This window comes from Lithobates pipiens, unplaced genomic scaffold, assembly GCF_037356315.1.
Source record: "Lithobates pipiens isolate NorthernLeopardFrog02 unplaced genomic scaffold, aLitPip1_a1.2 Scaffold_13, whole genome shotgun sequence".
In the NCBI taxonomy this organism is placed as follows: domain Eukaryota; kingdom Metazoa; phylum Chordata; class Amphibia; order Anura; family Ranidae; genus Lithobates; species Lithobates pipiens.
In genome coordinates, this window is record NW_027507718.1 from 226,820,652 (window position 1) to 226,942,547 (window position 121,896).

General features: G+C 44.7%; 2 protein-coding genes across 6 annotated transcripts; one reads left to right on the forward strand and one right to left on the reverse strand.

Annotated features, from left to right (window-relative positions):
- Nucleotides 1-58,676: 58,676 nt before the first annotated feature.
- MED11 (mediator complex subunit 11) lies at nucleotides 58,677-77,716 on the reverse strand. Of its 5 annotated transcripts, none has more exons than XM_077476283.1 (4): nucleotides 77,569-77,716; nucleotides 62,292-62,436; nucleotides 60,011-60,141; nucleotides 58,677-59,559 (listed from the first exon to the last, which is right to left on the reverse strand). In XM_077476283.1, exons 2-4 carry the CDS (start codon nucleotides 62,374-62,376, stop codon nucleotides 59,419-59,421), a joined length of 357 nt encoding a protein of 118 aa, XP_077332409.1. In that variant the 5' UTR covers nucleotides 62,377-62,436; nucleotides 77,569-77,716; the 3' UTR covers nucleotides 58,677-59,418. The 5 variants fall into 5 exon arrangements, with proteins under 5 accessions (XP_077332409.1, XP_077332412.1, XP_077332408.1 ...); XM_077476286.1 differs by having other exon boundaries at nucleotides 77,588-77,702; XM_077476282.1 differs by having other exon boundaries at nucleotides 77,458-77,606.
- Nucleotides 77,694-118,283, forward strand: LOC143974669 (uncharacterized). The gene is made up of 5 exons (XM_077476281.1): nucleotides 77,694-77,809; nucleotides 99,457-99,521; nucleotides 103,401-103,471; nucleotides 105,605-105,766; nucleotides 118,185-118,283. The coding sequence occupies exons 1-5, from the start codon at nucleotides 77,719-77,721 to the stop codon at nucleotides 118,228-118,230; spliced, it is 435 nt and encodes a 144-aa protein (XP_077332407.1). The 5' UTR covers nucleotides 77,694-77,718; the 3' UTR covers nucleotides 118,231-118,283.
- Nucleotides 118,284-121,896: the final 3,613 nt, after the last annotated feature.

A 121,896-nucleotide genomic window follows, 5' to 3' on the forward strand; every position in this document is an offset into this window, starting at 1 on the left:
CTGTGCACTTACTACTTTACATTGTAGCAAAGTGTCATTTCTTCACTGTTGTCACATTAAAAAAGTTATAATAAAATATTTACAAAAATGTGAGGGATGTACTCACTTTTGTGAGATATTTATATATATATATATATATATATATATATATATATATATATATATATACAGTAACAGTTTTCGGTTATCAGCTATTTTTTAAGTTTCATTAGTCCACGCTGGTCGTGAAACAAGATAACCAATTCCTGACATTTTAGAATGTTTCATGTTACTTGACGGGTGTGTTTAATAGGACTTTTCCCAGAAATATGACAGTTTTGGAATTGCAGCAGTAAAGAACAAGACAGTTTTAAAAGTTTAGTTTTACAGGGCAAGATTAAAATCTTTATAGTATATGACATTCCAATGCTTTTTGTTCTTTATAGTCCAAAAATATCTGGTTACTTTATGCCGTGCTAGGTTTTTCATCCAAGAAAAGCAGTCCACTTGAGCCTTTTGTATCCAAGTGGCTCTTAGTGTATTCTCTGGCCCCCTTGCCTACTTACACAGTCTAGCTCTGCCCACATGCAAGAAGATCTGGCTGAACCTGACCTGACATTCCTCCCTTTGTGAATAAAGCACCAATAGTTAAACATGTCACCTTTGTTAGGGTCTTACATTATAAACTGCATTCATATCTGGTGAGGTTTTATAATAGGTTTATTTCCTAGCTGTCCATATAAACACAATCCTTCCTTTGGTATGTGAGTCATGTTGGAACGTGTGTGCATAATAAGCAGAAGATAATATATTCCAGACAGTCTAATGTACTCGCAGATATAATGACAGCAGGATATCGGGGCACGCTCAGACAATTCGGGTTTCCTATAGCCTTTCAATATGATGTTCAGACTGCTCCATCAGCTATTGATAATTCTATTCACAGTTGCACCACCGTGTCTTCATCACAGACTGTATTCCCTTACTTTGAGTTATTCAATCCATATGCAATTTTATATAATATGCACTAAGATTGTTAATGGAGTTATAATTCAGTATGTTATGTTACATTTTAGCAACAGATGATCAGAACAAGCTTGGACATCAATTGCGCAGTACTATTACAGTTACGAGTTTCATTTTATTTTTTTCGACAACTGTAGGTGATTTAAACTGAAAGTGAAGGCATACTAAAAGCTGAAAGAGGTTCTACAGCTTAAGGCCATACATGGATTGAAATTCTGTTGGTTTAGCAGACTGGGTGTACAGAAGTGGATCTACCAACTGACTTCTGTATATTTGCGATTTTTTTTTTTTAACAAAAATATGTAGGCCAATCAACATATGCAAATTGCACACACTAAGAACCTGCAGCTATTCAGATAGAGCCCACTTTGCTTCCTAGATGGAAGCCATCTAGCATAATTTTTCTCTTTCCATTCAAGCCCTACTGTCCGTGGCCTCTTTTGCCACGTACACACGATCAGACCATCCAGCCGACTTGGTCCAGCGGACCAGAGTCCGCCGGACAATCCGCCCGTGTGTTCAGGACTAGTGATTCATCGCCCCCTTCTTCCCTTCTTCTCTTCTTCTTCTTCTTCCTTGCAATGTTGACACAACGCTCTCTCTGGCTGCAATGGCAGGGACACGCTGTGCGGAGACTTATATAGGGACAAGGGGCAGGGTCACTGGGTGATGCCCCCGCCCCTTGCCCCTATATAAGTCACTGCACAACGCGTCCCTGCATTGTGGCCAGAGAGAGCATCTTGTCAACATCGCAAGGAAGAAGAAGAAGAGAAGAAGGCGGCGACAGCGACAGAAGACCGGGCCAACGCTAGTAAAAGAGCTGGAAGAAGAAAGCAGAGGCCCGGCAGAAGAACCGAAGAGCAGAACAAGACCCCAGAAGAGGGGGACAAGACCCCCGAAGAGCAGACCAAGACCCCGAAGTTGGAAGAAGACCCCCGGACGGTGGTGACGACGAAGAAGAAAGCCAGGCTCCTCCGCTAGTAAAAGAGCTAGCAAAAGAGCAGACGAAAGAGGAGGAGTCCAGTGAGAAGACCCCCCAAGAAGGAAGACCACCGGAGCTGTCCAATTATTCCCTTATTAAAGGGGGCTCCCAGATTCCAATAAGCCCTCCGCCCGCAGACCCCGACAACCAACAGCCAGGGTTGTCAGCCTGGTACGGCTCAGAAGGGGGGGGGGGCGCTTGCTTGTCCCCACCCCCTTTCCTGACCGGCCGGGCTGCGTGCTCGGATAAGGGTCTAATATGGACTTTGGAGGACCCCCACGCTGTTTTTTCGGCATCCATACCAGGTGATGGGGCCAGCGAGGTGTCAATCTCGCCGATGGAGGCGGCGACATTGACTTCCTTCGCTAGTCCCGTCTACCTGGAGCCGTGTTCAAAATGAACGGACTTTACTCTGTGTGTGGGCAAGTCCGTTAATTTCAAAAGTCCGACGGACTCCCGCCATAGTCCGGCAGTTTGTCCGCCAGACCTAGTCTGCCCGGGTGCCATAACAACGATATTCCTCTTCAAAGACAGAACTTATATTGGCGTGCAGCGGTCCAGAAGTGGTTAAAATGGGCTGTCCGAAATGCTCTCCTCATGCTACGTAATGTCCCATGTATGTGTAGCACAATGTAAAGAAAAAATTATGTGGATAAACCATGGTGTATCAAAAAATAGAAAAACTATATTAACCACATAAGCCCCAGACCATTTTGCTGGCCAAAGACCAGACCACTTTTTGCGATTCGGCAAGGCGTTGCTTTAACTGACAATTGCGCAGTCGTGCGATGTGGCTCCCAAACAAAATTGACGCCTTTTTTTCCCACAAATAGAGCTTTCTTTTGGTGGTATTTGATCACCCCTGCAGTTTTTATTTTTTGCGCTATAAACAAAAATAAAGCGACAATTTTGAAAAAAAAACGCTTTTTTTTTACATTTTGCTATAATAAATATCCCCCCAAAATGTATAAAAAATATTTTTTTCCTCAGTTTAGGCCAATATGTATTCTTCTACATATTTTTGGTAAGCGATTATTGATTGGTTTGCGCAAAAGTTATAGCGTTTACCATATAGGGGATAGTGTTATGGCATTTTTATAATTTTTTTTTTTTGCTAGCTATTGTGACTGCGACATTATGGCAAACACATCAGACATTTTTGGGACCATTGTCATTTATACAGCAATCAGTGCTATACAAAAGCACTGATTCCTGTGTAATGGACACTGGCAGTGAAGGGGTTAACCAGTAGGTGGCAGTGTAGGGGTTAAGTGTGTCTTAGGGGCGTGTTGCTAACTGTGGGGGGTGTGGCTGTGTTTTACACATCACTGATCTCTGCTCCAATCACAGGGAGCAGAGATCAGTGTCACTGTTGGTAGGCAGAACAGGGAGATTGATTACTTTAGCATCTCCCCATTCTTCCTCCCCGTGAGACGATCGCGGGTATCCCGGCAGCGATCGAGTCCACGGGACCCACGATTGGACTCACGGAGGCGCCGAATGGCACGTATTCGATGGCGCAGCAGCAAATTTAAAGGGACGTACCTGTACGCCCATTTGCCTGTCCATGCCATTCTGCCAACGTGCATCGGTGTGCGCCAGTCGGGAAATGGTTAAGGAATCAACAATAGGGTTAATCCACTATAGGTTAAATTACACCATTATAGTGGAGACATCCCCCCAGTACAACCAATTAAAAAAAAAAAATTACAACGTTGTCACAATATGGCACCAATCTCAGGGCCCAACACACACACCCACGTGCAAAGCCTGCTATGGAAGGACTGGAGATGCTTGAATGACTAGTCCAATATACACTCTACCCCTGGCATGTTCATTAGTAGGACTTGTGCAAAAATTATGTAGGTTAAAAAAGTGGACATATATATAAATCACTCAAGATGGTATTGCTCTCTAGAATAGGATGTCCTGGTCCGGCTATACGGAATGCATATGTCAGCGTATAGTCCATGGACTGAGCTTCACCATGCGTTCCACCGGTTGGAATGCATGGTGGAGTACAGGGCAGGGATGGTGCTGCCTACGCCATCTCTGCCCTGTGCTCCACCATGCGCTCCGCCATGCATTCCAACAGGTGTGTGTAACATCGAGCCACCTTTTCCACATGGACTGACTGGACAAGCCTGAAGCACACTCACCTACGTGTCTCCTCATTTGACGTACCTACGTCTGACCAGATGTCCAATGTCTAGCTGTTACTTGGCATAGAGCCAATGGCCCCGATGCAACAAACACAAGAACGCATCAAGGATTTACAGATATGCTGACTGCAGCGCTGATGAAGAAATAAATATTTCATCTTTATCTCAGTCAATAGCCTAGAGCGGTGAGAGCCTTTCGGCAAACCCCCCCCTTTTATCTGAGAATATACTCCTCAAGGAGGATCTGGACAGGAGGCACAAAGTGGGACAGAGAAAGACAGCAGGAGCTAGTGTTGCCGGCCAAGTCTCCAGCAGGGATCCACAAGAGTGCAGCCAGGAGGATTGGTGAGTGACAGGTACAGTCGGGAGAGCTGAGGAGGCATGCCAGAGCAGACTGGGAGAATGTAGTCTGAGATGGCTGCAGAGCAGCAAGACTGTGATGTCATGGGCAATGGAGTTGGGCAGCTGCAGCCAGGCTGGCAGGGCCTGAAGAGTACTAACAGGGAGCAGTAGTCCAACAAAGGTCAGCTAGTACTAAAAGACTTTCCTATTTTGTTGCTACATCAAAGGGGCCTGCGGTCCCTGCCTGCAAATGGCAGTTGCTAAGGCCTGACAGAGTCAGAGTTGGGCCTACCATGTGCTATCTGTACCAGGAACCAAGTATTGTACAGGAGAGAGAGAAGCAGTCTGCAAATAAGCGTTGTGCTGGAGGGGACTTGAGCTCTAGAAGTGTAAATAGAGGTTCCAACTGATCATCTTATTGATTTCATTATTGATTCTGGGCACCCCATAGTTTCCATTACCCTATCCAAGTTCAAAATACCTCAATAAAAATACAAAACAAACATAGGGAATGTTCTCTGTCTCAAGAGAATTTGGGAAGTGAATGCAGGGCTAGGTAGGGTGACAGGTGCACCACAACTTTCAGCAGCCCCTACGGGGATACCACTACATATGTAACTTGGACAAACACCTCTAAAACCAACTGTTTGAATACTTTGACTATCAGAGGCAGGTATAGAGGGATCCTTTAGAATTCCAGAAGATGAATGGGCAATAATTGGTAAGTTATTTGAATAGACATATTTTGAAGATCATCTGGAACTAATAAGAATGCCCAAGAGATAAACATCCTGCCTCAAGAACACATTTTCTACAGATTCAGGAACATTTTGTTATTCTTTACAGTTCACAGAAAACTGAATACAATAGTGGTCCATAAAAATCTACAGAACAATTTTATTCATTATCTGAACATTCACTATAGATATGCCCACAGACACATTCCAGTCAAAATGTTTGATAATCAAATTGTTTCAATATATTTCAAATACATAGCTATGCAAAAAGGAAGCATGTACAGGCATTTTGAAATTATAATTGAAATCATAAAAACGGGTATCATCAAACAAAACAGAAAAACATATGAATGAGCGATCATCAAAAGAGAAAATTCTAAAATATGACTGTGTGTGTGTGTTTCTAAAACCTCATACACGCCAAGTGAATTCCAACTGGTTCCTGAAGGTCCAACCTAAATTTACAGGGAGTGGTCCTGTTGGCTGCCTCTTGCCTAATATCCCTTATTTGAAAAATCAAAGGAATCCACATGTAAAATGTGTAGGCTGAATAGCTTACAATAGGCACAGCAGTAGATTTGTCCATCAGCATTGTGTAGTGTGGATGCAGGAATCTTTAAGCAGGTGCTTGTGGGGTACCATTGAATTTATTCCTGCTGTTGTATTACATTGCATTACATTGCATTGCATACTAGCACATTATGTTAAACTTACCAGCAAGCAAAGCCCTTGTCGCCCCCCCCCCCCCCCCCCGTAGGCTGTATCCATCTTCACCCACCTTCCTTCTGGGTCTGTGGACTCCAGCTGTGTGACTAGCCAGAGCCCTGTGATGTCACTCCCACGCATGCGTACGGGAGCCGGCAGATGACATAATCAGCTGCATACCTGTACCTATAGGTAAGCCCTTTTAAATAAGCTAACCTATAGGTACAAATAACACACCTTTAATTGCACTATGTAGCTATGCAGAAAGTTCAGGCTTCTTAGAATAGGAGAGGTTAACTGTGTCTGGACTCTTTTCCCAGGCTTTCTGAGTCCTGCCCCCTGCTGTAAGCCACATAAATACAGGGGAGGGCTGAGAGCTCTCATTCTTGGGATCTGCTGCAGCATACAGTCCTACTCAAGCATTTGTCTCCCCCCTGCTGGGGTTCTCCCTGGACTAAGAACCTACCATTACTGGACTTTTGCTGAATGGACTTTGCTTCTCTAAAAAGTATGAACCTGGACATCCTGCTTTAGTAAGTTAGGACTGTTTATGTACAGTGTGCTGTGTCTGGTCTGAAATCATTCTAAAGGGGTGCATTATGGTTTCCTAGTGAATTCAAAGAACTAGAGTCAATAAAGCACATACTGGGTATGAAGTAAAGCCACTACTATAAGGCAAGACAACCAGGAAGATTAATGCAATTACTATGGGTAACTAAGGACTAGTGCAAGGTACATTGCAGCCAGTCATGAAGCCTGGTGCCTGGCATGGCTAAGGGTTATCCAGTAGGGTGGGGGTCAGTGGTCTTGCTCTCTCCCCAGCGGTTAGTCTCCCATAGCAACTGGAACCAAAGCCACGTCAAGGGGACCCATAGCCTGGCAACATATTACTGGTGTGAAAATGTTAACAAGTGCACATGAGTTTGGGGTGGAGGAACTTGACTGGCCTGCACAGAGTCCTGACCTCAACTCGAAGGAACACCTTTGGGATAAATTAGAGCGGAGACTGAGAGCCATACCTTCTCGTCCACATCAGTGCCTAACCTCACAAATGCGTCTCTGGAAGACTGGTCAAACATTCTCATAGACACACTCCTAAATCTTGTGAACAGCCTTCCCAGAAGAGTTATACAAGGAAAAGAGAGTGCACGGCTGCCCTAGTGTAATTCAATTTTAATGATACAAATGGAAATTCAAACACTCACAAACATGGGACTTAGTTCACATGTACAGCATAATGTATGTCTCCCTTCCTGGCCTGTATAACTGGGTTGGCTCCCAAGAACGAGTGGTGATGGTATGAGAAGTCACTGAGGACTCTATTTCCTCATCTTGTCAGGCTGTTTCTGCTGTAGGGCACCCCCGCGGTCCAGCCGGTGCTGCGTGACATCTCCCCGGCCGGAGAGGAAGGACAAGGTGAGTGAGATAAGAAAAAAAGGAAAAATCGCGCTACAGACTATAAATAAAAGGAAATTTGAAATCCCGTGAATGCTGCAGTTCTGTTATATACCAAAAAATTATATATATATGAAAAATTAGACCAAAAGAACCGCGCTTTCTAAATACACACACTTCCCACCCCACGTGATACCAGTATTCCAACTGGGTAACCATGTTTATGAAAAGTATAAAAATATATGAAAAGTAATAAATGAGTATAGTGCAAAGTGATTAAACAATCATTGTAAACGTGACTACCACTAGCCCATAGTTACAATTGTGAATTGCATATAAACTTAAATACTGATATTCTAAACAGTTAGAAAAAAAGAACCAAAATGCACATGTGAAGAAATAATCAAAAGTGTCCTCGTTAACAATTAAGTATGTCCTCATATAATAGTCCTCAAAATAGATCCAACTTATGAAGTCAATTATTATCAGATGCCAGCTGGTACAGTTCACAAGGCAATAAACAGCATGTCACACCGTCCGATGCGTTTCGTGATACAATTCACAATTGTAACTATGGGCTAGTGGTAGTCACGTTTACTATGATTGTTTAATCACTTTGCACTATACTCATTTATTACTTTTCATATATTTTTATACTTTTCATAAACACGGTTACCCAGTTGAAATACTGGTATCACGTGGGAAGTGTGTGTATTTAGAGAGCGCGGTTCTTTTGGTCTAAAGGTGAGTGAGATGTCTCCTCTTGGTGACCTGAAGAAGGAGGCCACGCCTCCGTAACATGTAGTCTTGGCAACCATTTTTTGTTAGCAATGGGTGGGCCAACTCAATGGGGGCCAACTCAATATTGAGCCCTACGGACTAAGACTGGGATTCCATTAAAGTTCATGTACAGGCAAGTGTCCCAATACCTTTGGTAATATAGTATATAAATAGTATATACATATTTGCACTGTATAATGGTTGATCTATATTACATAGTTACATAGTAGGGCGAGGTTGAAAAAAGACACAAGTCCATCAAGTCCAACCTATGTGTGTGATTATATGTCATTATACAATTACATTGTATATCCCTGTATGTTGCAGTCGTTAAGGTGCTTATCTAATAGTTTTTTTAAACTATCGATGAGACCACCGCCTGTGGAAGGGAATTTCACATCCTTACCACTCTTACAGTAAAGAACCCTCTATGTAGTTTAAGGTTAAACCTCTTTTCTTCTAATTTTAATGAGTGGCCACGTTTCTTGTTAATCTCCCTTCTGCAAAAAAGTTTTCTCCCTATTGTGGGGTCACCAGTATGGTATTTATAAATTGAAATCATATCCCCTCTCAAGCGTCTCTTCTCCAGAGAGAATAAGTTAAGTGCTCGCAATCTTTTCTCATAACTAATATCCTCCAGACCCTTTATTAGCTTAGTTGCCCTTCTTTGTACTCGCTCCATTTCCAGTACATCCTTCCTGAGAACCGATGCCCAGAACTGGACAGCATACTCTAGGTGCGGCTGGACCAGAGTCTTGTAGAGCGGGAGAATTATCATTTTATCTCTGGAGTTGATCCCCTTTTTAATGTCAATATTCTGTTTGCTTTGTTAGCAGCAGCTTGGCATTGCATGCCATTGCTGAGCCTATCATCTACTAGGACCCCCAGGTCCTTTTCCATCTTAGATTCCCCGAGGTTCTCCCCCAATGTATAGATTGCATTCATATTTTTGCCACCCAAATGCATTATTTTACATTTTTCTACATTAAACCTCATTTGCCATGTAGTTGCTCACCCCATTAATTTGTTCAGATCTTTTTGCAAGGTTTCCACATCCTGGGGAGAAGTTATTGTCCTGCTTAGCTTAGTATCATCTGGTAATACATAGATTGAACTGTTTACCCTTTCCTCCAGGTGGTTTAGAAACAAAATAACTAGGATGTTGCACAATAATAAATATAATAATAAATAAATGTTGCAATTAAATAAATAGGTTTGGCACTTTGCACTGTAACAAAGGTATTTCTCACACCAGATTTATTTGGAGGTTTTAGAGCACTGCAGTAGGTGTGTTTATACTGTTAATTGAATGCTCTGGGTCTAAGTATTTGTACACTACAGCCACACTAGATATTGTTAGGGATTTAGGGCACAGGGGTACAGTAACTAACACTTTATCACTACTAAAAGATTAGCAAAAACCCCATTACCTATTTCACAATTATTAAATCCAGAAGGTGGCAGTGGCAATAAAAAGGCACTCCTAATAGATGTAATAAATTGTGTAGGATAATATTGAATATTCATGGAATAAGTAGCACAAAGAAAAATACAAATTCTATTTTGCGTGACAGTTTTAATTAAGTTTATTTGCAGCAGAAGAACATTATGTAAAGTTATTTTGTTCTCTTAGTCTTGTGCTCTGTACATGTGTTCAGCTACAAAGGACATGTGCTGTTAAGAAGAGTATCTTTATTTCACTGTTGTTAGTAAAGAAGATGCTATTTTTATGTTGTATGCAATGCATGTGCAAGATAGTCAGGGCTAATCCTAGAGATTATTAAAAGAGCCTTGTTAGAAGGGCAGAGGGAGTATGTTGTCTTGAATATGTACCATGTGAGAGAATGTAAGATGTACTCAGTGACCACAAATAACTTTTTCAATCTTTAGAATATAGAAATTAGTCACTTGTCACTTTTGACATCATCACTAGTTGTGGCCAACAACAGTGGAAGGGGTTTAAAATATTAAACAGAACCTTAACCTCTGTATACACAGAAGTCATCCCAACCTGCATAAAAATAATTTCAGAGAGGTGGCAAACCTCTATTCAGGGAGGTTGTGCTTTATGCCCCCCACCACCACCACCACCACCAATTTAACACAACTAGAGGCTGATCAAATGAAATGGAATTTGTATACGGAGGATTACTTCTTCTGAGAGATATTAAAGGAACACTCTAACCACCATGAGTACTTCAGTGATTTGAAGTGGTCATGGTGGTAGGAGTCAGCATGTGCAGTGTTTCTGCTTGAAACAAGTAGGGGGGGGGGCTGGGAGAGAGAGAAAAAAGTGGGTCTGAGAGAGAGATGGGGGGGCTGAGAGAGGGGGGGTAACTGATGGAGAGATGGGGGGCTGAGAGAGGGAGGGGCTGACAGACGGGGGGTTGCAGAGAGAGGGTGGTTGAGAGGGAGAAGGAGGGGGCTGACAGAGAGAGAGAGGGGGGACTGACAGAAAAAGGGGGGCTGAGAGAGAGGGGGAGATGAGAGAGGGGGGCTGACAGAGATAGGGGGAGATGAGAGAGAGGGGGGCTGACAGAGGGGGAGATGAAAGAAAGACACCTAGCCCTGTCCCTTTCCACAGTCCCTCCTCTGCCCCCCTATCCCAGTCTGTATCTGTAGGTGGGCCTGAGTCAGTGTATAATGCAGGAGGGCACAGTACAGGTGGAGAGTAAGTGGACACAGTACCTGGGGCAGGGGGGTACAGTATAAGGGGAGCAGGAGGGCACAGCACATGGAGGGTAAGCGGGCACAGCACAGGGGGAGGGAAAGTGGTCATAGTACAGGGGTCAGGGGGGGTACAGCACAGGGGGGGGCAAGTGGGCACAGTACAAGGGGCAGGAGGGTACAGCATGGAGGGTAAGTGGGCACAGCACAAGGGGGGTAGGTAGGCGTAGTACAGGGAGCAGGAGGGCACAGCACAGGGGGAGGGTAAGTGGGCACTGTCAGGGAGTGTGGCAGGGCAGACACAGGAGTAGAGCACCAGAAGAGGAGGAGTAGAAGCAGCTCTCTTCTCCTGTCTGGTTGTGAGCAGCAGGTGGAAGGGAAAATGTCAACGCTGGCTCTGCTGATCAGCGCTGTGGCCAGGATATCATTCGGCACTTGCGGTTATTAGGGAGCTGCAGTCGAAATGAGGGAGACTCCTGCACTTCACAGGAGACTTTGGATGTCTGACACAGTATACATACAGTATGTCAAAGTCCTTGTATCCACAAAATATGTTTCTTGCCACAGGTGGTTCTTTGTTTGGTCATGCTCCAGGCCACATGTTGATTGCAGTCGTTTGGATATACTGGGTCCCCGAGGTATCACCGCCCTCGAGTGTGGGAAACATCGGTCGGCGACTATCGGGCCCACTCACCTCTATCTGGGATCAAGGACACCTATAAGAGGATTCTACACCGCAATCTTTTTCATCAGAAGTTGGAATATAATCCTCTGGGATTACAATCTCTTTAGACCCACTGTCATAGGGCATGCGGGTCCAACATTTCTGGTAAGAGTATCCATCTTACATTTATAGAGTGTTCCATCCTCAGATATTTCTACAGACAAACAGATTGCCGTGGTTGGTCTCCTTGCTGCCTTGATCCAAGGTTTACATGAGAAGATTGGTCACTCTTGTTCTATATAAGAGGACTCTTGTACAGATTGATGAACTGATAATAGTTTATCTTTCAGGATTCACGTTACGTGATCCCACTGTTATTATATTATTTATGCACTGTTGAATTTATAGAGCACCAGTGATTACACCTTGCACACAATGTTGTTTACACTTATCTTATAATAAGTGCAAGACTTCCCTATTTTCTCTAGCACGGGTTGTTTATACTCACTTAATATTTGCCTTCAGGTTTTTGAGTTTATTTTTTTTTGTGCTACATTTATTGTCTTCACATTTATTGTAACTTTGTTTGTTTGAGTGTTAGCTGCTAGCCTTATTCAAGTAGCGCAGTGTTTTGCTTTTTTGTTACAATGTCACAGACATGTCTACAAATCAGCAAAATAGTTTTTTGTTTTTTGTTTGCCATGTGGAGTGTGCAGTATGATTCATTGAGCAAAGACAAGTAAGACAGGCAATACTAGCAGCAGCTATGGATACTATTTATATACTCTTATTTTAATGAAACATCCACCACTTTTGTTGCAATTTAGATGTAACCGATACACTGGCATTATTCCAGAGGCTGTTTATACTCTGAATGAAATCTGGGTAACTAGCCAAATATCAGGTAACTTACTATGTTTATTAAATAGATTGTTACAAGGAGACAACCTTTTCTAACACAAAACAAACACATATTGGTTTTGTTTTAAATTTATACCCACATTAATATCAGCACCTATTAGCCCTTGTACACACTGTGGTAGCAATTTGGCTGCTATGCTATGCACACAGTCCATTACCTACTTTGTGCTTCAAATAAGCACCCATTTCCGTCTTAATGATATAATGCTTTCAGGTTTAGTGATGGACGAACTTCCGACGGGACGTTTCGCGAACGCGAAACGCGAACGGGCACAAACGTTCGCGAAAACGACCGTTCGCCGCGGGCTCCATTGACTTCAATGGGAGGCGAATTTCGCAAACCTTTAGGTCGAATTTGCGGCCACGGGGTAATTATTAGGGGGTAGCACGTAGTCCCACCACCTGGACAATAGCATAATACATGTATGAGGTGAATTTGGGATCGATAACTACAAGCATTTTTTTTTTATTTGGGAAATTGTTCTGACAATTCAGGACTATGGAGCTAATGAAGGCAATGGAGGAGAGGGAAGGTCAGGGACCAGGGTAGGCAAACAAGAGGGTGCAGGAGATACAGAGCACTGACAGCAGCACCGTAATACAGAGCACTGACATCAGCACCGTGACATACAGCGCTGACAGCAGCTCCGTGACATACAGCGCTGACAGCAGCTCCGTGACATACAGCGCTGACAGCAGCTCCGTGACATACAGCGCTGACAGCAGCTCCGTGACATACAGCGCTGACAGCAGCTCCGTGACATACAGCGCTGACAGCAGCACCGTGACATACAGCGCTGACAGCAGCTCCGTGACATACAGCGCTGACAGCAGCACCGTGACATACAGCGCTGACAGCAGCTCCGTGACATACAGCGCTGACAGCAGCTCCGTGACATACAGCGCTGACAGCAGCTCCGTGACATACAGCGCTGACAGCAGCACCGTGACATACAGCGCTGACAGCAGCTCCGTGACATACAGCGCTGACAGCAGCTCCGTGACATACAGCGCTGACAGCAGCTCCGTGACATACAGCGCTGACAGCAGCTCCGTGACATACAGCGCTGACAGCAGCTCCGTGACATACAGCGCTGACAGCAGCTCCGTGACATACAGCGCTGACAGCAGCTCCGTGACATACAGCGCTGACAGCAGCACCGTGACATACAGCGCTGACAGCAGCTCCGTGACATACAGCGCTGACAGCAGCTCCGTGACATACAGCGCTGACAGCAGCTCCGTGACATACAGCACTGACAGCAGCTCCGTGACATACAGCGCTGACAGCAGCTCCGTGACATACAGCGCTGACAGCAGCACCGTGACATACAGCGCTGACAGCAGCTCCGTGACATACAGCGCTGACAGCAGCTCCGTGACATACAGCGCTGACAGCAGCTCCGTGACATACAGCGCTGACAGCAGCTCCGTGACATACAGCGCTGACAGCAGCTCCGTGACATACAGCGCTGACAGCAGCTCCGTGACATACAGCGCTGACAGCAGCTCCGTGACATACAGCGCTGACAGCAGCTCCGTGACATACAGCGCTGACAGCAGCACCGTAAGCAGCCCCAGGAGGAAGTCAGCACAGCACAGGGATGGTGTGATCCCCTCATAATAAGAACCCCCAGGAGGAAGTCAGCACAGCACAGGGATGGTGGGAGCCCCTCATAATAAGAACCCCCAGGAGGAAGTCAGCACAGCACAGGGATGGTGGGAGCCCCTCATAATAAGAACACCCAGGAGGAAGTCAGCACAGCACAGGGATGGTGGGAACCCCTCATAATAAGCAGCCCCAGTAGAAATATGACACCGCTCAACCTCTTCAAAGAGGAGGGTAGGGGCATATAGTACGGTGTGCTTTTTTGGGTCAGGGAAGTGAGCCAAATGAATTAAGAAGGTCTGTGTGCTTGATTCCAAAAATTGTTTATAGACATATACATGGTCTACTGATCACATGTGTTGAATTCCTCCGAGATCCATGCCTCATTCATTTTTAGAAATGTGAGGTAGTTAACACTGTCGTGAGCTAGGCGAGTACGCTTATCGGTCACAATCCCCCCTGCTGCGCTGAACGTCCTTTCGGACAGGACACTGGATGAGGGGCAAGCCAACAGTTCGATTGCAAATTGGGCAAGCTCTGGCCAGAGGTCAAGCCTGCCCACCCAGTAGTCTAGGGGTTCATCACTCCTCAGAGCGTCCACATCGGCCGTTAACCCAATGTAGTCGGACACCTGACGGTCTAGGCGTTCCCTGATGCTGGATCCGGATGACACCTGTCGATGGGTCGGCTGAAAGAATGACCTCATATCCGAAGTCACCAACACATCTTCAAACCGGCCTCTTCTTGCAGGCGCTGTTGGATTGGTACCCGCAAATCCTTCTCTGGGAGTGGGAATTGCTCCTCTGCCAGCGCACGCAAAAGCAGAATGCAGCATTTCTCGAAGCAAGGCCTGGAAGTGCTGCATTCTGACAGCCCTCTGCGACGGCGGTAACATTTCCGCCATTTTGTGTTTGTACCGGGGATCTAAGTACGTTGCCACCCAGTACTGGTCCTTGACCCTCATGCTTTTTATACGGGGGTCCCTATTAAAACACTGGAGCATGAAGGCCCCCATTTGCACTCAAGCGGAAGGTATGTGGTGGTGGTGGTGTTGTTGGTGGTAGTGTCTTTGGGGGTGCACATAGCAGAGAGTGAAGAAGAGGGTGCAGATCGAGAGGATGAGGAGGGTGCAGAAGAATAAGGCTGAGTGAGCCACTCAACCAAGTCTGGTGCGTCCTTTAAAGTAATTGAACGCACCTTCTGCAACTTCCCACTTTGGCTCAAGGCTGTTGCTCCTGCCCTACCCCTACCACCCCTGCGGAAGGGCCTGCCTCTTCCTCTGCCTGTCATTTTTTAAATCACCCTGTGACAAAACTCTTAGTCCCTATACCGCTGAAGGACTGCTGCAGTATAGGGCAGCGGTCAGCAGTAGTGCACGTCAACCCTATGTATTGTGGACCGATAGCGGTCCTTACAGAACAGCAGACTGTACTGCACTCAGGCCTATGTACCGTAGCACCCTATACCAAGTTACCAGTCCTTATAAAAACTTTTGTGGACCAAGCAGGTTGTGTGTTAGTGATTAGCAGACTGTACGTCAGTCCCTATACCGCTGAAGGACTGCTGCAGTATAGGGCAGCGGTCAGCAGTAGTGCACGGCAACCCTATGTATTGTGGACCGATAGCGGTCCTTACAGAACAGCAGACTGTAACGCACTCAGGCCTATGTACCGTAGCACCCTATACCAAGTTACCAGTCCTTATAAGAACTTTTGTGGACCAAGCAGGTTGTGTGTTAGTGTTTAGCAGACTGTGCGTCAGTCCCTATACCGCTGAAGGACTGCTGCAGTATAGGGCAGCGGTCAGCAGTAGTGCACGGCAACCCTATGTATTGTGGACCGATAGCGGTCCTTACAGAACAGCAGACTGTACTGCACTCAGGCCTATGTACCGTAGCACCCTATACCAAGTTACCAGTCCTTATAAGAACTTTTGTGGACCAAGCAGGTTGTGTGTTAGTGATTAGCAGACTGTACGTCAGTCCCTATACCAATGAAGGACTGCTGCAGTATAGGGCAGCGGTCAGCAGTAGTGCACGTCAACCCTATGTATTGTGGACCGATAGCGGTCCTTACAGAACAGCAGACTGTACTGCACTCAGGCCTATGTACCGTAGCACCCTATACCAAGTTACCAGTCCTTATAAGAACTTTTGTGGACCAAGCAGGTTGTGTGTTAGTGTTTAGCAGACTGTGCGTCAGTCCCTATACCGCTGAAGGACTGCTGCAGTATAGGGCAGCGGTCAGCAGTAGTGCACGGCAACCCTATGTATTGTGGACCGATAGCGGTCCTTACAGAACAGCAGACTGTACTGCACTCAGGCCTATGTACCGTAGCACCCTATACCAAGTTACCAGTCCTTATAAAAACTTTTGTGGACCAAGCAGGTTGTGTGTTAGTGATTAGCAGACTGTACGTCAGTCCCTATACCGCTGAAGGACTGCTGCAGTATAGGGCAGCGGTCAGCAGTAGTGCACGGCAACCCTATGTATTGTGGACCGATAGCGGTCCTTACAGAACAGCAGACTGTACTGCACTCAGGCCTATGTACCGTAGCACCCTATACCAAGTTACCAGTCCTTATAAGAACTTTTGTGGACCAAGCAGGTTGTGTGTTAGTGATTAGCAGACTGTACGTCAGTCCCTATACCAATGAAGGACTGCTGCAGTATAGGGCAGCGGTCAGCAGTAGTGCACGTCAACCCTATGTATTGTGGACCGATAGCGGTCCTTACAGAACAGCAGACTGTACTGCACTCAGGCCTATGTACCGTAGCACCCTATACCAAGTTACCAGTCCTTATAAGAACTTTTGTGGACCAAGCAGGTTGTGTGTTAGTGTTTAGCAGACTGTGCGTCAGTCCCTATACCGCTGAAGGACTGCTGCAGTATAGGGCAGCGGTCAGCAGTAGTGCACGGCAACCCTATGTATTGTGGACCGATAGCGGTCCTTACAGAACAGCAGACTGTACTGAACTCAGGCCTATGTACCGTAGCACCCTATACCAAGTTACCAGTCCTTATAAGAACTTTTGTGGACCAAGCAGGTTGTGTGTTAGTGTTTAGCAGACTGTGCGTCAGTCCCTATACCGCTGAAGGACTGCTGCAGTATAGGGCAGCGGTCAGCAGTAGTGCACGGCAACCCTATGTATTGTGGACCGATAGCGGTCCTTACAGAACAGCAGACTGTAACGCACTCAGGCCTATGTACCGTAGCACCCTATACCAAGTTACCAGTCCTTATAAGAACTTTTGTGGACCAAGCAGGTTGTGTATTAGTGTTTAGCAGACTGTGCGTCAGTCCCTATGCCGCTGAAGGACTGCTGCAGTATAGGGCAGCGGTCAGCAGTAGTGCACGGCAACCCTATCTATTGTGGACCGATAGCGGTCCTTACAGAACAGCAGACTGTACCGCACCCAAGCCTATGTACCGTAGCACCCTAGACAGACCAAGTTACCAGTCCTTATAAGAACTTTTGTGGAACAAGTGAGTTGTGAATGATTAGCAGACTGCAGCAGAAGGGCAGCAGTCAAGTATAATATTCTTTCTATATTTGGAAGAAAGAATATTATACGTGTACAAGCCTATTACCGTACCACTGATACCAGTCCTGAAAAGAACCTTTGTGGAACTAATAGTAACAGCAAGTCTTTAAAATTATCCTCACTGCCTGACAACACTGCTTCCTGCCTGTCCCTATACAAATTGGCAAAAAAGAGTAGGCTGGAACGATTAGCTGGAACAGCTCTTTTGTGGACCTGATAGTAACAGCTAATGATGATGATGATGATGATGATGAAGAAAGACTAATCTGGCTGAGCTGTCCCTAAAATAGCAGCATACAGCGCTCTGTCCCTTTATCTAAACTGACAAAAGAAACTCAGGCTGCTGACCTAACACCTATACCAGTCCTGAAAAGAACTTTTGTGTACCAAATAGCTAGCGTTTTCTCTGTCCCTACTCCACACAGGATCCTTTCCCTACAGTGACAGAAGAAAGAATGTAAAATGGCCACCGGATCGGGTGTATTTATAGGTTAGGGGGAATGTCCAAGTGTCCATGAGCTGTCATGTCTCAATTGGTTGTCCTGTAACACATGATAAACGTGTCACGAAAGGTTAAAGTTCTTGTATACATTAAACACGTAAGTCCGCCGGGGCGAACGACGGAAAAAGGCGTTCGAACCCGCGGACGGCGAAAGTCGGAAATTCGCCGCGAAACGACCGCCGGGCGAACCGTTCGGCCATCACTATTCAGGTTACCTTCCAGTACATTCATCCCAATGACCAGACATCCCCAATGCAACCTACATCCTCATCTCAGCCAGGCCGCCCTTTTACCCATTAAAGAGACATCAACAGTGGTGTTTCCTTCTGCTTCATCGTCAGCAAGCCCCCCGAGAGCCCCCTTGACCAAAGCTTTTTATTACTTTTCCCACAGGAAGCCACGCCCTGGAGGGTTTGCCTCCAACAGCTGAACACCTCCCACAAAGGATGTGACCTCACAGCAGTAACAGGATGTGAATGCCCATATAAGGACAATACAATACAATACAAGGCACCTTTACAGACATGTATACATTCAAATAGTCTGTTACACAGACTGACCAAATTCTTTCAATGATGGAAACCATACAAAACCAATGAACGATGATTATAATTCCGTCAATAGAAATCCTTAATATATATATACATTGTTCCAGAGAACAATGTATACAGTGGATAATTCTTCGTCTCTTGTGAATGGAAAGCCACCTCCAGATGTGCACCGCCTATCTCCATATGTTGATCAGACACAGGAGAGACGATGTGCGCACATCCGCACACAGCCAATGCCTACAGAGCACGCATATGTCCCCAGACGATCGTCTGTACAATGTACAGGGGCCCTTTTGCTGGTGGACATACCCCCACTCCGCAAACACCTTTCTTTCCAACCCCAAGATATTATCCACTACCAAACGGATCTCAACCAGCGTCAGTCTGCCCCGGTCAGCTCTAAAAGAGCGGGCTGGGGGAGAATGAACACAGGAGGACTCTTATGACAATACATATAATAAATACATCTAAAATTTCCACAACAACACGGTCGGACATTCCGATGGACAATGTCCGATAGGACCGTGTTGCCGGATAATCCGACAGTGTGTGGGCTCCATCGGACTGTTTCCGTCTGAGTATCTGACGGACCAAGTTTTCCAGCTGGGCTATAAAAGTTTCCGACAACATGATCTGATAGGACTTTGTCCGATCATGTGTAGAGAATTCCGAAGTGCCACGCATGCTCAGATCAAATTCCTAGACCAAAGCTATTGGCTACTAGCCTGAATGTAGTCCCGTCCTAACGAAATAACGTCATCACGTTAAGTACGATCGGATTTTCTGACAACTTTGTCCGACTGTGTGTATGCAACAGTTTCGGACAAAATCCGTCGGACAAAATCCAACGGATTTGGTTGTCGGAATTTCCGACCATGTGTACAAGGGCTTACACTATTTGAATTTAGGGTTATGCAATTTTAATTTATTTTTCACTTTATTTTATTCCAGCATTGTAGCACAGATTTTCACACATTCACATTTAATTAAAATTTTGGTGTTAATGTTTTTTATTATTATTTTTTAGTGTTTTTTTTTTTTATTTTATTTTTTTCACTGCAATTATACAAAATGAAGCACTATCCACGCTTGTATTCACTTTGCTTAAATAATTATTTATAATTTTCACACCTAGTCTGCATAACAAAATTAATATAATTATTAATTTCACACTCTGCAATTTAATTTATATAGACTAAATTTCATATATAAGGGCAATATATAATTGTTGCTATTAATTTCACATTTAATATAACATACATACACTAAATTTAGTATAAGGGCTAAATAATACAAATATATCATATATATAATAAGGCTATAGTCTGTTGATATCCTAGCTCTATGATGTAAATGTAAACCGTAGAAGGCTATTACCTGCTAAAAAGAAAAAATATATATTTTTATTCTTTTTGATTGTCATCTCCAGGTGCCACCGCACCCCCTTTTTAAGGGGCAGTTTCCCAGTGGTTGCCTGGGGGGGGTCACATTAAATCTGTCACCTCCTAGAAGCCCCTGGGCCCTATAGCTGGCTCCCTCTTGGGAGGGATGGGGCACGGCGGGCTCTAGGACCACCTTCAGGAAGGAAGACATGGGTTTTTATTAAGGAAAGTCTCTGGTCTGTGCGGAAAGAGCCCTTGGTGGAAAGGGTAAATACTATGAATAGAAGGAAATAATAGTAATTGTAATGTAATGAAATGAAATGTTTCAATTTGTCCTTTTCGATATATGTACAGAAATGTGGAAACAATTTCCCCCCTCTCCCCCCTGAAGAAGACCATAATCTTCTCAAAGGTCGAAATGCATTGGGGTATCCTGTATACCAGATTGTGATCTTAAAGCGGGACTCCGCGTTTTTTTTTTTTTTTTAAAAAGCCAGCAGCTACAAATACTGCAGCTGCTGACTTTTAAAATAGTGACACTTACCTGTCCAGCGCGCCCGCGATGTCGGCACCCGAAGCCGATCGCTAGGTCGTCTGTCGGGTCCTGCCGCCGCCATCTTGGGTATGGGAATCAGGAAATGGAGCCTTTCGGCTTCATTTCCCGGTTCCCTACTGCGCATGCGCGAGCCGCGCGGCGCAATCCGGACGGTCCCCGCTGCCTCTGGGAACTGTGTGTTTCCCAGCAGGCAGCGGGGCACTTGCGCAAAGGGGCGGGCAGTTGCGGAAAGGGGCGTAATCTACGCCCCTTTCCGCAGACAGCTATCCCGGAAGTGGGTGCAGTTACCTGGATTATCCAGGTAACTGCACCCCCTCCCCCCTGAAAGGTGCCAATTGTGGCGCTGGAGGGGGGGGGGATTCCGATGAGCGGAGGTCCATTTTAGGGTGGGCCTCCGCTTTAATTAAATGTCATGAGAATTTATTTTTATTTAATGTATTCTGTTTGGTATGAAATTGCATTTGCATTTCCTTCTACCAACAAAAACTTTTTCGCACAATGTATACCAGAGCTCATATTTTAAAATATTTTGTGTATCTCTTCCTAAACCATCAGTGTTTTGGATAATAAAATCAAGATTTTTTTATAACTTTTTTGTTTCTCATTGCTGCTTAAAGAGGGATTCCACCTAAAAAAAAAATTAAAAGTCAGCAGCTATAAATACTACAGCTGCTGACTTTTAATAAATGGACACTCACCTGTCCCTGGTTCCAGCGATGCCGGCAGCCGAGGCCGATCGATCGCTCGGCTCTCGGCTGCTGCAGTCACCATTCTAGGTGAGGGAATCAGGAAGTGAAGCGAATTGGCTTCACTTCCCGGTTCCTTACTGCGCATGCGCGAGTCACGCAGAGCAATAGGAATCCTCCGCGCTGTCACTGGGACCCGTGTGTGTCCCAGCAGACAGCGCGGCAGGGCAGGAAATGACATAGACTCCCACGGGAGTCTATGCCCGGAAGTGGGTGTAAATACCTGTCTTTGACAGGTATCTCCACCCCCCTCCCCCCTGTAAGGTGCCAATTGTGACAGCGGAGGGGGGGAGGGTTCCGATTGGCGGAAGTTCCACTTTAGGGTGGAACCCCGCTTTAAAAACCCCAAGTGGAAACCTCCAGTTTGTATTTCAAAATATGTTTCTTGCCACAGGTGGCAATGTCATAGACATGCCTACAAATCAGCAAAATTGTTTTTAAAAAACCAAAAACTTTTCCATAACACATGCTTTTCTACTCGCAGAGTATAGAGGCTACACTTTGTCCAAGCCTATTTTAAAGTAGAACTTTATTCAAATAGTTGTAAGCTAACAATCAGCAAAGGTTATTTAAAAAGTTTGGGCAGGGGTACGCGATGTATACCATAGTGCATGTAGTGCAGGTGTCAGGGGTATGTAAAGAACAGAATACACAAATCAGGAGTATGTAAAAAATATAGTGCAGTGGTCTGGAGTATATACCCTACAGAGTGCAGGGGCCAGGCATATATAATATGGGGAATGCAGCCAGGAGTGTATAATGTACAGAGTACAGGGGCAGGAAGAATGTAATGCACAGCCAAGTCTTAATAGAGTGCAGAAATGTTCAACAGACATAAGTAGGGATGAGCTTCGTGTTCGAGTCGAACGTACGTTCGACTCGAACATTGGCCGTTCGGCCGTTCGGCGAATTCCGAACGTTTTGGCCGTTCGCGTCAAAATTCGAGTGACGCGCGCGCGGACCACAATGCACTGCGTTGGCGCAGTGCATTGCTGCCCGATGATTGGCCAAGCATGCACTGTGACCCCGCATGCTTGGCCAATCGCAGCGCCGGCAGCGAGGAGAGCCATGATTGGCCACAGGCATCCTGCCTGTGGCCAATCATAGCTCAGGCTGTGTAGTGCACGCCCCACACTATATAAGGCCGCCTTTAAGGCGGCCTCCTGTAGTGTGTTACTTTGCATCTGAAGCAGTGGGTGTTCTGTGTACCTTCAACACAGTACACACCAATCGTTTTTGGCTGATTTCCTATCTTGCTGCTGTGTAGTGGTTGTTGTCTGTGCCCTGACTGCAGTATACACCACTATATTCACCTCACCTATATAGCTAGTGATCTAGCTTTAACCACTTAACAACTGCCCATTGCCGATTAACGGCTTCAGGGCGGTTGTTTAACTCAGAGAGGCCGTTAATTAACGGCCTCCCAGAATTCTGCTCTCGCGTGCCCCGAGGTGTGCGCACTCGAGAGCATCCGTGACCGCCGGGTCCATAGGACCCGGCGCATCACGGTAAACGGCCGCTCATAGCGGCCGTTTACCACGTGATTGCTCCGTCAAATGACGGAGTGATCACTTGGAAACAAACCGGCGTCATGTTATGACGCCTGTTCCTCCCTCCCCTTTCTGTACCGATCGGTACAGCGGAGGGGAAAGACATCGCTGCTCACCGAATTTAACCCCTCAATTCCCTGCCAATACTCTGCAATACCAGTGCATACTCTGCAGTACCCTGCCATTACTCTGCAGTACCCCGCCATTACTCTGCAGTACCCCGCCATTACTCTGCAGTGCAGTACCCCGCCATTACTCTGCAGTGCAGTACCCTGCCATTACTCTGCAGTGCAGTACCCTGCCATTACTCTGTAGTACCCCGCCATTACTCTGCAGTGCAGTACCCCGCCATTACTCTGCAGTGCAGTACCCTGCCATTACTCTGCAGTGCAGTACCCCGCCATTACTCTGCAGTACCCCGCCATTACTCTGCAGTGCAGTACCCTGCCATTACTCTGCAGTGCAGTACCCCGCCATTACTCTGCAGTACCCCGCCATTACTCTGCAGTGCAGTACCCTGCTATTACTCTGTAGTACCCCGCCATTACTCTACAGTACCCCGCCATTACTCTGCAGTGCAGTACCCTGCCATTACTCTGCAGTACCCCGCCATTACTCTGCAGTACCCCGCCATTACTCTGCAGTGCAGTACCCCGCCATTACTCTGCAGTGCAGTACCCCGCCATTACTCTGCAGTGCAGTACCCCGCCATTACTCTGCAGTACCCCGCCATTACTCTGCAGTGCAGTACCCCGCCATTACTCTGCAGTGCAGTACCCCGCCATTACTCTGCAGTGCAGTACCCTGCCATTACTCTGCAGTGCAGTACCCTGCTATTACTCTGTAGTACCCCGCCAATACCCCGCCAATACTCTGTAATACCCTGCCATAAATTGCCATACCCAGCCATACTCAGAGATACCCAGCCATACTCGGTGATACCCTGAAATACCCAGCCATAGACGCCCCCCACCCCTCACCGCCCTCCGGTGCTTCTACCAACTCGCCAGTACGATCAAAGCCAGAATCTTTTTTTTATTTTTTATTTCAGGCTTCCCAGCCTAGAGGTGAGATGTGGGGTCATATTGACCCCCCAGATTTCACTGTAAAGAGGACCTGTCACCCCATATTCCTATTACAAGGGATGTTTACATTTCTTGTAATAGGAATAAAAGTGATCAAAAATATATTTTTGGGAAAAAAAATGTCAAACTAAAATAAATAAAGTAAAATGAACAATAAAAAAATAAAATAAAAATTAAAGCGCCCATGTCCCCATGTGCTCGCATGTGCCACACATGTGAGGTATCGCCGAGAATGTTAGAGCGAGAGCAATAATTCTAGTCCTAGACCTCCTCTGCAACTCAAAACATGTAACCAGTAAAAAAATATTTAAAGCGTCGCCTATGGGGATTTTTTAAGTAGCGACGTTTGGCGCCATTCCACGGGCATGTGCAATTTTGAAGAGTGACATGTTTGATATCTATTTACTCAGCATAACTTCATCTTTCACTTTATGCAAACATTGGGCTAACAAGTGGTTAATAATAGAGCTTGCAGTCAGTAGTGTTAGGAGATAGTGCGTGCTGTCTGCGTGCTCTGTACCCAGTACATACCGCTATAATATAGGGCAGGCCCCTACTTTCAAACATCCAACTTACAAACATCTCCTACTTGCAAACGCAAGGAGACAGCAGCAAGTGAGATGAAAAAAGATGGACGACAAAACAAATTATACAGGGGTGATAACCCTTCCCTATGTTTTCCAAAAAGCTTAAAGATAGTTTTTTTGACTGGAGCTACACTTTAAAAATGTACCGGTTGAAAATGACAAACAGATTCAACTTAACACAACAAACCTGCACAGTCCCTGTCTTGTTTGCACCGCCTGTATACTGCTGTTCTGAGTATATAGGGCCTGGGGGCCACACGCATTTCCTTTTTTTAATATGGGTACGGGGTTCCCCTTAATATGCGTACAAGACCCAAATAGGCTGGTAATGGGCAGGGAGGGCTACCCATGCCATGTTTCTCAATGATTTTCAACCATATTGCAGGAACCAGATATAACATTAAAACCGCAAGCAGTTTTAAATGGTGTTATTTCCGTTTAATGTCATTTTGTGCAGGGACTGTTCTAAACACGGGAAACACGTGGCACTTCACAGGCATACTACAGACACCCCGCAGGCACCATATTTAAAGGAATATTTCACTTTTTTTTTTTCACTTTAATCGTCATTAAAATCAGTGCTCCCGCCAAAACGGTAGTTTTTAAAACTTTTTTTTGCAGTGACCCATGTCCCCTGAGGCAGGAGGCAGGTCGCCAAACCCTTTTTAGGACACTATCTTGCATATTAGCCGTTAAAATTATCACTTTCCAATTCGAACGTTCGAGTCCCATAGACTTCAATGGGGTTCTAACGTTCGTACCGAACGCGGGGGTCGTTCGCAAGTCCTGGTGCGAACCGAACCGGGGGGTGTTCGGCTCATCCCTAGACATAAGTATGTAACATACAGAACTGCTTAAAGAGTATGGCAGACAGGGGTATGTAGCATACAGCGCAGTGTACAGAGTACACTGGTAGACTGCACTCTCACTCCGACTGCTGTGCTCTACATTGCATTCTCCTGACCTCTATACTGCTAGCATTGAGGGCAAATCTTCCAATATGAACACTTGCCCCAGTGAAAATTGTGAAAGAGGTCATTTACCTAACTTTGTAGAAATTTCCTCTCAGTTTCCATTTTGCCTGAAGCAGAGGAAGTAAAAGGAAATCTATCGAGAGGCATACAGATGGCCAGAAAAAGAACAACATGGGTTTAAACATTCACCTTTTCTATCAAAAATGAAAAAACACTAGTGCCGCGTACACACGATCAAACAATCCGGTGGAAAAGTCCGGCAAACTCAAGTCCGCCAAACAATCTCCCCGTGTGTAGCCTCCGGCATACTTTTTTGACCCGACAGTACGGCGGACTTAGAATTTCGTTTTTTCCAAAATTCTGTCCGTCGGACTCGCATTTCGGCGGACAATCCGGCCGTGTGTATGCCAGTCCGCCGTACTTTAGAAATGAGCGGACTTTTCCCGCCCGGAGAAAAGTCCGCTCATTTCGAGCGCGTCTCCAGGTAGGCGGGGCCCGCGAAGGAGATGTCGCTGGCCCCGCCGCCTGGTATGGACTTAAAGGGGAACCCCTACGCCCCAAAATCCACAACAGACCCTTGTCCGAGCACGCTACCCGGCCGGCCAGGAAAGGGGGGGCGAGCAAGCGCCCCCCCCTCCTGAGCCGTACCAGGCCGCGTGCCCTCAACATGGGGGGTGCCTTGGGGAAGGGGGGGCCCCGCGGCCCCTCCACCCCAAAGTACCTTGTCCCCATGTTGATGAGGACAAGGGCCTCTTCCCGACAACCCTGGCCGTTGGTTGTCGGGGTCTGCGGGCGAGGGGCTTATCGGAATCCGGGAGCCCCCTTTAATAAGGGGGCCCCCCGGATACCGGCCCCCCACCCTATGTGAATGAGTATGGGGTACAATGTACCCCTACCCATTCACCTGTAAAATAAAAGTACAAAAAAAAAACACAACACAGAAGATAAAATACTTTATTGCACAGCTCCGGGGGTTTTCCGTCTTCGGGGGTCTTCTCGCCGGACTCCTCCGCTATCTTCTTGTAGCTCTTTTGTTAGCGGAGGAGTCCGGCTTTCTTCCTCGCCACCGGCCTCTTCTTCCGACTTCGGGGGTCTTGTCCCCCTCTTCGGTTCTTCTGCCGGGCCACCGCCTGTAAAAGAGCTATAAGAAGGCGCGGTGGCCCGGCAGAAGAACCGAAGAGGGGGACAAGACCCCCGAAGTCGGAAGAAGAGGCCGGTGGCGAGGAAGAAAGCCGGACTCCTCCGCTAACAAAAGAGCTACAAGAAGATAGCTCTGTCGCCGCCGCCGCCGCCGCCTTCCGTTCTTCTTCTTCTTCTTCTCCTGGAGATGTTGACTCGACGCTCTCTCCGGCCACAATGCCAGGGACGCACTGCGCGGCCACTTATATAGGGACAAGGGGCGGTGTCACATGGCTTTATGTCACATGGGTTGGTCACATGGGTTGATGTCACATGGGGACTGTGACATCGTTAGGGGGCGGGGTCACCTTGTGACACCAACCCGTGTGACATAAAGCCATGTGACACCGCTCCTTGTCCCTATATAAGTGGCCGCGCAGCGCGTCCCTGGCATTGTGGCCGAAGAGAGCGTTGAGTCAACATCTCCAGGAGAAGGAGAAGAAGAAGAAGAAGAAGAAGAACGGAAGGCGGCGGCGACAGAAGACCGGGCCACCGCCTGTAAAAGAGCTATAAGAAGGCGCGGTGGCCCGGCAGAAGAACCGAAGAGGGGGACAAGACCCCCGAAGTCGGAAGAAGAGGCCGGCGGCGAGGAAGAAAGCCGGACTCCTCCGCTAACAAAAGAGCTACAAGAAGATAGCGGAGGAGTCCGGCGAGAAGACCCCCGAAGACGGAAGACCCCCGGAGCTGTGCAATAAAGTATTTTATCTTGTGTGTTGTGTTTTTTTTGTACTTTTATTTTACAGGTGAATGGGTAGGGGTACATTGTATCCCATACTCATTCACATAGGGGGGGGGCCGGTATCCGGGGGCCCCCTTATTAAAGGGGGCTCCCGGATTCCGATAAGCCCCTCGCCCGCAGACCCCGACAACCAACGGCCAGGGTTGTCGGGAAGAGGCCCTTGTCCTCATCAACATGGGGACAAGGTGCTTTGGGGTGGAGGGGCCGCGGGGCCCCCCCTTCCCCAAGGCACCCCCCCATGTTGAGGGCACGTGGCCTGGTACGGCTCAGGAGGGGGGGCGCTCGCTCGCCCCCCCTTTCCTGGCCGGCCGGGTAGCGTGCTCGGACAAGGGTCTGTTGTGGATTTTGGGGGACCCCCACGCCGATTTTTTTTTGGCGTTGGGGTTCCCCTTTAAGTCCATACCAGACGTCTCCTTCGCGGGCCCCGCCTACCTGGAGACGCGCTCGAAATGAGCGGACTTTCCTCCGCGTGTGTGGGCGAGTCCGTTCATTTCGAAAGTACGGCGGAGTTAGTACGCCGTATTAGTCTGCTAAAAAAGTGCCGTGTGTGGGCAAGTAGCCCGTTCGGAAATTTCGACGGACAGTCTGGCGGACGTCCGCCAGACTAAGTACGTCGGACAGACGGCTACGTGTGTACGCGGCTTAGGTTTTAGATATACTTTTACTACATACTCAATATTATCATTGGACCAGCAATCTATCAATCAAATTCTTCTTCTGACCTCCCCAACCTGACACTTTCAAGCTAATTGCAGCTCACCTAGGGGTAAAAATTGACTTAAGTAAGTATAAGCGATTCTGCCCAGGTTCAGATTAATGAATACTGCGTGGCCTACAAAAATGATGTGCTTACCTGCAGGTGGCTGAAAAATCTTCCCTGCAGTGCCTCCTTCGTATCTGCCAGATGTTGCCCTGAGCAGCTGTCTTCCAGTGCTATGGTGGTTGACAGCAGCTGATGCTACCTAGAAAGGTTGCACTGTTCACCCGCCCTTTTCTGCGCCACTCAGCCAATTATATTGCTTATAATACGACTTTTTATACAATGGTAATAGGCTTGAATTGGCCTGAGCAGTAGAAGTAGAAGCTACAGATTTGAAAGCATTAGGAGAGCTTACTCTTAAAAACATAAAGTTGAAAGTCTTTGATGTTGCAGAAATTGGCCAGTGGCACAACAGTTTTATAGTATAGCTTGTGAGCTTCTTTTTATCAGTACCTCACTGCATTGTCTTAAATGTTTAATAAAACGTTGAAAACCTGTCCATAAAGTCACCTAAAGGGGTGTTCCAGCGGAGAATTTTTTTTTTTTTTAAAGTCAGCAGCTAAAAAAAAGTAGCTGCTGACTTTTAATAAGGATACTCACCTTTCCATGGCGCCCGCGATGTCGGCAGCCCGAGGCTGACCCGTCCCTTGGCTCTTGGGTCCTGGCGCCACCATCTTCACTAAGGGAAACAGGCAGTGGAGCCTTGCGGTTTCACTGCCCATTTCCTACTGCGCATGCGCGAGTCGCCCAGCGCTTTGTGAATGGGACGCGCTGTGTTAGGAAACACACAGTTCCCAGAACACAGAGCGCCCCATTGCCCAGGACAACGCGATGAGAAGAGAAGACCAAAGATCACCGCCGAGTGGGAACAGGCAGATTAGGAAGACTGCCTAGCAACAGGGATTTTTGGTAAGGAAAAAAAAAAAAATTCACATTTTTTTTTTTTTTTTAAAGATTATTAATGCTGTGAAGTGAAGTTTTACTTTCAGTTCCCATGGGGAGCCCATACTGACAACATTTCCGAACAGTACGAGGTTTAGATGGAGGAAAGGAGCCATTTTTGGTATACACTGCTCATGTCATAGCCCTGCAAGCTGGCTAAAAGCCCATGGAATTATTTGACCATCACTTTCGCCATCACTGGTCCATAGTTTATTTTACTTAGGGCCTTTTTTTAACATATTTGCTTTACACAATCGAAGAAAAAATGTCCCCATACCTTATATGGCTCCTTAAAGTGGTTGTATACCCGCACATATAAAAAAAAAACCTTAAGGCAAATGCATAATGAGCTAGTATGCACCGCATACTATCTCATTATGAAATACTTACCTTAGATCGAAGCCCCCATATCGCAGCCCGGTCCATGCCAAGGGAGCTGACATTTTGCCCTCAGCATATCTTCTGGGTAAGCGGCTCCGGCCAGAGCCGCGATTACATCACTCCCGCGCATGCACGTGGGAATCTTCTTCCCAGCAAGGCCCAGCAGCATCTGCCAGACCTTCAGCCGGGCATTCAAAGCACATGCGCCACTGACGTCAGTGGCTGCATGCAAAGTGAAAATCTTCCAAACCATACAGGTTTAGGAGATATTCATTTTACCTACAGGTAAGCCTTATTATAGGCTTATCTGTAGGTAAAAATTACAAATGAGGGTACAGAACCACTTTAAGGAGTTTCAATTAGAGAAAAACAGTTTTAAAGGATAAAATTACTGCTGTGCTCTCTCTTTTTCTCTTTTTAAGAAACTCATGTCACTGGTGTACTCTATACCTCCCAACAATAGCACTTGAGAAAGAACTGAATATTGTTTAAGATTTGAAGGTTTATTATCAAATAAAGTCTGCATCTTCTCACTCAGATTACTCCAGTCCTTTTGCCCATGAAATTCACTTTGCATATTTATTTAGTGATAATAATTAGTATATGAAGCCAAAAAAAATTTCTTTGGGTTTGGCTGGAGTAGGGACATCATGTCAAGCTTTTTGTAGGCTCTCACATTTTTTTATACAAATCCTGAGACAATCTTGCAACATTTAAGATGGATTGGGGGGCAATGTAATACCCCTTTGAAAAATAGATTTAATATAAATAAGAAAAATAAAGAAAACTTTGAGCTGAAATTGGACCTGAAAAGGTGAACCAGGACACACAGGACCCCTGCTGGGAGCCTCATCCGCATCCATTGTGAACCGCGCCTTACTGAGAAAACATGCTATAACCTGCCATTACCGATCTTCTTTTGAAAAAAAATATTTACCTGAGACTCTTTGGCTTTGACAACACTGTCTTAGTTATTGATATGCATGTAGGCAGCAAGTGAAGTCAGAACTCTTGAATAGCATACATTGTCTAGGTCAATGATGGAGAAAGTACTGAAGCAACTGCATTATCAGGACCGGCAGCCAACCAGAATTTTTTGCAGGCTTCCTTTCAGTGCATGTTGTAGAAATAGCAGTACTTATACTAATCTCAAACAACACTACAAATAGATTTAACCAAGAAAAAATTCTTGTGGATTCTGAAAGCGTTAATGTGATAAAAGCGGAAAAGGAGACTTCTTGGGCTCAGCTTCACACATAACAGAATTTCATGGCCACATAATTTCTCCAAAGCAGCTTCCAGGCTGGAAAATACGTCTTAGAGTCATTGCCAGGGTAAGCATTCCCTACACACTTGGAAGTCCCTTGTGTAATAGAGGAATGTTGTAAATGTGGAACAATATTATGTGTACAAACATGTATCTTAAAAAAAAAAATGTGTATAAGGACATTGCCATCTTCAGATTATGGAAGCATGTGAACATGAAGTTTTGACACTTTGATTCCCTAAAGCCATTATTCTGAATGAGTTGTAGATGGGCCAGGGTGTCTCGTGAGCTAAAATTACTGTGAGAAAAAGCAGTATTTCCTACAATAATGTTCTATAGGATTGTGGTTACATACAGCTAATACTACTAAGTTGCATATGATTATTTTGACAGGATTTGAAACTCTCAGACTGACGGGATAGTTAAGAAAATATCACATCACCTAGGAGTCTATAAGACATAATAGAATGTTTGGCTCTTTATTGTCGAACAAAAACTGAAAAATCAGTTATGTGCAAGATTTCCAAACATCTCTTGCAAAATTTTCTCAATTCACCTGTGTGACTTACTGGCTCCATTCACGTTTTCAGATCTTGCTGGTTGTCCTGAGTGATTTGTTGACATAGGAAGCCCCTATGTTAAAACAGAGACAACTGATTCTGGAATGACTATATACTGATCACAAAATTATATGCTTTATGTTTAGGAGGTGTGCATAAATAGGTTGGCAGCTTGCTAGAGCAAACCTGTTTGACTACTGATCTTGCAAAACCTATTTGTGGAGGCAGGAGTTACAGTTACAATCAGTGGCTGGTGCTCAATATTTTGGGGGGGGGAGTAAACAGCCCCCCTTTGAATGGTAAGGTGGTGATCCATGGCCTTACCTTTCTGATGACAAGGTGCTGCTGGATCAAGGGTAGATCTCTCCAATGCGGCAGTTGCTGCTCCTGCGCCCGCTTCTCCTTGCTCCAGCTTGACGAAGGAAGAGTCAGAGCCATTACTTCCCCCCCTGGCCAAACAGGAATTGGGTCCTGAGACTCGATTGGCCAGGAGTCCTAAGACTCAGGACCCACTTTCTGATTGTCAGGGAGGAGAAGCAGAAAGACATTAGTGAATATTAATTTGATAATGTCACACAACTGGGTGGGCTCAGGGTTGCAATGTTCTGCTCCCCTAGCCCACCCTTTTGTTTTAAGTCAATTAGAGCCTCAGGCTCTAATTATGTGCTTCTACAAATAAAAAAAAAAACCTATCCAAACCCATGCGTCCAGTGCCCTGCATGGAGATTGGGGCCAGGCGCATGAATTAGGGGGGCAGCACCCCTAAATGGAATGGCCGCCAAAGATATAATTATACAGGAATGCAAGCTGACTCATTGTTTGGTTTAATATCTCTCTTCTTTAGACATCTAATCTACATCAACTCCTGGTGAGAGGCAATGTAGCCACAAAACACATCGAGCTTCAGATGCCACAATCATGTTCAATCAATGTAGTTTCACATACTCTGTGTCAATTATTTTATTATTATATTTGATTAACCTCCCTATGTACAATATGTCAATACAAATTAATTAATTGAGATGAATTATGAATCACTGTGCCTTTTATGTATATAATTGTGTAATATTCATTAAATTTAACATTATCAAACCTATACATCGCATTTTTGTCCCAACCTTTTTCTTCGATATAAAGACCCATTTCCTTGGACAGAAGGGTTAAAAGTGAGACATAACAAGAAAGGCCTTGAGATAGGAGTAAGAACACCAACATAGGAAGAGGAGGACAGGATGAGCACTAATATATGATGATGAGGACAGAGGAGAATGAATACTGCCATAGGAGAAGGATATCTTACATGCAAGACACATCCAGTTGTAGTAGAACATGGAATTTGGAACATGGAACACGGAATTTGTCATCTAGAGTTTGGAACACGGAAACACTGAACACAAAATTCAGAATTTGGAAAATGGAATTTGGAATATGGAATACTGAATTTGGAATTTTGGAATTCAGAACACAGAATACGGAATCTGGAGTTGGAATTCGGAACACAGAGTTCAGAATTACAGAATTATGGAATTTGGAATTCGAAAAACAGAACACAGAATTTGGAATTCGGAATACGAAATATGAAATTTGGAATTTGGAATTTGGAACACGGAATAGGAAATTTGGAATTCAGAGCACAGAGCTCAGAAGTTGGAATATGGAATTCGGAATACAGAACTTGGAATTTTGGATTTGGAACACAGAACTTGGAATTTGGAACACAGAATTTGGAATTCAGAATACGTCATTTGGAACACGGAATTCAGAATACAGAAGAACGAACATATGGAATTCGGACTACAAAATTTGAAATTCAGAAGATGGAATACAGAACATGGAATTTGGAATTTTGGAATTCGGAACACGGAATTTTATATTCAAGAAAACAGAATTTGGAACACGGAATGCGTAATTTGGAGTTGGAATTCGGAACACAGAATTCGGAACATGGAATTTGGAATTCGGAATAAGGAATACAAAATTTGGAATTTGGAACACGGAATTCAGAATATGAAATTTGAAATTCAGAATACAGAACTCGGAATTTGGAACACGGAACTTGGAATTTGGAAACACAGAACATAGAATTTGGAATTTGGAACACAGAATATGGAATTTGACATTTGGAAATTGGAATTTGGAACATGGAATTTGAAAATCAGAATTTGGAGTTTGGAATTCGAAAAACTGAATTTGAAATTTGGAACACGGAATTTGAAATTTGGAACACGGAATACTGAACATAGAATTTGGAATTCGCAATACGGAATTCGGAACACTGAACTTGGAATTTGGAATACAGAATTTGGAACAGGGAACTTGGAACACAAAATTTGGAACATGGAATTCAGAACACGGAATTTGGAATTCGGAACACGGAACACGGAACATGAAATTTGGGTTTTGGAACATGGAACTAAAAATTTGGAACACGAAATTAGGAATTCGGAACATGGCACTTGGAATTCAAAACACAGAATTTGGAATTCGGAACACGGAGCTTGGAATTAGGAATAAGGAATAAGGAATTTGGAATTAGGAGCACGGAATTGGGAAAACGGAACATGGAGCATGGAATTTGGAAGTTAGAATTTGGAACACAGAACTTGGAATTCAGAATATGGAATTTGGAGCACAGAACACAGAGTTCAGAATACAGAATTTGGAATTCGAAACCGGGAACAGGGAATTCAGATTGCGGAATTTGGAATTCAAAACTCGGAACATGGAATTTGGAACTTAGAATTTGACATTCGGAACATGGAATTTGGAACACGGAATATGGAATTTGGGATACCAAACGCAGAATTTAGAATATGGAAATTTGAATTCAGAATACAAAATTTGGAACATAGAATTCGGAATACAGAATTTTGAATTCAGAACACGGAATTTTGAATTCAGAACACGGAATTTTGAACACTGAACACAGACTTCGAAATACGGAATTTGGAACATGGAATTTGGAATTCGGAATACAGAATATGGAATTTGGAACATGGAATTTGACATTCGGAACAGGGAAATTGGAACATGGAATACGGAATTTGGGATATGGAACACAGAATTTGGAATACAAAATTTGGGACATGGAATTTGGAATACGAAATTTGGAATTCAGAACACAGAGCTCAGAACATGGAATTTGGAACACAGAACTTGGAATTCAGAAAACTGAACTCGGAATACGGAATTCGGAACACAGAATTTAAAATTCAGAAACACAGAATTTGGAATAAAGAAACACAGAATTTGGAATTTGATATTTAGAATTTGAAATTCTGAATAGGGAATATGAAATTTGGAATTCAGAAAACAGAGCTCAGAACTTGGAATTTGGAATACGGAATTTGGAAAACGGAATTTGGAATAGGGAATTTGGGATTCAGAATACGGAATTTGGAACATGAAATACAAAATTCAGAACACGGAAATTGGAATTTAGAAACACAGAATTTTGAATTTGGAGTTTGAAATTTGGAACACTGAAATCAGAACTTGGAATTTGGAATTCAGAAACGCATCATTTGGAATTTGGAAAACTGAATTTGGAATACAAAATACGGAGTTTGATATTTGGAATTCGGAACATGGAATATGGTATACAGAATTTGGAATTCGGAATTTGGAACATGGAATTTGGAATTCGGAACACAGAATTCATAATTTGGAATTTGAAATTCGGAACTTGCAATACGGAATACAGAATTTGGAATTCAGAAATACGGAATTTGGAGTTTGGAATTCAGAACACGGAATTTGGAATTCGGAGTTCGGAACACAGAATACGGTATAAAGAATTTGGAATTTGGAACACGGAATTCAGAACACAGAATTCAGAATTTGGAACAAGCAATACTGAATACAGAATTCTGTATACCATATTCTATGTTCCGAATTCCAAATATCAAACTCCGTATTTTGTACTTAAATATTCCATATTATTAATGTATTCAATTCTCTGTATCCATTCTCTGATGGGAGGTTTTTTGATCTGTCACCAATTTTTAGGTATCAAGGCTTTAACCGCATTAAGCAGAAAAGGTACCAACTTTTTCTCCTACACCATAGAACAGACACGCCCAGGGGCTGCATGGTATTTTTTCCCCGGTTATTATTTCTATATAGGCTAATATGTTATGCCAATATTGTTTTATCTCTGGGCATTCCCACCATATATGGAATGTTGTCCCGGATAATTTACATTCTCTCCAGCACTGTGTGGATTTGGAGGGGTCTATTTTATGTAATCTGTCCGGTGTCAAATGCCATATCATCAGGCACTTATAGTTAGCTTCGATTGACCTTATGTCTGATACATAACTATGTACAGCATCAACCATCTGAGTCTCATCTACTTTAATACCCATATCCTGTTCCCATTTTACTATAGCTGGTATGGCCCCTCACCCCTCTATTTCTGAAAGGATTTCGTATACCCGTGACACACTATGCTTTACTGTTATTTTTGAATTACAAAGCTTTTCCATTGGCGTTAATGTGTTTTCGTCCCTTATTGGTTTTGGAATTGAATTAACAAAATGCTGAATCTGTAGGTATTCCCATTCCTTTAACGTTTTCCAACTGTGCTTCTTTATTAGATCTTGCTTTAACATTAACTCAACTCCCGACGTGATGTCTTTTAATTGTAAATTTATCATTTGTTTCCCTAGTTGCGTGCCGTTTCCTGGGATAAAAATAAAGACATTATAATTTATCCTTGCTTTTTTATTTTGCCATATAAATTTTAAGAAAAGTGTTTTTATTACTTTAAAAAAACTAATTGGAATGTTAATCGGAAGCATTTGGAGTTTATAGGTAATTTTTGGTAAGACCACCATTTTCAACATATTGATTCTACCCATCCATGAAATTGATCCCTTTTTTATATTCCTTAATACTGTTTTAATTTCATTTACCAATGGAATATAGTTGGCCTGATATAGGTCGTAGACCGTCTTTGTTATTTTTAGACCTAGATATGTTATTTCTTTTTTTCCCATGTAAAGGAGAATTCCTGTTGTAATAATTTCTCTTCCCTATTATCTAAGCCTATATTCAATATAACTGTTTTTATCGGGTTTATTTTAAAGTTTGAAAGTGTGCCATATTCCCTAATTTCTTTTATTAAACTAGGTAAGGACAGTCGTGGATTAGTCATATATAGGAGTATGTCATCCGCATATGCCGCCACTTTATGTTCTTCTCCCCCCATCATGAACCCCCCTATGTTAACATTATTTCAAATCTTTGCCAATAGTGGCTCCAAAGCGATCACATACAAAAGGGGCGAAAGCGGGCTCCCCTGCCTTGTCCCATTTAACATTTCAAATGAGGATGACATACTCCCATTTACCCCCACTCTAGCTGTTGGCTGTGTATATAAATTATTAATCCATTTCTGCATCTTTGGACCTAGGCCTGTATTTCCGTTATAAAACACCAATCTACTCGATCGAATGCCTTTTCGGCATCAATCGATAATATCATTGGGGGCTTGCTTTCCTTATCGTTACCCATGAGTAGCAAAGTTCTCCGACTATTGTCTCGGCCCTCCCTGCCTGGTATAAATCCTACTTGATCCCCATTAATTGATTCCGGCATAAGGTTTTTCATTTTTGTAGCTAATACCTTCGCATAAAGCTTTGTATCCGTATTCAGCAATGCTATGGGCCGATAATTGGAGCAAATAGATTTATCTTTGCCTGGTTTTGGAATAACTGTTATGTTTGCCAACAGAGATTCTTTCCTCAAAACCTCCTCCTCCCCCAAGTTATTCCAGTATTTACTCAATTATGGGACCAATTGCTGTTTAAATTTCTTATAGTACCTAATTGTGAAACCGTCCGGTCCCGGACTTTTCCCATTCGGCATTTCCTTTATTGCTTTATAGATTTCATCTGGCATAATGGGTTCATCTAGACTCTTAGCCGTTTCTTCAGTTATTTTAGGTAAATCGGTTTCACTTAAATATTCTTGAATTTTAGTTTTCCTAATCCCCCTCTGTTCTTCTGTCTTGGTTTTCCTAATTGAATATAGAGCTCTATAGTATGTTTTAAAGGCCTTCGCTATCTCCGATGTTCTAAATTTAATTTCCCCCTGTTCGTCTTTAATCTTTCCTATGTAGTTTAAGGCTTTTTTTTCCCTTGCTAATCTTGCCAGGTGTTTCCCCGTCTTGTTTCCCCACATGTATCTTTCTTTAGCTACATTTTTGTACACTTTTCTTGACTCTTGCTCAATCATGTTGTTTAGTTGTATACGTTTTTGGGTAATCTCTTTATATATATTTTTGTCTAGTTGTCTCTTGTGTTTTTGTTCTAACTCGTGGAGTTCTTTTTTTAAATTATTAAATCTCATTTCACTTTCTTTTTTTTTTCCGGCGCCTATGGAAATTAATTTCCCTTGGACACTTCTAGACACTTCTGGCGTGTCATTAGTTTTAAAATATTGTTCAATCTCTATTTTTATAATGTTCTCTGTTTCCTCTGTATGGAATTTGGCATTTGGAACATGGAATTTGGAATTCGGAATACAGAAATTGGAATTTGAAATATGGAACTCGGAATATGGAATTTAAATTTTAAATTCGGAACATGGAACTCGGAATACGGAATTTGGAATTTGGAACACAGAATAAGGAATTTTAAATTCAGAACACGGAACTCGAAATACGGAATTTGGAACACGGAATACAGAATTCGGAACATGGAATTCGGAATACGGAATTTGGAATTCGGAACTTGGAATACAGAATTTGGAATTCAGAAATGGAACATGTAAATCGGAAAACAGAATATGGAATTTTAAACACGGAACATGAAATTAGGAATTTAGAATTAAGAACACTAAATTTGGAATACGGAATTTAATATTTGCCATTTGGAACACGGAATTTGGATTTTGGAGTTTTGAATTCGGAACACGGAAATTTTGAATCCGGAATACAGAATTTGGACCACTGAACACAGAATTCAGAATATGGAATTTGGTACACAGAATTTGGAATATGAAATTTGGAATTCAGAGCTCGGAACTTGGGATTTGTAACACGGAACTTGGAATTTGGAATTCAGAATTCAGAATACGGAATTTGGGATTCGGAATTTGGAACTTGGAATTTGAAACACAAAATACAGAATTTGGAATACGGAATTAGGAATTCAGAAACATGGAATTTGGTATTTGGAAAATGGAATTTGGAATTTGATATTTGGAATTTGGAACACTGAAATCGGAACTTGGAATAGGGAATTTGGAATTCAGAAACACATAATTTGGAATTTGAAAAACTGAATTTGGAATTTAGAATATAGAGTTTCATATTTGGAATTTGAAGTACGGAATTTGGAATTTGGAGTTTGGAATTCGGAACACGGAATCTGGAATTCGGAACATGGAATACGGTATACAGAATTTGGAATTCAGAACATGGAATACAGAATAAAGAATTTGGAATTCAGAAATATGGTATTTGGAATTTGGAAACGGAATTTGGAATTACGAATTTGGAACAAGGAATTTGGCATTTGGAACATGGAATTTGGAATTCAGAACACAGAACTTGGAATTTGGAATTTGGAACACGGAACTCGGAATATGGAATTTGAATTTGGAATTCGGAACACAGAATTAGAATATGGAATTTGGAATTTGAAAATCGGAACATGGAATACGGAATGCAAAATTTTGAATTTTGAACACGGAACACGAAATTATGAATTTAAAATTCAGAACGCGGAACACAGAATTTGGAATTTGATATTTGGCATTTGGAACCCAGAATTTGGATTTTGGAGTTTTGAATATGGAACACAGAATTTTAAATTCGGAATATGGAATTTGGAACGCTGAACACAGAATTCGAAATACGGAATTTGGAACACGGAACATGGAATTTGGAACACAGAATTTGACATTCGGAACACGAATTTGGAATTCGGAACATGGAGTTCAGGATACGGAATTTGGAATTCAGAACAGGAAACACAGAATTTGGAACACGGAATTTGGAATTCGGAATACAAAAATAAATAATTCGGAATATGGAATTTGGAATTCAGATTTTGGAACACTGAAATTGGAACTTGAAATTTGTAACAAGGAATTTGGAATTCGGAAGCAAAGAATTTGGAATTCGGAAGCAAAGAATTTGGAATTCAGAAACACGGAATTTGGAAAATGGAATTTGGAATTTGATATTTTTAATTTGGAAAACGGAATTTGGAATTTGGAACACTGAAATCGGAAGTCCCCATGTGTCAGAGGAGGGCCCGCCCTCCGTTATATAAGAAGCGTCAGAAGAACAGAAGCGTCACGCGGCGGAAGACTCCCACTGAGGCGGATCGTGTGGAAGACGGAGCAGAGAAGAAGGCGGAGGAAGATGCCGGACGAGAAGAGCGGAGGAAGAAGAAGGTGGAGGAAGAAGAAGAACACAGAAGGAAGACCAGAAGAAAGAAGATGGAAGAAGAAGCAGAGAAAGAAGAAGAAATTAATAAAGGACTTGTCAAAAACCGTCTCTTGTCTTTTTTAACCTTTTTTTACACTTTTTTTGTGAAATGGTAGGGGTGCATTTGTACCCCATTACCAATTCACACGGGGGGCTGGGATCTGGGGGTTCCCTTGTTAAAGGGGGCTTTCAGATTCCGATAAGTCTCCCACCCGCAGACCCCCACAACCACCAGGCAAGGGTTGTGCAGATAAGGCCCTTCTCCCCATCAACATGGGGACAAGGTGCTTTGGGGGGGCCGCTACCCCAAAATACCCTCCAAATGTTGAGGGTATGTGGCCTGGTACAGTTCGGAGGGGCACTCTCTTGTCCCCCCTCTTTTCCTGCGGCCTGCCAGGTTGCATGCTCAGATAAGGGTCTGGTATGGATTTTTGGGGGGACCCCATGCCTTTTTTTAAATTTTGGCACGGGGTTCCCCTTAAAATCCATACCAGACCTGAAGGGTCTGGTATGGATTTTTTTTTTTTTTTTTTTTTTTTTTCAAATAGATTTTTATTGAGAAGAAAAAGAAGAAATTACATAGACACAGACATGCCAGGACACAATGACATATTGTTATAATAACGTACACACAGAAGTTGTAAGATTGATAGCAAGTATACAAATACCATTCTTTACAAACTGTATCCTGGTAAATCAGTAACAAAAAGAAAAAGAAAATAAACAATAATACTCATCCAAGAGCTGATCTTCTATAGTATTGCATAGCATGTGATGGAGATGAGATCCAGCTATTCAAAATAGCACTTACAACACTATAGGTCGGGAGACGTAATACGTCAACATTTTTGAACATGGTAAGAAGGGGGAGACAAAAGAAAGGGGGGGGAAGTGCAAGGAGAGGAGGCAGTCTTCACTCAAGTATACATACTATTGGTCGCAGTTATACAGCTCATCCATTATCCTGGAACCAACAGTTCCAAGCAGACCAATATGCCCTGTATTTCGCGCCTGTACCGTCTCTGTATGCTAAAAAAAATTCATATGCCGAAATGATATTGACCTTTGTAATCAGTTCACGCATTGTGGGGATGTCCCTTGATTTCCAACTTTGCACTATCAGGGACCTCGCTGCCAATATAATATTCATAGCTATGGCTCTCAGTGGTAGGGGATAGACCGACATATCTATACTCAGCAATGCTTTTTCGGGAGATGACTTGTTCAGAACACCTGCGATTGTCGCTACCAGCTTGAAAACCTCATTCCAGAAGCTCCGCAAGTGTGGGCATGACCACCACATATGGATAAGTGTGCCCACCTGGCCACAACCTCTCCAGCAAAGATTGGATTGTCCCTCTGAAAATTTAGCCATGACATAGGGGGTAAAGTGCCATCTAGCTATAAGTTTAATCGCCAGTTCCCCATAGTTTGAACACCTTGAGAATCGGATATTGTCTTTAATTGCTGCTAACCACTGTCTATCCGTAAATTGTTTCCCGAGATCTGTCTCCCATCTCACCAAGTGACCAAATTTAACAAAGAAAGATTTAGTATTCAGAAGGTCGTACAATATAGTAATTCCTCTAGGTTTGGAGCTGGTCGAGGTTAAACACTCCCACGCCCCCGAAGGGATTAGGGAGTCAGAGGAGCCTGATTGACGCAACCAGGACGCAATTTGGGAATAGGTTAAAAATTCTGTCGGGGGGATGTTAAAGTTAGTACAACAGTCATCGAAGGATAGAATACGATCCCCTTCCATGAGCTCCTGGACCAGGTTAATCTCTTTGTTGAGCCATACTTTCAAGGAGATATTGGGTATCAACCATTGGAGTGACTTTAAAGGAATGGGAACTGTCGTTAGTCTTTCAACGTTACGGGACAACGATAGGATCCTGCTCCACGCTTGTAGAGAGGCTTGTATGGTGGGGTGGTCTATATCAAATTGGGAATGTTCAACACTAAGAGCTATTAAAAGGGAGTTCAATGTCCTAGGGTGTACCCATGACTGCTCTAGTTGGCACCAAGGCTTGGGTTCTGTTGGGGAGATCCAACTTCTTATTTGGTCCAGCACGGCCGCGGTGGCATAGTCTTGGAGAACTGGGATCCCTATACCCCCCACTTGCTTATTTTTGCCCTGCATACTAGATGGAAATCTCGCTTTTTTCCCTGCCCAAATGAAATTTAACATTTGCTTTTGAAGGGTCTTAAAAAAGGAGGGGGGAATAATTATCGGTAAAGCTCTAAATAAGTATGTTAATTTGGGGAGTAGTAGCATTTTATAGGCTGCCAGACGACCGTGCCAGGACAAATAGTGCTTCTTGAGTTTGGTTATTTCACCATGGAGAGCTTCCAACATTGGGGGAAAGTTCGCTTGAAATAGTTTCGTTGTGGTAGGAGTTATGTGAGTGCCTAGGTATTGAATATAGTCAGAGGACCAAGGATACGGAAAGTCTCTTTGTAATTTTGCTTGTAGATGGGCATCAATTCCCATCCCCAAGATGCATGACTTACTTTCGTTAATCTTATAAAAGGCAACTTTACTGAATTTAGTCAACACTTCCTGAGCTGCCGTCATAGATTGGTAGGGATTGGACAATGTCAAAATGACATCATCCGCAAAGAGTGAGATCTTATGTTGCACCCCTCGAGAAGAAATGCCCTGTATTCCGGAATGTCTCCTGATCATCTCCGCCACGGGTTCCATCACCATGGCGAAGACGATCGGAGACAACGGGCACCCCTGCCTGGTGCCATTTGTTATAGCGAAATTTTTAGAGAACATCCCCTCCGCAAACACAAACGCGGACGGGGAGGAATAGAGCGCCAGGATGGCTCCCTGAATCCCTCCCGTCAATCCAAATTTCTGTAGGACTTTAGTCATATACCCCCAGTGAATGCGGTCGAAGGCCTTCTCCGCATCAAGGGACAGAAGCAGAGAAGGCCCCCTCGACCGCTCGGCTGAGTGAACCAGATTAATCAGTCTCCTAGTGGCGTCATGAGCCTGCCGACCCAGAACAAAACCTACTTGGTCGTGATTAATAAGTCTGGGTAAAAGTTTTGCTAATCTATTAGCTCCTAGTTTTGCATATACCTTTACATCAACATTCAGTAAAGATATCGGTCTATAGTTCTGTGGCAGAGAGGTATCTTTACCTGCTTTAGGAATGGTAATAATTGAGGCTGTCAGCATCTCTCTTGGAAAGGCGGCGGCGGACATCGCGGCATCAAAAATCTGTTTGAGATACGGGGATAGCTCAACCTGATACAACTGATAATATTCTGACGAGTAGCCATCGGGGCCCGGTGCCTTGTTGTGAGGCATACCTTTAAGCACTGATTGAATTTCAGGGATTGTGAAAGGTAGGTTTAGCCTATCCAGTTCATCTTGGGAGATTCTGGGAAGGTCAACCTCCTCCAAAAATTTTGTAATTATAAGGTCCGAGGGTTGGTGCGTGTTCGGGTCTCCCCTGAGGTTATAAAGGGACTCATAGTAATCACTGAAAGCATCAGCAATGTCTTTTGGATTGTATACCTTCTGCTTAGTGACAGGATTGAGCAAGCTACCAATTCTCTGATGGGAAAATTTATCTTGAAGCTGATTTGCTAGTAACTTTCCTGCTCTATTACTATAGCGGTAGTTGTTAGATTTCAAAATGCGAAAATGGTTCTCCTGTTGGGAGACCAAGAGCGCACGCAACTCTTGTCGTGCAGAGAACAAGGCGTCCCTCGTCCTCTGCGTGGACAGTTGTTTGTTAGACAATTCTAAAGTGTGTATTTCCTCTAACAGAGAGTTGAGCCGCTCCGTCCGCCGCCGTTTAATTTGCGCACTTAATTGGATCAGTATACCTCTCATATAAACCTTGTGGGTGCCCCAGAGGGTGAAGGGGTCCGAAACCGACGGAGCATTGATCTCAAAGAATTCTGTTAATTTGTCCCGCAAATATTTCAAATTTGTAGGCTGAGAAATGATAGAAATATCATTCCGCCATCTGTTCGCTCTTGTCTCGGCACCTCGGCCCCCCACCCTCAGGGACACCGGAGCATGATCCGACCAAGTGATAGTATGTATATCAGATCTTACAATTTTTTGCAGTAAAAATTTGTCTACTAAGAAGAAATCTATATGAGAGTAAGTATGGTGAACGTTGGAAAAAAAGGTAAAGTCCTTTTCAGAAGCGTGTTGACAACTCCAAGCATCGTGGAGATCAGAAGTGGATAGAAAGTTCCTGAGGTTGGATCTATGGGACCTCTTCCGCTGGGGACTGGAGACATCCAGCTCACCCCCAGGGACCGCATTAAAGTCACCGCAGATAAGGACGTAGCCCTGTCTCAACTCAGAAACCTTCCTCCAAATTTTCCGCATAAACTTAAGTTGGTGAACATTGGGGAGGTACACATTAACGATAGTATACTTCTGTTGAGCAATTTCACAAATAAGAATTACAAATCTACCCGATGGGTCCAGGTAGGTATCTATGTGAGTGAACGGAATAGAATCCTTAATAGCAATTGCTACTCCTGCTTTCTTCTTGGGGCCCGATGCCAGAAACACATGTGGGAATTTGCGATTGGAGAAGGAAGGATGTCTGTCCAGCATAAAGTGTGTCTCTTGAAAGCATATAATGTCGCAGCGTAGAGTTGCAGCTTCCCTCCATGCCAATTGGCGTTTCTGGGGGCTATTAAGGCCTTTAACGTTCAATGATGCAATAGAAAAGGTCATGGTACGTTACCCTGTGTTGATACTCGGACTTGTACTCTTCGCTCAGGGACGTTCAACCAGTTGTGATGTAGGCGGCCGTGTGGGCCTGGGCAAGGGATGTCCGTAGCAGTAACCTCCTCTCCAAAAATCGGTTAAGCTGGAGACTGCAAAAGAGGGATAGGGGGAGGGGATATATAGGGAGGACCAAACTGAGGGAGTCAAACAAGAAAAAGTAATAGAAGAAAAAGAAAGAAAGAGGAAAACACAAAGATAAAAATATGTTGCGATTCCTGGTGGAATCTGTGCCGGTATGGAACCGCTAACTGTCGGGGGGCGAGAGCGGTCAGTAGTGTAAACCAAACTACTAAAACTTAAACAAGTTACTTTAAGCCATCTTCCCAGGCGTTCATGCGGCCAAATTAGAGGCAAGTAGAGTATATTCACCCTGTTTCAGCTGGCAAGCTGGGTCGTGTGGGTGGAGTAGATCCTGCATTCCCTTGGTCCACATGCGGTGGGCCAAGAATCTGCCATGTTTCCAGAAGGCGGATGCCCTCTTCAACATTCGTGATCAGGTGCGACTCCCCGTCATGGGTTACAAGCAGTTTGGCTGGATGTATCCATCTGTAGGTGGTTATTCAAGGGCTTTGTGACGGTAGCCAACTGTCTGCGTTTCTGCATGGTGTAGGCCGAGAGGTCTGTGAAAAAGGACAAGTCCTTAAATTCAGTAAGCAGATTTTCCTTCTGTCTTGTCGCCATCACAAAACTTTCCTTTACATGATAAAAATGTATCCGCACAATAGTGTCTCTAGGCAGGTGGGACGGGATGTTTTTGGGCCTTGGTAATCTGTGGATACGGTCCACCACCAGTTCCTCTGCTGGAGTATCTGGGAGCGCCACTCGCATTAGGTTAACAAAATAGTCTCTCAGCTCCTGTGGGGTGATCGACTCAGGAATACCCCGTACCTTAATGTTATTGCGTCGCGACCTGGCTTTGAGGTCTGCGATTTTTGCTTTAATATGTGCAATCTCATCGTCACGGTCATTATGGGCGTCCACTAGGTCATTAAATGTGGTAGCAAATTCGCCCATTTTCACTTCTATATGTGAGACCCTCTTAGCAACCGCAGTCACTTCAGATTTAAATTGCTGTGTCATAGAGATAATGTCCGCATGTAATGTAGAGCGGAGGGACACTAACATGTCCTTAAGCGTGGTGTCCATTACCGGCTGATTCAGGGTTGGGAACTCAGTAATGGAGTCCTGCAGCTCCCTGGTGTCATCTAATGAGGAATTGTGGTCACTCACCTCCCTCATGTCAGTTGCGGTAGCTGATGTCTTCATCTTGCTTTTCGCCGGGCTCGAGGAAGCCGAGGGCGGCAATGGGCATGGTGAGGGTTGTAAGGACGGGGTACTCGCTCCGCTGGCTGGGCTTTCAGTTCTCCCACGCTGGTTTGATGGGCCTCGTGCGCGGCCGAGGTGGCCGGCGCCATCTTGGATGGAAGGCGGACGCTGGTGGCCGAAAAAGTTCAACATTTTGCCCGGTCTGCCTGCCTCCTTTCTTTTCCTGGACGGCATCTCAGGTGTTGCCCGCAGGTGGTCGTGCTGTTTTGGGGCTGAAACGAGGGTTACAGTCGGTGTATGTCGCCGCCGAAGCCTGGGTTGAAGCGGAGCTCCTCTAACGTGCGACCATCCACTCCGCTGGCTGGCCACGCCCCCCCGGGTCTGGTATGGATTTTGAGGGGGACCCCACGCCATTTTTTTAAAAACTTTTGGCGCAGGGTTCCATTTAATATCCATACAAGACCTGAAGGGCCTGGTATGGAATTTAGGGGGATCCCCACGCATTTCTTTTTTTAAATTTTGGTTCGGGGTTCCCCTGTGGGGAAATCCCATGCCATTTTTATCAATGACCTTTTATGTGTATTGTCGGAGCAACAATTCATTATAGCCGTGAGTAGTTTTGAATTACTTACAGACAATTGTTGTCGGATTTTCTGCGGACAAATGTTGGATGGCAGGTTTTTAAATTTTCCACTGACAAATGTCTGTTGTTGGATTTTCCAAGTGTGTGTACACAAGTCCGTTGGACAAAAGTCCAAAGTACAAACACGCATGCTCGGAAGCAAGGATGAGCCAGAAGTGGTCGGTCTTGTAAACTAGTGATCGTAATGGAGAATTAACATTCATGGCAAATTATGAAATTCTCGAAATGTAGTGCACATTCACCTCTTCTTTAATGGGATAATAATGAAGCTTTGCCGGTGATACTTTTTTTCTAGTGATATCAAAAATAATATTATTATGCTTTTTTTTTTTTTTTTTTGGGCAAGTTACCACAACAGCATTATTCCGTAGTTTTTAAGATTAAAGATACAACTATGTTGGTGTCCCTTGTCAATTTTACATTGTATTTTTTTAAATGTAACTGCCTACTCCCAAACTATCATTTGAAGCAAAACACAAAGCCAAGTATTATTCTTCACATTCTTTTTATTGTGCATTAAAGAAAAAGAAAACAAAATTAGACATGCTATCTGCCAATAGAACTTAACCAAAAAGTGAATTCTATGCATCCAAAAATATAGACAATATAACAAATCAAATCATTATTATTCAACCAAAAAATAAAATAAAAGCCTCATGCATGTGCCCTGCTTCTTAATATAGGGGTCAACAATGCCAAGAGTTGGTGAAAGCAGGGGTCCATCATTGGGAGATAATTCCGAAAATCATGCTTGAATGACCTTCCTTGAAATCTCAAGGTGGGACCCAGCAACCACATGGTTGGCAGCAGTTATCATGATGAGTAGGGATATGGAGCAAGAATGATCCAACTCAGCAAGCGTTAAGATCTAGCTTGCTTGCTTGTTCAGTACCTAATAAACATTTACAATTCATATTAAACTGAAGGATTATTACAGTGAAGACTCCCTTTTAAACTTCTTATAAAAGCAAATAATTTTTGAAGGCTTTTGAAAATGTAGCATTGTCAATGCATGCTGAAGCACCTGGGGTGTGGCAACTTTTACCAAGCAGATAGCTTTGAGCCCTGCTCCTGATGAGGAGGTACTTATTTTCTCTTTTCAATGCATCATCAAACACACAGTAAGACTAGGTTCACGCTGACTGCGGGAATAAAATCGAGTGAGTTCAGCTGAACTCGCACGATTTCATTCCCGCATGCCAGTCCCAACTTCGGGGGCGATTTCAGAGACATCTGTTTGGGTTTCTGCACAGATGTCAATGGAAATTGCACCCTGAAATCACCAAAAGTAGTACAGAAACTACTTTTGGGAATCGGTGAGGCAATGCATCAATTCAGATGCTGCCATTGCCGGCAATTGCCACCGATTGGGTATGCGATTTGACATGTCACATGCCAAATTGCATCAATGTGAATCAGGGCTAAAGGCGCATACAAAAGCTGCAACATCAGTAAAGCTCACTGTAACTTTATACCAAAATGCTATAAGAAAAGCAGAAAATAAGCATACTTGGACTACCCTATGGTCTCACTTCTAACCAAGTCACAATCCCATGCATTAAAACAGCATTAAACCCTCAGCATTTTTTTTAAGCTTAAAGTATACTTAACCACTTTCAGACTGGACCATTTTGCTGGCTTAAGACCAGACCACTTTTTGCGATTCGGCACTGCGACGCTTTAACTGGCGGCGTGCACGCGATTGCAGGGCGGCATTTAAAAATGCATGTACCTGTACGCCAGTATGCCTGCCCGTGCCATTCTGCCGTCGGTGTGCGCCGGTCGGGAACTGGTTGAAGGCAAAACTTTTTTTTAGTTTTGGATAGAGTGGATGGGGATTAGAACACCCGTCAGTTTTTATGGCTGTGTCCCCGTTACAGGGATCCACCCTATTTGTCCTGTTTACCATCATCATTAAAAGTGAACATAAAATAAAGTCCCAAATATTAGGTTGTCCCCAGAAAAGTAATAGAGGGGATGTCTTCCAATTGTTCCCCAAGAAATTTCCTTAATTTGTAGGGATTTCCTGTCACTTCCTGTTTGGCTATGGGACAGGAAGTGAAGGGGAATCTGCAATGGGGCACAAATGGCTCCCTAGCTCCAAAAATGAAAAAAATAAGTTTTGCCTATAGTTCTACATTAACTTATTGTACAAAATAACATACCCTGAAACAGCCGCTGCTGTGTCTCCAGTGTGAAAACCCAGAGGGCTTTCACACTGGAGCGGTGTATATACCGCTCCTAAAGTGCCCCTATCCATTGAAAACAATGGGGCAGCGCTGCAAACCCACCTGCAAAGCGCCGCTGTAGCCTTTTTCGGCCGCTAGCGGGGGTAAAAACTGCCCCGCTAGTGGCCACATAGCGCCGCTAAAGCGGCGGTAAAGTGCCGCTAAATTTAGCGCCGCTTTACCGCCAGCGCACGCACCTTCCCAGTGTGAAAGTAGCCTAAGGGTTCTTTCACACTCACAGTGGAGCGTGCCCTCTCACCGCTTGATTTAACCATATGATGATGAATTACACATGGAAGTGGCACAGTTCTATTGAACTCAGCGTAGCAAGTTTGACAAACAGTCTAACTTGTCAAACTGCATTTCAAGTAAAGAATAAATTAACCTTTCTAAACATGTTCCAATCATATTTATGTAACATGTTTAGCAACCTCACCCTCCCTATGACAGTGGGCAGGGGATCCTTTCCCTTCAACCAATGTGTTATTTTGAAAACAGTGCTGCTGTGCGGGGCTCCGTGGATCTTCAAATGAGAAAACAACAAGTCCCGCCTGCCACCGTGGCAGACATAATTGCAGTTTAAATGGGCTGCAAGCGCTTTGATCAGCATGCTCGTAGTCCATACACACTCCCTCCAGCTTACAATATGACAGCTCATACAGAAGTGTAGGCTGAAAGTTAGAGAGAGATTGTGCAGGAACCTCAAATTGCACCATGATCTGCTGATGGTGGGTACACTTTTTTGCAGGCTCCTGTTTAAAAAAAAAATGCACCTTTTTTACTCTGCAAAAAAATTTGCATTTATTTATTTATTTATTTTTGGAAAAGGTGACCTTTAACCATCTCAGCCCCGAACCATTTTGCTGGTCAAAGACCAGACCACTTTTTGCGATTCGGCACTGCGTTGCTTTAACTGACAATTGCGCGGTCATGCGACATGGCTCCCAAACAAAATTTTTTTCCCCACAAATAGAGCTTTCTTGTGGTGGTATTTGATCACCCCTGCGGTTTTTATTTTTTGCGTTATAAACAAAAATAGAGCGACAATTTTGAAAAAAAATGCATTATTTTCTACTTTTTGTTATAATAAATATCCCCCAAAAATATATAAAAAAAAACATTTTTTCCCTCAGTTTAGGCCATTACGTATTCTTCTACATATTTTTGGTTAAAAAAATTGCAATAAGCGATTATTGATTGCTTTGCGCAAAAGTTTTAGCGTTTACAAAATAGGGGATAGTTTTATGGCATTTTTATTAATATTTTTTTTTTACTAATGGCGGCGATCAACGATTTTTATTGTGACTGCGACATTATGGCGGACACATCGGACATTTTTGGCACATTTTTGGGACCATTGTCATTTATACAGCAATCACTGCTATATAAATGCAGTGATTCCTGTGTAAATGACACTGGTAGTTAAGGGGTTAACCAGTGGGTGGCAGTTTAGGGGTTAAGTGTTCCTAGGGGTGTGTCACTAACTGTTGGGGGCTGGGCTTTCATTTAGTGAACACTGATCTCTGTTCCAATCACATGGAGCAGAGATCAGTGTCACTAGTTGCTAGGCAGAACGGTGGGATGCTGTTTACACCGGCATCTCTCCGTTCAGCCACCCCGTGAGACTATCGCGGGTATGCCCGCGGCGATAGAGTCCTGTACGCCAATATGCCTGCCCGTGCCATTCTGCCGACGTACATCGGCGTACCAGTTCCCGACCAGCTCGTGCAGCTATACGGCACAATGACTCTCCTGGGCGAAAACCCGTACAGACACGGCTTTCCCTTTAGAAGCAGCCAGATGGTGTGCACACTGCACGGCAGGGGACCCAATGCGCCCGGCCATGCGCAATCACATGCACGAGAGCCAGCACGGGGATTTGTGTGTGTGTAAACACACAAATCCCTGTTCTGTCAGGAGAGAGTTGACATATCGTTGGTCCTACTATGTAGGACCAACAATATGTCTCCTCCCCCAGTCAGTCCTATCCCCGTACAGTTAGAACACACTGAGGGAACCTTTAACCCCTTGATCGCCCCTAGTGTTAACCCTTTCCTTACCAGTGACATTTACACAGTAATCGGTGTATATTTATAGCATTGATCACTGTATAGATGTCAATGGTCCCAAAAATGTGTCAAAAGTGTGTGATCTGTCCGTCACAATGTTGCAGTACCGCTAAATAAAAATAAAAAAAATCGCAGATCACAGCCATTACCAGTAAAAAATAATAATAATAAAAATGCCATAAATCTTTCCCATAGATTGTAGACGCTATAACTTTTGCACAACCCAATCAATATACGCTTATTGCGATTTTTTTACCAAAAATATGTAGAAGAATATATATTGGCCTAAACTAATGAAGAAATGTGTTTTTTTTTTATTTGGGGGATATTTATTATAGCAAAATGTAAAAAAAAAAAAAAATGTTTCTATAAAATCGACGGTCTTTCTTTGTTTATAGCGCAGAGGTGATCAAATACCACCAAAAGAAAGCTCTATTCATGGGAAAAAAGGATGCAAAATTGTGTTTGGGTACAGCAGGCATGTCCAAAGTCCGGCCCGCGGGCCAATCGCGGCCCGCGGCCCGGTTTTGAACGGCCCGCCTCGTAATCTAAACATATATATCTTTTGTGGCCCCCGGCGATCTCCCAGCGCCGGGGCCACAAAAGATATATAGTCTGGTTGCATTGGAGATAGGAGGCTGTACGAGCGCCGTGCACACAGGTGTATTTCCTGTTTACACGGCAGCCTCTGTAATAGGAAGTCCCATCTCCGCTATTGGACGACTGTTCTGTCCATCAAAGGAGGCGGGACTTTCTCTTAAAGAAGCCGCTGTGTAAACAGGAGATTCTCCTGTTCTTTGGCGCTCGTTCAGCCCCCTCCATGTCCCCTCCAAGGCTGCACTGATGGCAATGGTAAGTACATTCCTGGCTAATGGTGGCTGCATTCCTGGCTAATAGTGAGTGAAATCTTGGCAATGGTGGCTGCATTCCTGGCAATAGTATGTGAAATCCTGGCTAATGGTGGCTGCATTCCTGGCTAATAGTGAGTGAAATCCTGGCTAATGGTGGCTGCATTCCTGGCTAATGGTGGCTGCATTCCTGGCTAATGGTGGCTGCATTCCTGGCTAATATTGGCTGCATTCCTGGCAATGGTGGGTGCATTCCTGGCAATAGTAAGTGAAATCCTGGCTAATGATGGCTGCATTCCTGGCTAATGGTGGCTGCATTCCTGGCAATAGTATGTGAAATTCTGGCTAATGGTGGCTGCATTCCTGGTTAATGGTGAGTGAAATCCTGGCTAATGGTGGCTGCATTCCTGGCTAATGGTGAGTGAAATCCTGGCAATGGTGGCTGCATTCCTGGCTAATGGTGAGTGAAATCCTGGCTAATGGTGAGTACATTCCTGGCTAATGGTGGCTGCATTCCTGGCTAATGGTGAGTGAAATCCTGGCTAATGGTGGCTGCATTCCTGGCTAATGGTGAGTGAAATCCTGGCTAATGGTGAGTGAAATCCTGGCTAATGGTGAGTGAAATCCTGGCTAATGGTGGCTGCATTCCTGGCTAATGGTGGCTGCATTCCTGGCAATAGTATGTGAAATCCTGGCTAATGGTGGCTGCATTCCTGGCTAATGGTGAGTGAAATCCTGGCAATGGTGGCTGCATTCCTGGCTAATAGTGAGTGAAATCCTGGCAATGGTGGCTGCATTCCTGGCTAATGGTGGCTGCATTCCTGGTAATGGTGGCTGCATTCCTGGTAATGGTGGCTGCATTCCTGGTAATGGTGGCTGCATTCCTGGCAATGGTGGGGGCTGCATTCCCAGCAATGGTGGGCGCGCAGATGGGCACTGACCCTTATTTTGCTTTACAGTTTTTTATTTAAAATTTTAAGGTTTTTTCCTGAAACTTCCCTCTTATTCGCCAATAAATACGGTATATCCAAATAACACGCCCGAGCTCATCTCTTTAACACACACAGCCACAAAGGCAAGAGAATTCTTGTTGGGCCGTGTATTAGTGTTCGAACTAACACACTTAGACCGAATTTTAATGGTTCAAAGAATGTCAGAAAAATGGTCGGCCCTCGTGCATGTTCACTTCATCAAATCTGGCCCTCTTTGAAAAAAGTTTGGACACCCCTGGGGTACAGCATTGGATGGCCACGCAATTGTCAGTTAAAGCGATGCAGTGCCAAATTGTAAAAAGTGCTCTGGTCAGGAAGGGGCTAAAATCTTCTGGGGCTGAAGTGATTAAAGATGCTACAGCTGTAAAGCAAGGCATTGTTGCCACGGGATGGAAACAGCCCCGTCTGGCTGTTATTTTACAGTCTGGGTGGGTGGCCATATTGCATCTCAGCTGCCAATTTTTACTCTCCTCCAAACACCCATCTGAAAAGAGACCTAAGCGATTAAATCAGCCACTGAAGGTAACAACCCCACCAATAAAGTTTTCATCTGGATTAGTGGCTTCAATTTATTTTTTGGTCTGCTCAATTGTAAACACAAAGGACAAATGAATGCATTTGTGCCAAGAACTTTACTGAATCAGTTTTAAATAATATGGTACTATGCATGATTGCATTGACAGTTGTTGCTGCAGAGGGCTGCAATGTACAGCACTTGTATTTGGTGCCCCCAAGTGGTAATTTTATATCATAGCTTCTATATTAGAAAGCAATACATTTTAATGGAAAATATGGCATGTATTTAATGTAATTGAATTGATATTCCAAGTTTTTGTTCCTGTATAAAAACAGTGATTTGCAGAGTATCCACATGCAATCATAATTTTTTTTTTTTAAATAGCAACAGTGTGCAATGGCGTCACTAGGGTTGGTGTTACCTGGTGCGGTTAAACATGGTGTCATCCCCTCTATGTATCTTTCCCAGCGCCCTGCAGGCAGTGCACGGTCACAGGGCGCACCCCAAACTGGTTGGTAATAATCAGGCAGATCAGGCATAGACGATAGGCAGAAGAGAGGTCAGGTCACAAGCTGAGTAGTACCAAAAGATCAGCAGATAGAATCAGCAGGCAGGATAAGAGTCAAAGGGAAGCCGGGATCAGAACAGGCAGCAGGCAATCACAGGTAACAACAAGCTGGATCAGATTCAGAGAGTCACACAGGAAACAGGATACAACACAGAAGCTGCAGACCAAACAGCAATGAACCTCTGTAGGAGTCCTGTTTAAATAGCCCGCCTGACTTCAGTATTCGTGACAGGTGTGTGTCTTAAAGTGCTAGTACCCATGCATGCATGCCGAGATCTTACATGGAAAGCTTGTCTTCCCTGACAGAGGTTTGAGGCGCACGCCGTCTCACTCACTTCCAGTCCCGTCAAGATGGGGGCGGTCCCATTCTATTGTTTTATTTGATCATAGTCTATATATTTAGTAGCAATGTGGGGAGGCTAGTATATGCCCCAGTGGAAGACTTTGTAGTCAAAAGGCGTCAGTCCAGCACCTCCTGCTTCCCACATTGGTTTTTATCTCTTTGGTGATCACTTTTTATCTTGTACTTCGCTGTAAGGTAATTTTCATGTTAATAAACCATTTTTTTGGTTGACTTGTGCTATATGGAGCTCCTTTTTTCTTCCTCTTTTATATTGGGGCATTGATAATTACTTTTCCACCAATACCGTCCCTTGGATTGATTCGGCTGTCGAGTGTTCTGGAGCCATAAATTAACCAGAGAGTGGCCTGGAGTTGCAGATTTACTGGCACAACTCAGCTTGGCATTCGCTCACCATCGGGTATCCAGTACTATGAGCCTGTTTGATGCACTGCCGTATGGTATGTGCGCCCATCTTATCTGGTAAGAGTACCCAACTTTTCATCTGTGCATATCTTTGAAGTATCCATAGTGTATCCAACGGTTTATTTGTATTATATGTTCCAACTCCAGTTGGAGATTGAGGAGAAAGAACTTTTTCCTCTATGCTTTTGTGTTTTTTATGTTACATTATTAATTTCACACAAAATTGTGTGTATGATCTTATATACACATTTTTTATATTAATATTTTGCTGATGGGTTACTTTGAGTCACTTATATCGATCTTAGTATACTGAGGTCGATTTTTTTGTATGTTTCTTTTCATTAGGTCACAGCTTGTTAGCCCTACACTATTTTTTGATATTTTGAAGTGCTGTGTAGTGGGGGCCCAGGTGTCACCCTTCTGGCGGGTGTCCCCCAGTGCGGGCCGCACCCCTCGCCCCCAACCCCCCCCCCCCCCCCATAGCGACGCCACTGACAGTGACTGCAAAGTTGGCAGTAGAGCCTAGTTTGTGAGAAGCAATCCACAATGTCCAAAATGTATAATTACAGTGCCTTGCAAAAGTATTCACCCCCCATTGGGAATTTTTGTGTTTTGTTGCCTCACAACCTGGAATTAACATGGATTTTGGACATTGTTTGAGGATTTGCATAATTTAATTTACAGAACATTTGTATTGTGAAGTAAACAACAAATAGGACAAAATAACAGAAAAAGTCAATGTGCATAACTATTCTCCCCCCTGAAGTCAATACTTTGTAGCGCCACCTTTTGTGACTATCACAGCTCCAAGTTGCTTTGGATAAGTCTCTCTTGCCACATCTTACCACTGGGATTTGTGCCCATTCCTCCTTGCAAAACTGCTCCAGCTACTTCAAGTTGGACAGTTTGCGCTTGTGAACAGCAATCTAAGTCTGACCACAGTTTTCTATTGGATTGAGGTCTGGGCTTTGACTAGGCCAGTGATGGCGAACCTTGGCACCCCAGATGTTTTGGAACTACATTTCCCATGATGCGCATGCATTCTGAAGATTACTTGAGCATCATGGGAAATGTAGTTCCAAAACATCTGGGGTGCCAAGGTTCGCCATCACTGGACTAGGCCATTCCAACATATTTACATGTTTCCCCTTAAACCACTCAAGTGTTGCTTTAGCAGTGTGTTTGGGGTCATTGTCCTGCTGGAAGGTGAACCTCCGTCCTAGCCTCAAATCACACAGAGCGGTACAGATTTTGCTCAAGAATATCCCTGTATTTAGCACCATTCATGTTTCCCTCGACTCTGACCAGTTTACAAGTCCCAACTGCTGAAAAACATCCCACAGCATGATGCTGCCACCACCACATTTCACTGTGGGGATGGTGTTCTTTGGGTGATAGGATGTGTTGGGTTTGCACTAGACATAGTGTTTTCTTTGATGGCCAAAAAAATGTAAATTTAGTCTCAACAGACCAGAGCACCTTCCTCCATACATTTTGGGAGTCTCCCACATGCCCTTTCGTAAACTCAAAACGTGTCATTTAGTTTTTTTTTGCTTAAAGTAGTGGCTTTCTTCTGGCCACTCTGCCATAAAGCCCAACTCTATGGAGCATATGGCTTATTGTCATGCTATGTACAGATACTCCAGTCTCTTCTGTGGAACTCTGCAGCTCCTCTAGGGTCTCTGTGCTGCCTCTCTGATTAATGCCCTCCTTGCCCAGTCCGTGAGCTTTGGTGTGCAGCCATCTCTTGGCAGATTTACTGTTGTGCTATGTTCTTGCCCTTTGGTTATGATAGATTTGATGGTGCTGCTAGGGATCATCAAAGATTTGGATTTTTTTTTTATAACCTAACCCTCACTTGTACTTCTCAACAACATTGTCACTTACTTGTTTGGAGAGTTCCTTGGTCTTCATGGCAGTGTTTGGTTAGTGGTGCCTCTTGCTTAGGTGTTGCAGCCTCTGGGGGCCTTTCAAAAAGGTGTGTATTTATAATGACAGATCATGTGACACTTAGATTGCACACAGGTTGACATCATTTCACTAATTATGTGACTTCTGAAGGTAATTGGTTGCACCAGAGATTTTTATGGGCTTCATAACAATACATACGCACATGCCAATTATCATTTTTTTTTATTTCTGAAAAATAGTTTTATGTATATATTTTTCTAATTTTACTTCACCAACTTAGACTATTGTGTTCTGCTCCATCACATATAATTCAGATTTAAAAAAAATTGAACTAAAGGCTGTAATGTAACAAAATAGGTAAAAAGACAGGGGGAGGGGGGCAAATACTTTTGCAAGGCACTGTATACATAGAATTAGCACTGAGGGCCCTCTTCCTGGCTCAAAAATAATGCTTACATTGAGTACCTCTCTGAACCCTTCAACACTTTTGGAGTGTAAAGCCCCATACACACTATCAGATTTTCTGCTGATTTTTGTCTTCAGTTTTACCAAAACCATGGAGTGAAAGGACCTGCCTGATTGCATACACATTGAAACTCCTAAGGTTTGACCTCATATTGTATGGTTTTGGTAAATCTAAAGGAAAAAAAAATCAGCAGAAAATCTGATAGTGTGTATGGGGCTTAAGGAAAAAAAATGAATAGCACCCTCTAGATGGTAAGACATATTTATTTCCACAAGGGTATTGACATATGCTGTAAGATATGGGATAAGTGGAATGAGAATCTAGGGCTGCCATCCCTAGATTTATTAAACACCCCTGCAGAGTGAGCAAGCCTTTTAACATACTTCCTACTCCTAATCCAATTGAAGACAGCAACTATCCTGCTCCCTTTTCCTTAGGATTTCTATTCATAGCTGGCAACTGGGTTGTGGTGGGTGGAACTGAGCTATCGCTATTTCTAATGCACTGGGTCAGGGGATTGCTGAAACACTGCCATCTTGCAGCTGATCTGTGCTATGCAGATTTATCAATGCACATGTGACTGTAAGATCCATTGTATTCTTTCTGTATGTTCTTTTTCCTTTCCTTTATAAAAATGTAGAAAATTAATTTTTTATTTTTTTTTAAACCTCTAAGTGCAAAAAAAAAAAAAAACAGAACAATTACTCTCTATGTTGCGGAGAGTTGGGGGAGTGGGAGGGATTCAATAGTTTAGCAAAACTGGGCAAGGCTGACACAATTTCTTGTGATTTTAGCCTACAAAATGTGTATTGTAAGCCTACAATGAGAATTTGGGAGGCAGTGCATTTGGATCAGATCAACAGGTATATCTCTATACTTGCAGGGTCTTTAACTGCTTGCTGCCCGCCCACCGTCAAATGGCGGCGGACGATGCAGCTCTCGTTCTGGGAATACGTCACACGGCGGCATCCCAGAATGGCCACGCAGCACCATGTTGCTAGGACACGGCATGACCCCGATCTCTGTAAAGAGCCACATCCGTGGCTCTTCAACCATGTGATCGGCTGTGTCCAATCACAGCCGGTCACATGTAAACAAGGAAGTGCCGGTAATCGGTTCTCCTCGCCTCACACTGACAGAGTGAAAGGAGAGCTGATCAGCAGCATCTCCTCACAGGGGGGCATGTGTGAATGTAAACAGGGCACTGATCATCAGTGCCCTGATTACAATAAAATGTAACAAAACAGTGCCCACCAATGCCAGATATCAGTTCCCACCAGTGCCTATTAGCGATACCAGTCAGTGATAGCAATCAGTGCCACCTATCAGTGCTGCCCATCAATGCTCATCACTGCTGTCAAAGCCCATCGGTGCCGCCTATCAGTGCCCACCATTGCCACCTAATGGTGCCCACTAGAGCCATATATCAGTGCCACCTACATTGCGCATAAGTGCGGCATATTAGTGCCTCCTTATCAGTGCCCATAAATGCCACCTTATCAATGCCCACCAGTTCAGCCTATCAGTGCCGCCTCATCAGCGCACATCAGTGAAAGCCACAAATTAATTGGTTACAAAATTTACTGACAGAGAAAGTAAAAAAACTTTTCAAAATTTTTTGTCTTTATTTTTTTGTAAAAAAAAAAAAAAAAAACAGCAGTGATTAAATACAACCAAAAGAAAGCTCTATTTGTGTGAAGAAAATGATAAAAAAAAAAAGTTTTTTGGGTAAAGTGCGACAGCGCTGAAAGCTGAAAAATGGCTTGGGCAGGAAGGTGGTATAAGTGCCCTGTAGGCAAGTGGTTAGATTGATAAAGCATGGGGAAAGGCACATGTATTGCAGGAATGTATGGCATTTTTTATTTTTTTAAGTTTTCAAATCAAATAAACGGATATACCAAAAAAGTTTACTACAGGCTTAGTACTCATTTATTGGTATTTCACATAATGTAACAATCAAAAAATGTAAACCTAAAATAATCTTCCCTCTTAGTGCTTGTTCACACCATCACATTCCATTAATAAACTGTTCACACATTTCTATGTTGCAGTGCTGTTTATTTTGAATAGCTCCCAAATGCACTTTACCACGTGTTGAGCTGTGTGGTGTGGTATTCCAAATGGTGTGCTACAGGTTGCAGAGCCTGCGTTTGTGGTGCATTGGCAGTCTACTGAAAATTGAATGGGATGCATTAACACATTGCAAATTAACACACAATAATATTATGCATACATTAAATGCACTGCAGCAGACTGGCCTGGAGTTCACAGATCAGCAACTAAATGAATGCAAGTGAAAGATTGGAAAACCGATTTGGTAAATATTCACTACTAATCAATTTTCAGTAAATACATACAATTGCATGTTTAAAGAAGAGAAAAAAAGAAAAGTCTTTACTTCAATTAAACATTTGTAAGAGGAAAAAAAAAAAAAAAAGAAAAAAAAAAGAAAAAACACACCCCAGTGTACAGAAGTCTATTCTTGAGTAGAGTAAAGATTTGCAGATATTCTCCTCTGAAACTTCTGACACTTTCCAGGTATATATATAAAAAAAAAAAAAAAAAAAAAAAAAAAAGAGAACCCAGTTCTCTGATCAAGAATACATTATGAAAAGTCCATGTATTAAAAATCCATTTCAACAGTCAGGTCAAGGTTGTTCCAGCATCTGTTCACATGTTCGGCACAGTTCTGCTAGCTTTACCCGAGCATAATCGATTCTGTTAAGAGCCATTGTGCCATCTTTGCGGGCACTGTAACTGGAGCCTTCGTGTGGCTGCCCTGTGGCTACCTGAGCAAGAAAAAAAAAAAAAGAAATAATAAATTTAAGTTGCAACAACTACTGATCAACATATAGTATGTCATATAATATGAATACAATACATTTCTGCTGTACCATGAACTACACTGCTTTCACAGACATCCTTTATACAGATTAAAGTATTTTGTATCTAATTTTCATTATGCGTTTAGTGGCTGCAACAGAACACAGTTCTGCTTTAGCCCACTGATATATTAGTCTATAGCAGAGATATGTAATTAGCGGACCTCCTGCTGTTGCAAAACTACAAGTCTCATCATGCCTCTGCCTCTGGGTGTCATGCTTGTGGCTGTCAGAGTCTTGCTATGCCTCATGGGACTTGTAGTTCTGCAACAGCTAGAGGTACGCTAATTGCATATCCCCGGTCTATAGGCAGCTACTGCTTCCTCTTGTTTCTTGCGCTTCCCCCTAAATGTTGTACCTGTGTAAGATAACGGATCTGTCCTGAAAGCTCTGATTCCACCTTCTGCATGGAAGCCGTGAACTGAGTGGCCTGTCTGTCTAGAAGACGCTCATTTGGCTTTTCTTTGGAAAGTTCCAAGATTACATTTCCTGCAAGTAAAAAAAAATGAATTAACAATTATTTAATGCAGTTGTTCATTCTTTTAAAAGTAATTCAACCTAATTGACACAGAGTCAGCATGAATCTGTCTTGTCTGTGCATATGAGCCACATGTCGTGCCTTCCACAGAAGTAATCCGACCGGCAGTAACCGGCGTCACATCATCTTTTATATTTTACCAAAAACAACGATTTTAACATGTATAGCAGAAATGTCAGAAGTTTTGTGATAAAAAAAAAAGTGCTGGTAAGAGAGTCCAGTCACCTGACCTGACAAAAGCTGGCTTTCCTCCAGTGACAGTTCTGTTGTGTTAATCAAATAGAACTCTGTAGGAAACTGCAGGTTGCATGAAGCAGTATACAGAGAAGGTATAAATGGAGTAGAACAGAGAGCATAAAGCCTGGTGAACCTTGCCACCCCAAATGTTTTGGAACTACATTTCTCATGAAGCTCCACTACACTGCAGAGTGTATGAGCATCATGGGGAATGTAGTTCCAAAAATCTGGGGTGCCAAGGTTCGCCATCACTGCCATAAAGGATACCTGCCCTCCAGTATAAAATGGACCTCTTGTTTCCACTTGTAGCATTGGGCTGCATTGTCCAACGCAATCCCAGCACAAGGACAAGGGAAACTGCAAAATAATGTGAACTTATACTATAGAAAAAAGATCTACTTCCAATGTCCTTGTGTAAGGACAAAGTAAACACTTTTGTTCACTCCAAGCAAGCCTAGCATTCCCATACATCCCTCTAATATAGACACAAAGAGCAATAAAATCTTGACAGAGGTTTTTCCACAGCAGGACTTTCTCTCCCCCCCTTTTCTTTTCAGCAGACACTAGCTCAGTGCATTATTGTGGACTTTTACTAAACAAATTAAGGCTGCGTTGGTGTGTTCTGAAAATAGAAAACAGAAACAAACAAAAAAAACACACACACACAACACGCTGCAATGCTGGAACCTATGTCAGATTTTATTGCTGTTTGTGTCTTCATAAGGGGGACAAAAGTTTGTGGGCACAAGCTTAAAATATTGGGCTCAATTCACCAAGTTTAATACCACGGGAGTATTTGTGTAAAATAACTCATGCGGTATTTAACTTGGGTACATGCAATTCACAAAAAAATTTAATTAAAATTAAATACCATGTGAGTTATTCATTTATTTTTTTGCAGTATTTAACATGCGTTTTTGCACATTATTTTGCAGAAGACCAGCTGCAGCGAGAACTGATTTGATTATTGTAAGCTCCAACACCTTTATTCATGGTTATTTTAAGTTTAGGAGTGATTTTTTTTTTCTTTTTTTTTTAAAGGGCAGCTACACCATTTTATTTCACATTTAGGGCACCATTACCAGCTATGTTGTTAGAAGTGACATTTCTCTTCCCCCCCAGAACCATACCAGGTCACATGCCCTCAGTATAGAGGGGGGCGTTTTGCTTGGGGTGATGGGGACAAGGGTCTCTTCTTTACAAGTCAAACATATACAAAAGAGATTTCCAAGCTCAAACTTGCCAACCAGCCAGCGACCAATCGAATTGACCTGTCTAATAATATGCATTAAGAACAGGGGTTCAGTCTGCACAGGTTTGCAAAAACATGCGTAAGCTACAGGCCCCGCCAAGGCACCCTGGTATCTGCAGTCCTAACCCTAACTATTGAGGGTCTCCATGATGTAAACACATGCATTTATAATGGATAGATAAGTGACAGGTGAGCCTGGAGGGAGCTCACCCCCCCCCCTTAAAAAGGTACGGGGGCACACTGAACACATAGCACTATGGCAGCAAAAGTGTCAGTGGAAATAAATCTCTTTTGTATTTCTTTGACTTATGTCTCCCTTCCAGTGCTTCTTGCTACAAAGACCAGCTATAGGTGGGGGCAATGGCCACTTGTTTGTATCTCTTCTTTACAACCCTGGCCTGGAGGTCATTGGGGTGCTATATCAGAATCTGGAAGCCCCCTCTAACAAGGGGGCCCCTAGATCCTGCACCCCCCTCCATGTAAATGAGTATGGAATACACATGTCTTAAGGTTATAGTCAAGTTAATTTTGTCTGGTAATAAAGGTTTCAATAATCTCTGGTCACAAATAACCCTATTGATAACCCTTAGCTGAACACCAATAAACAGTTACCTGCGTTAAGCAAGATAGCAGCAATCTCCTTCTCAATTTCCTCCAAGACACGGAGCCTCTCATTAGCCAAGCTATAGGTGGCCATGAATACAAGAAACCTTCAGCTGGGCCTCTCAATGCACAGGTAGAAATAACTGAACTGATCCTGTATTGAACAGAAAAAAATGACAGCTTATTTCTTTATTTTCACCATTTAAATCCTGTTGGACAGTAAGTCATGTCACAATTAAGCTGGCCATAGAGCTATAGATTATCTGCAGATTTTCTATGGTTAGATGGAAAAGGTGCAACAGATTTCTCCATGTGTGCTAAACTGTGTGGATGGAGTAATCTCCCACTGGGCCAAGCTTCAGTATCTTGCTCCCGCTGGCTCTCAACCTCAACAATGCCTGCACCCAATCAGAATGTTCAGGTATTGTGAGAGCCAGCGGGGCCGACTAGCAAGATATGGAAGCTTGGGCCAGTGGGAGATTCTTCCATCCACACAGTGCACCGTAGATGGAGGAATCTGTTGCACTTTTTCCATCTGACCATAGAAAATCTGCAGATAATCTATAGGTGTATGGCCAGTCTAAGCCCCATACAGAGTAACAGATTTTCTGCTGATTTTTGTCTTCAGATTTACCAAAACCATGTAGTGCAAGTGCCTGCCTGATTGCATACAAATTGAAACGCCGAAGGTTTGACCTCATATTATATGGTTTTGGTAAATCTGAATGAAAAAATAAAAAAAATCAGCAGAAAATCTGATAGTGTGTATGGGGCTTTAAACATTCCTATTGTATATTAAAAGGGAGTAACTAATTATTACAAAAACAAAAAGAATGCAACAACTACCTTGGCTGGGTGAAAATTTTCCATAGCTGTAAATAACGACTTCATTCAAACAGCAGTCCCCTGGTTTGTAATATTAAAAAAAAAAAAAAAATATATATATATATATATATATATATATATATATATATATATATATATATATATATATATATATATATATATATATATATATATATATATATAAAAAAATTTGCTTCCATATTAAAAGGACAATAATTCACAAATATATGTATGTATGTATGTATGTATGTATGTATGTATATTTGTTAACCATACATTAATATATGTATTTTTAAATTCCTTCTGACTAGAGCTGCACAATTAATCGTCAAGAATCGTTATCGCGATCTTGACTAAAGTGTTTCACAATTCTTTCTATGCAAAGAATTCTCTCTGCTCTTCTGAAGCCACAGCCATCAAAAGAGAGGAAGAGAAAAACTGGCCAGTCTGCCAAGAATCAAAACATTCTTTATCAGTTGAACTTAAGTATAAACAGTGTAACAATTTGTCAATGGAATAGACTGTGTGTAAGTGAAAAAAAATTTAACCACTTAAAACACTAAACCTTTTTCTGACATTTGTTGGTTTCAAGAGTAAATCTTTTTTTTTTGCTAGAAAATTACTCGGAACCCCCAAACACATATATACATATATATTTTAGTAGACACAGAATAAAATGGTGGCTGTTGCAATATTTGATGTCACCCTGCATTTACGCAGAGGTCTTTCAAATGCAATTTTTTTTTTTAAATGACTTTTATAAGGTAAATGAGGGAACCATCTTGTTAGAAGACATCCATTTTGGGTATTGGAAAATTACTGTTAGCATGACATAGAAACCTATTGCTTAAGGTCATATGTGTTTTTTGCTTGTACAAGGCATTTAGAATTGTCACAAGGTTAGATATCTGTTTAGAACAGATGGATGCGGTTAAGCTACTTCCCTTTTTGAGAGCAGAAGTAACTCCATGGCGTTAAAACCACAGGCCTGTCTTGCACCAGACTTAAGAAACATTTTAAACTGTATAAAAATGTATATATTTAGCTTTTTGTTACTAGGCAGAAATTGCTTGTACAAAAAAACCATGATGACGTAGTAAAATATACTATCTTGCATATTTTATGTGGCAGTCCCTGATTGGTTAAACCACAGGGCTGTCCTTCTGTTCAAACTAAATAAAATTGTTGTGTGTGCTTCAATAGGCACATTCATTATTCACGTACAACAGTGTATGTGTAATGTTTTGTCCACCGGTGAAAGGGACCTCCGCTCTTCAATCCTAGCCTAGGCTACCAGGGGTTACTTACAGAAGTCGAGCAACCTAACAGTTTTGGTACCAGCAAAGTGGGGTTCGTCTCGTCTTGCGACAGGTAAGTCACTTTACTCTTTTTTACCTGATTGGTGAATGGTGTAAACACTTACTCTGTCCGGGCGGCCGCTACGAACTTAGTTTAAAATTAAAAGAAGTAACTGTGCCTTCGCGAGGAACTAGGCTGGTCCCTCGGGAGGTTAAAAGGGCTCGCAAGGAATTTATAGGTTTAGGGGAGTCCGACTAGGTTGGTCTGACTTAAAACTATTGGTGATAGTATTTTTAACACGGGAAGTAGTAGATTACGCCCGTGACAAAGGGATTGGTGGAGTGGACGCCCATTTGAAAAAAAAATTTTTTTTTTAAAAAAAAAGTGCACTATAAATTGATAAATGTATTGCAATACGGTTATTTCATGTCTTAAAGTATATTAAGAATATGTCTGTTTCTCTCTAGGTACACGTGTAAGTATATAGAGTATAAGTTTTAATATAGAGTATAAGGAAAATAATTGTTGTTGTTTAAATGAGTGCAGAATATGAGGAGCCCTCTTGTAGTGACATAGCATCCGCCTGCCCCCATTGCACGTTAGGTCTACTCTTCCTAAGAATAGATGACAAGTGGATTTGACTGACCACCAGACCAGGGGGGTTCTCTTGCAGACTTGGTGTAAGAGGGGTAAATACCGCCACCAGGAAAAATTTACCCTTCATCGTATATTAAGGGTAAATCTTCATAGTTTTATATAAGTCCATCTGCCCCAAAAAAGATCAGGGATCCTACTCCCAGACCAGAGACCGGATTGTTGGACAAACCGGGTGTTATCACCTGTGTCCTGCCACTAGACACACACTGCCCAGACTACTAGATGGGGAATACTGCAGCAACCCAAGCTATGGCCACCCCATCACCCTATGAATTTGTCAGTAATATGATCCCTGGCCCCCAGGTAGAACCATTTTGGACACAAGTCCGAGAAAGGTGTCACCAATTGGGAATCCATGACCCAGGACCCCAAGGTCCTTGTTCAGAGGAAGACTGGCAAGAAGTCAGTAAAATTTGTCAGGTACATAAGCATTCTTATCCTCCCTGCAAAGGGGCTGACCCACAATACATGAAGGATTGTTTCTGTGCATGGAACAAATGCCTTGGAAAATACAGGCAATTGTGGACAGCAAGGACATTGGAAATCCCAGTGCCCTTATAGGACTGGACAGATTAGAGCAAGAGGCAGAGGCAGGGGATTTAACCCCCAGACCCGCCCACAGTATCCCCGTTATCTGCCATACCAGAACCCTCGTCAACCACTACCCCAATATCCTACACAGCCACAAATAATGCACCGAGGGAAACTCTGTTGGTATTAATGGGACACCTGTCACCCATCCCATCACTCCACCACTGACTGTAGCCACTCCAGAAGGACAGAAATTATGTACCCAAACTTTTGCCGTCTTGTCCTCATGCCCTGTGCCCCTTATGGGACGGGACCTCTTGGCACAACTGTGTATTACCATTAAGTTTAATAAAGAAGGTTCCTATACCGCTAGTTCACCATTATGTGACTTACATGGCCCTAAGCGACATGCACACAGAGGGTTCCCAAAAAGACATGCACACAGGAGTTTCTTTCTAATGATACCTTCCTCCCTTGACCATCACACAATTTGGGCAGAAAACAAAGGTAGTGTGGGCTTTATTAATTGCACACCATATGCACCCCAAATGCGGTCAGATGCAGGGATACAATATCAAAAACAGTATCCCCTACCCCCAGAGAAAGTCAAAGGCATCTCCCCTCAAATTAATGATTACATATCAAAAGGTATCCTGAGACCGATCATCAGTCCCTGGAACACGCCCATTTACCCCGTAAAAAAGGCCAGTGGGGAGTGGAGACTTGTACAAGACCTCAGAGCAGTAAACAAACAAGTGATTCCCCTCCCACCCCTAGTCTCAGACATCACTTATTTTTTCATGCATACCGGCAGACTCTCTATGCTACACAGTAATTGATTTAGCGAATGCTTTCTTTAGCATTCCCATTGCAGAGGAAGCCCAACCTATGTTTGCTTTCTCCTGGGCCGGGGGCCAACTAACCTGGCAAGGGTATGTAGACAGTCCAGCCGCCTTCTCTATGGTACTCAACGAGACTGTCAAGTCTTGGACTTCTGAGCGTGGGTCGGTACTAATACAGTATGTGGATGACCTGCTCCTGTGCAGTCGAACTGCTGAAGATTGTGCGGTCGATTCAACATCACTGTTACAACACCTAGCTCACGCCGGGCATCTAGCCTCAAGGAAGAAAATACAATGGTGCCAGCCACAGGTAGAATACCTAGGGTGCATTCTAAAGGAAGGGACAAGGCTAGTGTCCCCCAAACGTGCCGCAGCCCTTCGAGCTCTCAGTCCCCCAAAAGACAAGGCCGCCCTACTCTCATTTTTGGGTGCAATTGTATATTGCCGCCAATGGATCCCTGACTGTTCTCATTATGATAGTATCCTAAGAGAGGCTACTGGCTCGACAGCCCCTAAATTAATAGATTGGACTGAAGACAGACTACAAGCTTTTCAAGCTCTATTAAACAGTCTGTCAAATGCTCCCGCCCTGGGATTGGTAGACTATGGTAAAGCTTTTCAACTATACTGTGTAGTCTCGGGGACCTCTTTTGCCGCGGTTTTGACACAACAGCATGGAACAGGCTACCGCCCTGTCTCCTACCTATCTAAAAAAAACTCCCCATCCAAGTACAGGGAATGCCATTCTGTCTCCAAAATCTTGCTGCCTGTGCAATGGCTGTACAAGATGCAAACAAATTAGTGCTAGGTCACCCATTGACTCTCTATACCACTCATTCAGTCACGCATCTTATTCAGAACATGAATACCCAACATATGACCTCGCAAAGACTTAGTGGTTATGAGATAACACTGATGAACACTGATAACCTCACACTCAAATATGTGCCTGCCAGCAACCCCGCTGTGCGCCTTTTGCATTCCATGTTGCGTTTACCACATGACCCAGACATTATACATGACTGTTCGGAAAAGGTTGCTGCTATTACCAGTCCCAGACCGGATCTCACTGACACCCCTATCTCAGGTGCAGAGGATGTTTTCGTTGACGGTAGCTGCTCACGTCCCTCTGACTCCACCTTTTTAACCGGTTATGCAGTTGTTCAACTACCAGACATCGTACTGGAGGCAAAATCATTACCTCCTTCTTCAGCCCAGGTAGCAGAGTTAGAAGCCCTCACTAGGGCCTGCATTCTATTCACCGGTAAAGAGGTGAACGTCTACACAGACAGTAGATATGCTTTTGGAGTGGTGCATGATTTTGGTGTGATATGGGCCAATGAGGTTTTAAAACAGCAGACAACAAAATAATTGCCAACTCCACACAGATTAGTGCTCTCCTCCAAGCCATTCTTCTTCCAAAAAAGGTAGCCATAATTAAAGTAAAGGCACACTCCTCTGACAGCAGTCGTGTTTCAAAAGGGAATGCTCTTGCTGACAGAGAAGCTAAAAGAGCTGCTGCCTTTTCCCCTAACCCACCTGCCCCCACAACAATGTTTTTCAAGGAACACTTCGCAGCACCTAACTTTAAAACTGTTATAGCACAGATGCAATCAATGGCCACAGAAGATGATGTCCATTTTTGGACAAAGGAAGGATTGACCAAAGACCCTGAAGGTCTTTGGTCAAAAGAGGGGAAGATCCACATGCAAGAACAAAATTATCACCCTTTGAGGTCCTCATGGGAATCCCCGCAAACATAGAATTACCCCCATTAGACCAAGACACTGATATTGACATTTATTCCCAACAGGAAATGTACGTGAAAAACCTGGTAAGTATGCTTCATGAAATGAACGAACACGTTTCTGTCACCTTTTTTCCCTCTTCCCACAGAACCAACGCATCCCTTCATCCCTGGGGATAAAGTGCTGATCAAACAATTAGCACAAAGAAAGAGTATCGGACCGGCTTTCTCAGGACCATGGAAGGTGGAAAAGGTATCCAGGACCGCAGTGTTAACAGACCTAGGAAACACCTGGATCCACGCCAGCCGTCTTAAAAAGTGTCCCCAGCTTCCCTCGACTCCAGAGCCCCTGGCAGTGACAGAGAGCAGCAACTCCCAAGAACAAGATCTACAAGAAGTTCAGAGAGGCATAGAACAAATTTCCCTGGAAGATCCCACACCCCCTCAAAAGGACAAAACAGAGCCAACAACTGCCGGGATGAGAAACGAAGAAGAAGAACAGAACTCTTAGATAACAAATAATCAGAACTTTAAAAAAAAGATGCTTTCTCCATCAGTGTCAGGGAAGGCTGTATGCCTTTGGGGTAGTCTGGTACTATTTGTATTCCTGCCCACATGGTTTATAGCCAACTGTATATATCATCCAGAAGACTTAGGTCTATTAAAAGGGATATGTGGACCACCTAAGATGAATAATACCCCCGGCCAAAGACATAGTAGAAGCCACTTCCCAGACTGGTGTTTCCGACTGGGAAACACCACAGATGGAGCCGAGGTTTGCAAACAAGCAAAACTTAACATTTCAATGACATCATTTAACAGTCCTTCTTTCTTCCATACTTCAGATCCCACCCTAAATGCCACCTTTTTAGACTTTCTTAGCTCCAGTACCAAGACTACAATACACCAATTAATGTCAATACTGGTGCTCTCTGGCCTTTCTGATACTCTTAGGAACGTGTTCCATAAACGACCCCTAGCTCTAGGAAATACCATATATATATGCTGCGGCAAACTCTGTCACCCCTGGATCCCAACCAAACCCCAGGGGTGGTGTTACCTTGCAGCCCTGGTTCCTATTATGGGGTATTAGGGGATAACAAGGGAAGTCACCTCCTTGAAGCCAGCATGCATCCTAGATATCCCCTTAGACACCGTAATAAACGAGAATTGTTTTTAGAAAAAGATATGGCCTGGGCATGGTTCCCTTCCTGGACAGGGTGGGGAATTGACCTAATGAAAAGATTAAATAATTACACTGGCATAATTGATGAGATTCTGGAGGAAAATTCTGATGACATAACCAAACTAAATCTAGAAACTAGGGCAATTAGGAAGCAACTAGAACTACATGAGTTGGCTATAGAAAGTATGAGTGCAGCCCTTACTGGCCTCTGTGAGACTACTGAGGATTATGAGTGCTGTACCTGGATTCATAATACCAGCATCGAAGTCCCAGACTACTATGACGTTATTGCCCAACACAGGGAAGAGGTAAATAAACTACAGAAAGAGGCAAGGAACATAGGAAAAAACTGGGATCCCTTCTCGAGCAGTTTTAGTTTTGGGGGATTAATATCTTGGCTCCGAAATGCTGCCATGACAATTGTCACTGTGATTCTCTTCATTCTATTTTTATATGCCTGTTATAAGATAATCAAATGTTTATGTAAAAAGGGAAACACGGTCGCTCCGAAGGATCTGAAACTCACTTCCATTGTTAAGGATCCAACGGTATGGTATAGAAACCAAGAGCACAAGGGTTCGGAGTATGAAGCCTGTGCTATTAAATTAGAAAAGGAATGATCATTATGTAAATCACAGAATGATCAAAGGAAGGATTATAAGGTAAATGAGGGAACCATCTTGTTAGAAGACATCCATTTTGGGTATTGGAAAATTACTGTTAGCATGACATAGAAACCTATTGCTTAAGGTCATATGTGTTTTTTGCTTGTACAAGGCATTTAGAATTGTCACAAGGTTAGATATCTGTTTAGAACAGATGGATGCGGTTAAGCTACTTCCCTTTTTGAGAGCAGAAGTAACTCCATGGCGTTAAAACCACAGGCCTGTCTTGCACCAGACTTAAGAAACATTTTAAACTGTATAAAAATGTATATATTTAGCTTTTTGTTACTAGGCAGAAATTGCTTGTACAAAAAAACCATGATGACGTAGTAAAATATACTATCTTGCATATTTTATGTGGCAGTCCCTGATTGGTTAAACCACAGGGCTGTCCTTCTGTTCAAACTAAATAAAATTGTTGTGTGTGCTTCAATAGGCACATTCATTATTCACGTACAACAGTGTATGTGTAATGTTTTGTCCACCGGTGAAAGGGACCTCCGCTCTTCAATCCTAGCCTAGGCTACCAGGGGTTACTTACAGAAGTCGAGCAACCTAACAACTTTGATGAATAAAAAAAAAAAAAAACTAACCAGTAAAGTTAGCCCATTTTGTTTCTGTATAATGTGAAAGATTTTACATCGCAAGAATTGTGATCTTTTCTATTCTAAGCAAAAAAAAAAAAAAAAAATCATGATTCTCATTTTGGCCAGAATCGTGCAGCTCTACTTCTGACCTACCGAAGGATATAGTAGGGGGGGGATTAGAACCATGTCAGGTATTTAATGTTGTCAGTTTCTTTGCAAGACAGATCCACCATCTGCCTGCCCTGTAAACTACTATCTCCAAGACAGAAAGTGATGGAAAATCACAAATTTCACAGCTCTCCACAGAACAAATTATTGTTTTAGCAATTTCAACTTCTGATCATGGATGCCGCTTGCTGAAGTATAAAGTTTTCCTATCCTCAGGATTTAGCAGGTCCCCTTGGCTCTTGCCCAGGTTAATGGATTCATGGTGGTGCCTTTTTCTTACATGGTCCTATGGAGCCATCCTTGTGCGTATGCTCCCATTCAGGACTAGAGCCAAATGCACACCGAGTGTTACTACATTGTATGCATTCCCACAAAACACAAGGACAGCAAGCCACTGCCCTACTCCTGCCTTCTCCAAGCCAATGTTCAGGGAAAGCTACACCAGGTGATTTGGTGTCGGCTGCATCAGAAAGTAATACTTGTATGAGCACACATATGCAGCAAATAATGTGTTGGGGAAGGTTTCACTGATGCATTTGAATAGATTAATGTAAAAAAGCTTTGGTGTTTATTACTGTATTAACTCTACCAAAATATAAAGTGGAACTAAAAATCGCCTTTCCTCACTAGCACCAACATCTTTACCCAGGCTTCTTCCAGGTTTGGGAATCTCTGGCCATCTTTATTGGTCAGGCAGAAATGATGCAACACCTGGGAATACACACAAGAGTTCATTCATTCCTACACCAAAGTGTACACTGAGCTGGGCATGTGCTTATCAGTGGGCATTATAAAGGAGACTGCGTTACTTTAATTGCGCGGTCATGCAATGCTGTACTCAAATAAAATTTGCCATTTTTTCCCCCCACAAAGAGAGCTTCGTTTTGATGCTATTTGAACACCACTGTCTTTTTTATTTTTTGCACTATAAACAAAAAACAGACAATTTTGAAAAAAGGAGAGAAAAAAAAAAATTATGTACTCTCTCTGCTATAAAACACATCTAATAAAAATTCTATTCTAATTGAATTTCTTCATAAATGTAGGCCAATATTGCAATATTTTGGTAAAAAAAAATAAAGTCCCAATAAGCACATATTGATTGGTTTACGCGAATGTTATGGCACAGCCGTCATTAAATGCCACCAGTGTACAGTGCCACATCCCCACTCTGCAGTCATTGATTGCTGGGACCGTGAACATCCCTGCAACCAATGACGTTGCATGCGCTCCCCGCCCCCTGCTGTTTACTCTCTCCCAGCCTGGCAGCGAGGTGAGATGTCATGTGCGTGTCCCTGCCCCCTGCTGCTCATCTCGCAGGTCCCACTTGGCCAGCTGCGAAGTACAATGTTATATGCGTGCCCCATCCCCTTCAGCAGGATTCCTGGCACAGCTCTCACCCCCTGCAGCTTGTTACCTCTGCTGGCTCACGCACCCTACCTGCCTCAAGGTTTGTGGGGTGTTTACAGAGGCACACTGATGGGCACATTTAATGTTAAGAGGCACTCTGATGGGCATATATAATGTTAAGGGGCACTGTGATGGGCATATTTAATGTTAAGGGGCACACTGATGAGCAAAACAAAATGTGCCCAGAGTGCCCCTTAACACAAAATGTGCCCATCAGCATGCTCCTTAATATTAAAGTTCACTCTGATGGGCACATTTTATGTTAAGGGACACGATGATGGGCACATTTTATGTTAGGTGGCACAACAAAATATGCCCATCAGCATGCCCCTTAACATAAATGTACCCAATAGAGTGCCCCTTATCATAATATAAGGGGCATGCTGATGGGCACATTTTATGTTAAAGGGGGCACACTGATGGGCAAATATGTTAAGGATACACACTGATGGGCACATGTTAAGGGGGTACTCTGATGGGAGCACCTGATATAAAAAGTGGCACTGTGATGGGGACATCTGATGTAAGGGGGCAAACTGATGGGGACACCTGATGTAAGGGGGCAAACTGACCATGGCAACTGATTTATGGGAGTAGTCGTCTGATGGGGCACTCAAAGTAATTAAAGTGGAAGTAAACTCCCCTATCGTTTTCAGCCAAGGAAGCTGCCATCTTTGCCTCTGTTTAATCTTCAACTGCTATGGTGCTGCACACGTGATTCGTTAGGACACCAGCCATTGGATGGTTTGATAGTTTGGCTGAGAGCACAGCCAATGTGCCGTTAGCATTCCCGGCATGCCTTTTTTTTTTTAACTGTTTAAATCGATGGGTTTACTTCCACTTTAATTACTGTGGTAGGGGCACCTGATGCAAGGGGGAACACTTCTGGAGGAAACAGTAAGAAAAGCACAGCTTGTGAAAAAAAGAAAAAGGAAAGTAGGCACATACAATCTTTCATGTCACAGACTTGAGATTTGGACCTCGGCCGGAAAAATTTTTTAGTGACCGGACCACCTTGAATTTTAATTCACTACCCCTGTTATAGCACCTACAAACTATGGGATATATACTGGATTTTTTTTTTCTTTAATACTAGTAATGGCGGCGATCAGTGGCTAGCAGGACTGCGATATTGCGGTGAAAAATTTGACACTAACTGATACTTTGCAAGAACCAGTGACACTGATACGATGATCAGAGAAAAAATATGCACAGTCACTGTACTAATGACACTGGCTGGGAAGGGGTTAAACATCTAGGCCAATAAAAAAGGTTGACTGTGTGCCTAGCCAGTGTTTGTTTTTACTATGTGTGCCGCTTTTACTAGGGGAAGAGATGGCTTTTTTTAGCCCCTGCTTTCCAGAAATGCAGAATCCATCCCTTCCCCCATGTCAGAGGGGAAACTCTGCCTTGTTTACATAGGCGGCGCTCCTTCCTGGGTGTCTGCCCGATGATCGGCAGGTGCCGGCAGGCATCAAGTACCCGGCACCCGCAGATTGGCTTCTGTTGTGAATAATCACAGCAGAAGCAGTGTGCCCCATGCAGGCGGAAGTGCAGGATCACGTATATATACACGTGATCTGGCGCATGGCTGCTGCCCTGTAAAACTGCTTTAGGGCAGTCAGAAAGCGGTGAACCTAGAAAGTGAGCCCTTCAAGAAGAATTCCATCTTTTGCAAAAAAAAAGTGCATTTATCTTTATCTTGTATTTAAGCCTGTAAAGCATTGCACCGATCTTGGTTGCATCCCAAGTGCTCCTGTAGACTCTCCTCTAATACAGATCAGTTCCAAGGCATGGACCTTTAGCTACAGAGCTGGACTATGAGTGCCATGACGGCATCCATTGAGAACTACAATCCCTCTGCCATGGTGGCAGATGGGAGCTGCAGTTTTTCCTCCACAAGTTCCTGTGTGTGTGCGCATGCTGACCATGGGGTTGATTCACTAAAACTGAAGAATGCTAAATTTGGTGCAGCTGTGCATGGCAGCCAGCTTCTAACCTCAGCTGGTTCAATTAAAGTGGTTGTAAACCTCAGTCATGAAATCTGACTAAAGCACATATATCTGTAGGGTTTGTCTCTTTCCAAAGCTCTAAGGCCTGGTTCACACCTATGCATTTTTAGTGCATTTTGCAGCCTTGCACTGCAGTCCACTTAATATGGTTTCCTATGGAACGCCTGTCAGTGTGAGGAGGAAAAAAAAACGATTACCGATCTTTTGTTTACATCACATGATCAGCTGTCATTGGCTGACAGCTGATCACATGGTAAGGACCCGGGATCAGCCCCTTACTCCGATCTGTGATCACCCGAGTCCTCCCCTTTGCACGCTCCCTGCGAACATGCAAGGGGGAGGATGTCTATTGATGCCCTCCCAGCAATGTAGGTTTGTGTTGTAGCTGTCATTTGGCTATAGCGCGGGCAAGAAGGGGTTAACAGAAGTCAGGGGAAGAAAATAACAAGCTCAGTTTTGGATAGATTGCGCTTGAGGAAGTGGTGTGACAAGTAAATTAGTGATACGTGAGGAGACGGGTGTTGTGGGCTGAGGGGTAGAGAGATAGATTTGGGTGTCATCAGCATAGAGATGATATTGAAAGCCATGGGAGGCGATCAGCTGACCCAGGGAACAGGTGGAGAATAGGAGGAGAGGTTAAAGAACAGAAAATTGGGTGACCAGAATGGAGAAAAGGAAGGAGGAGAGAAGGAAGTAGAATTGTGAGTGACACTGAAGGTGTGTGGGATAGGTAGGAGGAGAGAATGACAATAAAAGAAAGGAAGCCTAAAAAAGACAAAACGAATACAGTCATTACATCTAAGAATTGGTAAGCAGCAATAGAATAAGGAATTTCTTGTGGGTTTAAAATCGCTTTGCCGCTTTTTAAAACCGCTTGCCGACCAGCCGGCGGCATTATACTGCGGCAGGTCGGCACGTTTCCGCGAGCCGTCATAGCTATATGTTGGCTCCTTTAAGAGAGATAGCAGGCGCACGCACGCGCTCACTGCACTGTGAGGTTGCCAATGCTCGTGGCCAATGGTCGCGGTGACCGCTGGCCACGAGCGATCACAGGCACGTGAGGCAGAACAGGGATGTGTGTATAAACCAAGGCTGAGCTCTGGCATTTTTGCCCAGCCCACATGCAGAGCCCAAGAAGTGGGCACTGTGCTGCGCTAATCACAGGCAGTGAGATATTGTCCTGATGCGCGGCTGCAGAGATTGGGCAATGTCTCACTGCCTGTGATTAGCGCAGCGCGGACTTCCTGGCGGCTCTGCACGTGGGGTGTGCGAACGCGCCGGAGCTCATCCCTAGTGTAAACACAAAAATTGCTGTTCTGTGAGGAGAGACAGATCGTGAGTTCCTAATAGCTAGGAACCACGATATGTCATCCCCTCTAGTTAGTCCCCTCCCCCCACAGTTAGAACACACAGTCAGGGAACACAGTTAACCCCTTGATCGTCCCCTAGTGTTAACCCCTTCCTTGCCAGTGACATTTATAGAGAAATCAGTGCATTTTTATAGCACCGATCGCTGTATGACTGTCAATCGTCCCTAAAAATTGGTCAAAAGTGTCAGATGTTTCCGTCATAATGTCGCAGTCACAATAAAAATCGCAGATCGCCGCCATTATTAGTAAAAAAAACAAAAAACCAATAATAATAAAAATGCCATAAATCTAGCCCCCATTTTGTAGACGCTATAACTTTTGCGCAAACCAATATACACTTATTGTGTTTTTTTTTTTTACCAAAAACATGTAGAAGAATACAAAAAAAAAAAATTTGCTTTTTTTAAAAAAGAACTGAGGATATTATAGCAAAAAGTAAAAAATATTGTGTTTTTTTCAAAATTTTTTGTTTATAGCGCAAAAAATAAAAACCACAGACATGATCAAATACCACCAAAAGAAAGCTTTTGTGGAAAGAAAGGATATCAATTTTGCACAACCGCGCAATTGTCAGTTAAAATTACGCAGTGCCGTATCGCAAAAAATGGTCTGGTCATTGAGCAGCCAAATCTTCCAGGGCTGAAGTGGTTAAGCATTGGAAATGAAAGCTAGAAGCTGATTGGTGACATGCCCAGCTGCTCAAGTGTAATGCCCTGTACATATGATTGGACTTTGTGATCAGACTGTGTTGTCGGAAAATTCGATCGTGTGTGGGCTCCATCAGACTTTTTCCGTCTGAATTTCCGACACACAAAGTTTGAGATCTGGATCAAAAATTTTCTGACAACAAAATCCGATCGTTTAAATTCCGATCGTGTGTAGACAATTCCAACAAAGTGCCACGCATGCTCCGAATAAATTACAAGACAAAAGCTATTGGCTACTGCCCTCTTTATAGTCCCGTCGTACGTTTTCTACGTCACCGCGTTCTGAACGATCGGATTGTCCGACAACTTTGTGCGACCGTGTGTATGCAAGACAAGTTTGGGCCAAAATCCGTCAGAAAAAATCCAATAGATTTTGACGTCGGAATGTCCGACTGTGTGTACAGGGCATTAGTAAAATTCATAACAGCAGAACTTCACCCCTCTTTGTTACTCTCCCCCTGCCACAAATCTGGTATGTGCACAGATTTCCAACAGGTATCTGGGACCTGACAAAGTCACGTGGCACATCAGTGCACGTGTTGGGAATTCTGGTGCATGTATACAGACGCCGCTAATTTCTGGTATATGGAAGACAGCGGAGCCCCACCACATGCGCTGCCACACTCTTCCAGGTCCCAGATAACTGGCAGAGAGCAGTGCCATATCTGGGTATATTTACAATCTTGTGGCGCACACACGATCTCAGCAGGTAGAAGGGGGTACATATTCTATAGTCACCTAGATGGGAACACTGAAAGTGCTGCTGCACTATACTATAAAATGTGTCTGTAGCTCTGTAATAAACAAAGGGGAAAGGAACCAATTTAGAAGAGGTGAAGGTACACTTCACAACAAATACATGAACTTGCACGTACGAAAGAAAAGCAAAGAGGCAGGAGACAGAAACAAACAAAATACTATTTAGGAACGCAACGTGCTTATTCCATTAGCCGATGGGTGCTCACTGCTCAACCTGTGGCCCTCCAGCTGTTGCAGAACTACAAGTCCCATGAGGCTTTGCAAGGCTGACAAATACACGCACAACTCCAAGAGGCATGATGGGAATTGTAGTTCGGCAACAGTTGAAGGCCCACAGGTTGAGCAGCTATGCCCAACACAGCCCACATCTGCAATAATACACAGCATACCTTCTCAATAGCTGCCTCTAACACTACACCGGTGCAACCGGTACTTCCGGCTGACACTTCCGTTTCCTTTCAGTTATGGAGTCAATAACGTCTTTTTTTTTTTTTTTTTACCTTTCCTGACACTACCCACGTGGTTTGCTGTGCAACTCTAGGACGAGGTCAAACTTTGTCCGGAGAGGTTAATGTAAGAGCAGACGGTGTTGTTTGGAATCCATAGCCTATTTATGGGTGTAGCAACATGGCGGCTGCTGGTCACGTGACATGGACGGACACTGGAAAGAGCAAATCCGACGTCTGCTGATAAGAAGAGACCAGCTGCAGCTCGGCAACTACGGCAAGCTGGTGGAATCATGTAATAGAGAGCGGCGGGGGGTTTGATTGTAATGTAACATGTATGTAACAATGATCTTATAGAAGGGCTCATGCAATTGCATACAGTTTTTTTTTTTTTTTTGAAGAGGTGCACATAAAAGCAATATAAACTTTTTTGTAGGCTAAGTTTACACTAGCGAAAAATTCTAATGTTGACAATACCACAAACTGATAAGGATGCTCTTCGGACTTCGGCGTGTTCACATACGTCCACGTGCAGAGCCCACTAGGAAGTCGGCACTGCACAGCGCTAATTACAGGCAGTGAGACATTGCCCCAATGCAGCGATCGGGAAATGTATCACTGCCTTTGATTAGCGCAGCGCTGCACCGACTTCCTGGCGGGCTCTGCACGTGGGCTGTGCGAACACGCCAGAGCTCATCCTTATGAACCAACATACCTATAGTGGTAACGTGCGTTTTTAGAAACGTTGGACTCAGTTCACACAAGCACAGGCTGTGCATCCAGCACTTGCTTCGGCACCGCTGCCCATTTATTTGGATGGGCTGCTGTGCCATGTGAAACTCACAAAAAAGGAGCAAGCACCTTTTTAAAAATGTGGCTGCGGTATGGTTTTCACCTCATCCCTTTAGGCCTGGTTCACACTATTGCAATGGCAGACATCGCATGTAATGTGTAGCGCACTGTTGTTTGCATTAGATGTGATGTCTGTGCGGGTGCGATGTCAGCCATACAGATAGTATGGCTGATATCACACCGCATTTGGTGCAAACACGCACATGACCCTTTTTTCTGTTTGGACCAGAATCAGATCGCATGTGTGTTCACGCATATGCGATCCGATTCATGTCCGAACTGTCAGTTCGCAGTGTGATACGCAAGCTAAAATGGGGGTGTCGTTAACATATAATGACACTCCCCTGCAGTTCGCATATGGCAGTGTGAACTGCCGTGCATTCCGGGTGCAGTTGATTCGCAGGGTTCTCGCATCGCAATAGTGTGAACCGGGCCTTAAACCCAAACATATAATTCCACAGATTCTGTGGCTGATTAAGTTGGTAATTAAACTCACTTGCTGCCTTATCTGCATTAAATTAGCCTCAGAACCTGTGTAATTCATATGTTTTCGGGTTTAAAGGGATGAGGTGGCAACTCTAGGCTGTGGGGAAACTGCATGGTCTTTTTGACCGTGCGGTTCCCGCACCCGTGAGCACGATGCGGACTGAGATGCGTTGGGGTGCCATTCAGAATGTATGGCAACCCCACATGTTTCGTAAGAGCGGTGCAATCCGGCTGCGGGGGTTTGCGGATACGGAAATCCATGCGATTCCCTCGATTGGAATACACGGCTCGCTCTAGCGTGAACCGAGCCTTAATGTGCATTTAAAAAACACACCCAGGTGCCCTCCGTGTGATTTATTTATTTATTCACCTCTCTGATATTCCACCTTCCGCGCTCGCCAAACGTGCCGTAAACATTACTAGGCCTGTTTACATGGTATTACCATAGACTTCAATTCCGCACAGACTCGACATGTAGCATCTTATTTGCTGCACAGTGACACAATGCAAATGCTGCATATTTTTCGAATGTGAACAGCTCTGCCAGTTGTCCATGTTATCCACTATATAGGCTGCCTTACCAGTAAAGATGAACTCAAGCGTGGTTGCAGAGCCCGCCAGGAAGTTGGCACTGCCTGTGATTAGCGCAGCGACGACTTCCTGGCAGGCTCTGCATGTGGGGTGTGCGAACATGTCCGAGCTCATCCTTTCTTGTGATTAGCGCAGTGAGGTGCCGACTTCCTGGCAGGCTTCTGCACGTGGGGTGTGCGAACATGTCCGCGCTCATCCTTACTTGTGATTAGCACAGCGAGGTGCCGACTTCCTGGCAGGCTCTGCACGTGGGGTGTGCAAACATGTCCGAGCTCATCCTTACTTGTGATTAGTGCAGCGAGGTGACTTCCTGGCAGGCTCTGCACGTGGGTTGTGCGAACACGCCAGAACTTATTCTTACTTACCAGGCACTTGGGTAGCAGCATAAATGCCTGTTTCTAATACCCGTGTGTATGGTACCAAAAGCAAACCAAAGTGAGCTTTTGATGCATTTAACGAGCAGTAAAAAAAACCCAACCCAGATGCCCACTATGCCCTTGTACACGCGGTCGGAGATTCCGACAACCAAATCCGTTGGAGTTATTCTGACGGATTAATTCCGGATGAGGTCCGGAAGTGATGTTGCATACACGCGGTCGGACTAAGTTGTCGGAATTTACAGTTGCCAAGAACGCGGTGACGTAAGCCGCGTATGACGGGCCTAGAAAAGGGAAGTTCAGCACCACATCCGGCACCCTTTGGGCTCCTTCTGCTGATCTCGTGTGTATCGCGTGTTAGTAGAAGTTTGGTGAGAGACGATTCACACTTTTCAGATTTGTGCTTCAGTTCGCTACTGCTCTTCAGTTTCTGCTTGTCTTCGCGTATCTGATTATCAGTGCGTGCAGTCAGTAAGCATTAGTTTCTCATTGTGGACTATATCTTGGTATAGTACGCTTTGCTTTGCATTGCTTATTGTCTGCTTGCTTCTGCTATTCAGGTCGTTCTTTCAGGCATTGCTGTTTATCGGTGCTTTCTGTTGTCCGTTCTGACCAGCCGACCGTTTTCAAACGTTTCGTCTATGTACTCGTCGTAGAGTTTGTGCTGTGCAGGGGCTTCGTGTTGGGGTTCTTACTTTGACATAAGCCCGGTCCATGAACAGGGAGGGGAGGCGTTTGTGGACCAAGAATTGGTTGCGCCAGCGTGACCAGTTCTCGCACATGCCTTTGCTCCGTGAGATCTGGGAGAATAATCCTGATGATTTCAGGAATTATCTCTGGATGACGGACCCCGTTTTTCACCGTCTGCTGGCTTTGCTGTCCCCTTATATCACCAGGCTCATCGCCACGTTGCACTACTTGGCGACAGGGAGAAGCCTTCAAGACCTGAAGTTCTCCACAGGCAACTCCAATATTTGTTTTCATTTACTGCTTGGCTTGGTTTTAGGTGTCTCCTAGGTAAATTTTATGTTTTTTCTTGTTGTGCCTTTTTCTACAACAGTGCAAACCCAAGTTCTGAGCGAGATGAGGGGACAGTCTCTTCTTCAGATAAGCTTATTATGTTGTGGATCTGCTACACACACACAGTGTTTTTGTTAACTAATGTATGTAGTGCATTACTGACCAAAATCTTGCTCATTTTCAGCACCATGACAGAAATATGTGGGCTCAGGAAAATGGCATGATTGTGAAAATTAACACATCACTGTGGGTGTTATTTACTAAAGGCACATCCACTATGCACTACAAGTGCACTGCAAAAGTGCACCTGAAACTGCACTTGGAGTGCAAAGTGGAGTTGCCTTTAGTAAATAACACCCATTGTCACCGAAAACAACAATTTTACTACAAATCCTGCTTTTGCGCATTGAAAAACCAAGCCACACATTGTTGATAATTTAACTTTTTAATCAAAGCACATTCACATGTGCGTTTAGAAAAGGGTTTTACAACAAACCAACAAATTGGGTGTATCAAAAACATTATTTCAGGTAATTTTTTTGTAACTTGGTGTTTTTGTGTAAACAGGCATGTATCAAAGCGTAACATACAGAACACAGGAACTTACAAAGTTCAACTTTGAAAAGTGAAGACAATATCAGACATGAGTATGTATAAATTGGCTGATATTGCCTTCATCACATGGGGTGTCACCCCTGGAAAAGCCAAATTTGGAAGATGCACAGAGTGTGTCAACATGTGCTATCTCCCATCATGGGGGATCAATGTACATGTTTTGGGGCTGCAACCCCTTCATCTCAGCCACTTTCCACAAAACATGTACATTGATCCCCCATGATGGGAGATAGCGCATGTTGACACACTCTGTGCATCTTCCAAATTTGGATTTTTATAAAAGACAAAAGTTGTTGTTTAAAAGCAAAAAAATAAAACCCTAGCTAGTTTGGGGTGTTTCACACTCTCCCCAAAACATCAATGATGTTCTTCATTTTATTTTTTAACATCATTGATGTTTTGCTGTATATTTTCTAAATCACAATTGCACACCATTATCTCCCCAATCAGGATCTGGGCACTTTCACTGGTAAAATGTGATTCTCCTTCCACATCACCTACAAAACAAAGCAAAAAAAACACACCATGTATTATAAATATGACGACATACATTGATGAGCTTACCGGAAGCTGTGTTCTCCGACACTCACCTGTTGTGGTGACAATTTGTCCAACTACAACGATCTCTCCTTCCTCCTCCTCCTCCTGCTCCTCTGCTTTTGGTGTTGGAATTTTGCCTTCTTTGGGAGGGGTGGGGTCCCTGGTGTCCTCAGACTTCCCGAGTCTTCTCTTCCCTATGAGAATGTAAAAAAGGAATAATTAGCACACACAGGGCAGAAATCGGAAAAAAAAACATTGCTTGGAAGTGTTGTACAATTGTGTTTTTTGGCCGAGTTCAAAGGTGAGAACTTTATTGTGGACACTTTGTTAAGCTGGAATACTTACCTGCAGAATGATTACGAACGAATGAAACCATGAACTTGAAAGTGGCCATTTTAAACTGCACAACATGAAATCAAAGCACATGGAGCAGTATGCAAGCAAGAATAATCATATGAACACACGATAACTACTTACTTTTTTGAAGAACACGCTTGATCCTTCTGTACTGATCATGCTCCCTCAGTTTCAGGTATGACCAGCGTTTTCTCAGTCGATCCTTGGATCGGCGTACCCCAAAATTCTTCTGAAGACTCTTCACAACTTTAGTCATGATCTTGGCCTTTCTGATATTTGGGTTTGGGTAAGGTCCATACTTCCCATCATAGTCAGTCCTGTTCAATATGTCCAACATCTCTACAAAAGACATATTTGAGGCCTTAAATCTTCTCTTCCTGGATGGGGACGTTTCAGGCTCCGGGCTTTCCTCACCCTCCTCCTCGTTAGTGGAACTCTGATTGCGCACCTGCGTTCTCTCCGCCATGTGCTCTCCCCACTGCGCCAAAAACAAAGGGGCGGGGAATAGTCTAGAAAGAACGCCAGGGGCAGGCTGAGTTTCATGCATGCGCACTGTATATAAAACGCAACACGTGTTTGTCATCCGTACGATCTGTGAACAGAGTGAGGAGCTGACGTGACGATCGTGCAAACGAAGGTAACATTTTGAACTTGGTACATCACTAGACTAGACTGATTCTATCTAGGCCTATGTTGGGACAATATTAGGAGGGTTTATCATGGCATTATTAGTATTTTAGGGTTTGTTTTGTGTCTTGCAGACAAGATGCATCCCTTCAAAAAATTGTATGGGGCTATTCCTTGAAGTGTACAGGGAGCTGCCCTGCCTGTGGCAGATCAACAACCCGTTTTATCATGACCGAAGAAAGAGGAAGGCAGCACTGGAGAAACTTCTTTCTTTGGTGTGGATCATGGTCCCCACGGCAGACATGGCCTATGTGAAGATGAAATTGGTGCCATGAAGATTACATATCTCAGGGAGAGAAGCACCTGGAGTCCTTGAGATCAGGAGATCCAGATGCCATTTATTACCCCAGGATGGTTTACTTTGAGAGGCTGCATTTTCTGGTAGACCAGGGGGAACCCAGGCCACCACTCGAACGTCTTCCTTCAAGGCTTCCTTCACCCCCAGCTGAGGCTTCCAACATCCAACCTGGGCCTTCCAGGCAGCAACATGTGGTGGGGCCCAGCTTGAGACAAGTATTGCATTGTTGAACATATTTCTTGTCAAACATTTAATGATGTTAACTAGATGTTATTATTGATCAGTAAGTTGTGATTTAAAGAGGAAGTAAACCCTGGTGGGTTTACTTCCTCTTTTTTTCCCTGCAAAGGTAAAGCATAATGGACTACTATGCATCGCATAGTAGCTCATTATGTGTCACTTACCTGACACAGGAGCCAGCGAAGTCGCCGCTGATCCCTGTAGTCCGCCGCATCCATGTTGCTGGTGGCGTCTCACAGCTCCGACGAATCACAGCGGCGAAGCCGCGATGACGTCACTCCCGCGCATGCGCACGGGAGTCACGTCTCGCAGCTCCGCCGCTGCCACTCGGCGAAGCCGCGATGACGTCACTCCCGCGCATGCGCACGGGAGTCGACAAATTAGGCAAATCCATTCATGGATTTGCCGCATTTAGTGCGCCTGCGCGCCGCTGTCTACAGCGCATGCGCCGCTGTCTACGGCGCATGCGCCGTAGACAGCGGTGCCCATTTTCGGGCAAATATCTCCTAAACCATATAGGTTTAGGAGATATTGCTTGGACCTACAGGTAAGCCTTAATCTAGGCTTACCTGTAGGTCCAAGTTGTTTGGAAGGGTTTACTTCCTCTTTAACAAAGTGGTTTACATATCAATAGACAGTAGTGACCAAAAATGATTGGTACAAGAATGAAAAATGCTGGGCTCAGAATGATAGTCTGTTCTATTTGGTAACATTCAATTTGCAACAGTAATGAGCTAAAAATGGTGTGATTGAGCAAAAAACTAAAACTATGTCCCATTTTCATACACAGGAAGACCTCAGCCGGGGGAGGCTGTGGCAAGTGGCAGCCAGGAGGTTGACCATCGCCCTCCTCCTCCACCTCCTGCCACAACTACAGGAGCCCAGCCAAAGCCTGGAAGGAAGTGCCTAAGGAAGACGAGAGAGTGATGGCTTGGGTTCAGTCTGGTCTGACAGAAGATGCAGCCTCTTGAAGAACCACATCCTGGGGACATAAACCAACAAGGGGGGGGAAATAATTTACAAAGGGGGTGGGACTTTAAATGCAGCACATGGAAGCAAAACAATAAAAGGGCGAATGTGAAGGAGTTTTATTGATACATCAATCTAAATATACAAAAATACATAATAATAGTACAAATAAATAAATACAAAATAATAATGCAAAATAACATACATATAATGATACATATGATAGTAAATCCATTAAAAATACACTACAATTAAGTGCATTTATAATATAAAGTAAACAAAACAATATAAATATAAATATATATATATATAAAAATAATGAATTCATATGATGTAAACAATAAAACTTTTCCTCATTCGTCTCTAAAAGGCATGGTATATGACAATACTTTAAAGGTAAAATCCGCAGGACCTCTGACCTCACTAAAGCTGAAGGGGGAGTAAGAATTCTATACTGACATAGAGGTCTTAATACAATTTGGTAAATACATAGAAACCGGTAGCTCTACGCGTTTCGTGACTTAACCGCCACTCATCAGGAGAAAGCATATATGGGATCTAGGAAAATTTTTTATATAAAAATAGAAAAATTAATTAAATATATATCAAAAAAATAAATAAATTATATATATAAATGACTAAAGAAGCAAGGTTGAATGAATAATGACCCCAACCAAAGCTAACTTACTAGAATTCGCTATGTAGCCGATGCGGTAGTGGGACTGAAAAAGCGGCCCGGAAAACAGCTCCAACCGGGAGCTGAGGTGGACAAACACCCAGCACCGATATGGGCGATAGCCAGGGTGAGTGACTCGCAGGGACATTCTAAAGGGAAAGGAAGGAAATGGGGTATGAAAAGGTGGAGGGGGGAGGGGGAAGGGGGCAAAGAAGGAAAGGGAGGGGGGAGAAGAAGTGAAGGATATGTAAGTGGTGGGTAAAACACAATGGTGTGCAGAAGGGGGAGTGAAATTTGTACAGGTGTAAACTGGAAACCAGTGAATTAGAATAATCAAATCCTGGGGACATAGATGGCATCTGCTTTTCCTGATCTCTAGGACTTCTGGACCAGACTGCTCTCCCTGAGATATGTACTCCTCAGGCCACCAACTTTTCTTTTTCTAATTAGTTCATGTCTGCCCTGGGGGCCAAAGGCTTTGCCAAATTGACAAGTTTATCCAGCGCTGCCTTCCTCTTTTTAGTTGTTTGAGACCTAAATAAAGGTTTTTTTTTGTTTGAAGAAATACTTGCGTATGTGTTTTACTTCAAAAAGGACAGTTTATTTGTGAGCAGGCAGGTACATTTCAAAAATACAAAGTGAAATAAATAACAAGGGGTACCAACACTAAACCACCTCCTGTAGATTAAAAAAGAAAAAATTAGTCGATTAATCGATTTAAAAAAAATCAATTAATCGAACACAAAAATTTGAATCAGTAACAGCCCTAGTTTAACCGCTTGAGATCCGCGCTATAGCCGAATGACGGCTACAGCGCGGACCTGCTTTGCCGGGACTACGTCTATTGACGTCGTCCCGTGCACGAGCGGCCTGCGCTCTCCTCTCTGTGATCAGCGAGTCTATGAGACTCGCCTGATCATAGATCGGGGCAAGGGGTCGATCCCGACCCCTTACCACATGGTCAGCTGTCAGCCAATGACAGCTGATCATGTGATCACAACAGAGCCGGTAACCGGCTATTTTTCTCCAGTCATCTTCCAGGACGGCACACCTGAGAGATGACTGGTCCACCTGACAGGAAACACAATCAACAACAGATTTAAAAGTCCCCACCCCTCCCTCAGACCCTCAGTTCTTGATTGTGTTTCCCACAGCATGGCAGCGAAACCAAGTTTCCTTTTAACTTTTTTGTTATGGGGTCTGGGACCCCGTTTTTTCCTTGTGAGGTTTTCTTCCTGGGACTTAGCAGACAGGGTCTGTGGTGCTCCCTTGTAAACCCCCAGGGAATACTTGGGGGAGGTAACCCTCACTCAAGGCCTCCTTAAGGAGCTTTGTTAACAGCCTCATGGGACAAGGGAGTTGTCCCAGTAGTGCTATTCCCCTTTCATTCCTTGTCTTTTTCCTACCTTCAACAAGTTCGTTGGTGGAGTGAGGTGAGCTGCTCTCTTCCGTAGTGCGGAACGCGGATGGCGTGCGTTCCAGCACTACGGCGCATGTCCGGAAGTCCAAAGGCGTCACTTCCGGGTATCGAGTTCCGGAAGTCGGGTGTTTCTGGGACGGCTGGACGCACCGGCGTGCGTTCCAGCCTCAGGGCGCAGGACCGGAAGAGGCCGTACGTCGTTTCCGGACGACGGACCTCTTGAAGATGGCGCCGATCGGCGCGTTATTTAAACAGAGCGGGTGCGGCGTGAAGCACCCAGTCTCCTCTTCCGGTAAAACGTTCGGCAGCACCTATAAGACAACAAGGGGACGCTCAAGATTGTACCTGGTCCAGGGATCCTGCAGGGCAGCAAATGACCATGGAAGTGGAAGGTCCGTCTGAGCAGACAACCGTTGAGGTCGCCACTGGGGGTGAGTGATCCAACTGTGTTTAGGGGCAGGGTACTCTGGGGTAGAGCTCCTGTGCCCCTTTTAGGACATGTGTAGCTAATTGTCTATTTGTTTTTGACTATTCCCAGGGACCGAAAGCTCTGCCCAGGGGTCAGCTGCTAGGTCTAAGGGAAAGGCTACTTCAAAGTCCAGGCGTTGTGGGTATTGTAACTCTAAGTTAGCACAAGACCACACCAAACCTTTCTGCGATCGATGTATTATCAAACTCGCAGGCAAAGAGACCGCCCAGGTCGTGAAAGAATGTAGGGCCTTACAAGCAGAAATGTTGGCCACCCTTCAATCTTTTCAATCTACCCTAGTGAAGGGTTTGGAGGAGGTACCATCAGAGAGAGAGACTCCTCAGTTACAAGAAAACTTTTCCACATCTTATGCGGAAAGTTCCCAGGGCCAAGTCTCCCTTTTATCTGAGGTGGAGGAAAGTCAGGTCCCAGACTGTAGTTCTGGAGAGGAGGATTCAGACCAAGATAGCCAGGGGGAGGCTAAACTTGGGGGACTTTTGTTCTCGAGTGAGGACATGAAAGGTTTATTAAAAGCCATTTACACCTCAGAAGATATCCAGGTTCCCTCTGCTCAAGTCTCAGCGCAGGACAGAGTATATAGAGGTTTAGGATGGTTGCAGACTAGAACATTTCCCATCCACCAGTCTCTGAAGGAGATAATTCTCAGAGAATGGAAGGAACCTGAACGCAAGCTTCTCAAACTGAAAGCTTGGAAAAGAAGGTGTCCCTTTAAAGATGAGGAGGAGGAGAAATTTTTTAAAGCTCCTCGCTTGGATGCAGCTTTAGCGCAGGTATCTAAGAGGTCCGATTTATCCTTTGAAGATTCTGGAAATATCCAGGATCAGATGGATAGAAAGTCGGAGACCTTACTCAAAAGAGCCTGGGAGGCGAATGCGGCAGCAATGGCGCCGGCTCTAGCTTCCGCCTGTGTAGCCAGGAATGCAGACACCTGGCTTGGCAAGTTAATGGATCACGTTTCCCGCAGTAGGGAGACTAAAGAAATCGTAGACTCGCTGGAGGTAATCAGTCGAGCGGTAGCATATGTGGCAGATGCAGCGGTGGAGACTGTTAGGACCACAGCTAAAGCAGCAGCACTTTTGAACTCCGCCAGGAGGGCCCTATGGGTAAAGACCTGGGATGGGGATTTTACTTCCAAGTCTCGCCTATGCGGCATCCCCTTTGAAGGTTCCCTGCTGTTTGGCTCAGGCCTAGATCAGGTTTTGTCCCGATCTACTGAAAAGGGTAAGAAGTTCCCGGTAAGGCCCAAGAGGGAAAGGGGTAAGAAGTTTTTTCGAGGCCCCTACTCAAAGACCCATCAAAAGGGGAAAGCTGAACAGAGGAGGAAGTGGAACTTGGGAAAAGGAAAAGAAAAAAGTGCAATTCTTTTCTCCAGTTCTGGAGCCTCTCAGAAAGAAGGCAAATGACGCCACCGTAAAGGTAGGCGCAAGACTCAGCGACTTCCTTCCCCAGTGGGAAAGGATTACGCAGAGTCCATACATTTTAAATCTTTTAGAAGTGGGGTACAGACTGGAATTTCAAACTCATCCCCTACAGGAGTTTCTGGTTACTTTTCCTCCCAGGGACCCAACCAAGGCAGAAGGGTTACTGAAAAATCTAAAGGAGCTAGCAGAGCAAGGGGTTATTGCTCCAGTACCAACCAGTCAGCTTGCCCAGGGTTTTTACTCACACGTATTTGTGGTTCCAAAACCCTCAGGCAAATTTCGGTTGATAATAAATTTGAGAAGACTCAACCGTTACCTACTTCACAAAAAGTTCAGGATGGAGAGTATTTACTCAGTAAGAAAACATCTGCAGAGAGGAGTCTTTATGGTCACCCTGGACCTAAAAGACGCTTATCTACACGTACCTATTGCTCCCGAACACCAGAAGTACCTACGCTTCGCAGTATGCATACAGCAGAGAGTACAACACTGGCAGTTCAGAGCTCTTCCCTTTGGGCTGGCGGCAAGTCCAAGGGTATTCACAAAGGTGATGGCCGAAGTAGTAGCATATCTACATCTGCGAGGGATAGGGTTAATACCCTACCTGGACGACTTGCTGATCTACAGTGTGGATCAGAGGCAAGCAGTAATAGACAGAGACATCGTATTAGAAACTCTGGAGACCTTGGGCTTGATGGTCAGCCGGGAGAAGTCCTCACTGACTCCATCTCAATCCAAGCTATACCTGGGCTACCTGTTAGACTCGCAGGCACAGAAGGTATTCCTGCCAAGAGAGAAGGTAACGAAGGTCCAGAATGCGGTTGTCACCCTTCTCGAAACAGGAGAAGCCTCTCTGAGATATATAATGAGACTGCTGGGTCTCATGACGGCCTGCATTCCGGCAGTAACCTGGGCACAACTCCATTCTCGGGAGCTTCAGACTTTCCTACTTGCCTCATGGGGAGGAAAAAGAGAAACATTAGAGTACAGAGTACCCATCACAGAGTAGGTATCTCGTTCTCTGCAGTGGTGGCTCGACCCACAGAATTTGGTGAATGGTCGCCCCTGGTCCCAGGTAAACCCTTTGGTCTTGACCACGGATGCCAGCGGTTGGGGGGCTCATCTGGGAGACCGATATACCCAGGGGCCCTGGAACCACAGCCAAGCCAGGGAATCTTCCAATTTCAGGGAGCTTCTGGCAGTAGGCAAAGCTCTAGACTATTTCCGGGAGGAACTACAGGACAGAGAGGTTCAGGTCCTTTCAGACAACCTAGTCACGGTGGCATACCTAAACCACCAAGGGGGGACAAAGTCGGACAAACTAAGACGATTAGCACAGCAGATCCTTGTGAAAGCAGAAGGGAAGGTCCTTTCACTGTCAGCGATTCATATAAAAGGCTCACTCAATCTGCAAGCAGATTTTCTAAGCAGACAGCCCATCCTTCAGGGGGAATGGGCATTGAGCAAAGAAATCTTTTTCCTGGTGTGCAGTCATTTCGGCAAGCCAGAAATAGATTTGTTCGCTTCCCGAGGGAATGCGAAGGTACTCAGGTTTTTCTCCCTTTACAAGGATCAAGAAGCAAAAGGGATAGACGCTCTGGTACAGGTGTGGGATTTCAGGCTGGCTTATGCCTTTCCCCCATTAGTACTTCTCCCCAGAGTCCTACAGAAATTAACCTACTCAAGGTCAGACCTGATACTGATAGCACCCTGGTGGCCCAAGAGAGTTTGGTTCCCCACCATTCAGAGTCTCTCGATAGCTCCCCCGCTGCATCTGCCGGTGCAACGAGATCTACTCAGCCAGGGTCCAATCTTTCCCCCCCGACCCGAGTCGTCTCTCTCTGACAGCATGGCTGTTGAGAGGGAAATACTCCGCGACAGGGGCTGTTCGGAGAGAGTGATAGGTACTCTTCTCCTCAGTAGGAAAGACGTCACCAGAAAAATCTATGCAAAAGTCTGGAAAGTCTTCTCCCACTGGCTATGGTCTAAGGAGGGGGCTCTCCAGATGATACCTACCATCCTAGACTTTCTTCAAGAGGGGGTGGACCAGGGGTTGGCAGTTAGCACCCTAAAGGTCCAGGTGGCGGCCCTGTCCATGTTTTTTGATAGGAAGATAGGACAGGAACCGCTGATAAAAAGATTTTTGTCGGCCAGGGAAAGGGTAGTCCCAGTTAGGTTGGTTGGTTGCCCTCCATGGGACCTGTCCCTAGTATTAGATGCCCTAACAAGGGGGCCCTTTGAGCCGGTGGCTCAAATTTCTGTTAAACTTTTATCATTTAAGTTGGCCTTCCTCCTGGCTATCACTACGGCCAGAAGGGTGGGTGATATACTGGCTCTTTCGATTAAAGAGCCGTTTTTGCGCATCCTAGAGGATAGGGTAATCTGGTTTTCTGGTTCAGTTGCATCTTTTTATGTTAACTAAAACAATGTTTCTCCAGTCATCTTCCAGGATGGCACACCTGAGAGATGACTGGTCCACCTGACAGGAAACACAATCAATAACAAGTTTAAAAGTTCCCACCCTTCCCTCCGACCCTCAGTTCTTGATTGTGTTTCCCACAGATGACAGCGAAACCAAAGTTTCTCCTTTTATTTTTTTACGGAGAGGTCTGGGACCTCACTTTTTCCTAGAGAGGATTATCTTTTTTTGTGGGGCTCAGCGGACAGGGTCTGCCTTTCTCCCTTGCAACCCCCAGAGACACCTGGGGGAGATAGTCCTCGCTTAAGGTCTCCTTTAGGAGCCCTGTTTGCTGCTACGTGGGACAGGGGAGTTGTCCTAAACGTGCTGCTCCCCATTTGTGTTGTGCCTACCTTGAGCTACTGTTCGTTGGTGGTAAGCTGCATTCCTCCAGTGCTGAACGCGGTGGCGTGCGTTCCAGCTCTACGGCGCAGGTCCGGAAGTCCGGACGCATCACTTCCGGCCATCTGATTTCCGGATGGAGGCTGGGAGGTCTGGACGCATTGGCGTGCGTTCCAACTGCACGGCGCAGGTCCGGAAGAGGCCGTACGTCACTTCCGGCCGACAGACCTCTTAAAGATGGCGCCGACCGGCGGGAATATTCAAACAGCAGAGGCTGCAGTGAAGCACCCCGGCTACTGTTTGTGAAAACGTTGTTTACCTTGCAGCACCTTCAAAGGCAAACAGGGGAACGCTCAGGACTGTACCTTAACCCAGCGATTCTGCAGGGCAGCTAAAATCGCCATGGAACTGGAAGGTCCGTCTGAGCAGACAGCCATTGAGGTCGCCACAGGGGGTAAGTGATCCAGCTGTGTTTTGAGGGGCGGGGTACTCTGAGGTAGACTCCCCTTGGCCTTTTTAGACTTGAGTAGCTAATTGTTAAATTTCTTATTTTCCAGGGACTGAAGGCTCTGCCCAGGGGTCAGCCTGTAGGTCTAAAGGAAAGGCTACTTCAAAGTCCAAACGCTGTGGTTATTGTAATGCTAAATTAGCACAGGACCACAGCAAACCTTTCTGCGATAGATGTATCTTTAAACTCGCAGGCAGGGAGACCGCTCAGGTCGTGAAGGAATGTAGGGCTTTACAGTCTGAAATGTTAGCCACCCTTCAATCTTTCCAAACTACTCTAGTGAAGAGTCAGGATGAGAGTCCCTCTGAGAGAGAGATTCCTCACCCACAAGAAAATGTTTCCACATCCTATACGGAGAGTTCCCAGGGCCAGGCCTCCCTATTGTCTGAGGTGGAGGAAGGTCAGGTCCCAGAAGTTACTTCTGGGGAGGATTCGGATCAGGATAGCCAGGGGGAGGCAAAACCTGGGGTTTTTTTGTTCTCAAGTGAGGACATGGAGGGTCTTTTAAAGGCCATTTACACCTCGGAGGATATCCAGGTCCCCTCTGCCCAAATTTCAGCACAGGACAGGGTGTATAGGGGCTAGGAAGGTTGCAGGCCAGAACCTTTCCCATCCACCAGTCTCTGAAGGAGATAGTCCTCAGAGAGTGGAAGGAACCTGAACGTAAGCTTCTCAAATTGAAAGCTTGGAAAAGAAGGTGTCGCTTTAAGTGTGAGGAGGAGGAAAGATTTTTTAAAACCCCTCGTTTTGATGCAGCCCTGGCGCAGGTGTCCAAGAGGTCTGATTTAGCCTTTGAAGATTCTGGAAATATCCAAGATCAGATGGATAGAAAATCTGAGACATTACTAAAAAGGGCCTGGGAGGCGAATGCGGCAGCAATGGCGCCGGCCCTAGCTTCCGCCTGTGTAGCCAGAAATACAGACACTTGGCTTGGCAAATTAATAGATCACGGGTGAGGAGACTAAGGATATTTTAGACTCACTGGAGGTAATCAGTCGAGCGGTAGCGTATGTGGCAGATGCAGCGGTGGAGTCTGTTAGGACCACAGCTAAGGCAGCAGCACTCTTAAACTCCGCCGGGAGGGCCCTATGGGTAAAGACCTGGGATGGAGATTTCACTTCCAAATCCCGCTTGTGTGGCATTCCCTGTGAGGGTTCCCTGTTGTTTGGGTCAGGCTTGGATCAGGTTTTGTCCCGATCTACTGAAAAGGGAAAGAAGTTCCCGGTAAAACCCAAGAGGGAAAGGGGTAAGAAATTTTTTCAAGGCCCCCACTCAAAGACTCATCATAAAGGGAAAGTTGAACAAAGGAAGAGGTGGAATCTTGGAAAAGGAAAGGATAACAAAAGGAGTACAATTCTTTTTTCCAGTTCCGGAGCCTCTCAGAAAGAGGGTAAATGACGCCACCATAAGAGTTGGCGCAAGACTCAGCAACTTCCTTCCCCATTGGAAAAGGATTACGCAGAGTCCATATATTTTAAATCTCTTAGAAGTAGGGTACAGACTGGAATTCCAAAGTCTTCCCCCCACAGAAATTTCTAATTAACTTTCCTCCCAGGGACCCAGCCACTTACTGGGTTACTGGAAAATTTAAAGGAGCTGGCAGAGCAAGGAGTCATTGCTCCAGTACCAGCCAGTCAGTTAGCCCAGGGTTTTTACTCACACGTATTTGTGGTTCCAAAACCCTCAGGCAGATTTCGTTTAATAATAAATCTGAGAGCACTAAACCGTTACTTACTTCAGAAGAGGTTCAGGATGGAAAGTATTTACTCAGTAAGAAAACATCTTCAGGCAGGAGTTTTTATGGTCACTCTGGACCTGAAGGACGCGTATTTACATGTACCCATTGCTCCCGAGCATCAGAGATACCTACGTTTCACAGTCCACATACAGCAGAGAGTTGAACACTGGCGGTTCAGAGCTCTTCCCTTTGGGCTGGCGGCAAGCCCAAGGGTATTCACAAAAGTGATGGCCGAGGTCGTAGCATATCTACACCTACAGGGCATAAGGTTAATACCCTACCTAGACGACTTGCTGATCTACAGTGTGGATCAGAGGCAAGCAGTGATAGACAGAGACATCGTGTTAGAGGTTCTGGAAACCTTGGGCTGGATGGTCATCCGGGAGAAGTCCTCACTGACACCTTCTCAGTCCAAACTATACCTAGGCTACCTGTTAGATTCACAGGCACAGAAGGTATTCTTACCAGCGGAAAAGGTAGTGAAGGTCCAGAATGCGGTTGTCACCCTTCTCGAAAGAAGAGAAGCCTCTCTGAGATATATAATGAGACTGCTGGGCCTCATGACGGCCTACATACCTACATACCGGCCTACATACCGGAAGTAACCTGGGCACAACTTCATTCTCGACGACTTCAGTCTTTCCTACTTGCCTCATGGGGAAGGAAAAAGGAAACATTAGATAGTGTCCATCACAGAGGAAGTCTCTCTCTCTCTGCAGTGGTGGCTCGACCCACACAATTTGGTGAAAGGTCGCCCCTGGGCCCAGGTAAACCCATTAGTCTTGACCACGGACGCCAGCGCTTGGGGCTGGGGGGCTCATCTGGTAGACCAGTATACCCAAGGGTCTTGGAACCACAGCCAAGCCAGGGAATCCTCCAATTTCAGGGAGCTCCTGGCAGTAGGCAAAGCCCTAGACTATTTCCAACAGCAGCTGCAGGACAGAGAGGTTCAGGTCCTCTCGGACAACCGGGTCACGGTGGCATACTTAAATCACCAAGGAGGGACAAGGTCTGGGAAACTGAGGGAGTTAGCGCAGCAAATCCTTGGGGAAGCAGAAAGGAGGGTCCTTTCACTGTCAGCGGTTCATATAAAAGGCTCACTCAATCTACAGGCAGATTTCTTAAGCAGACAGCCCATCCTTCAGGGGGAATGGGGATTGAGCAAAGAAATCTTCTTCCTGGTTTGCAGACATTTCGGCAAGCCAGAAATAGATTTATTCGCTTCCCAGAGGAATGCGAAGGTCAGCAGATTTTTCTCCTTTTACAAGGATCAAGAAGCAGAAGGGATAGACGCTCTTGTTCAGGTGTGGGATTTCAGGCTGGCTTACGCCTTTCCCCCGTTGTTACTCCTTCCCAGAGTCCTACAGAAGTTAACTTACTCAGGGACAGATCTGATACTGATAGCACCCTGGTGGCCCAAGAGGGTTTGGTTTCCCACCGTCTCTCGGTAGCTCCCCCGCTGCATCTGCCGGTGCAACAAGACCTGCTTTCTCAGGGTCCAGTCTTCCACCCGACCCGGGACGTCTCTCTCTGACAGCATGGCTATTGAGAGGGAAATACTTTGAGACAGGGGCTGTTCGGAGAGGGTGATAGACACTCTCCTCCTCAGTAGGAAAGGTGTCACCAGAAAAATTTATGCGAAGGTCTGGAAAGTTTTCTCCTATTGGCTGCAGTCTAGGGAGGGGATTCTCCAGATGATACCTACCATCCTAGACTTTCTTCAAGAGGGGGTGGACCAGGGTTTGGCAGTCAGCACCCTCAAAGTCCAAGTGGCAGCCCTGTCCGTATTTTTTGACAGGAAGCTGGGACAAGAATCACTAATAAAAAGATTTTTGTTGGCCAGGGAAAGGGTAGTTCCAGTCAGGTCGGTCAGTTGCCCTCCATGGGACCTGTCCCTGGTATTAGATGCCCTAACAAAGGGGCCATTTGAGCCGGTGGCTCAAGCTTCTGTTAGACTTTTATCATTTAAGTTGGCCTTCCTTCTGGCTATCACTACGGCCAGAAGGGTAGGTGATATACAGGCCCTTTCGATTAAAGAGCCGTTTTTGCGTATCCTAGAGGATAGGGTAATCCTCACTCAGGATCCTCTTTATTTGCCAAAGGTGGCTTCACTATTTCACAGGACGCAGGAGATTATTCTCCCGTCCTTTTGCCAGAATCCCAAGAATAAGGAAGAAGAAAGATTCCATTTCTTAGATGTCAGGCGCTGTCTCTTAGTCTATTTGGAAAGAGTAAAAGACTTTAGGAGATCCAGTCACTTATTGATCACTTTCTCAGGGAAGAGAAAGGGTCTTCAAGCTTCTAAGACAACGATGGCTAGATGGGTCAGACAAACCATATCTATTGCTTATAAACAGGCAGGTAAACCAGTACCAACCCGCCTTAAGGCGCATTCAACCAGATCCCTGGCGACCTCCTGGGCAGAAAGGGCAGGCGCCTCAATCGACCAGATCTGCAGAGCAGCAACATGGACGAGCCATAGAACATTTCTGAGGCACTACAGAGTGGAGCTGTTGTCCCCTCAGGATTTGGCATTTGGCAGGAAGGTCCTACAAGCGGTTGTCCCGCCCTAAAGGTAGGCCTGAACTTCTTGCTTATTGTCTCAGGTGTGCCGTCCTGGAAGATGACTGGAGAAAATGACCAGTTACACTTACCGGTAACGGCTTTTCTAGGAAATCTTCCAGGACGGCAGGCCTACTTCCCTACCCTTGTTTTATTGGTGTGGTATATTTATTCCTCACAGAATGTTCCCTCTGACACCGGTGTGGGCTTTTCTTTAACATAACTGAGGGTCGGAGGGAAGGGTGGGAACTTTTAAACTTGTTATTGATTGTGTTTCCTGTCAGGTGGACCAGTCATCTCTCAGGTGTGCCGTCCTGGAAGATTTCCTAGAAAAGCCGTTACCGGTAAGTGTAACTGGTCATTTTAGGTAGCATACAACTAGTAAACAGTCAATGATTTTTCATGTTCAATAGGAGGGGCACGACCATTCAGCTTCTCAGCAAAGTGGATAGATACCTGCTGGCCAAATCAATTAAGACTGATGTTGCTAGTGGAAGCAATATCGGAATGTCACTAGATTGGACATTGCCTTTGCTTGAAAGCCTTATCCATCAGTCGGGTTAATACCAGTATGGAACATTTTTGTGCCATCACAAATATTTGTGTTGAAGAAAAATTATGCACATGCCCCTGTCCTTTGTTATTCAGACTTTAAAATAACAGAATATATGTCACATTACATACTGTACTACTGGCCCCCGAACTCTGTGTCACTTTGTAGCAGCCCCCGAACTCTGTCATTTACCACTGGCCCCTGAACTCTGTCATTTACCACTGGCCCCTGAACTCTGTGTCCCTTTCCACTGGCCCCCGACCTCTGTGTCCCTTTCAACTGGCCCCCGAACTCTGTCATTTACCACTGGCCCCCGAACTCTGTGTCCCTTTCCACTGGCCCCCGAACTCTGTGTCCCTTTCCACTGGCCCCCGAACTCTGTGTCCCTTTCCACTGGCCCCCGAACTCTGTGTCCCTTTCCACTGGCCCCCGAACTCTGTGTCCCTTTCCACTGGCCCCCGAACTCTGTGTCCCTTTCCACTGGCCCCCGAACTCTGTGTCCCTTTCCACTGGTCCCCGAACTCTGTGTCCCTTTCCACTGGCCCCCGACCTCTGTGTCCCTTTAAACTGGCCCCCGAACTCTGTCATTTACCACTGGCCCCCGAACTCTGTGTCCCTTTCCACTGGCCCCCGACCTCGGCGTAACTTGCCACTGGCCCCCGACCTCGGCATAACTTGCCACTGGCCCCCGACCTCGGCGTAACTTGCCACTGGTCCCCGACCTCAGCGTAACTTGCCACTGGCCCCCGACCTTGGCGTAACTTGCCACTGGCCCCCGACCTCGGCGTAACTTGCCACTGGCCCCCGACCTCTGTGTCCCTTTCCACTGGCCCCCGAACTCTGTGTCCCTTTCCACTGGCCCCCGAACTCTGTGTCCCTTTCCACTGGCCCCCGACCTCTGTGTCCCTTTCCACTGGCCCCCGACCTCTGTGTCCCTTTCCACTGGCCCCCGACCTCTGTGTCCCTTTCCACTGGCCCCCGACCTCTGTGTCCCTTTCCACTGGCCCCCGAACTCTGTGTCCCTTTCCACTGGCCCCCGAACTCTGTGTCCCTTTCCACTGGCCCCCGAACTCTGTGTCCCTTTCCACTGGCCCCCGAACTCTGTGTCCCTTTCCACTGGCCCCCGAACTCTGTGTCTCTTTCCACTGGCCCCCGAACTCTGTGTCCCTTTCCACTGGCCCCCGAACTCTGTGTCCCTTTCCACTGGCCCCCGAACTCTGTGTCCCTTTCAACTGGCCCCCGAACTCTGTCATTTACCACTGGCCCCCGAACTCTGTCATTTACCACTGGCCTCCGAACTCTGTCATTTACCACTGGCCCCCGAACTCTGTCATATACCACTGGCCCCCGAACTCTGTCATATACCACTGGCCCCCGAACTCTGTGTCCCTTTTCACTGGCCCCGAACTCTGTGTCCCTTTCCACTGGCCCCCGACCTCGGCGTAACTTGCCACTGGCCTCCGACCTCGGCGTAACTTGCCACTGGCCCCCGACCTCGGCGTAACTTGTCCCTGGCCCCCGACCTCGGCGTAACTTGCCACTGGCCCCCAACCTCTGCGTAACTTGCCACTGGCCCCCGACCTCTGCGTAACTTGCCACTGGCCCCCAACCTCGGCGTCACCACTGGCCCCTGAACTCGGCGTCGCTTGCCACTGGCCCCCGAACTCGGCGTCGCTTACCACTGGCCCCCGAACTCGGCGTCGCTTACCACTGGCCCCCGAACTCGGCGTCGCTTACCACTGCCCCCCGAACTCGGCGTCGCTTACCACTGGCCCCCGAACTCGGCGTCGCTTACCACTGGCCCCCCCCCCCACTGTACATTATTACTGACCTTTAAAATCTGTATTAAACTGGCCATAGGTGGTATTATTTTTGGCCGGTTCAGCAGGGACTGGCTGACATTTGAACCATCTATGGGCAGGTTGAATCTACACAAGTTGATCCATCGATTGATTTTGGTACAACCAGTGTGCTAGATTTTTACATGTAATTATTGCCAGCGGCAATAGCTGCTAGCAATAATCACTGTGTTCTCCCAGCAGAGACAGCTCCCCGCGCTCCCCCTCCCCTAGAACACAATAGCTCCACAGGAGGAATCAAGCTATTTTTCTTTCCTGCAACCTGTGGTTGCAGGAAGAAAAGCAAACAATTTATGGCCTGCCTTAGTTATTATTGAGCTTCCACCCTCTTGTCTGTTGAGCTCCCTATATTGGCTGGACAGGTTTGGGGATAAAAGTGTAATTGTCCAGAAGACCTAGATATCTTCTGACCAGGATGTGTTGGGAGACCAGGAACCCATTTTTTTTTTTTTTTTTTTTTACTTTCACAATGCAGACCCTCTTCTTCCTATGCTATTGCATTTCAGGAAGGAATGAGTGTTGAACTTGTGGTGAGATCCATTGTAATTGCACCCCTAACTCAGCAAAACCGATGCACGTTTTTGCAAAAAGGTGTATGGGCTACTTAGCAGAATGTAAGGCAGCCCATTGAAACAATTGGGCTGCCCTATGCCTGTGGCACAACAAAACCTATATGCACACGTTCGCAAAATGTTATGTGAATGCAGCATTCGACTCAACAGTACAGTTCTAACCATTACGCCAAAATAATTTGTAAGTATTTTATGTAGTTAGTTAATTGGGTTGCAAGGAGACCAGAGTCCTACAGCTCAGCCAATAGTTACAGTATAAGACAAAAATGCTACTATTACAAAGCACTGTTGATTATTTTTCATGTTAACAGATATAAAGCTACTAGATAAGCAAGAAGAGGCTCTCCAGAGAGAACACACATTGCATTCGAAGACGGTAAATGATAATTTGATATATGATCATTTGAACTGCCTATACAGTATATCTGGATCTACTGATCATTTTGACATTCAGTTTTCAGTGAAAGTAACCTCAGCTTATGCTTTTTTATCAAATGTGCCAATCGAGTTGTGCAGCTTTGTGGTAGGTTCTGATAAGTTCTTTCGCTTCAGGGAAAATATCTTATCTGCAGTGCATTTGAGATGCTTCTGACTTGTGGTCATATTAAGGTAGAATTCAGGCAAAACCAAACTACTCTTAAAATTGCCCCCCCCATCACCTATTCTTACTAACCTGTGTAAGTAAGATCTGTATGCTTATTTTCAGGCCATTCCAGTCCAGCCACATGATCCAGCTCCCCTCTGCCAGATTGTGGTGACTGTAAGGGAGAGAAGGGAGTACTGATAACGGATGGGCCATAGGGGCCTATTGGTGACATCACCGCTCCAGACTTTACCAGCTGTTGTTGAGCGCTCTGTCCTTTCCTCTGCGGCCAGCGCTGGCTGACACAGGAGATTATGTGACTGGAACATCCTGAAAATTGGTAAGTATACAGATCTTTCTTGCACAGGTTAGTCCGAATACGTATTAGGAGACAGGAGGGAACGTTTTTAAGTATTTGGGTTTTGCATGGAATTCTACTTTAATACACAAAACTTAATCAGAACTTGCTAGATTTTTCAAACTGTTTCATACTTAATGTGATTGTAGCCGTATTAGTGCAATTGTGACAGAGAAAATTGAGTACTGTCCGTGATACTTTTTTTATTTGCACTAACATACAATTTTCAGGACAAGCTTTCGGGGTATGTCCCCGTCTTCAAGGTCCAAGCAGTACTCAGTACTGAAGGGGACATACCCCGAAAGCTTGTCCTGAAAAATTGTATGTTAGTGCAAATAAAAAAAGTATCACGGACAGTACTCAATTTTCTCTCTCAAACTGTTTCACTAAGACTAGTCAGAAGCAAAAAATACAAATCTTCATATACTCAAGTCTGTTGAGGGTGATAAAGACTTTGCACTGCACATAACAGTGGTGTGCTGTAAACAGGGCAATATGTTTATGTGGTGACCTGCATTCTTCTAGTGCAGTAAAATGCAAGTCAACACAGTATGTGTGATCAGGCCCTCAATCATTGGAAGTTTTCCCATCACCTAGTGTTAAGGTGGCAACTCAAAAGTTTTCCCTCACTTTCTTCCCGGTGCCAAGGTTAGCCAGGACAAACCGAGAGGGTGAATCTCCCTAGAGATACAGAAACAGAAATATACAGATACCTATACAGAAACAGAAATATACAGATACCTATACAGAAACAGAAATATACAGATACCTATACAGAAACAGAAATATACAGAAACAGAAATATACAGATACCTATGACAATAAAAACCTGACGGTTTCTAACCTTTCCCCACTCTAACCAAAGCTTTAAAAACAATTGAGGTTTTAGTTACACTTTAAGAACTGTGACACAAGTGAGAGTCTCAGACACACTCCTGTTTTGCGACAACTTCAAATTTTGGATTTCCCTTCTCTTTTTATTCTGAGACAATGGCCACCAAAAGGTGGATTTTCCCAGCATGAACACTGTAAACAAAAAACAAATATGAGACATTGTAAAAAGAAAGAAGTTTTGGGTAGTACTTCCAAAAATGTTGCCAGAACTTAGAAAATATATTTGTATTCTATTATCAAAAATTCCCTTTTGGTAGCCAGATTGACAACATACATTGTAAAACATTTTAAAGAGCACACAAAACCTTCATTTTATCCGGGGTAATTTAAAAAACTTGCAAACAGTTCTCTTGTTCTATCCTTGTATGTTTTTTATCAAATTTAAATCCGGTGCCCTCTGTTATCTCTCCACACAACTACAGTAGCTGGTCCCTCTGCTATTAAATTATGGAGAGAAGAATAGCTGGATAAATATAAACTGGAAAGTACTACTCGGACTAGGCAATAGGTATATCATGTGAAAAGTTCCACGGTCAATTATTTTATCTAATTTTTTTAAGTTTTAGCAAGATATATGATAATATGCAAGTAAATATCAAACAGATTAGTCACATGGGCACCACTTTTAAGCTTATTGTTTGAATCCATATGCTGCATGCTAAATGGCAAGACACATCCATCCTCCCCAATAAAAAAAAATGTACAATGTTGCTTCACATATCCATAGAGCTGGTCTCTCTCTCCCCCCCTTTCCAATTTAAACTTCCACTGTAACGTGTTAAAAGGTGCTATGGGATTCCTAAAATAAATGAATACATCTGTGTAACAAGTTGCAAAGTAAGGAATGAAGTTATTAAAATGCTATTTCTAATTGTATTCTAATTAAGTTCTGCAGTAAGCAAATAATTCCTCAAGCATTTACACACATGTCCAAGTCCTTTAAAATATATCTTCACTGAAAGACCAAATGATCACTTGCCAACATGCATGGTAGCTAAACAATCAATTCATAATGCGAGAGTATGTGTTATCCAGCAGGTTACAATGCCACCTTGCAGATTGCAACCTGAAGAAGTTAATTATTAGGCATACTGTATCTGCCTCAAAGGTGTAATGCCAAGTACACACGATCAGAAATTTTAGCCCGCAAAAGACGGATGAGAGTTTTTCGGCAGAAAATGCGACCGTGTGTATGCTCCATCAGTCTTTTTGCTGGTGGAATTCCAGCTAGCAAAAGATTGAGAGCATGCTCTCAATTTTTTCGGTTGGGAAAAGTTCCTATCCGAAAATGCAATCGTCTGTGGCAATTCCGACGTGCAAAATTCCTACGCATGCTCGGAAACAATTCGACGCATGCTCAGAGGCATTGAACTTCATTTTCTCGGCTCATCGTATTGTTGTACATCACCGCGTTCTTCAGTCATAATTTCAGCAAACTTTTGGGTGACTGTGTGTATGCAAGGCAAACTTGAGTGGAATCCCGTCGGCAAAGCCATCATATCTTTTTTTCCGACAAGAAATCCGATCGTGTGTACGTGGCATAACTCAGAGGTAATGATCACAAACTGCACCATCCATCTTAAACAGAATGTTTATATTGCGTTGTCCCATCATATTTGTATGTATTGTTTTAACATAGCACATCTGTTTCTGGCATATTTCACAACTCCATCTATATATATGACATTAATGCCAATAGCTAGACTTCTTTCAGACTTGATGTAGGTCCTGAAGAAGCCCAGATATTGAATAAAGTGCATTGACTTCCTATGACGTGACTCCACACCCTCACCCACATGTTCTGAGCAGATGACAGACCAGATACACTGGTGTCTGACTACCCAGTGGAGATACAAGAACAGTGGGGGCTGCATTCTATTCCAAAAAAACTGCATGTGGAAAACAAAGTATGCTTGTTCAAATATCTATAAATATAATTGAGGTGGCGTTGGCATTGACTCTACAAATCTGAAGAAGGATCCTTTGTGCGCCTTTGGCTCCAAATCAGGTGCAACTTCAGGCAGAAATTTGGACCCGATTTGCACTTGAATCAGTGTACAGGGATGCACCTGACTCCCTGCTGTGAGCCGCGGCTGCAGCAAAAGTGTGTACCCAACCTAATGGGTATATTGTCTTAAGTGGCTTTGGCTACTCATCTTGATGGACTTCTCTGGCAAACCATTCAGTTCAGTTGTTTTCTAATAATCAGGCCATCAAACTTTTGATTTCCATAAATAAAAAAAATCTACACTATGCATATTTTCCCACAAGGCAATAGACACTGTGCCAACAATGTTCAGCGTAATGGCCTTTTTCCCCCATTACTTTTATTACATACATCATACAGTTATTAAACAAATGTATGAAACAGTCTGTGTGCACTTCAATCATTTTTATATGCATTTTACATTGCTATATAGGAGCAACAAGAAGGAAAACTAATCTCTAGCCAGAAGTCAAACAGAGAAGTCATTCAAAATACCGGAGACTGGTATGCAGTTTTAAAGGGATTTCATGGGTGGATTTTATTTTGAGTGATTTCTAGATAATATCTGCTATTTTTCTTTTATTTGATTCATGTTTATAGCCCTGCATTATGTGATGAAGCGCTTGTGTTTTTTTGTTTTTTTGTGTGTCTACAGAAAATGTTTGAGAACCGCAGGCAGCAAGTAATACCTTTTTATTTACCCTGTACATCACTGTAGAGCAGAGGTAGGCAAACCCCGGCACTGGTGCCGCAAGCGGCACTCAAAGCCTTTTTTGCCGGCACGCGACTCCCTCCCTATCAGCAGAGCAGCACAGGGAAGTGTCAGACACTAATGCATTTTCAGAATTCCCCATGTCGCTCCTGCACTGAGGGGGAGGCAGTGCGCGCCCACACATTGTAAAAGATGGGAAACATTGTTTGGTTCTCTAACTTTGCTGTAGCTGCGATCGTCAGCTCTTGCGATGGGGAAGAGAATGGTTGCACTTCTGCTGGGGGGGGGGGGTCCCTGTTTCCAGGAGGACGACTGTCACTGGCCACTGCTAAAGCCAATCACAGTCCTGCTAGCCCCATCCACCATCTGGAGGAAGATGACTTGCTTGGTTGCCACTACTAATCTCAGAAAGAAGAGATTTCAACCACAATCAGGTGGCAGTTTGTGAAATTACTATTAAGCTTCTTAATAAACTTTGTTGAAAGAATTTCTGAACATTTGTGTCACTTACTACTGAATCCTTTAAGCCACAGCCAGTATTCAGCGCAATGAAAATCACGCTCAACTTTGCGCCGCACTTTTTCTCAACTGCGGGGGCCCAAATTATGATCCTGCACACAGGCTCACTGCTTTCAGAAAATACCCCTGACCTGAGCTCATCATTGCGCATCCATTCCAGATGCTTGTATTATTACATCACATGCAAGTACGTGGGCTGGATGCGAGAGGTGGAACAGCAGGATGAGTGTGCCAGGACAGGTAGATGTGTCTCATCTCTGCTTCCTTTCACCACTCTGCATATCACACATATCATAGATCAGAAGAGGGTACAGCGATCAGGAAAATAAGCAGAAGGGGTTCAGAGGTGGGACAGAAGAGCAGGAGGGTACATTGGTGGGGCAGATTTGCAGGGAGGTACAGTGGTGGAAGAGATGAGAATGGGCTTCAGCAGTGGGACAAAGAGCAGGGCGGTACAGTGATGGGGCAGATGAGCAGGGGGATTCAGTGTTGTGCCAGATAAGGAGGGGGTTACAGTGGTGAGACAGATGAGCAGGGGGTTCAGTGTTGGGGCAGATGAAAAGGGGGTACAGAGGTGGGACAGATGTGCAGGGGGTACAGTAGTGGGAGGGATAAGAAGGGGGTTCAGCAGTGGATCAGAAAAATGGGGGTACAGTGATGGGACAGATGAGAGGGGGGAGGGTTCAGTGTTGGGGTAGATGAGAAGGGGGTTACAGTGGTTGGGCAGAAGAGCAGGGGGTACAGAGGTGGGGCAGATGTACAGGGTGGTACATTGTTGGGACAGATGAGCAGGGTGAACAAAGGTGGGACAGATGTGCAGGAGGTACAGTGGGGGTTACAGTTGTGGGGCAGATGAGCAGATAAGTTCAGTGTTAGGACAGATGAGAAGATGGTTCAGTGGTGAGACAGAACTGCTTTGGGATATGGCAGTTTACAGCATTTACTTTATAAAAAATAATTTTCGTGATTTAGAGTGTGAAGTTTAAATTTTTTTGTTTTAAAATCGGCACTCTCAATTTCTTTGAAAATATTTTTCAACACACTGTGCTCAAAAGGTTGCCCACCCCTGTTGTAGAGCTTATCCAGAGCTTCCCCGAGTGCCCATGTAAACTCAATTTCCTGGTAGAGCAGTATAAACTAGCTTTCCCTATTCACATCTGAGGAAGCATTGCTTGATGTTTTAACAGAATTTTAACTGGAATGATAATGAGGGAGGTGCGTGGAGGACTTTTCTGTGTTTTCATAGATTGCCGGCAGGGTATGCCCTGGTGCATGGGGTCAATTATTTGAAGGAAAGTGTAATATATATATATATATATATATATATATTTTTTTTTTTTTTTACTTAGTGTCAAAGTGTAGTTCCTTATTTATTTTTTATTTATTTTTATAATACCATATTGTAGTTCCTGTTGTGGAGATTCTCAAAGACTGAAAGAGGAGGTTGAAACCTTACTAAACCGTCTTGGATGTATGGAGCGGGAACATGAAAAGCTCCTGTCACGTTTGTTGGAGGATAAAAAGAAAGAAGCTCAAAGAATGAACCAGATTAATGAGAAGATAGACAGGTAAAAATGTCCGTTTGCCTTGGTGGATCCTCCAGAGGTTGTTCACATCAGAGTTCACACAGAGTGCTTTCACCCTGAGGCGATGCGCTGGCAGGATGTAAAAAAAAAAAAAAAATGTCCTGCAAGCAGCATATTTGTGTATATGTGTATGTGTATTTGTGTATACCGCTCCTCCACCACTCCTGCCCATTGATATGAATGGGCACCACTTCACGGGCGCATTTAACCTCTTCCTCGGCCGCTAGCTGGGTTATATGCGCCCCACTAGCAGCCGAATAGCACCGCTAAAATGATGGTAAAGCGCCGCTAAAACTAGCAGCGTTTTACTGTCAACATGCGCGGGAGTGACGTCATCACGGCTTCGCCGAATGACAGCGTCGGAGCTGCGAGACGCCACCAGCAAGATGGATGCAGCGGACTACAGGGGACAACGGCGACTTCGCTGGCTCCTGTGTTAGGTAAGTGACACATAATGGGCTACTATGCGATGCATAGTAGTCCATTATGCTTTACCTTTGCAGGGAAAAAAAGAGGAAGTAAACTCTTCAGGGTTTACTTCCTCTTTAAGTGATACAGAAAATTTCTTGCATTTAACCATTTATTAAACAAAACAAACCTCCAATCAGTTTACTTGTATGTACAATTTAGAAAAAAAATAACTATATATTAAAAACAGGTAATCAAAACATTTGGACGAAAAAAAAAAACTTTACTGTTATTATCATTAGTGTATATTTTTTTTCCCCAAAAAAATTGCGTTTGAAAGACCCCTGCTCAAATTCCGTGTGACATAAAATATTGCAACAACCGCTATTTTATTCCCTAAGATCTCTGCTAAAAAATATATAATTTTTGGGGGTTCCAAGTGATTTTTCTGGCAGAAAATACAGGATTTTTACTTGTAAGCAACAAGTGTCAGAAAAGATTTAGTCTTTAAATGGTTAAACTGAGAACTCCTACACACAGAGCTCAGTTCATTCAGAAGTGTAAACATTGTATCTCTTTGCTTTTTTCTTGGCAGACTGCCCAGAGAGGAGGAAAGTCACTTCACTGAAGACTCAGGCAACTTGCATTGACTTCTATTACAGAAGTCATTTGCAAGTCACACTGTAGTTATAATCGGCCTTTTTATCAGCACAATCAGCCGATGCCGATTAATTAAAAAACAGCTTGCCGATATATCGGTCGATCTCCTATATATAATATATAAAATTATAATTTCCCAAGGCGTCTTTCAGGACAGTGCCTGAGAGATAGTGACTCCTCCCTCCTCGTTAGGAAACACCTTCTTCCTCCAAACTTTAAAGGGAGGCACCTCCCTACCACACCTCAGTTCTTGTGTTTCCTCCGGCCCGGAGGGAACATCTTTTTGGGAGGGAGTCAAGGTCTCTTGGGTGTTCCTGAGGGACAAGGCTTCCTTCCCTTTTTTTCCTCCTTTAGGGACCCGCTGTCCTCCCGACCTACCCAGGCCTCGGCAGCGGTAGCAAGCGGACTCCTCTTCCCCTCTTAGTGCTCGGAGAGAGCCGAAGATTCAGTGGCCCGCACGTTCGTAGGAGCGGCGGCGCGCGTGCGCTGCCACCATGTTCTTTCGGCGGTCGCGCTGGAAACGACAAAGCGGGTCACTGGGTCGGCGAAAACGTTTGTTTCCGGCATGGATGCAGGGGGGAGGAGGGAGGACAGGAGCTGGTGCCTATTTCCGCTTCCGGTCCGGTGCAGATGCATTATGGGAGTCCAGAGGCGGCGTGTGAAGCCACAAGTGGAATTCTGCACACCTGATATGGAAGAATCAGCGTCTGCAACAGTGGGGACAGGCACAGGCACCAGCAAAGTCCAGGTAGGAGGCAGCGGTTAAAGTCTGCCTTTTTCTCCTATTTCCTGGCTTTTGGTCTCTTCTCTTTTTTTTTTTTTCCCCCCTGGTGGCAAGGGGCCTGTCTGGGCACTAGAGGCTGACTGGTTTCTTCTTAGTGCACCTGTGTGGTGATCCTTATCAAAGCTGAGACTGGGTCTCACTAAGGGTGGGTCTCACTGGTTTTTTTTCCCTTTTTTTGTCTTTTTCTTCACCCAAAGAAGAGATGTCCTTCTTGCAGGGCCAAATTGGGAGAAAATTGGAAGAAAACCTTATGCAGTGCCTGCATTACTTCTTTAGTTAAAGAGGAATCAGCCTCTGTATGTGAGGATCTTGTTGCCCCTGTAAAGAAGGAGCTATACGCCACGATTCAGAATTTTCGTGACTCATTAGTAAACCCGGCTGTTAGTCAGCCTTCCGCTTCAGAGTCTTCCCAGGGGTCGTTCTCTATCCCAGTGTTGGAATCTCTGCCTGAAGACCCTTCAGATAGGGAAAAGCAGTCCACTGCTCTCCGTTAAAGATTCGGAAGAGGAGTTGGAGGAGACTGAGGTGGTCCCCTCTAAATTCAAACTGTCCCTTGAAGAGGTAGATGGGCTCCTTAAAGCTATTCATGCTACGCTTGGCTTAAGTGAGGAAAGAAAGGAATTATCACTCCATGACCGCATGTATGCTGGGTTGGACGAGCCTAAGGGCCGAACGTTCATCCGGTCATCTCTGAGGCCATTAGGAAAGAATGGCAAAATCCAGAGAAAAAGCCCTTTTTCTCCAAAGCCCACAAGAGGCATTTTCCTTTCGAGGAGGACCCTGCAGCAGGTCTCAAGGTCCACAGATCTGTCTTTCGAAGACATGGGAGTTTTGAAGGATCCGATGGACAAACGCATGGATCTTTTGTTCAAGAGATCATGGCAATCAGTTGTGGCCATTGCTGGCTTTAAATTGCTCATAACTTGTGTAGCCAGGAATTTGGAATACTGGGTCAACCAGCTAAAGTCGGAAATATAGCTGCAGATTCCCCCAAACAGGAAATCTTAGATTCTTTTTCTACCCTAACTGCGGCAGTTGCTTATATTGCAGACACCTCAGCTGAGGCAATTAAAATGTCAGCCAGGTCAGCAGCTTTAACTAATGCTGCAAGAAGAGCCTTATGGCTTAAAACCTGGTCCGGTGATTCGGCATCAAAGAACAAGCTGTGTGGGATACCCTTTTCGGGTGACCTTTTCTTCGGCCCTGACCTCGATAATATTCTTGACAGGACAGCCGATAAAAAGAGATCCTTCCCGGTCAAAAAGAAAAAACAGGTGCCAAAACGTCTTTTTCGACCTCAAAAAACTCAGGATCAAGATGGCAAGTTGCAGGGGAGAAGGAAAAATTGGTCCGCCCCGAAGCCGAAAGGTAGAGGCGGAATTCTCTTCCGTCCTCCTACACAGGCCGAAAAATCTCAATGACTCGTCTCTGCGGGTGGGCGGAAGACTACAAGAATTTCTTCCGCAGTGGTCAGGGATAACTTCAAATCAGTTTATTCTGACCACTCTCTCGCAGGGTTACACACTCGAGTTTGCCAAGAACCCCCCAAGAAGGTTCTTGATTACAAACACCCCGCGGGACTCGTTAAGGGCCCTGGCCATGAAGTCCTCTCTCGAGGAACTGATGCAGCAGGGTGTAGTAGTCCAAGTACCGCTACAAGAACAGCAGGAGGGGTTTTATTCACATGTCTTCCTAGTAAAAAAGCCAACAGGAAAATTTCGGTTGATTCTCAACCTAAAGCCTTTAAACTAGTCCATCAGGTACAGAAGGTTCAAGATGGACTTGATTTTCTCAGTCAGGAATCTTCTGACGCCAGGTTGTTTCATGGCGTCAGTGGATTTAAAGGATGCATACCTGCACGTCCCGATCTCGCCCCAGTCTCAGAGGTTCCTCAGGCTGGCGGTGAGATTGGGGGGTGTGGTTCATCATCTCCAGTTCAGAGCCTTACCCTTCGGTCTGTCATCATCTCCCTGAATTTTTACCAAAGTGATGGCAGAAGCTTCAGGGAATCGCAGTTATTCCTTATTTAGACGATCTGCTGTTTTTCGCCCCATCCAGCGAAGAATTGCAGATCAATCTAGGCAAAGCTCACAGCCATTGGGAGGCTCTGGGGTGGATTTTGAACCTCCAAAAGTCTTCCCTAAACCCACCCCAGGAGATTCGGTTTTTAGGGTATCTAATCAATTCGGTGGATCAAAAGATCTTCCTTCCCTTAGACAAGAAGGACAGGATTTACGGTGCAGTGTCTTTACTGCAGACCAGTCAAAATCTGACGGTAAGACAGGTTATGTCAGCTTTGGGGGTTCTAACCTCAACAATGCCGGCGGTCCACTGGGCAATGCTGCATTTCAGGTGTCTGCAGGCTTTTCTTCTAAGATCTTGGGATCACACAGTGGCATCCCTAGAGGCAGAGGTAAGAGTGCCAACCCAGGTGAAAAGGTCTCTATGGTGGTGGAAGAGACAGGATGTCCTATCAGAGGGGTTAGTCTGGGCTTTTCCAGTCGAGAAAAGACTAACAACCGACGCCAGTTCCTGGGGGTGGGGAGCACACCTAGGAACATGTTTCTCTCAGGGAACCTGGGCCAAAGAGGCGGCAGTAAGGTCCTCAAAGGAGTCGTTTGTTCAGGATCTTCAGTCCCAGCATGTTCAGGTCCTAACAGACAATGCCACGGCGGTGGCTTATTTAAACAGGCAGGGGGGTACAAGAAGCAGGTCGCTCCAAGTACTGGCCATGAAGATCCTTCGGTGGGCGCAAAGGCATTTGTTGTCACTATCAGCAGTCCACCTAAAAGGGTATCTAAACAGGTTAGCGGACTTCCTAAGCAGAAACCCTATTCAGGAAGCGGAATGGCCTCTAAACCCAGAGGTTTTCGCAATGATTACCGGGAAATGGGGGCTACCAGAGGAGGACCTGTTCGCCTCAAAGGAGAACGCCCAGGTCCCCCAGTTGTTTTCCCTGGACAGTAGCGATGGGTCGCTGGGCACAGATGCGCTAGCATATCCATGGGAATTCCGTCTTTGCTACGCTTTCCCCCCATTTCAGTTAATTCCATTAATTTTAAGAAAAATTCAGAAGGAAAAGGTGCCAGTTATACTAATCACACCCTTTTGGCCAAAGAGGGCCTGGTTTTCAACCATTCTAGGACTGACAATCAGGCCTTGTTGGCATCTGCCCCTCAGGCACGATCTGTTATTACAGGGCCCAGTAAATCATCCAGGAGTGGCCAGCTTGGCTCTCTCAGCCTGGTTTCTGAAAAGCAGCTCCTTAGGAGCAAGGGTTTTTCCAGCCGTTTGATCTCAACCCTTTTGGCAAGTAGGAAAAGGGTTACAAGGGTCATTTACTCTAAGGTTTGGAAGCTTTATAAAACGTGGTGTTTTTCATCCGCCCAGGTGCCAGGGAGCCTTGTCTCCATCTTGGAGTTTTTACAAGATGGAGAAGACAAGGGACTAGCAGTTAGTACCCTGAAGATGCAGGTAGCAGCACTAACAGTGTTCTTAGAAAGATCTGTGGCCTAAGATCCGCTGGTTATCAGATTCTTTAGAGCTCTCAAGAGGTCTAGACCAGCGCCTCTTAAGGTTTTTCCTAGATGGGATTTGTCGGTAGTCCTGCAGTCTCTAACAAGGGGTCCTTTTGAGCCCCTGGAGGAGGCGCCCCTTAGGTTTCTCACATTAAAGACCGTTTTTCTGATTGCCATTGTCTCTGCACGCAGAATCAGTGAGCTAAATGCTCTGTCAATTAAAGAACTCGGAGGCATATTCCCAAGCAGGGTTATCCCCTCCGGCAGGAATTTGTGCGCACTCAACCAGGGCTCTGGCGTCTACATGGGCAGAGAGAGCTGGTGCCACCCCTGAACAGATCTGCAAGGCGGCGACATGGTCGAGTTTTCACACATTTGTGAAACATTATAGGCTGGACCTCACATCTGCCAGCGATCAAGCGTTTGGCAGAAAGGTCCTGCATGCTGTTGTCCCGCCCTAAGGGGTAAGTCTCTGTTATCCTCTCAGGTGCTGTCCTGAAAGACGCCTTGGGAAAGACCAAGTTAGACTTACCGGTAACTTGTTTTCCAGAAGTCTTTCAGGACAGCAACATCCCGCCCTATTGTATTTTATTATGCTATGCTGTGACTAACGTATATGTTTATGTGTTCCAGCCGGGGCCGGAGGTTCTCTTCTACAACTGAGGTGTGGTAGGGAGGTGCCTCCCTTTAAAGTTTGGAGGAAGAAGGTGTTTCCTAACGAGGAGGAGGAGTCCCTATCTCTCAGGTGCTGTCCTGAAAGACTTCTGGAAAACAAGTTACCGGTAAGTCTAACTTGGTCTTTTAGCGCCTTGCAAAAGTAGTCATCCCCTTGGCATTTTTTGTGTTTTCTTGCCTCACAACCTGGAATTAACATGGATTGTTTGAGGATTGGCTTTATTTAATTTACAGAACATGCCCACAACTTTAAAGTGATCTTTTATTTTTTTATTGTGAAGCAAACAACAAATAGGACAAAAATAACAGAAAAGTCAATGTGCATAACTATTTGCCCCCCTAAAATCAATACTTTGTAGAGCCACCTTTTGCGGCTATCGCAGCTCCAAGTCGCTTTGGATAAGTCTCTATGAGCTTGTCATATCTTACCACTGGGATTTTTGCCCATTCCTCCTTGCAAAACTGCTCCAGCTCCTTCAAGTTGGATGGTTTGCGCTTGTGAACAGCAATCTTTAAGTCTGACCACAGATTTTCTATTGGATTGAGGTCTGGGCTTTGACTAGGCCATTCCAACACATTTTTATGTTTCCCCTTAAACCACTCAAGTGTTGCTTTAGCAGTGTAACCTCTGTCTTAGCCTCAAATCACACACGGAGTGGTACATGTTTTGCTCATATGTTTAGCTTAATGTCTTTTTGCAAACTCAAAACGTGCCATTTTGTTTTTTGCTGAAAGTAATGGCTTTCTTCTGGCCACTCTGCCATAAAGCCCAACTCTATGGACCGAACAGCTTATTGTCCTCCTATGTAGAGATGCTCGTCTCTGCTGTGGAACTCTGCAGCTCCTCCAGGGTTACCTTAGGTCCCTGTGCTGCCTCTCTGATTAATGCCCTTCTTGCCTGGCCCGTGAGTTTTGGTGTGTCTCTTGGCAGGTTTTCTGTTGTGCCATGTTCTTTCCATTTGGTTATGATAGATTTGATGGTGCTTCCAGGGATCATCAAAAATGTGGATATTTTTTTTTTTTTTTTATAACCCAACCCTGACTTGTATTTCTCAACATTGAGTTCCTTGGTCTTCATGGCAGTGTTTGGTTAGTGGTGCCTCTTGCTTAGGTGTTGCAGCCTCTGGGGCCTTTCAAAAAGGTGTGTGTATATGTATATATATGACAGATCATGTGACACTTAGATTGCACACAGGTGGACATCATTTCACTAATTATGTGATTTCTGAAGGTAATTGGTTGCACCAGAGCTTTTTATGGGCACAACAAAGGGGGTGAATACATACGCAAATGCCAATTTTATCAGTTTTTTTTATTTCTGAAAAATAGTTTTATGTAAATACTTTTCTAATTTTACTTAACCAACTTAGACCAGTGATGGCAAACCTTGGCACCCCAGATGTTTTGGAACTACATTTCCCATGATGCTCATGCACTCTGCAGTGTAGTGGAGCATCTTGGGAAATGGTGAACCTTGGCACCCCAGATGTTTTGGAACTACATTTCCCATGATGCTCCACTACATTGCAGAGTGCATGAGCATCATGGGAAATGTAGTTCCAAAACATCTGGGGTGCCAAGTTTCACCATCACTGACTTAGACTATTGTGTTCTGATCCATCTCATATAATTCAGATTAAAAAAACATTGAACTAAAAAAGGCTGTCATTTAACAAAATAGGTAAAAAGCCAAGGTGGGTGAATACTTTTGCAAGACACAATATCTCAATCTTGGATGGACTTTTACGTCTTATGCCATTCATCATTATATTTTCAAGTTTGGATAGGCTTATAACAAAACTGATGTGAAAAATATAAGCATGTCATTGTGGTAGTTTTCTGATATTCTGCCACCATTGTACAATACTGTGTGTTGTTTTTTATTTTTATTTTTTTAGTGCCCTTTTTATCTGTGTATACTCCCTATGTTGGTTTTTTTTTTTTTTTTCCTGTGTGCTCTGCTTTTCTCCCACAACCTACACCCATTCTGGTAAATTGAAGAGCACCTCTAAAAACATTCTTGCCAATGATGGTTTCCCCTAAAAGTATGAGTTTTCATCTCGATCCTGGCTTCTTTAGCCCTTTTCACATGAGGTGGACTCCGGCTGCGATCCGCTTGCTCAGGGAATCCCTGCTGAACTGGCGAATTACAGGTCCAAGTTCACTCTGCCTATACAGAGGGGATGTGGACAAAGCTCGCTCTCCAATCAACCGACTGCCATCTAATCCACGGGACGGAGGGCTGTCTGTTTTTAGTGGATCAGATTGAATGTAGGGGGATGTAAACAGACACATGTCCGTTTACACCCACCGCTCCATAGAGCAGAATGGTGGTTCCTATCGGGTCTGCCTGTACGTTTTTCAGATCGGCCCTACCTGGTGAGTCAAGTATACAGGGTGGGAGTTTAGACATCGGCTGCATGCTTGATTCAGAGCACTCATTAGGGCGCTCATTACCCTTTTAAATCCTTTCATATTAAAGAGCTGTAATAACTTATGTAGTGCTAGGCTAACCTGGCTGTAGTCAGAATTTTTTTATCATAATCTGGCCAGTTTCAAGCCGGTACTTCAGACAGGAAGGATAAGCGTCAAGCCAGCGTCAAGAGTGGAACCTCCTGCTGCCTAATGGTACAGTTTCCTAAAGCCTAGGTGAACTATTAAGAAATATTAACCATGCATAGAAAACCCAATATTGCTGGAATTTTTGGAAAAACTGAATAGACCTAAGACCGATGACCGTTTTCCTAACTTGCCTGTAAATATGTGTGTGTGTTTGTCCATGTATGTATACAGTATATACTTTCTGTACATTGCTTTTTAAAAGTGGGTGCGCACTGTTATGTGCTTTCTTTCTTTCTCTCTTTTTTTTTTTTTTTTTTATCAGTCCACTGGCTGAACAAAAAAAAAAAGATTTCTGAATACGCACACGCAATATGACTGCAATAATTGGCCCTGCTGGGACATTGTATGTTGATAGCGGGGACTGTCAGAATACACTGATCAGAGCTGCAGTCAGTTGGCTGCAAGCTACTGATCGAACAAGGTTTTCCAACTGTCCTGTTCAACAGAAGACAATCTAACAATCACAAAAAACATTCTGTAATCTAATGTTGTTAAAAATGACATGTCCTTTCCAATCTGCGGAGCTGTAATTTCCTATAAAATTACATGCAATATGGCAACCTGGAGACATCCTGTACAAAGTTGATGTTCGGAACGCTGCCAAAATAGATTTCCTACTTGTGTAATTGATTCAATTTTGCTAGAAGTTCCCATCAAGATACAAGTCAGATTTTTAGACATCCCTTTTAGACATGGGTTCATCTCTTCTAAAGGGATGCAGACCCTGCAGCTTTCCACATTAGAACGCAAAGTGTATCAGCTGATTATGATGAACCAGTCATCCCCTTCAGAAAATGACCATGCTATCAGTCTTGTAAAACAAAGAGTTACTGTATTTCTTCACTGCAACAAAAGGTAGGAATCTGCTACAACATTTGTTAAAATCCTTGCAAGTTACATTGATCATCTAGAGCAGGGGTACTGAATTAAAATTCAGAGGTCTGGTTGGTAACATTTTCTTTCTGCAGAGGCCTGAATCTCATTTTTCTTATGACTCAGGTCTTTCACGTCACAGCCCCTTTACATTAGTGTCCTAAGTCCCCCTTTTCTCATCACAGCCCCCCTTACATCACAACCCCATTTCACATCAGAGCCCCCCAACATTACAGTCCCTCTTGCAATCACAACCCCCTACATCACAACTCGCCCCCCCCCTGACATCGCAGCCCTCCTCCTCACATCACAATCCATTCACACAAAAGCCCACCCCCCACATCATAGCTCCCCCCTCACATTGCAGCCCTCCATATCACAGCTCTCCCATATCACAGCCCCCCTCTCACATCAAAGCCGGCCCATAGAATAGCTCCCCTTCACATCACAGCCTCCATAACACAGCTCCCCCCTTAAATCACAACTCCCCCATATCACAGCCCCCTCTCACATCACAGCTGGCCCATAGAATAGCTCCCCCTCACATCACAGCCCTCCATATCGCATCTCCCCCTCTCACATCACAGCCCTCCATATCACAGCCAGCCCATAGAATAGCTCCCCCTCACATCACAGCCCCCCATATCACAGCCTCCTCTCACATCACAGCCTGCCCATAACATAACGCCCCCATATCACAGCCCCACCCCCCATATCACACCACAGCCCTCCTCACAAACCCTTCATATCACAGCCCCCATATCATAGCTCCCCCTTACATCCACAGCCCCGTCTCACATCACAGCCCCCCCATATCACATCTCCCCCTTCTCACATCACAGCTCCCCCTTTCTCACATCACAGCCCCCCCCCCCCCCATTTTTATCACCGATCCCCCTCACATTACAACCATCCAGTATTACAGAGAGCGATATCACCACTCCAGGTAGGTCAAGCGACAGTAGAAAACCTGCTCATACAGCTTGGAAGCCCAGGTGTCGGCAATGCATATAGCAATCAAAAACAGGAAGAAGATCTGGACAGCCGCACTCAAAAAACTTTTTTTGCCTTTTATTCAAAAATTCTTGTGGACAAAAATACAAGCCACAGCAGGAACAGATAGGAGCTAACACGTTTCACACTTCAATGTATTACTAAGCACTACATTGAAGTGTAAAACGTGTTAGCTCTTGTCTGTTCCTGCTGTGGCCTGCATTTTTGTTAACAAGAATTTTTGAATAAAAGTCACAAAAACATTTTTGGAGTGCGGCTGTCCAGATCTTCTTCCTGTTTTTAATCCAGTATTACAGGTTTCCCCTCTCACAGTCACTCATATCAACAGCTCACCCCTCACGTGTCCCCCCACCCCATTTCACAGCTCCCCCCCTCTCACTTCATAGCCCTCCATATCACAGCTCCCATCTCTGACATCACAGCCCCTCCCCATAATCTTCCCCCTACCTTAACTCAGTGTTGTAGAGAGTGGCGGGTTGTATGTACTACTCTTTTGGGTGTGCTTGTCTGCCGGTAGGCTCTGTGCCTCCTGCCCTCCTCCTTGCTGTGGGTTCAGCGGCAGAAGAGTTGGGCAGCAGCCGCTCCCCCTGTAGACCTTCCGTTCCTCCCGCCCGCTCTGCAGCAGCAACAGGCGGGTGCATGGGAGCGGGGGTCCACGTCCACCCTGCCATGCCTCCTGCCCTCTACAGGGCTGTGATCCTTAACAGCTGCAGCGGTGGAAGGATAGGAGTCTGCTCAGGCTGCTGAGTAGTGCGGCCATGGACCGGATTGAACTGTCACTCGATCCATGTCCGGCTGCAGTCCACCCTTTAGTGATGCCTGATCTAGAGGAATTTGATTCTCTTTAACATAAGTGGAGTTACTTTTTAAAGGTGAACACAATACACAACTTAAATACAAGAGGCACGTGTATTCTTGCTTGAATTTGGGTGTGTTCTATATTTCTTACAGATCTGTGCAGTAAGCCAGTGTGACGCTTTCTCTGTGTATGCGCTTCCTGTAATCAACTGATCACTGCTGTCTTCTCCTTGTGTAGAGTTAACTGGTCTTGTATCAAACCCTGTAGTTTTTTTGTAGGTAGCCCATACTATTGCATAAGGCTACCTTCTACTTCAACAAGGTTATAAGTGGGATTGCAAAGGTATTTGGTGCTCGCAACATACAGTGTATATATATATATATATATATATATATATATATATATATATATATATTATTATTATTATTTTTTGTGGCTATTGAGAAATATATATTTAAATTATGTTCCCAGAGTTGAGCTTGGTCTCTGTTACCTTATGTTTCTAGAATGAGCATCTGGTTAGGACACACACTGATGCCGCGTACACACGACTGAATTGTCAGACTTAGTCCGTCGGACTACAGTACGCCGGACAATTCGATCGTGTGTGGGCTCCAGCAGACTTTTTCATCGTAAAGTCCGGCGGACTTAGAAAGTAGTTTTGACTCAAAATTTGTCCGCCGGACAATCCGTTCGTCAGTGTGCTAAGCGTACTAAGAATGACGCATGCTCTGAAGCAAGTACGAGAAGGAAGCTATTGGCTACTGTCTATTGAACTTCCTTTTTCTAGTCCCATCGTACGTGCTGTACGTCATCACGTTAGAAATCGCCGGACTTTTGGAGTGTCCGTGTGTGGCCAAGTCTGTTCGTTATAAAGTCCGGCGGATTGTTTGCTGGATTTTTTGCTGGACAATTCGATCGTGTGTATGTGGCATTACCTGCTCTTATGATGTTTAGGACAGGCCAGAGAGGTTCACTTTGAAGGAACACTATATTTGAATGCTTAGAAATATTTTACTCATGCGTGTATATATTTTTTTTCTGCAGATATCAGAGGAGGAAAGTGAAGACTTATCAAGTAGATCATAATTGACAGTGGTTCCTAAAGTCACAAGAAACCTTTATTAATAAACGGATTGTAAATAATTAGTTGTTTGCCATTAATCACATTTAGACTTTTCTAATATCTTCATTCTAGTTAACAAAGTGCATTAAAATCAAAGATATTCATTTATCTGTCATTAAAACAATGTATCAGTAAAAACAACTAGACCTTTCTTTAGATGCTCATATATTTAAATTCTAGGTAATTCTAGTACTTTACAGTTAATGGAGTACTGGAGAGATCGCTAATACATTTCTAAATGCGTTTCACATAACATCGTCCGCTTCATCTGTATAAGTGACAAAATGAGTGTCCAAATCTACATTGTGGTTGTAAAGGCTCAAGGTTTTTTATCTTCATGCATTCTATGCATGACAATTAAAACCTTCTGTGTGCAGCAGCGCCCCCCCCCCCAATACTTACCCGATCCTTCTCAATCCTTCAATGTGCATGAGAGCAGCATCTCTCCTCGGTCACTTCCTCCTCACTGGCTTCCCAATCACAGCCACTGAACCAATAACGAGGGGCATTAGACAGGAGGGAAAGGCCAGGAGCGCCAACAGGGGAGCCGAGAAGAGGAGGATTGAGGCTGCTCAGTGCAAAACTACCGCACAGAGCAGGTACGTTTAACATGGTTATTTAAAATAAATACTGCCTTTAATATATTAATCAATAGCATGTCATTACAAAAGAACGGAAGGGTTTTTTCTCTTATGTTCACAGACTGACACAGCTCCTCTCTTAGCCATTGGGTTGTTGCGCCACCTTTAGGAGAAGACTAGGCATAACATTATGAAAAACACAGAACTTTTAGTTCTGCCCCAAGGGCGGTCCCTTAGGTAACAACCCCCCAGCCTGCCATGCAGCCATCCGTTTTATTCTGCCTAGTGAAGGAGAAGGACCTAGGAACCCTGACGGGGCCATCTGTCCATGTTTTTTCTGCAGAAGCTTTGCTTTTTGTGCAAGATGAAAGATCTTGTGATCTGCTATCAACAGCCGGCTGGGTGACAGGCTGGACACCCTTATCCTTGTAGTCTCTCCAGCCTTGGCAGCGAGCGTGTGCAGGTCAGAGCTACGCGATTGGCCGGCCATGACATACCTCAGCTCCAGAGGTGGTTGTGTGCTTTTATGCTCCGGGGTGCACATATGACCGGGCTACTGATGTCTGCATCACAGTGCGCTGAGGCCAACAGCCACTCCATACTGATCGGAGAGTGGGTCTGTGATGGAATGTCTCCCAGCTCTTCAGGACTGCCAAGTACAGCTCTCCCTGCCTCGGTGGGGCTGAGCAGCTGGGCATTGCCTGGCAGGTTGATTCGGGGGTCCCTCACCTCCCTCTCTTCTCTCCCTGTCCCTATCTTCCCTCCCCCCCTCCCTGTGGGGGATGCTGTATGTGGCTGCTGAGTGGTGTGTGTGTGTGTGTGTCATGTGCAGGGGCTCTCACCTGAGGGGGGCTGCGCTGGCTGGCTGGCTGTGCCCTGAGGTGGTTTTTTTTTCTCTCCCTGGGGGTGTCTGTTGAGGCTGTGTCTGTAATCCCTGCAGCACTGATTACGGCCATTTTCTGCCACTGTTCCTCAAGGTTTTCAGTGTTCAGCGGCCCTCTTATGTGAGGCCAAGGAACAGCATGCTCTCCTGTAATTGGCGCCCATTTTCCCTGTGATTTTGTCCTTTATACTGGACACTGGCGGACATTTTCTTGAAGCCTGAGCCTGTTTTCCATCAGTCTCTAGGAACAGCATGCTTTCCTGTAGTCCGGCGGCCATTTTCCCAGTGCTTTATGTCCTTATGCTGGACACTTGCCGGACATTTTCTTTGAGCCCGGACACATTGCAGATCGGTTTCAGCGCCATAAGCAGCAGCTTTGGATGATACAGTGGGAATTCCTCTGCACCTGGGAACTGACAGAGAACACAGGCACTACTTGAACCAGTCAGGGTGGTGAGTCCTGTGGGAAAGATCCCCTCAGCCAGCAGCAGTTAGGAGGGTGGGACCATCACTGTCCTAAGTCCCCTTCAGGTGGCAGACAGGGTAGGGTCAGCATGGCTTCAGAAACTGGTGTTTCTTCCCCCGAAATCCAGGTAGTTGCAACCGGTTCGCCTGCAGAATGCACAGTGCCCCTGGACGCTTTGTCGGTGGTCCTCAATTCATTCGTTGCCAAGATGGAGGCGGTGCGTGGGCACAAAGGTGCTAAAAAGTAGCACCTGCTCCCCCTCTGGGGAGAGCTCTGACGCAGACTCGGGCCCTGCTGAGGCTGGTGACCCCTGCTCTCTCGTTTCAGATGACGCTGACCAGGACCATTCGGACAGTGAGGATGAGTCCCCGTTCGGGTTCCGTGCGCAATAAAGCGCTTGTTGGAGCACTTATCACAGCTGTGCGTGATACCCTGAAGATTCAGGAGCCAGCAGATCCCTCTGCTGATGTAGCGGCCCCTTTTGGGTCCCGTAAGCCAGTCCGTTCACCTAAGGTGTTCCTGTATCCGACTTATTTTGACAAGTTCATTTACAAGGAATTGGGTCGACCGCAACGGACCTTTTCGGTCCCCAAATAAATGGCGGTGCAATACCCTGTTGAGGAGAACCTTCTCAAGAAGTGGTCGGTTCCTCCGGTCGTGGACCCCCCAGTATCCAGGTTAAACAAAGTAACTTCAATCCCAGTAGAGGGGACTCCTGGATTTAAGGATCCCAGGGACAGGAAGGCCAAGGCAGTGGCTCGTTCCTTGTTTACGATTGTGGGATCAACCATGCGAACAGTACTGGCATCTGCACTTGTGTCGCAGACACTAACTGAGTGGGGAAAACCGTTGCACCACGAATTGGGAGAATGACAGGCTTCTCCTGTCTGCTTGGAACTAGCAGATCAACTAGTGCAAGGCCTTAAGTACGTTTGTGACGTGGCCCTGGATACTCTTACCCTGTTATCCAGGGCTTCAGTGTCAGCAGTGGTGCTGAGATGCCTGATTTGGTTAAAATGCTGGTCTGCTGACCAGGCATCCAAAAAAGCCCTGACGGATCTGACCCTTCCTTGGCAACCGGCTCTTTGGATGACATTATTAAAAATGCCACAGGTGGTAAGAGTACACTACTCCCACAGGCCAGGAAGGCTAAGGAGCCACGCTGTAGGCAAGGGCCCTCATTTTCCGCTCACAAGCGGCTTTTTCGTCCGTCCGGAGCTTCGGCCAAGTGTCCTCAGCCCGACAGGACGACCTCTGAAGGACCAAAGCATCCCTGGAACCACAAGGCTGCGAGCAAAAGTGCTACCACATGAAGGTTTTCCCCCACCCGCAACTCAGGTGGGGGGGTCGCCTTTGGGAGTTTTCAGCCCGGTGGGCTTCTCGGCTGTCCGACCAATGGGTCTGCGATCTAATTTCCTCTGGCTACAAGATAGCGTTCCTCTCTTGGCCGCAAAACAGATTCTTCCCCTCCAGCATACCCGTACTCCTGGCTTGCCGAGAGGCCCTTTTGGGGGCGGTAAGGGACCTGCTGAGTCGTGGGGTGGTACCTGTTCCGGACTCGGAATTTATCCAGGGGTTCTACTCAAACCTGTTTGTAGTCCCCAAGAAGGAAGGGGTACATCCAATCTTGGATCTAAAGGCCCTCAATTACTTAGTGAAAGTACAGAGGTTCAGAATGGAATTGGTTCGCTCAGTAGTCGCTG

Bases quoted from the DNA above. Each gene is read 5' to 3' on its own strand.
- MED11 (XM_077476283.1), bottom strand. From the start codon at position 62,376: ATGGCCACCTATAGCTTGGCTAATGAGAGGCTCCGTGTCTTGGAGGAA. The intron at 60,142-62,291 runs GTAACTGTTTAT...TTTTACTTGCAG, and splicing joins TGCTATCTTGCTTAACGCAG to GAAATGTAATCTTGGAACTT. The intron at 59,560-60,010 runs GTACAACATTTA...TTTCTTGCTCAG, and splicing joins AGATCCGTTATCTTACACAG to GTAGCCACAGGGCAGCCACA.
- LOC143974669 (XM_077476281.1), top strand. From the start codon at position 77,719: ATGGACGGACACTGGAAAGAGCAAATCCGACGTCTGCTGATAAGAAGA. The intron at 77,810-99,456 runs GTAATAGAGAGC...TCATGTTAACAG, and splicing joins CGGCAAGCTGGTGGAATCAT to ATATAAAGCTACTAGATAAG. The intron at 99,522-103,400 runs GTAAATGATAAT...ATTGCTATATAG, and splicing joins ACACATTGCATTCGAAGACG to GAGCAACAAGAAGGAAAACT.